This window comes from Xenopus tropicalis, chromosome 2 (genome assembly GCF_000004195.4).
Source record: "Xenopus tropicalis strain Nigerian chromosome 2, UCB_Xtro_10.0, whole genome shotgun sequence".
Taxonomy (NCBI): domain Eukaryota; kingdom Metazoa; phylum Chordata; class Amphibia; order Anura; family Pipidae; genus Xenopus; species Xenopus tropicalis.
The window spans coordinates 54,510,543-54,654,721 of record NC_030678.2 but is presented as its reverse complement, the minus strand read 5'-3'; the positions used below and the strand labels follow the sequence as shown (position 1 = coordinate 54,654,721).

Below are 144,179 nucleotides of genomic sequence, written 5' to 3'. Positions count from 1 at the left end.
CTACTTTTTTATATTTAAATGCTGCTCACAGGTAAAAAAAGGTTAGGGGCCCCTGCTTTATAGGATATACACTCATTGCATCATTAGTGCTGCTCCAATGTATATGCTGCATTCTTTCATTAACTGGTTTTTGCATGACTTGACATCAAGTATTGCAAGTATTCTTAGCACCCATTATTATACTTAGCAACCATTATTAATATTTAATCTCTGCTTCTGTTTTTGCCTTAACAGATTTTTATCCTGTCAAGCGGAGATGTTCACCTAAACCCAGCCCCCGCGATTGATCACTATGCTGTTTGTGAGGTCCTTTCTTTGGACCTGAACAAATTTTCATTTCTCAGTTTAAGGTGTCAGAACGCTGGATTTTCATGCTCTTATACAAAACCTGGACTTTAATGGACATTACATAGACTCCAGAGAACTTCAAAATCCTCACAGATTGTACCTCACTATTACTTTAATAATTTAAACAACCGGAAGAAGAGATAAGCATTAGCTTTAGTGGTGTATGTTTGCTGAGTTTCTAGTTGTTGCAAAATACTTTTTTTGTAATTCTAAATAGTAAAACACTGCGGTTTTATAGATATATGTATATAAATGATACTAAGTTAATGAAAATGGCTAATATTTAGAAGTTTGCAACAGATTTTGACAAGATTCAGAGCAATATTCAGTAATGCACTAAAATGTTAGTCCATGTGTGCAGGCCACTTTGCTTTAGCACTCAGCATCATACCTTGGGGCTTTTTAAAGGGGACCATACACTGGATAATACTCTTCAGTATCCTACCAATCAGCCCTCTGGCTGAATTGGCGGCTACCATATGAGTGGCCATTTACATGTATGGCTGCCATACTAGTGTTCCATTTGTTTAATTAAACAATTGAAATAGCAGGAAGTGAAGAGGAGCTACAAATTTTCTTTACTCCTTCATCTATTGATGCATATTGCATCAGCAGATGAACAGATCAATATGTCAGAATAATATATCTGGGCATGTAAAGCCAGCTTAACTGTGCTAACACTGATATCTTTAAAATACTACCACCTGGAGGGTGGGTGGACATCATTTTCACGTCCAGTTGTTAAATGTTTTTCTTGCACTTACAGAGTTATTGTTTATTATAGCTATAAACAAACACAGAATAGGTTCTAAACACCTTAAGATATCCTAGATTGGGCTGCTAAGATACTGATCCTGTGCCATACCAACAAGAAGGCATCCAAGTATAATGCTCTAGAACAGCAGTTCCCACACTATAGGGCTGTCCCTCATAGGGGGGCTGGAGCAATGGAGCCATTAACGGAAAGATTTTAGATATTCTTGGAATAATGGCTGAGTTACTGAAAGCAAGGGTATTTCCTAATCTCTGTAACCTTGGTTTGGGATAAGGGGATCCCAGACCATATATTGAACTTCAAAAGGCAACTTGAACTTAATACCTATGAAAACCAATAGAAAGAAATCATTGTGGAAAATTCTAAATATGTCTACAGAGTAAGGACAGATTTTTTTGGACACCCCCTAGTATACTAGTGTTATTTATTACACCTTTAACACTGAACATTTTTAGAAGGAAATGTAACAATCATGTCATAAACCCTGCACAATTAAGGTTTCCAGCAATACATCCTCTACTAATCAGACTGGGATAATTGGCAATAGCGTCGAGCTCAGTGTAGAATGGAGCAATATCTGTTTAAGTTTTGTTTGGGGCATGTGCTAATATAAGGGAAAGGGATATTTTTATTTTAAAATATTTTAATTTATCTATGTGTATGTGTTAAATTTGTTGAATTGTTCTTATTTTATTAATATATAAAGTTCCCTTAAAATATTGCCAAAATGCTTGTAAATCGCATTTTTCAGAAAAGGGTGGAGCTGTTTTTCACCTAAAAAAGAACCATGTCATGTAGACTTTAGTAATCAAAATAGGTAATATAATAGTGCCTGTTTGTAAGCAGCAGACCAATAAATACTTCCTGTTGCTTGGTTATTATGGTTTACTAGACTTGGAACAATTTTGCACTTGTCACTCCTTCATCTGCTAAAGGGTTTTAGTTAACACTTTAAAGGGGACATATTGTGTGAGAAACAATATTGTGCGCATGAATTGTACTCACCTAATTATATAAGGAATGTGCTTTAAAAAGTAGTGTTTCGGGATGGTTTATTTGACATTTCTCCAAAACCCCAATAGCCCCGCCCATCTGTTCCACTTCCTGCTGACTCCTCTTCCAGGCTGTGCAGGGGGGGTGGCGGCACTCAGCGCACTGCACTGTAGGATAGGAACCAATCAACAGCTAGGCTGACGTAAAAGTCTTTGCTTGTGTGACTGCAGGGCTGTGATTGGCTATTCTCTTCCTACTTTGCTTCTGGCAGGATCTATAGAATTATTTTTACAGATAGTATTCATTTTTAGACCAAAGTAGAACCAGAACCATATATTATTCATAATTCACTACAAGATTAGCTTTTTGTTTCATTTATCCTATATGTCTCCTTTAAAGTGTGTTATAGAATGTTCTCTATCATTTTTTGTTTGCCTTCAATTTCTGACTTTTATCAGCTTCCAGCTTAAAACACTGACCCCCTGCAACCAAACAGCTGTTGCCCTACAACAGTTTGACTAACAGTTTAAAAGTGTCATTGTTGTTTGTACATCATATTACTTATCTTTTCTGCTCTATAGTTAATACTACTACCTGGTTGCTGGTTTAAATGGGTCCATAGCAACTAAATTACAGCGGCAGATGTGCCCGTCCATATTTTTAGACAATAATTGCATCATCTTTTATATTTGGGGCAATTGGAACAAAATCAAGTTTGACATTTGCCTAAAGGAACAGTAACACCAAAAAATGTATGTTTTAAAGTAATTAAAATAAAATGTACTGTTGCCCTGTGCTGGTGAAGTTGTGTGTTTGCTTCTGAGATCCTACTATAGCTAATATAAATAAGCTGCTGTGTAACCATGGGGGCAGCCATTCAAGCTGAAAAAAAGGAGAAAAGGCACAGGTTACATAGATAACAGATATGCTCTGTATAATACAATGGGAATCTACACAGCTTATCTGTTATCTGCTTTATAACCTGTACCTTTTCTTCTTTTTTCAATTTGATTGTCTGCCCCCATGGCTACAAAGCAGCTTTTTTTATATACACTTAAGTAGTGTTTCTGAAACACACAATGTGTGCAGGGCAATAGTACATAATATATTAAGGATTTCACACTTTCATGTTTTGATGTTACTGTTCCTTTAAAGGAGAAAGAAAGGCTAATAAAGAGTTAATCTCAAGCTGCAGGCATACCTTCAGTTGTCTCAATAGTGCCCTTAAGTCTCCCCATATTTCACCTGTTCAGATGATCAGAAGCCAAACAGGAAGAAAAAACGCTGAGCTGTGTAAATAAAGTTCCCATAATGCCTCACTCCTGCACCGAGACCAAGTGAACATGCTCAGTTAGGCTTTGAGTCAGCTTCCTGCTGATTGGCTCAGATCCACATTCCTAAGGGGGGGGTGAGTTCTTAGCATTCTTGAGGGAGGGGGGAGCAGGAGAGAACAGAAAGCTGTGTGTAACATGAATTACAGACACAATAAATCTTTTGACAGAGAACTCAGTGCAGTGTTTCTGTGAGTGCTTATGGCTGTATTTACATAGACCTTTCTGATAAAGCTTAATTAATTTTTACCTTTCTTTCTCCTTTAAGTGATGCATAACCTTCCCATTTCAGTAGGTTTCCCCCTAATCAGTAAATGATGGACCTGCCTGTAAAAAATACTAGCACATGTAACATTCTTATAATCCAAGCAGCACTGTGCTAAATACAGCTTGTATGTGCAATATTGTATACTCTCTGTTCTGGAGATTTGGTCAGTGCTCAGGGCGCTGATGAGTTTGTTTTGTCATAATTCACAAAAAGATCACTGTAGTGATTTGTGAGCTGGCCCAAAACCCACAGGCCAGCATCCACACATCTTTCACGGTCGTGGGAGGCTTGGGGCCCCACCCCTTACTGTGCCCGCTTCTGCCTCCAGACGTTTATATTTATGGATTTTCTTCTGCGTGCCCTGCCCCTTTAGTGATGTCAGGGATGGGTGGGTTGGGCACGGGTCTATAAATACCAGAGGCTCAAGGGTTAGGGTTGGGTGCGATTCAGAAGCAGACTGGTTAGGGTCAGGTGCATAAACCTGAACTATAATGGTTTTTGGAAAGAAAGGAATTCAATAGGGTTTAAGTTCTAGGGAATACATTCTGTCATGAATGCAGCAAAAAGACAATAATCTGGAAGCCTTTTTAGTGCTGCTCTTATTAATCCCTTATTTTCTTCAAGTCCCCTATTGTTTACCAGTGCCAGACACTGGAAACCAAACACCCAGCTGTGACATCAGACATCGGGGACCAGGGAAAGACAGTAGGCTGGAGACACTGTTGAAACTAGTTCTGTGGCCTTTGCTCTATCCTTAAGCCTATCATTACAGGTGTGGCAGCTACATGATGAGGGATGCTGGGGTACTACTACTGGTAAGTAATAGGGCGGAGGTGAAGGGAGTAAGGGAAGGGTTTAATTTTCAAAGGAAAAAATAAAGTAGAACCCCAAATTTACTCCGTAATTTACATTTTCCCAGAACTGACTCATCATCATTTTTCTGTTCCAATATTTTTCCATATTCACAGGCACAAATAAAACCTTTTAATTTAATTTAGTATCTCTTTTAACGGATACACCTTAAGGACTCTGCTGTAATTTAACCCTATTAGTGCTGAATGCTATAAAAGTGGCATAGCGACAACACCTGTTCTATGTTTCTGGGTTCCTCTCTGATCCCTGCTGCATCACATGTACTGGAGTGGAGTGGCACAGCAAGGCATAAAGCACAGACAGTAATTTGTGATTGCATTGGCAGCTTTCTGGGTGACTCTTACATCAGATTCTAGGCAACAAGCTTGGCACCCCCTCTCCTCCATTTACTGCCTAGAGATGCAGTTTTAGGGGTGACAGTATCCATTGACTTTAATGGGGTTTTTTTTAGCAGAGGGAACTTCACCTTAGATACTGGGCTATCAAAGAGATTTATGTATATGATCTTAACATCCAACCAATGGCCTCATTGCCCCTGCACTGGTACCCTACCTCCTCCTATCGGTCATATCTAATTCAGAATCCAGAATTGTAGCGTGATCACCAGTGGTGTAACCATCCTCTTGAGGAATTCACCTTGATTCCATAAGTTCTGCTAATTCAGACTGATGACATTTACAGTGGCGGTGGCACTAGCACTTTATACTACATGTTTTATGGGGTAAAAAAGCACAGGCATTATTCTTGAGGCGAACCTGTGTTTACTTGCAAATTTGCAGCGCAGCTTTAAATCTCTTTCACATGTATTTGTGCCGAGGGACAGAGCACTAAGCACAACAAGGGCCTGGGTGCTGGAACAAGCACTCGTAGGTTGAAATAAATACCCAAAAGTTAATAAAGAAAGAAAGTCTTAGAAACTCTGTTTTGGTCTCTTGGTCTGGGAACGTGTCCAGAGAAGGGACGCAATGAAAAGAGAGAGAATCAATTGAAAACTTTCCTTTTTTTCAATTTTGCATAATAATTTCAAGGCAAGTGCAATGCTCTTTGCAACTATACAATTCTGTGCTTGCTGCTATAATGCATTTATTTGGGCCTAATGAAATATAAATACATGCGTGTATATAACTACTGTTTATGGGAATTAAAGTAACTAGGCACCACAAAACAATCTTTTCAGCCCCCTCCCAACCTTGGAGAAGAAGTCAAAACCCTGGGCTTTTTATATGCCTTTCCTCCCCTCCCCCCTAGCTGCTGGGTCTGCTGAATTCACTTTGAGATATACTTTAATTGTTAATACACTGACTGGCAGTTGTTATTGCTAAAGGGTAACACAGATAACTGGTAACTGATACACAAACAGATCCTATATTATTTTTCCTATTTTTTTTGTCACACCCCATGTTAGGATAGCTTTCAGTATTCTCCTGTAATCTTTTGTATTGTTTAAGAACCTACTCCTGGAATCTCTTACTGCCCATGCCGTGTCTACTGTGTAATGGACTTTGCTATGCCAAATTTTTTGATAGCACTAATGATTGATGGTTTGTACATAGCACGGTGTGGGCCATTTGTAGAAGTAAAAGGCTAAAATTATATTTATTGTGATTAAAAAGAAGAAACTTAAATGCCTGTTCTTTTTTATTGTGTGACACCCGTGAGCCCCGTCCTCTTGGCTCGTTCTTTTTGGCAATCTTCTGGTTTGGTTCTGCCTGTGGAAACACATGGCACATGCAGATGAGGAAGGCTAACACAATTGGCCATTCATAGACTATTAAAAATGCAGTCCAGCAAAGCCAGTGACAACAACAACCTTTTCATAACAATCTTTTTAGCTTCCTTAAATGTATCAAACTGTGCGAAGGACAAATCATTGTCAGGATTTTGGCTCGTTTGAACTAAGCTACAAACTGTATCTCTGGCCACGGAATGAATGACTATTGTGCTCGAGGACTTTTTTTTTCTCTTTAACTTTTAGTTAGTGGTACAGACTTTATTTAGTGATCAGAAAACAAATATTAAAGTTCTTAGATGGTTTTGTGTGTACTCAAACTACGTCTATTTGAGAAGATAGGAGGGTTCATCCAGAGCTGCCTTTCAAAGTTATCTGTAAATAAATTTAGGCACAGGGCCCGCAACCTGTCTTTAAACTCATACAAACGTATTTCTCCAGAAAATCACCCAGAGGAAGTTGAACTGATGATCAGTATAATGGGCTGTAGCAAAGAAAGAGATTTAGCTCTACGGGCTATGAAAGTCCTTAACAAAGATTCAGTCTAGCAAATACTGTAGTTTGGCATGCAATGACCTATTAATAGGCATGACCCTATGTGATTTACAAAACATTTGACCTCTCTATACTTATGGGCTTATTTTATCAATTTTCAAGTTTGTAATTCTAAGGGGCAGATTTATCAAAATGTGAGATTCACCCACTTTCTATTCATTCATATGGAATTTTTAGAAGCAAATGTATCAAATAGTGAGTTCTAACTTTCAACCACTGATAAACCTGCTTCTAAAAATCCCATAGGTATGAATAAAACGTGGGTGGATTTTTCTGTGGTGAGTTTTAATCTCACATTTTGATAAATTTGCCCATTAGGGTTTTTTCTACTCTGAATAAACTCAAAATTTAATAAAACTGAAATGTTTGCTTATTATAAATCTGAATATGAGAAACTCCATCAAATGAAAAACTTAAATACCTTGAATTTTGCAAACTCGAAAAACTTGAAAAAAAAAAGGCTTGAATTTTGCGTAGGGCAACTCCCATTGACATCTATATAAACTTGCAAACTTTTACATGACAAAGTTTTACTTTTGTGTTTTTGGATTTTTTGCACTCAATATGTACCAAACAAAAAAAGTTTTTGACTCGTTTAAATATTTTCAAATGAATATCTATGAATATCTAGTTTTAGTGCCACCGTGCTTGTGAGTATGCAAAAAAGATGTCCTATAAAAATGTTCAGTTTGCTCCATCACTGTGAAATACTGAAGTTGCTAGCTTAAGCCAGTGATCCCCAACCAGTGGCTCAGGGGCAACATGTTGCTCACTAACCCCTTGGATGTTGCTCCCAGTGGCCTCAAAACCGGTAGTTATTTTTTAATTCCTGGCTTGGGGCAAGTTTTAGTTACATAAAGACCATGTGTACTGTCAAACAGAACCTCCTGTAGGCTTCCAGTCCACATAGGGGCTACCAGACAGCCAATCACAGCCTTTATTTGTGGCTCTTGGGTAGTAAAAGGTTAAGGAACCCTGGCTTAAGCTGAGGCCATGGGACTGCACCTTAAATCCTAATTAATGGTATTACTGTGAGTGTGATCACCAAGTGAATGTGTATCTTGTTACCACTTACTACGTCAGTAAGACAAAATCACAGGTAAAAACCTGCTGCGAGTTATAATGGTATCATCATTAACCCATGCACTCTACAGTCTCTATTACTTGCTGATACATGTGTACATGGGATTATACCATGAAAATTCTCTGTTATTGTTAGGACAAGGAAAACAGTCTGACACAGCAAGGTAAATTCATCTTTCATTACATAGTAAGATAACATTATTTTCTTCCTGAAGGGTAATAAAGATAATGTTCATTTATTTTAAATGGTCATAATATACATTTAATGTTATTTTCTATACTGCTATTTTAGATAGTGTTGTGCAGCTACATCCTAGAATGCCTGTTTTTTAAAGGAATACTATCATGGGAAAACATGGGCAGAACAATGTGAGGGGAGCAAGATAGCAGCTCCCAGTAGATATCAGAATAGCACTCAATAGTAAGAAATCCAAGTCTGGCTTGGGACTCCTCCAGTTACATGGGGGGAGGAGAAATAATAGGTTACCTGAAAGCAGTTCTAATGTGTATTGCTGGCTCCTTCTGAAAGATCAGACTCAGGCACAATGCACTAAGTTGGCTGCCTACACACCAATTAAAAAAAATACATTTGTTGGTTCAAGAATAAAATTTTAGATGGTAGAGTGAATTATTTGCTATGTAAACAGTGTCATTTAGAAATCACAAATACACCATAGAAATAAAGACAGTATCCCTTTAAGAGGATATGCACTATAAAGCTGGACACCTACCAGTCCACCATATCATTCCTAAACCAAGGTTATTCACATTTGTTGCATTAATGCTTTTAGTGGAACTAGGGGCCCTATGCCATAAAAAACTCTCCCAGGCTGTTATTTCTCCTGCACCAAACTTTACAACCAGCATTATCCATTCAGCCATTCTACTGGCATCTGCCAAACCCCACATTTTGTGTCAGAATGTGATATGCCATTTATTAATCCATAGGATGGATTTTCACTGTTCCACAGTCCAATGGTAGTGACCTTTACACCACTGCCAACACCTGACATTGTGATGTTAGGTTTGCAACCAATCTCTCATAAACCCCAGCAATACCTAACAATAGTTCTTTTGCTTCCAGAGACAGCTTGGAACTTTGCAGTAAATGTTGAGGACATTGTTTTAGATGGAGTGTCCAAATTGTGTATATCTGTATAGTGTAATTCTTTTCGCACATTTTATATATGTTAAATTAATATGTAACTGGGACATATCGAAAAGAACATTGTGGGGAGTAAATCTAGCAAAGTATTTTATACTTTCATTACACCTGACTATTTTGCATCTGCTGTCTATTTTTATCATTTGACAATAATACCCGTGCCTTTAAAGGTAATGCATGGCTATCCACCAATGGACCCAAGTGCAACATTTGGTTCATAACTGCCAAAACAGCATGTACCCTAACACATATGTCATGCCTCTTAAGATCTAAAAGCTTATACATTTATACACATGCAGAATTCACTAATACAGGTGCATTTAAAGCAATCCAGACCCTCCATAAAAGTCTCCCTGTCTCACTTATTCTCTAAAGAATATACTCAAAATGTTATTACAGATGCCAAAGAACCCACCGGTAATAATCCTGCTTTTACCTACACTGTCAGTCATCTTGCTTTATTTTAAATATGTAGATTTTTGTGTGATCTTATCTTGTTCTGTGATAGGAAAAACTGTATGGCTGTGTTTTAGATCTGCCTGAATAGCACGTTCCAGAAACATTTTTTGTTAACATTCCTTTTAAAGATACAGTTACACAGTACTTCTCTGTTATTTATTTGTTTCAGATGCTTGTTTATTATGATACTATGTACCAAGAACTTGCAGGACCTATGAACTAGGTATTTATAATAATGGATATCTTGCTTAATGAATATATTTCCATGTTGCACATATTCTGTATCTTGGATCACCTTTAACATCATCTGGAACCTCACAGCAGGGAGTGGTACAGTAAAGTCTAGACATTATTTAAGCCCTGCATTTATATATACAATGGGGAGGTCAAATAGAAATCAGTGATTTGGAAAGCCTTTAAAAAAAAGCCTTCAAAGCACTGGTGTTTTCTTCATTAAACCATTTAACCAAGCTCTCTAAATACATTTTGTTTATACAGCCCAGCAAAATGCTTTTGTGTAGAGATAAACATGCTTTGTAAATTAGAAAACAGCTTGGCGTTAACACAGACAAATACACACGCATTAACACACACACATACACTTCCACTATGTTACCTCTATTCATGTGGTCTCTCAAGACCTTCCTGTTCAGAGAATGCTCTTATCCTCACTTTCCAGTTCAATCCTATTCTAAATAATTCAACACATGGACAGTGGCAGTGACAATGTGGCAGCCTAGCAAAATTTAACCCACCAAGAGTTTGCTGCAGAAATTATTCCCAGCCACCCCATGTCCCATTCTCCTTGAAACAAGGAAAGTGAAACCAGGTTTTGGGATCAAGAAGGCCCAACTGTGAAATATGCCCAACTAACCAACATAAAAGTTTTAAAAAATAACCTCCAGTCCTGTTGCTGGATGAGAGGGAGGGTTGCATCTGATGATTAATGAATGGTGCTGGACCATGACACCACCTTGAGGAACCACTAGCTCTGCCCTTTCTCTCCTCCCTGGAAGCACAGGTAAGAGGCTGCCTCTGTTCTAAGCCACACCAAGTCCTCCCTCCCCACAAGCTGTGCTGCTGGTCTGAAGAACTCCCTTATTTTGGGGAAGTGGTATCTGCTTTGAACTTATTTTGGTAAATTCAATCCTTTTCAGATTTTTACTGCACAAGGGTCTATTTGATGTAGGGTTCTATTTAACTTCTTCTCTGGTATGCTTTTGTAGTCTAAATATTGATGAGGAAGCAAATAAGGATGAAAAATACAATAATGTTATTTGGCACAAACCAGGATGGATGATAAAGTAACATGAAGAATGAGGGTTTCTTTCTAAAACTGCAGTTGCAGGAATATGAGCAAAGTTGTTGCTCCCAGTGATGCCATTGATTAAAATCGATTGCATCTAAAGATGCTCTTTGCACTTCTCTATACTTGCACTTGGAGCCTGTGCTTTCTTCTCTTCTCGTGTTCTGAATCATACGTAAGTGCATCTACTAACAAAGGGGAGCCCTGGAGATACCACCATATTCAAGCCGTGTCATTAGGAACAGTAAATGTGTGCCTGAAGCATCACATCCAGGCTTCATTTTAAACATTGGAAATCAGCTAGAAATGCTGTACTGTTTTGGGGTTATGTACCAGCCCAGGGCAACCACAGCCCTTTAGCAGTGAAGATCTGTGTCTATGATAGGGTTGCCATCTGTTTGGTTTTGAACCAAACAGTTCGGTTTTCCTTAGGCCTGTTCTGGTCTGTTTTGTTTTCAGCCTTATGAAACCTGAACAATAATCTGGACAATAAATAAAAAAATCAAATACATTTAAATACTGAGATTTTTTTTTAACATGGCTTAGTTATCATCAAGTACAGTTAATTTCTTATTATTACAGAAAAAAAGCAAATTACAGAGCTTTCTGCATAACTAGTATAATCAATCCCATGCTTTTAACTAGAAAGGGAAGTTTGAGAACAAACTTCATGTTGGGTTGAAAAACATGAAGTCACTGAATGGGCTCCGCCCACTTTCTCTGACCATGGACCACAGTTATACAGTAAAAGCCACTGTGCAAAGTTTGGGGACCCTGGTTTTAATAGTGTCTGAATGGCAGCAACTTAAATTTCCCCACTGAAAGTCAATGACATCTGATTGGCGGTTGGTGGCTCCACTCCCTTTTTCTAACCTGCAGTTACCCAGTGACTAACTCTGCGAAGTTTAGGGACCCTAGGATTGATAGTTAAAGAACGGCAGCAATTACACAAATAAAAGTCAATAGGTGAATTGTGATTGGTGGTTCCGCCCACTTTTTCTAACCTTGAGTGGAAGTCACCCAGTGACAAACAGTGGGCACTCTGGCATAAATAGTGTGAGAATGACAGCATTTTAAATTTAAACCAATAAAATTTAATGGATGAAATCTGATTGGCTGTTAGTGGCCCAACCTACTTTTCCTATTTTTGAACTGTAGTCCCCCAGTGACCAACTTTGCAAATTTTGGGGACTCAGGCATTCATTGTGAGGCTGACAGCATTTTACACTTCACCATCGAAAGTAAATAGGTGAAATGTTATTGGCTGTTGGTGGCTCCGCCCACTTTTTCTAACTTTGAATGGCAAATACCCAGTGACTAACTCTGGAAACTTTAACAACCCTGGAATTAATATTTAAATAATGGCATCAGTTTAAATATAAACCAAGGAAATCTAATGGGTGGAAATGGATTGGCTGTTGGTTGCTCCTCCCACTTGTTTGGAAACCCTGACATAAATAGTGTGAGCAAAGCAACATTTTAAATATAAACCAAAAAAAATCAATAGGTAAAGTCTGATTGGCTGTTAGTGGCTCCACCCACTTTTTCTAACTCTGAACTGCAGTTACCTGGTGACTAGCTCTGCAAAGTTTGGGGACCTTAGTATTAATATTAAAAGAATGGCTGCAGTTTAAATTTAAACATATTAAATCTATAGGTGAAATCTAATTGGTTGTTGTTGACCCCACCCACTTTTCTAAACTTGGAACATAGTCACCTAGTGACAAACTGTGCAAAGTTTGGGGACCCTGACATTAAACATGTGAGAATGGCAGCAGTTAAAATTTTCCCACTGAAAACAATGAAAGGAATGTGATTGGCTTTTAGCGTCCCCACCCACTTTTTCTAACCTTGGGTACAAAGTCACGCAGTGACTGACTGTGCAAAGTTTGCGAACTCTGGCGTCAAACCAATAAAATTCAATAGGTGAAATCTGATTGGCTGTTGGTGGCCCCGCCCACTTTTTCAAAACTAAAACTGTAGTCCTCTAGTGACCAACTTGAAAAGTTTGGGGACCCTGGCGTTAATACTGTGAGAATGGCAGCAGGTTGAATTTCCCCATTTAGAGTCAATAGGTAAAATCTGATTGGCTGTTGGTGGCTCCACCCACTTACAAAAATACAAAAAACCTTAAATGCGTAGTCACCCAGTTTCTGACTATGCAAAGTTTGGGAAGCCTGGCAACAAACCAATAAAAATCAATAGGTGAAATCTGATTGGTTGTTGGTGGCTCCGCCCACTTTTCAAAACTAAAACTGCAGTCCCCTAGTGACCAACTGTGAAAAGTTTAGGGACCCTGGTGTTAATACTGTGAGAATGGCAGCAGGTTGAATTTCCCCATTGAAAGTCAATAGGTAAACTCTGATTGGCTGTTGGTGGCTCCGCCCACTTTTTCTTACCTTTAATGCGTAGTAACCCAGTGACTGACTGTGCAAAGTTTGGAAAATCTGGCATCAAACCAATAAAAATCAATAGGTGAAATCTGATTGGTTGTTGGTGGCTCCGCCCACTTTTCAAAACTAAAATTGCAGTCCCCTAGTGACCAACTGTGAAAAGTTTGGGGACCCCGGTGTTAATTCTGTGAGAATGGCAGCAGATTGAATTTCCCCATTGAAAGTCAATAGGTAAAATCTGATTGGCTGTTGGTGGCTCCGCCTACTTTTTCTTACCTTGAACCACAGTTACCTGGTGCCTAACTCTGCAAAGTTTGGGGCCCCGGCGTTATTACTTTGAGACTGGCAGCAGGTTGGATTTCTGCCAAGTCAATAGGTAAAATCTGATTGGCTGTTCACAGCTCCGCCCACTTTTGGGCATCCAACAATAATCATATTTTCATTCAGGCTGAGCCCATGACGGTGTGATTCAAGTTTGGGGAGTGAAGCCTCAAAGCTGTAAGATTGGCAGCAGTTTCAATTTCCCCATAAAAGTCAATGGGTACAATATGATTGGCTATTGTTGGCCCCTCCCACTTTGTGGGGTTTTTTTTTTTTTTTTTTAAAAACCTGAATGCGTAGTCACCCAGTGACTGACTGTGCAAAGTTTGGAAAATCTGGCATCAAACCAATAAAAATCAATAGGTGAAATTTGATTGGCTGTTGGTGGCTCCGCCCACTTTTCAAAACTTAAACTGCAGTCCCCTAGTGACCAAGTGTAAAAAGTTTGGGGACCCCGACGTTATTACTGTGAGAATGGCAGCAGGTTAGATTTCTGCCAAATCAATAGGTAAAATCTGATTGGCGGTTCACAGCTCCGCCCACTTTTGGGCATCCAATAATCATCCTATTTTCATTCAGGCTGAGCCCATGACTGTGTGATTCAAGTTTGGGGAGTGTAGCCTCAAAGCTGTAAGTGCGGCAGCAGTTTCAATTTCCCCATTAAAGTCAATGATTAAAATTTGATTGGCTGTTGTTGGCCCCTCCCACTTTGGGGTCATCCAACAAATGTTGCTGCTTCATTCGGGGTGACCCCATGATTATGTTATTCAAGTTTGGGGGGTGTAGCTTCAAAGCTGTAAGTGCGGCAGCAGTTTGAAAATCTTCCCTGTCAAAGTCAATGGGAAAATTGGGGGGTTCGGAGCGGCGCAATCGCTTAGAAAAGCACAAGCAACCTGCTCCGCTATAGGGCAAAGAAGTGTGGGGAGTTTGGGTGCTGTACCCCTAAAACTGTAGGAGGAGTAGTGTTTAGAAAATGGGGGGCGCTAAGAATAAGAAGAAGAAGAAGCGGAAGAATAAGCTAAAGTCGAAGAACAGTATGTTGGGGTTTTCAACCCAACATAATTAAAAGGATTGGACTCATCAGGCAGAATATAGACAGAACTAGGGTTGCCAACCATCTGGTTTTGAACTGGACATCCCAGTTTTCCAATGGGCTATCCGATTCAAGATTTTCTGACTGGTTTAAAACATTAAAAAAACTAAACAAAAATACAGCCATTATAACCACACCCAGCATCATCATGCCCCACCTCCTTTGTTCAGGTTTAGTCACTGGCAAAGGTGGCAGCAGGGCAGCCTTTAGAAAGTTTGGGGCCCACCACAAGTTATATATATGGGGCCCCCCATGAACACAAGCGCGCAGTACTGAAATAGTGGCCACACACCTTGTGTGCACAATATAAACACCTGGTATTACTTATTTTATATGAAAGAGGTTTTAATTATATAGTCCTGTAGAGAACATGAATTACTTTTGGCCTCTGTTTATTTTGCTGTGTAAGAGTCAGTCCATTGTATCATATACAGATTATCTGTTATCTGCTGTGTTACCTGTGCCTTTTTCCTTATTCAGCTTGAATGGCCGCCCCCATGACTACCCAGCAGCTTGTTTATATAAACCATAGCCAGTGAATCGAAAGCAAATACAAAATGCAGGATATTACTAAAGTATATTTGCATGCACATAAAACCCTTAATAGCTTTGTATGGTTTATTAAAAAGCACGTACAATGGCAGAACATTTATAAAGCTAAATATATTAAGACATTACAGTGACCTTAGAATGATGCTGCCACATTGCTATCAGTGACAGAATCTGTGCTACATGCACTACACTTTTCATAAACTCACCACGAAGCTAACTTTTTATATGTCATAGATTTACATATTCTAAGCAACTTTTTACATTTTATTTGACTTCTTCCTCTGCCTCCTTCCAGCGTGTCCATTCCTCTGTGTTCCACCGCAGGGAAGCACAGAAACAAATGCACCCTACTCTTCCTAATGCTCCCGTACTCACACAGGCACAAGTGCCGAATGCAGGTGGGATGCAACATGCTGTCTTCCACCTGCGTTCTGTGTTTGCATGCACCTGTGTGAGTACAGGCACATTAGATAAAATAGGGTGTGTTTGTTTCTTTACTTCCCTCTGGGGGAACGCAACACTCGTGAGTATGAGCCCTAAGAGTGCTTATGTCCAAATCACATTTGTTTTTTTCAGAACAATAGGTGAAGCCACATATTCAAGCCAACACAGGAGGAAATAATTATATATTAGGGTGCAGGAAAGGGATTTAAACTCAAGCTTTCATAATTAGCGATAATTAGCTAATTACAAGTACTTTGGGCTGAGCTTTTTCATTACACTAATAAGAGCTTCAGTGTAATGTGCTTCTGTCTTATTTAATTGAATTAATCATGGGTGTTTTTGCTTCATGCTTTCGTGCAGCACTTTCCCTTGTGACATCTCTAACATGTAAAACTTTTTGCTTCCTTTATGGCAGGCATTTGGTAATTACAGTTCAAAGTCTAGCCTAGGCTCTTACAAGTGCTTTGTGGGCACTCACGACTTTTACTAAGAATGAAGTGTACAAGCAAAGCTAGCACCAAACATTTATTGAGTACCTGCCATATGTGTTTTATAAGCACCTCTGTTAATCTGTCTACATCCTACCTGAGTAAAAAGATACTAATAACTGACTTGGAGTTGGGAAATGCATCATGGCTGTGCAAAGGAAGAATGATAGATCATATTTTCCTCTCTGATGTAATACAACATGGTTAAATGCAGATTGCAACGCCTCAAAATTATGTACACAACCCATGGTCAACAATAAAATGTAACTGTATATACAGTATATGATTCTGGCTGCAGAGTTTAATGTGGATTGAAGGAGGGAGAGCTGGAAGTCTGGGAGGTTGGCTAACACTGAATGGAAGGGGAAGTTAAGTTTGTACGTGGAGGCACAGGGTGATTTTGTACAGTGAATAATTCAGACTTTATTTCCTAGGCATGCAAATAAACCCCCCAGTGAGGTAAAAATATATTTAAACCTAATTAAATTTCCTTTTGATATGTAGGTATTATATGCTTTCTCTCCTACATGCTCGCTCTCTCTCTGTATAGTAACCCATTTTTATCTGCAATTACGTTTCAAATACAGTATTTCATATTGTATTTAATCCAGTTCAATCAGTATCTGACAGAAGTGTATGCTTGTGCTTATGTGGTTTATTCAAATAATTGTGAACACATAAATGGAGAATACTGGAAGGGTTTTTGTCTTGGTTTTCTTTTAGAGACAGAATGCACAGATCCTGTGGGTCTTGATCTACAATTACTGGCATCTTGATCTACAATTACATCTGACCTTGAGAACTGTCTCTTTCACCTTTGTTTCTGAGGGACCTCAGTGCTTTGGACCCAGTGGTTACACTTGGCAGCTACTGGAGAGCTGAACCCAAAACCATATGGATCTGAACCATGCATCTTCAAAGTGCCCCTGGCAATTTCAGCTGAAAATAGCCAAGCTATAACTACAGCCTACTCTAGATGGAAATGTTGTTGCTCCAACAGAAGAGGAGATGGAATTGTTCCCTGGGAAGAGGACAGGTGTGTGTGGCACTAAATGCCACAAGTGCCCAAACTATTTTCTAAGGAATTCAGAAAAACTACAATGTAGCTGTAACAGGCATTTATTAGCATAGCCTGATAGTACTTCATTAGTGCTGTATTAGTGAGAGGAGGCACATAGGCATCCCCACCTCTCGCCCTGTACTTTGTGTGTCATTCAGATACACAAGGTGCAGAGTAGCAGGAGGAGCAGCCTGCATTGGGACCTTGTCCTTACTGCCTGCCCTAAGGCAGAATGATTTCTAATATAATAATTCAAAACTTTTTTTACCTTTTTTTTATGAAAATCTAAAACTGGCTTCAAGGAAAATTATTATATTTCATCTAGAATTGCTGATGGTAACACAATTTTGATTTGCTGCCAATTGCCTGATCCTCATACAGCATATGTCTGAATTGGCTTGCAGGTTCCCCCCTACACAAACAGGGGTCATCACAGTCTGGAAAATTCTTCTCTTGAAAAAATGGATTCCAGCTAGGGATGGGAATGTACCCAGAAGCTCATCCTTTTTAGATCAGAGCTGCTATGCATACACCAGATTTAATTTCTCTTTTGAAGCAATGTGTTTACTTTAAATTTAATTGTTGGCACAAAATAGTTACCATGTCCCAAAGAAAAAGGTGTTAAAGGCCAAATTTGCATTTTTTACGTTTAAAACGAACGTTCAGATATCAATCGTGAGTTTAAATGCAACGACCTAAAACTAACATTCAGACTGAAATTGTAGGATAAAACCCTGCCAATAACAAATTGGAGGATGTTCTGAACATGAAATAGTTGGCAGGCACCAACTGTACGAAAGTGACTTCCTCTAGGTCCCCCAAGGATATATTGTAGGTTCCCCAAGGATTATCATCAGATATAAAATACATGTGCAGATTTTATCATTATCCTTCTGAAATTTTCTAACCTGACTAAATGACTGATCACCATGGTAGGAAAATTACTGGGACAAAAATTCTGAGCCCACACACAGTCCGAAAATCATAAGAGATGTATCCACAGTGCTGAAAGGGTAACTATACTGAATATAATGTGCCCCTATGGTAACATATAAGGATATTAGAAATCACCTAGGAGTTCCATAACCATATAAAGGCATGAGGCCAAGGATGAGTGCTTTTATACAGCTAATGGAACTCAATATTCTCATATTTTACATTGGGGGGTACATTACTTTTTTTATGATACATGTTTCAGGAAGTTATACGACAACATGGCATCACTAAGCATCAATCATAACCAGGGCAGCCATCAGGGGGGTACAGGGGGACAATCGTACCGGGCCCGCTGAGTTTTGGCTCTTAAGGGGGGCCCGGCTGTGCTGCACTTACTTTTATTAGCCGGGCCCCTTGCTGTCAGCACCTAAAGCTCGTATAATTTTTTTTTACCAAGCTTGCTGCACTGCTTGGCCCAGCCCACCCCCAATCCGATTGGCTTAGCCCACCCACAACCCGATTGGTTTAGCCCACCCACAACCCGATTGGTTTAGCCCACCCACAACCCGATTGGCCCAACCAGCCCCAGCACGGATTGGTCCAGCCCGGACTAGCCCAGCCTTCCCCCAACCTGGATTGGCCCAGCTCTCTGCCATAGAGAAAAAGATAGAAAAACAAGGCAGAGGTAAGAAAGTTTTGAGCAGAATAGTATGTTAAATGGGAGTGAAGAGATTGGGAGAAAAAGAAAGGAAGAGTATAGAAAGCCAAAGAAGTGAGGAAAGGTAGCAGAGTTAAGGGTGTGGGTGAAATTTGGACAAAGAACTGGGCTTCTGCTTCTGATAAACCTCTATTGGAAAGTAGTAACTTACTGTGCATTTCTTAGTGAAGCAATGTTTATATTGGGGTTCCTTAAATGAAAAATAAAACCATCCCATGCACATGTACACATAAAGCTGCATATAATGTCAGGAGAGAAACTGCAGTGGGCCCTGTCCTGTTATTCTTAATTCCTTGAAAAATATATATATTTTTTTGTTACAGATTGCTGCTCCTTACCTTTTAATACACATTGGATAATTGAATAGGCATAGACATCTCTGCTGGCTTCAGTATATTAAAAAAAAAAACCAATTCAGTTTCATTTTTAAAACCAACCTATTTAGTTATTGTAATTTCAATAGAGCGACAGATCTTCTGAAAATACCACTCCCTTCACTAACATACACCTCACAGCATATAAACACCTTCCTTTTGGCAATACAGCATAATCGCTGAAATATGTGTAAGAAGGGAGAGGTGTTTTCGTGAGATTTGTTGCATATGTAGCAAACAGTTCCTCCAGTCTCCTCTTGTGCCATAAACATTAGCACTGCTGTTGCCACGTCTCCCTCTTGTTGGTTACACGGTTCCCCCAGTCTCCCCTTGTGCCATAACCATTAGCACTGCTGTTGCTACGTCTCCCTCTTGTTGGTTACACGCTTCCCCTGGCCACCAATATGTGTTCTGGTTTTTAACCATTAGGCCTCTGGGGGGCCCTGATAATTTGGTTGTTCGGGGCCCCGTGGTTTCTGATGGCAGCCCTGATCATAACTAATGACACAGATGAGAACAGGAATATAATTTGATTCCATTGACAGAATAGCAATTGCAGCTGTCATCTTCAAGTATATAAAAATCTGTTTCAAGACCAGCCATATCACAAAATCGTAAAAATCATTTACAACCAAACATAATCTAACCCTGTCCTACATATGTAAAATCATTGCCTGTGTTTGACGTCTAAGTTGAGAACGATATGCTGTTAAAATCTCAAGATTCCTCTGTTTTAAGTCAAATTTGTGGAGGTTTTTAAACAAAAACATATTTTAAATGGTATAAATGATAACTCAAGAATACTAAATGTGTAGGCAATTTTCCCCTGTTGTAATTATGAGGATATTAGAATTCATCTTGGAGTCCCATGAACTGATTCTTTGTTAGCTTGAGAAAGGACTAGGAGGTCCGAAACGTTGCTGTGTCTGTGCCATATGTGAAATAAATGCGGTTTTATGAAAATGAAATGGGAGTGCTGCAATTTCGATATATTAAGGTTTGAAGGTATGTGGAGGTGAACATATGATGCTGCGTGCACCCCTCTGATAAACTGCCCACAAGTGTGCTGGAAACCCATTGTATTAGTTCCATGAACTGTAAAAAAAGCACTCTTCAGCCTCATGCCTTCATTTAGTCATTATATATGTTTCATATATTAATATCCTAATAGAGCAGTTACATTATTCCTTATATACTGAATTAAATATAAGTATAAAATTTACCTTGTTATAGAAGAGTTACACAAGGTAGAAGTCTAAAGGTGGCCATACATAGCACAGAGTCAACAGCCCCTGTATAGGACCTACAGACGGGCCTTCCTGACTGATATTTGGCTGAATATCAGTCAAATATCAATTGTCCAAGTTTAAAAATCCCAACAGACGAGGAGTGCATTGGCTTGTTGATGTGGTCCTTGCCCCGGTGGCCTGCATCCTGTCAATATGATCCAACCATTTGGCCCAAGGACTGATTTATTGGATTAATCTGATATCGTCCACAAGTTGAGCATATTGGGGAAAGATCTGCTTGGTTTGTGACCTTGCCAAGCGAGCAGGTCTTTCAGTGTATGGCCAGCTTTTTGCTAATATTTTGTGCCGACCTGTTCTACATTTTATATATATATATACAGTATATATATAATATATAATATATATATTTAATAGCAAAAAATATAGAAAACAAAGGCAACATTTTAGAGCTTCATGCTCCTTTGTCAAGCCATACAAAACAACTGATTTCCTAATAACAGTTTAAAGCAGGAACCACTCCCAACCTTCCCCTATCTACCTATTAACCTATAGAGAGCCAACCTGAAATTTGCAACAAAGAGAATCCAGGCCATACAGAGGCCCTAAGGTCTAAAGATATAACACACTTAGTCACTTCAGTATTATTATTAAGTTATACAATAAAACCACATCTTAGGTACAATTAAGTGCAATTTTATATAAACAAAGAAAACATATTCATGATTCATACCTTTTGGCCCCAAATTTGCAAAGTGTGTATTCAAAATGTATCTTTTTTTTTGTAAATAATGAAGACATGGTAGCAACATACTTTGGTATCTCCAAAAACAAAAAAAAGTTTTGTGATGTGAATAAGTATTTTTCTCCATCTGCATACAAAACACAGGCAGAAAATAGCGAAGCTTTCGCATAGTGTGCCCCTGGCCTAAATGTTTTTGTTTCTGTCTGCAGAGTGCTCTTTTCCATTGATGATATATATAGAAAGAACAACAATTTTGCCTGAAGACTTTAAAGACTTCCTGTAAAATGGTGACCAAATGTTCACTCAACGCAGACAAGGCCAGAGAGATCCTAAGGACATGACCCAGTTTGCTAACCACACAACAATAACCTTGCTATCCACAAAGAATATTAGGAAAAGGGATCCCTCTGGGCCTCAGAGACAACATTCTTAGAACAGCCTGGAGGTTCAAAGTTCATTTCCACATAATGAGAAAATAGGATAGTTCTTCATGTCCAGTAACCGACTTCATGTCCCAGAAATGCAATCTCCTTTATTAACTGCCCCCCCCCCCCACCCATTCCAAATCACCTGCTTATTTCCAGGAAACTTTTACTGAAGCCAAAAAGTAATTAGAAATAATAATATCGAGCCGACAGAATTACAGTCAAGTGACTGCGTATGCTGCAACTTCAGCCAAACAAAATAAACATAAGTGTGTTTTTCAGTGTAGCAATATAAGAAGAAAGCTTTAAGGAAGACTATGATAGCACTTGCCAAATTTAGGGAACTTATTGTGCTTAAACAATATGCTTTGTTACCTAAAATGGAAACCAGTTAAATACATATATATATATATATATATAAATGTGGTGGGAATTTGGAAGCGTACTTAGATTTTCTAAAGGTAAATACATTTAATAGAAATTTTTGCTGCAGATAGAACATTTCATGCAGTATCAATGGATACACAGTATCCAAACAGGGGCAATTGTAGTCCATGAGCCACCCTGAGGCGGCTCTTGCGTCCTACTCCCTCACCCCCCAGCGCTTACCTTTCTTGCACTGGAGGGAGGCTGCATCACAATTGCATTCTCTGCACTAAAAGGGACGAATTTGATTGACTAACTGGAAATTCAGCTATCGTTTTTCAGCCCCTGGAGTGGTGCTGCTACCTGAGGCAAGGAGCTCCGTTGCAAAAACAGTTCGATATCTCCAATATAAGTGAAAATTCAAATTTTTAAAAATGATTTGCTTTTTCTCTGTAATAATAAAACAGTACCTTGTACTTGATCCCAACTAAGATATAATTAATCCTTACTGAAGGCAAAACAATCCTATTGGGTTTAATTAACGAAAGGCCCCTTATCTGGAAAATCACAGGTCACAAGTAGTGATGAGCGAATCTGTCACAGTGTGCTTTGTCAAAAAATTTGTGAAACTGTAAAAAAATTGGTGAAACAGAAAAAATGTGCGAAACACAAAAAATGAAACACGCGACAATTTTTTATGACATGCACAACTTTTTTTTGATGATTGATACACCCGTTTCGCTAAAGATACGCCGATTGTGAAATGCTGAAATTTGCTGCAAATCCATGTTTGGCGAAAAATTTCGCTCATCACTAGTCCCGAGCATTCTCGATAACAGGTCCCATACCTGGTAACCTTAAAAGGGATATTGATTCATTTTCTATTATACTATAGGAAAAAATACAAAATCAAATAATTTTACTTTTTCTATATTAGGTGATTGAATTAACTGATTCATTTTAAAGTACATTAGTATTAGACCCAAACTCCAATATGTAATAAAAAGCACTAAGTTTGCCCAGGTGCATTAATCCATTGCAACCAATAAGATGTTAGCAGGTGACCAGTAAATGTGTGTGCCATACTCTGCCTGCCCTTTGCTGCCTGTGGGAGGTGAACCTGGCAGGGTTTTGTTAGCAGTTGGAAATAGCCATTAAATGGTCCCTAAGGTGTGTAATTATGTGCTGGGGGTTGCTGTGCTATCCACAGGGGAGGAGGCATATGGATTTAAGGGTATATCTTAATATGATATAATACAATATAATTCTTTCACATATGAATGACGGTTGATATCCCCACAGTAAGGACCAAGCAATTGGGTTTTTGCTGCACTACCACCATTGTGATAAAATAGGTGTGGTTTGAAGTGGGTCTGGTTTAAAAAAGGGGAGTCGTCAAAACTGGCTTCCATTAGCGGCCCTCCACCATGTATGCTAAAGAAATTCCGGCACTCGGCACCGCAGAAGTTGGACAGCAATGCTATAGGTGATTAGACTAGTAGCAAACATTCCCCCTATATATGGATTTTCTCCCAATACAGAGACTGGCGCTGAATGAATTATGCCATTGTCTGGCATGGGTTGAGTGTTGACATAACATAGACCAGTTCATTATCCTTACTATCTCCCTCCCACTATCTGCCTCCTCTATATTTTACTCCTTGTCTGTCTTTAATCCTGCTTTCTTTATTATATGTGATGATTCACACAAAAATAGCCTACAGCAAATAATTTGACCCAATATCTTGAAAAAACAAATTCTGATGAATATTCGGTACACTCTTGATAAAGTTAGGATACTGATGATGTTTTATATTTTCCTGTATCTCCAATTTTTCTTTCTTTGGTTGTTGCATTATGCAGGGGCCATGGCAAATGCTCAAAAGCACCTGTCTGGTTCATTGTGCAGTTGGATGTTTCTATAATCAAAGTGGCTTGTCTGGTTGTATAGTACATGGCAAGCGATCACACAACGCAAAATTGACTAAGCCATTTTATGTATACAAGCCAACACCTTAACTACCACACCTATGAACATAATGTATTGGCAAGCAATTGTTTTCAGAACAATTAAGGAACACCAACATCAGTGAGACTTCAAAAACTCTTTGTGCAAATACCTGGTGAGCTTCTATAGAAGTCAGCGTTCAAGATATACTCATTTTCAAGTTTTTGTACAGCAGTTTATCTGTTAAGATTAACAAAATAATGCAATTTCTTTATGACTATTCATTCTACATAACATTTTTATGAGTTTTTTCAAGGTTTAATTCAGGATTTCTTTCTGCAAATATGGTAGCAATTGAGAGAAAATGATTCAAAATCATTAAAAAAAAATTTCTGTGACTTTAGAAAACAATCATATGTGTATATTTGATAAATCTACCTCCAAATATAACTTTAAAGTTTACATATTCACATTTTATAAACATCAAGACAAGTAGGAAGGAAAGTGAAAACCAAAGGGCTAATTTACGGATTTAAGAAATTAAACAAGTTGTAAGTGCATTTTTTATGATGCATTTGCTTCCGATGTGTTAAATAAGTGCAATTGCAGTTTTGGAAACAAGTACCTTTAACGAATGGTGATGATTCAACCAATGACTGCAGGCATCTTGCAACTGTGGTTGCGCTTCATAAATAAGCCCCCCGAGACCCAAATCCATCAACCAATGAAATAACAATGTGGTGTCTAATGATGTCCTGGGGAGCATTATTTATAAGTTTTCAAATTTGTGAATTTCAGTTGGAATATTCCAGAAACTCATTCATATAAAACATGAAAAAAACACAAAAGCATTGAATTTGTGTTCTACCCATCATTTTTGATGGGTCTACAAAATCTCAAAAAATGTGAAAAATTGCATAAATTTTGTCCCATCAGCTTCTATATGAACTCACAAGCTTTTAACATTCAAGTTTTTCACATTTGCACTTAATAGATATTGAACATTCGAGATTTGCAAAACAAAATCTAAATTTGGGAGTTCTTTAGCAAAAAAATCTGACTGGGCATGAGTTTGATGCAGTTGGCCAGCTTGAAGTATATTGCAATATATGGACAAACAGTCCCTGTTTTGCTCAAAGGGGAGGGCATACAGTATCTTGGTAGCTTAATGCACAGAATTTCTTATTTTCCTATATATATTGATAATGGGTGAGTGCAGAGGACCTTTCTGTATTGCCTATATCATTGCTATCCAACTTCTGTGGTGCTGAGGGTTGGAACTTTTCTAGCATACATAGTGGAGGGCCACTAATGGAAGCCAGTTTGACCACTCCCTTTTTTTAAACCGCACCCACTTCAAACGACACCCATGTTATCACAAGATCATGCCCACATTAATCGTGGTAGCGCAGCAAAAACCCAAATGCTTGGTGCTCACTGTGGGGATATCAACCATCATTCATATGTGAAAGAATTATATTATGTCATATTAAGACACACCCTTAAATCCATATGCCTCCTCCTTCCCATTGAGACCAACGTTTCAGCTCCACACAGGAGCTTTCCCTGACGAAAGCTCCTGTGTGGAGCTGAAACGTTGGTCTCAATGGTCTCAATAAACCTCTGATTTCTTCAATACTTTTGCTCTGATGACCTTTTTGTGAAAATCCTGTGTGTTCCGTCACTCAAGCCTCTATATATATATATATACAGTGGCTTGCAAAAGTATTCGGCCCCCTTGAACTTTTCCACATTTTGTCACATTACAGCCACAAACATGAATCAATTTTATTGGAATTCCACGTGAAAGACCAATACAAAGTGGTGTACATGTGAGAAGTAGAACGAAAATCATACATGATTCCAAACATTTTTTACAAATAAATAACTGCAAAGTGGGGTGTGTGTAATTATTCAGCCCCCTGAGTCAATACTTTGTAGAACCACCTTTTGCTGCAATTACAGCTGCCAGTCTTTTAGGGTATGTCTCTACCAGCTTTGCACATCTAGAGACTGAAATCCTTGCCCATTCTTCTTTGCAAAACAGCTCCAGCTCAGTCAGATTAGATGGACAGCGTTTGTGAACAGCAGTTTTCAGATCTTGCCACAGATTCTCCATTGGATTTAGATCTGGACTTTGACTGGGCCATTCTAAAGGTGCCCATACACTATAAGATCCGCTCGCTTGGCGATGTCGCCAAGCGAGCGGATCTTCACCCGATATCCCCACCTGGGGCCAAACGATCGGATTACATTTGAGCTTATGGGGCAGTCGGTTCGGGGACTGCATCAACGAGCCGATGCGGTCCCCGATCCGACCGGATTTTCTAACCTGGCCGATCGAGATCTGGCCAATTTCAGGCCAGATATCGGTCGGCCAGGCAGCTCTGTTCTGCCCATACACGGGCCGATTAGCTGCCGAATCGGTCCAAGGGACCGATATCGGCAGCTATAGTCGGGCCGTGTATGGGCACCTTTACACATGGATATGTTTTGTTTTAAACCATTCCATTGTTGCCCTGGCTTTATGTTTAGGGTCGATGTCCTGCTGGAAGGTGAACCTCTGCCCCAGTCTCAAGTCTTTTGCAGACTCCAAGAGGTTTTCTTCCAAGATTGCCCTGTATTTGGCTCCATCCATCTTCCCATCAACTCTGACCAGCTTCCCTGTCCCTGCTGAAGAGAAGCACCCCCAGAGCATGATGCTGCCACCACCATATTTGACAGTGGGGATGGTGTGTTCAGAGTGATGTGCAGTGTTAGTTTTCCGCCACACATAGCGTTTTGCATTTTGGCCAAAAAGTTCCATTTTGGTCTCATCTGACCAGAGCACCTTCTTCCACATGTTTGCTCTGTCCCCCACATGGCTTGTGGCAAACTGCAAACGGGACTTCTAATGGTTTTCTGTTAACAATGGCTTTCTTCTTGCCACTCTTCCATACAGGCCAACTTTGTGCAGTGCACGACTAATAGTTGTCCTATGGACAGATTCCCCCACCTGAGCTGTAGATCTCTGCAGCTCGTCCAGAGTCACCATGGGCCTCTTGGCTGCATTTCTGATCAGCGCTCTCCTTGTTCGGCCTGTGAGTTTAGGGGGACGGCCTTGTCTTGGTAGGTTTACAGTTGTGCCATACTCCTTCCATTTCTGAATGATCGCTTGAACAGTGTTCCGTGGGATGTTCAAGGCTTTGGAAATCCTTTTGTAGCCTAAGCCTGCTTTAAATTTCTCAATAACTTTATCCCTGACCTGTCTGGTGTGTTCTTTGGACTTCATGGTGTTGTTGCTCCCAATATTCTCTTAGACAACCTCTGAGGCCGTCACAGAGCAGCTGTATTTGTACTGACATTAGATTACACACAGGTGCACTCTATTTAGTCATTAGCACTCATCAGGCAATGTCTATGGGCAATTGACTGCACTCAGACCAAAGGGGGCTGAATAATTACGCACACCCCACTTTGCAGTTATTTATTTGTAAAAAATGTTTGGAATCATGTATGATTTTCGTTCCACTTCTCACGTGTACACCACTTTGTATTGGTCTTTCACGTGGAATTCCAATAAAATTAATTCATGTTTGTGGCTGTAATGTGACAAAATGTGGAAAAATTCAATGGGGGCCGAATACTTTTGCAAGCCACTGTATATATATATATATATTAACGTTTCTCCCACAATTTAGAACCTTTCTAATTGTGACCGAAACATTGATTTTTGCACATTAAAGAATATTTTGGTTTTTTTTTAACCTAGGCCTGTGAGTGCTGAGTCCTCTGTTCTCTGTATATATATATACAGTATATAAACAATGAATGGACACAGCATCCACAGGAGAAAAACAAAAAATCTTTTATTGGTGCAAAAAAATTGATGTTTCCGTCACAAACCCGGACCTTTCTCAAGAGATATATATAGAAAGGTCCGTAGAAAGGTACATTTTTTTTTACACTAATAAAAGATTTTTTGTTTTCTTTCAAGTCTTGTGAGTGCTGTGTCCATATATACAGAATATTTGTAAACCTGTGAGTTTAGAGCTAAATACATAAAAACTCACCCATGTTCTAATCATTCCTATGGGATTTTTAGAAGCGTATTTATCAGAGGGGGAAGGTTAGAGTTCACCAATTGATAACTACATAATGTGGGTGAGTTTTTATGTATTAAGCTCTAAACTTAAATTGAAAAAGTCTGACCCATATATATATATATATATATATATAAGGAAGAGGAAGAGTGGAGCACACCCTATTAGGGTTCAAATGCCCTGGGTGCTGGCAAAAATTTAGGAAATATAAGGACAGAGAGCCGCACACACAAGAATTTAGTAAATAGTGAAAAATTTATTGTAACAATATATATATATAAATATGTGCTAAAGGTTGTTTTGAGCTTGACAGACATTATTTTTTGAGTTTGGAAGAAATGCTGAAGGGGAGGATAAAAGATAATAGCCTGAGGGGTAGTGTGCACTTTATATACAGAAGGGTTTTTCCTACATTGTTTCAGCAGCTTTAGATTACAGATGAACTCGGAAACGTAACTAGGAATGAGCATATGTTTTCGCCTGATTTGAGGTATAATACGTGTTTTCATGAGTGAAGAAACAATTTTCTGCATAAAAAAAAATAGGGCTATTTTTCCTAACCTTGCTCCCCCTTCCCTTATAAACAGGGTAATGTGTCCCCTACCTATCTGACAACAAACTTCTCCCTTTTTTAAGCAGCAGCTTACTATCAGGGACTTCTCAGCAGGTAATTAGTTTTATTAGCGCCTCTGATGTTCTCTGGTAAAGTAAGTGGCAGGAAGTTCTAAAGTGATACTGGCATCATATTCTTGTTTAGTGCCAGAAATAACAGAAACCATAGATATTTCTTAATTAAAACAGTAGGCAAAAATATTTTATTGCACAAGCCTATTCATTGAGCTAATGTTGAAACAGGGTGTAAATGTTAAAAAGGGGTGTATACTGTCCCAAAATTTGCCACACATCGCCAGGCTTTGCCATGTAAAAAAACGGTGTCTTTTATTCTGCTGGAACTTACGTAAAATAACGCCATAAAAATCTGGCGTTAGGACAGCGAACTTCTCCATTAATTTTACGCAGATTTTTACACCGCTTTTTCGGCTAATTTCATTTTACACAACATAATAAATAGGCCTGAAACTGACCAATTTACATAATTCCTAAACCCTGTGACTTTTGGTTAGAAAACAATAGATTTTCTAGTTCAGTCCTATTATCTGGACATCCATAAAATTTGAATGTTGCATGGCTAATTATTAGTTAGTTTGTCATCATTCCATCTGGTTGCCTAGGCGATGATTGTTTTGGTTTTGAACATTTACTTGAACTTATTATTAATACAACATCCAAAATGAGAAGTTTGTAGTAAAGCCACCAGTGCTTCAACACCTGTAACACCACAATCGGATCTTACAATAAAATCAAAAGGGTGACATTTTATTTGCAAGTACTTTTAGGGTTTTAAAAGGCTTTTTAAAAAAAAAAAAAAAAAAAAAAGTTGACAAGTTGACAAGTTGACAAGTTGACAAGCACACCTGATATTATGGATACTGTCACTTTAAATTTGATGCTATTATCTGACAGATGTCCCTATGTCAACTCCAAAGGGAACATATGACAAACAAATACAACAATGTACAAGTTCAGGTTAAACAACTGTGCACATAAGGGTGTTGACAATAGGATAACATAGCAGGTCGAGATTTACTACTTGTGAAGGTGTGTCTGAAGTCTGAAGTACACTTAGCATCAGATTACGGGAACTAGCACATAAAAAAACAAATGTAATATTTTTTTCATTTGGGGATGAACTGGTTAACAGTCAGCTGCTGAATTATTGCCTCATCTATTTGCTCTGAAAACGTGGTTGTTTTCTAAAGCAAAATCCTTGGAGCATATTCCGTAGAGGTGCATAGGATGTACCCAGCTGTGACTGTGTTTGCTTCATAAAGACTGATTTTATTCTGAAACCCGTCATCTGCTTGCAAACTACATGCAGTTTATAAAACTATAAAATTACTGCCACATGCAGCATTATACGTAGGGCAAGAAATCGCCACTCCGCTCCTACTGCTTTACGGTGTGTCTGCACCCTGAGACATTGTGTTGGCCTGGGTGAAGACACAAGGAGTGGGCTTCAGCATGAAAATACATAGTTTCATATTTTGGCGGCCAAATCAGATCCATGGTTTGCACTCAGGCCAACACAGAGTCTCTGGGTGCAGACACAGCACAAAGCAGAATGAGGCAGAGGGGCATATTCCCAGAAGCCCCATAAGGGGCAGTAGCTTAAAGGACAAGGAAAATCTATCGTAGATATTAAGCCATAGGACAGCCATACCTGACGTTTACACTGCAGTGCTGTAAAATGGCTTTTCTGTTTAGCTGCTGAAACCCCTTAGTTCAGGAAAAATTGCAGAGTAAATACATACACTAAACAAAATACCCAGAATGCACTGCTCCCCCAAGACCAAGACTGGGAGTATGTGCAGTTTCTCCTATAAGAAAGCGGTGCATGCACAATAGGGGCCCTTGAGAACAAGGAATTTTAATGTGAGGAGCGCAGACACAGACCCTGAGAATTGATCACACATTTACAGCAACCGTCTTAAATGTCTCACGAAAGAAAACATGGCAGACGCATCAGAGCAGTCTTCCAGATGCAACCCCCGGTTAAATAAAGAGTTTTGGGTAATATAAATGTAGCAATACAGGGGATCAAGCCATAATGACCCTGGGGATTATTCATTGGCCATACACACATTCTGGTGTTACACAGTACATATTTTTCTCTTTGATTTGATTTTAGCAGTTGATATTTTCTAATCTATTTTATTTTACCAGCCTTTCTTTGCAAATATAGAATACCCAGCTTGTCTAGAAAAAAGCTTTTACTAACATTTTTATTGAAGTGGTAGTTCACCTTTAAATGAACTTTTAGTATGATCTAAATATTGATATTCTGAGGCAATTTGCAATTGGTGTTTATTTTGTATTTTTCTGTTTTTTCAGCTTCTTGTCAGCCTGTGCTTATACCCTTGCCATATAGAGGAGGGGAAAGTTCAGGCAGTAAAGTAACAAAAGAAGTGGGACAGCAAACTAGGGGCAAACAGACATTTAGAGACCTTACTGGCATAAAAGTAAAATGGTGTTGGGCAATCTTTATTATACAGTCGCACTTTATACATATTTAAAACCACCCCTGAGGCAGCAGCCCCGATGCCACACCCTCTCTCCTGCTCTGCTCTTAGAACTTTAGTGTCGGAATGGGTCCAGAGGGGGCTGCATCGCTAGTGCAGAAAGTGCTACTTTTTGTGCTACTACTTTTACGTTGCTGCCCCTGGTAACTGCCCACTCACTGCTACCTGAGGCAAGCTTCTCACCTTGCCTCATGGCAGGAGCGGCCCTGTACCACCACTTCCCCCCAGACTCCCACCGTTCACCAAATCAGCAGCTGTCAGAGAGATGATGATAACTTGTACGGACATCAGATTAGAGGGCCACAGCCCAAACAGGTCAGCACCACAGTTATAGTCCCAACTGGCAGCCGCTCCTTCCCTTAAGTGCCTCTGTCTCCCACGTGAAGGACGCCAGAGCCTGTGACATAATCACATGACTGTAGATTCCTTCAAAGGCAAAGTAAATGTTGCTAAGGCAGCAAACTTGCTACTTGACCAGGGCATGGAAGTGTTCTTCTGCAATTAGCCTAATTTACAGTTACAGAGGGTCAAGGGCCCACAAGGACTTTATTCCCCGTATCCCAGTGGGCCAGTCCGAGCCTGCATCACCTGGAAATGCAAAATGCAACTGTGCATTGGAGGTGCATTGAAAGACCCCTTATAAAATGATTTGCTGAATCTAGAACAGGTCCGCCTTTCTGTAATGAGCTATTAGAGTTGAGTTGATCTCTTTTATTCATTCCTACCATCTTTTAGAATTTCAATAGTGTATGTGTGCTAAAATACTGTGTACTAATAAATATTTAGTTTTCATTTCTTTTACTTTGTTCATGCTGTCAGCCAGGGCAGAGATACGTGAATCTTATCTAGTTCTAAAGGCAAGCAAGTTGAGTCAAACAACAGGATATATATCTTACTTCCTAGTCTTTCATCTTGAGCAAGGTTTTTCTTCTGAGTTTCCTTATTTTTTTCCATGGTAAACAAAAATAGTGATGTCTGCACGCAAGTGTCCTTTCATTATACAAAAACAAGGCCATTGTATTATTTTTATCATTAGTCATAATTATTGCTCATTTCAATATTATTATTATTACAAAAAAAATTATAAAAGCAAATATTCTCAATTTAATTGGAGCTAAGGGCAGCTACAGGCAGAACAGGCATCAAAAACTCTTTGAAAGCTCCAGCATTTTCCTCGCTGTACAAGTCAATGACAGGGGCTGTGACCTCCTTAATGTTTATTTTAGTGCATAAAGCTCATGGTTGTGTTTGCATCTATATCAGCTAAATGCCACAGTGATTTTTCCATTCTCCTCTCCTCCATTCTGACAGCATTTGCATGCACTTAGAAGATTCTGCTCCCCAAGTCACAACAGGAGGGAGAACTAGTAGAGGAAAACATAAATTTCTAATTACACAAATAAAACAAATGCAACCTAAAAATGTATCTGTTTTCTTGATGTGTGGGCAACTGACCCTCTGGAACAAGACAGCACAGGAGGAAAAGTATAGGTGAATAATTTAAAAAAACATAAATATAGACACAGAGGAGCAATGTTTCATAGCTCAATGTCTAAGTCAATGTCTCTGTTATGCTATTAATTCTATGGTGAACTTCTGGCCAATTAAAATCCTCTTTTACCCTCTCAAATGCTGGTGGTGCTAAAATCCTGGCCCAGTCAGCGGGGTTACACCTCCATGGCCCATTCATCTCTGTAAGTAAACATGGGCAAAAGTTACTCTAGAATTAGTCAGTCAGGATTAAAAGATGACTGCTATTGGATAATTTATCAGTTTCTTCCTGTCTGGAACAGCAGTTCCTAAACTACATTATTATAAAATAAGTTCATAAGAGCCCTGCCGTGAACAAGGGAGTGACGCTTCCCTCATCCGGCTGAAAGGCAGAATAGGATAGCCTTGTATTTCAGTAAAAGGTAGGCAGCTTAAAGCAACTTTTATTTTACCCCAAGCCATTCATAAAGAAAACAGAGAAAGAAAAAATATGCCTTTATGTCTTGGCAGTCGACTGTACCAAAACATTTCTTGGTGACAAACACATTTACAGTTAATTATTGTAATCAGCACAAGATCACACAAATGAGCAGGTTGTTTTTAGTTGTGGGTTTTTAAGGTGTGCCAAATACATAGACTTCTCTTTTATCAATAAACACACTGAAACATTTGCCTTATGGGTAGGTATAGGGGCAGGGAACTTCCCCTTCCTGTGTGGGTCTTCCTTCTTAAATCAAAACAATGCCCAAGAGGTTCAGTCTAGACTAGGAAAGTTTCAAGGAAGGACGCTGCTTCCCCTTAAGGCTGAGCATGGAATATACCACTAAAATTGTCTGGATAATGTTGCTCTTAGGGTACACATGATCCAAAGAATGCATGGGCATTCTTTCATATGCCCATATTAAGCCTTAGCATTCCAGTTTACATTTTTATTGAAGTATGCAAAAACCCATAGCACTTGAGCATGTTGCTAGTTTTGACTGTGGTTGTCCTTTTAGGAGGAACCCCAGCATTCAAGTCTCCCTTTGTAGAAACATAAAAGTATGGTAGCCAGAGCAAGGTAAAGGCACTCCTGCCTTTTAAAAGCATATAGGTCTGTGTTATATATGAATGTATGTATATTATATTTATATATAAGCACTTATTATATATGCCATGAATGTAAATGGGGAAAAAACATTGCAAATTGCGTTCAAAAAGTGCAACTTGCACTTGCTTGTAAATTAGCCCTTATATACCCATATATCAGCCTCTGAATTTTTCAGTGCACAAGCAGATGCATGTAACAGTATGCTATGAAATCTATAGTATGGAGAATATTACAGAAAGGTTTTTTTTTAGGTTCTCTAAAGGAACGGCAACTGAGCTAAAAGCTGTTCCTAAAAAAAGAGGTTATATTGTAGCAATTTTCTTTTCTTTTTATTAGAGTTATGAAAATGTCCTGTCCATTTGTTACCCAATATTATAATGCTAGTGTAAAACAGAAAAAAGAATGGCAAATCTGGCCATACACAGTTAGAGCCAAACAGGTATCTTTGCATTGAGATAGGAGCCAAACAAGAGGATCGTCCTAATTTGGCCCAGCAAATGGGTTGGCATACTATGATGGTCCAATTGTTTAACCCCAGACTAATGCTTAGACCACATGTGGCCTATGGAGAGCTGTTAATAGAAGACTATACTAACATGTCAATGCAGCCTTTATCTGACTGAAATTTTAAACCTGCCAGATACCAGAGAGGCTGACCCTGACCAGTTATTATTGATAACATGTATTTATAAAGCACCAACATTTTCCGCCACCCTGTAAATAATCCAAAGTGACTCTCCACAAGACTTTAAAGGTCCACTTCTGCTCAAGTTTTTCACTGGATGACATCATCCAGATATGGCCCACACCTAGGGGTAGATTTATAAAAATGTGAATTTAGTTCTAACTTTCATCCAATGATAAATACCCTTCTAAAAATCCCATAGAAATTAATAGAATGTGGGTGAGTTTTTATGTATTAAACTCACAGTTTAATAAATCTGCCCCTATGCACTTATTTATCAATTTTTGAGTTTGTGAATTTGAGTTTGTTTTTCTAAATAGAATAAACTCATATACTAAATGCTCGCTTATTTATTAATAAGGAAAATGCATTTGCAAAAAAAATTCGAATGCCTTAAATTTTTTTCCAATAATTTGAGTTTGAGAATATGGCTTGACTTTGCCTAGGACAACTTCTGTTGAGGTTTATATAAATTTGCAAGCTTTTATGTTCGAGTTTTCAGGCTTTTTGCACTTAACGAATATGAGACATTTGAGTATTTAAAATATACCAGTAATTTGAATTTTTTTTAGTACAAACAAACTTGAATTGTGAAAATAAAAATAAAACGTTGATAAATCTCCCCCCTAGTGTGGTTTTTCAAAGTTTGGTCCCCTCTCTGTACTATGTGAAAATGTAAAGTGCGGTGTATACATGATAAAGTGCTATGTAAAAATCTACATAATAATTTGTATTTCCTTAGGCTCAGTATTGTCCTTTGTGACGGTCCATTATTAAAACCTCTTCACTTCATTATAAAACATTACTGGGCATTATGGGCTTGTTATTTTTCAGTTTCTTTGCTCACTGAGGCACCGACAAATTGCTGACAGAGATCTCTTTAAATAAAACAAACAAACTAAAGCTGTAGACAAGGCTTCAGTAATGATTAGGTTACACATATTTTCGGAGAGAGAAACTATGCAGCATAGTATCTGTAACCCCACCCAGGCGTGTGGCACTTGCAGTAGAATGTGTATGATTCACCAACAGGTAAAAGAGCAGAGTAAACTGTCACAGCACGTTTCACTCGCACAGCTGAAAGCTATGGCAATCCAGTTGTCACCCAAGTGCCCAAGTGGCTTAAAGGACAATGAAAGGTTAATATAAATTAAAAGTAAGTCTAAAGGCATTCTTTTTAAGTACTTACTGCATATCTAAATTCCCAGATCCCTGCTTGCTTCTCTGAGATATGGTGCTGGCAGCCTACAGCAGTGTGAAGACTACAGTGGCATCACTGAAATCTCTCTCCCCTTCCTGTAGGTGCCAGCGGCAGCCTTCCTATTCTCTGAGCATGTGTGTAACTTGATCCTGTCTCCTGTTCTGAGCTACACATGCCCACCAGCCAATCAGAAGCGGATCTAGCAGAGGGGAGGGGGGGGGGGAATGAAACACATGTGCAGTATGAAGCAAGGAGGGAAAGGAAGGGAGAATACCTTTTTAGAGATGGCTGCCTGTTCTAGAAAATGTGAAGGAAGTGTGACTAAATATTTGATTAGGTGAGCCAAAAGTGTGGCGTTTTTACTAAACAATAGGAGGACTATTGGGCAGTATGCTTTTTAAATTTTGACTTGCATTCTCCTTTAATGAATACCATAATTTGAGTTCTTAAAACATAATTAGAATTCACGTTTTTTAGTACAACAAAACTTGAATCGCAAGAATAAAAATAAATCTCTCCCTAGTGTTGTTTTACAAAGTATTTTATTTCCCTTTCTATGTACTCTGGTTCTCTCATGTTACCTCTAGATCAACATCCCTTAAAGTCAACCCAGAATATAATTTTTTTTTAATTTTTTTACAAAATATACTCAGTACATCAGAATGACAGCTAGGCAGCTCTCTACTTTTCTTAGAAGCCACACTAAAGTATGCTTGCATGCAAAAGGCAGCAGGGGCACAGACATCTGGGTGTATCCATGCTCAATTGAGGCAGCTCACTGAATCACCTATATCAGGGGTCCCCAACCACCGGGCCAGGGACCAGTGCCGGGCCGTAGGCTGTACTTAACTGGGCCACCTCTGGTCCCAATTACCTGTGATCCCAGCTCCCCGATGTGTTACACAGCAATGACAACTGCTATGCCAAGCCCAGGAGGCTTTCTACTGATCGCGACAAGGACCAAAGTACTTAAAGCTCCATACTAAGCAGCAGGGGATGTCACAACTTAGGTGGGAGTAAAAAGAGTAAGGGCGCTTGGTGCATCTAGTTGCAGGGAAACAAGCTCAGGTCTCCCACTGATTTTGTATTTTGATGAGCTGTATTATATTTAATGTTGTAACAATAATAATAAAAATGAAGTGCATAATATAAAATGTGGTAATTACATTTACATATACAGTATGTAACAATGAAATTACAGTAAATGCTATACACTAGTTTTGCCCCCCTCACCCCCGGTCCTTGGAAAAATCATCTTTCTTGAAACCGGTGCAAAAAAGGTTGGGGACCACTGAACTATATAATACGCTGACACTGCATTTGTGTAAAGTTATTTTCTCTTTAACTTCCCCTATGGCCTGGTATGTCCCCTACTTAATGCAAAGGCTTAGCTCTGCCTTGATTATATCTGTCATACATCTACCTCATTGATGCAATGTAAGTATAACCCTGTGGCATTTGCTAATAAACCTTGTTTGCCTGGCATCCTGTCTACCTTATGCACCAAATGAGGTGTGAGTGCACAACAGTCTCCTTAGTTTACCTGATTAGTTTGTCATAAAGATCTAATATTACCCTTAGCTCCTAAGCATCAGTGACATTTGCTTGCATAGGTTATGATGCCTTGAGACCGAGCCCTCAAAAGTGGCCCCAAAGATTTTCAATCATGAACATTATATGCTCATTTTTTTACTTTCTAAAAGTGAATCCTTACATTTCCCTATATGAAATCCACAGTCCAAGTTTATCCACAAAGCTTCTGTCTAAGCCATTTCCATTAAGAACAAGTCTTTTAACATTCTTGGGAGTTGTTTATTATGACATGATTTCCTGGTTTCGTTTCTGGGCGTTGTTGTGAAACATTATGATCATTTATAAGCATGCTCCACATGATGGAAACCCTCAAGGAAAGTAGAAAGAGTTAATCACTCTCTGCAAAAGGTTGTGCACTTCAGAGGAACAGGAGATTGTGCTATATGTCACTTTAAATGATATAAATCCATACATAGCATGTTACCAATTCTTGATAAAAAATAAATCATTAGCACATTAGTAGCAAAACTGAAAACAGCAAATCACCAATTTCCCATAGTACATTAAATGGCATCACCCACTTTCCCTCAGCAAAGCTCTTCTCAAGCCTAAGGCAGTGTGTCTAGGGAAGCACTGGATATGAATCCCACATTGGTTGGATCTTAAAAAATCTATATATATATATATACACACAGAACTGATGAGATCATAAAAAGTAGACACAAAGAAAACATTCTCTATCATATAGACAATCTATTATTTTGTTATCTTCTCTGTTTTTTTAGACTACCCAAATGGGCATTTTTTTGTATAAAGATTGGGTTTATAAAACCTACCAAAACCAGGGCAAATAGTTATTTGGGTAGCCCTGTCCAGACTTGACTGGTGCTGTCTCTGTTTGCTGGGTATTCTAGCTTTGGCCCTGTTTGGGTAGTCTTGGGTCTTGGATAGAATTGCCTGGCTCTGCTCTGCTTACTAGACATTTATGCTCTAAACTTTTCTGTCAAAGTCCTGCCAAGATTTGCCTAGTTTTGTCTCTTCTTGCCTTGATGCACTAATATTTTCTGTCATAGTTCTGCTCAGACTTATCCTCTCCTGTTTGATAGGCATTCGTGCTCTAACCCTGTCCTACCCAGGCTTGCCTGGATGTGTCTCTGCTTGCTAGGCATTCTTGCTCCAGTTCTATTTGGCATAGTCATGTGCAGACTTGCCTAGTTTCGTCTCTTCTTGCTTAATCCTGACTGGGCTTGTTCTGTTCAGACTTGCCTGGTTCTGCCTTTGCTTGCTAGCCATTCCTGCTCCAGTCCTATTTAGCATACTCCAGGAAAACCGTTCAGGCTTCCTGGTTGTGTCAATGGTTTTTAAGCATCTGAGCTGCAGCCTGCTTCTTCTCAGCTGCCCAACACAACACACTATGGATATCTAACAATTCTGCCATCAGTAAAAACAGTAACATCATCACATGTCTGCAGATTGCAAACTAAATATACAAAATGTCATGAACTACTCTTTCTCTTAGGAACAACTCTAACATGTAGCTTTAGTTTTCCTTTAAGAAATGTTTTTCCTTCTGACCTTTAACTTTTTTTTTTTAAACTAAGGAACATTCATGATATTTTCCACCGAACATCATTTTGTTTCCTGTTCAAAATTCCACCGAATCAGTTTCTTATTTTACATTGATTAAAACTTGTTTTTATGTTATGTTACTATGGTACCACCTCAGCCGGAAGTGAGGACCAGGTTAAAAGAGGACATGACAACTGGATTACAGATCTTAATCCTTCAGAACACTGTAAGATCCTACAGCCTGAATGTCCTTGTTCCTGTTTCAGTTGAATCTGTACTGAAGGTCTGTTTGCATTTGTTAGAGTTTTGGTCATGCATGTTGTTGCCTTCAGTTAACTATTGTACTTCTGGAAACAATTTCTGGTAGATGCATTTAATCTGGGTTAGAAAACTATAATTCCTTTATACATTTTTTAGGCTACTTTTTTCTTAGATCTTTGATGAGAAGGATTTAACTTTTTGAGGGACATTTATTAGAATTACTATAAAATGTTATAAATAAGTATCCAAACATGTAAAATATATAACTTAAGACCTCCAGGACATGAATTCCATGTACTGGAGAGCAGCAGGTAAAATTCCATAGTGCGACTGTTCATACCTTGATTGCTGCAAGTAGACCAAATATAACAGGTTACTGTAACCACACCACCCACTAAGAACTGCTGACTGAATAAAATAATTAATATTTCAGCCAAAAAGGGTTTTCTAATATTTTCAATTCCAATATACAATTACTGTATGCCCTATGAATGAATAGATTATGACCAACAGAAATTGCATCAACTCGTTTAGCTAAATTAAACAGCTATAGCAGATATATAGCTAAATACTACTGTGAACATATAAAAGCAATTTTTCAGAGTGGTGTTTTTGTCTATACTAACATCTACTCAGCACAATCTTCTCAGAGACGTGTTCTCCTCTGCACAATCTTCTCCTCAGCAGGATTGTCTTAGAGAAAACATCTCCTCAGTGGGATCTTCTCAGAGAGGTGTTTGTCTCTGCACAAACATTTCTTCAGTGGGATCTTTTCAGAGAACTGTTCCCTGCAGAAACTTCTCCTCAGTAGGATCTTCTCAGAACCCCAGACCGTGGGTTCTGCTTCCTCCATTTTACATATGACTACCCTCTCCATGCTGGTAGGATAGCAGGCAGGGTGAAGGGATTTGTATGTGAGGGATAGGGGGGATCATAGCAGGGGGCCTGGTAGGTTAGCTACTCTTACGCCACTGCTTCTCAGAAGCATTCTCTTCTGCACAAACATTTCTTTAGCAAGATCTTTACAGAAAGGTTTTCTGAACAAACATTTCCCCAGTGGGAAGTGTCCAGAGAAGAGTTCTCTGCAGAAATGTCTCCTCAGATGTTCTCCTCTGCATAAAGATTTCCTCTGCTGGATCTTCTCAGAGAAGTGTTCTCCACGGGATCTTCTCAAGGAGGTGTTCTACTCTACACAAACATTTCCTCTGCTCTGCCAAACATCTCCTCAGTGGGATCTTCTTAGGGATATCTTCTCTTCTGCACAAACATCTCCTTAGCTGGATCTTCTCAGAGAGGTGTTGTCCTCCACATAAAAATCGTCTCAGTGGGATATTCTCGGAGAAGTGTTCTCCTCTGCGCAAAAGTCTCCTCAAGGGGGATCTTTTTAGAGATATTTTTTACTCTGCATAAAGATTTCCTGGGCAAGATCTAGGAAGACCCCTTCTATTTGCATATTAAAATAAACTCATTATTGTGCACTGCACAACCTTTCTTTCTGCTAAATATAATTCTTACCCTGAACTGTTACTGCTGCACATTATGTTTTGGGGTTTAGCACCAGCCCAAGGCAACTACAGCCCTTTAGAAGTGAAGATTTCTGCCTCCAAATATGCCTCTTAGCTCCCGATCTTCTAAGTTGTTCCTCTGAGCTGTTGTCAGTCACTTGAAGTTAGGGACTTACTTAAATGATACTGTATATAGCATATAAAAGTTAAAGCTGATTAGTCATTTTAGATTTTCATTAAATGACAGTACAGGCACCAGTGCAATTGGCATCAGAATTTTATAATCAGCTGTGAATCATCAGCTTCTCTGATCTCATTTTCTGATTGATGATTTCTAAAACCCCTTAATATTAACTTCACAATAGCTGCCCAGAGCACACTGAGCATGTGCAGTGTCAATGACACCCCTAACAAAATACAACTGGAGTAGTAAGTCCAATATGTAAAATATGGAATGTTAGCCATATTCGGTTTTACAATATGGTTCTCCTTTAAGTCAGTACGTGTCTGATCACATGCACTAAATCAACAAAAGTATGAGAATACCTGCATGTCCAAATTATCATTCTAAAACCAACAGTATTAATATGAAATTATCTTCTGGGAAGGCTTTGCTCTAGATGTTGGAAATGATTAATTCCATTTATGCATAAAAGTTGGGCACTTATGTTTGGGGTCAGCCAGGCTTCAATTTTATCCCGCAGCTGTTCCCTCTCTCTGCCGGTCAGTCGATCATGAAATTGTCATGAATGTCATTGTATGACGTAGTAGTACCTGTGTCAGCAACAGGGCCGGAACTAGGGGTAGGCAGAAGAAGCAGCCGCCTAGGGCGCAACGATTGGGGGGCGCCAGGCAGCAGCCTCTCCTGCCTACCCCTAGTGCAGCTTGCGTCGCACCGCTTCGTATCGCGCATCGCACACCGCGCCGCGCCCCCCCTGCGCTCGAACTGCGCATGCACGTTAAAACACGGGGGGGGGGGGTGCGATTCGATGTGATGTAACGGTACAGGGGCGGGGTAGCCGACCAGGTTGCCTAGGGCGCCCGGTCGCCTCAATAGCATTGACTTGGCTATATAATGTTGCTATATACTGTATGTATGAATCAGCTCTGTCTTTCAAATATGTTTTGTCCATTGTACAAATTATAGCCCAAAGCAGACGTGTCTTATATTAGGCATTTAACTCCTCTATGGCACTTTATCAGGGCTATACTATATGTACTGTAAATAGACCACATCTATTGTATACATTAAAGCTTCTGCTTATTTCTGTATAGAAGTTCAGTAGCTTAGCATAAAAACGTGAGAGAAGTCTCATGTTTTTATGTGTATTTCGGCCACATGTGCCTCCACCTGAGCGTATTCCATTCATTCGGGTGCAGGCACAGGTAGGAGCATATGGCGCATATTTTCGGCAAGCGTTTTTCGGCTTCCCGAAAATAGATGCCACACACCTTTTAAAGCAATTAAATATTATAACCAATCGTGTTTCATTTGGGGGCTGATTTATTAAAATTTGAGTCAATTCTTTTGTCTCAGAATTAAATCATGACTGAGATTTTTTTCTTATGAAAAAAGTGACCCAAGGCATTTAAAATAAGATGCTGCTGCCTAAAATCTGCTGAGTTGCTAATGAAGTCATAAAGGAAAAATGTTTTTTTCATCAATCATAAAAGTTCTTATTTACCGTATGTTCAATTTTTTCAAAGAGAAAATTGTGATTAACCCAATAAAATATATGTGTGCCTGTTTTTTTAGACAATTCAAATTTTAAAATGTATGCACCTTCATGTAGAATGCAGAAAAATAAAAGAATGTGACCTTTTTGTTCAGGTCTGGTCTGGGATTCAAAATAGGCTCCAACAGCCCCCCACCAGGCAACTAAATAGTGACTGTTTATGGCATCTTACATCAGGAACTCAGAGATTGCCAGTTCGTACAGTTTTTGTTATAGAGCAAAAAATTCAAGTTGCTGCTTGGCTACCAATCCAGTTGGCTACATGATGACATGGCTACATGGTGTGATGTAAATATCTTCAACTGTTTGTTTGCAGCAATCTCATTTATAGAATCCTTGTTAATGGTCGGGTCACAAAAATAAAAAATGTAATGACAATATATGTGTATTATACAATATAGATTTTGCTATTTAAATTCACGATACCCTGCCAACTGAATGATTTTTCCCATAACCATTACATATATGACTAGCTAATTATATTCAATTAACAACAATTAGCTGTAGGCAGAAGAATGGGGTTTTAATCTCTGTGGGGGGAATGCAGAGCCAGGGACAACAGGACAGCTAGAAAATTGCTCATGTTTTTTCGATGCTGTCTTCTTCATGGGGCCCTTACAGGCTGATGAGATAGAGGCGGGGGGCGGACCAAAAGGGATAGGCCAATGGTGCAAAATGGTTGGGACTATGATGCAATTGGGGGTGGAGCTGCTACACCATCGAGTAAAGGAGAGGGAAAATCAGATAGAAGCCAGTGAAGAAGAGGTACTGGCCAGGATGTGGGGGAAGGGGGGCTGGGGAACTTGGGCTTTTCAGGGGCGGGCCATGCACAGAACAACTAGGGATTACAAACTTACCGGCAGCTATATTGCAGGTTAATTTGTAATACTGGCCCCAACCCTGGCTGGTTGAAATACCGTCCGGGTGGCAAACCTATCTATACCTAAGACATATTGGGATATCCTTATTTATAATCCCTCTCTCTATAATCAATTGTTTCTTCTTTGGCCCTTTATATACACTTTTATACCTCAAATGTCTCGAGAATAATGTTACTAAAGTGTTACTGTGTTACTGGTAGGTAGGAGCCTGCTGCCTGTTGTAAACATGTTGGGTGCTTGGTTACAATAAATGATAAAGGTTATAGATCAAATAATGATTTAATAGGAAAAATAAATACAGAGAAGCTGATCTATGATCAGGCCAAAAAAAGAAAGCGGGTAACAAGTTGGTAAGGTCAAAGGTTAGGACAGTACATTTACCAGGCTAGGGGGCTTAAACCAGGAGATTATTAAAAGTAGAGGAAGGACATTTGTTTCTTCATTGCTTGTCCTCATAGAAGGTGAACACAAGTAATTAAGGTGCTGCATGTGGCGACCCACCTATGTTTGGCAGTTCTGTACTGTCCAAAGTGTACAAGCAACATAGAAAGGTATAGTCTCTATTAACAAATGCACTTGCATGAGGTGGATCCCATGTAAAATGTCCATGTGTGAAAACCCTGAGGAAACTCAATGATCCAGCACAGGTAAAAGAAAGAAGGAGCCTTTGTGCAATTATGAGCAATGACAGACACAGAGGAAAGAAAGATATTGTAATAAATTTCTTAAGTCATTGTCTATAGTGCCCCCTATCGCTCAGGCAGGAGGAGCACAGACCTGGTAGCATAAGGCCTGACATGTCCTAAAAGGCATATGAGTTGTGCTCTTTGTCTCCTTTGCTTATGCAGGTGGGAAGAATTACTTATTTCTGATCTTGGACATCAAACTTTTATCCAGGTTTTTCCTCTAGAATAAATACAACAAAACAGGCTTGTTTGCTATTATACACATGTTAACAATTTAATAGATTCTACAAACATAGCTTTTCTTTGAACAATCTATGTACAGGTTATGAAGTAACTAGAGGTATGACACTGGCAGAATATACAGTTTAAGAATGTTACTTTTCATATAGTTTGCTGCTGTTACAGTTTAACACTCTGAAACCCAAGCCGCAATGTTTTCCAAAGTAAACACCTAGGCAGGTCTCCAGTACTTGCAGGGCAGGCTTTAATGTGGTTTTAATGCCGCTGGGAATGGGAAGGAGGAGGCAGGCCACATGTTTCAAGCATTTTGTATGCAGGTAACTTCCAATGGTTTAAAAGGTGCAGCGCCTTAAAAGAAGGATGACACATTTTAAATGCATGTTTGAATGTAATTCTCAAAAGGGTGATAATACATCTTTCTTTGACACATGCTTTTCTCTCCTTAAAAAGTCTCTGCTAAAAGAACTAGGCTACTACCCAACAGTACAAAAGTGAGGTTGCCAGAAATGGGAGTTAAACTGGCAGGCTGACACTGGAAAACCTTTGGAACAGAGCCAAGCTAAACACAGGTAAGAGATCTATTATCCAGAAACCTAATAGCTCTGAAATACAGGAAGGCCAGGTTGCATAGAGTCCAGTTATTGTTTTAATGATGTGCTTTACCCGCCCCGCTGCATACTCACCCCTGGCTACTACCTGTCTGCAGGGAGAGCAGGCAGCCGGAGGATGCAGCAGAGAGCGGGCCATAGTTTGAGGACACAGAGGGGGCCGTAGTTTGAGGACTACAGTCCAGTCCCCCAACAGTCTGAGGGACCATGAACTGGCCCCATGTTTACAGAGGAGCAGCACTAGCTGTACCCTTTCAAAGAGGACACTACTGCCTTTCTACAGTTTGGGTTCATCTAACCAGCCTGTAGTCTTCCTTTGTGTTTCTAAATGGGCGGCTTCACAGTACTTCATGTTACACAACTCAGTTCTTAGATTTTGCTTATGTAATGGGTGGGTTCAAATTAAACATGTGCAAACAGAGAAAATGGCCTTGTGCCAGTACTGAGATCTCTTTGCCAAATTGTATTAAAAACCTTTATTTGCATTCTTCAAATAAAGTAAGAGATTGTGGCTTAGATGAAACCAATTTACAAAAACATATATTTAAAGTAGAGAGTACTAATTAGGTATTTAAATTTACTTTGACTATGAAAATTGACTTATTATTCTGAGATGCGAAGGGTCGATTCTTAATGCCCCAGACACTAAGATGCACAGAATCTTGCCCTTTTGTTCTTGTTCCAGAAGCATTTGCATCCACGGCATATCTGCACTTGATCTGATTAAAGATCGCATGAGGTGACCATCGGGTGCCATGAAGGGGGACATCTACATGCTACCCCCCCTTCCATCCCTCATGAATACAGTTAAAATGAATCCTTGCTCTCCATTTTAAAGGGAACTCCATCCAAACACAACTTAAGCTTTTTTAAAAGTAAACATAATTTCAAGCAATTTTGCAATATACATCAATCAAAAAATATGCAGACAGTTCATGACTTTTAATGTAATAATATGGTTTGGAACAGTTACCTAAGCCCCGCCCACTATTCTCCTGCTGATCTAGCTGACTACTTTAAGACTCCAAAATCCCACAATTCCCCACGTATTGACATGTGATGTCAATAAGCAACATCACATTGCAAAGCATTGTGGGTTATGTAGTTTCTGCATGCTGTCTGTAAGCTGTGGAGAACTTAATACCATTTGTAACATTGAACTGCTTTCAGATAGCCTATTGTTTCTCCTAATTCCATGTAACTGGAGGAGTCCCAAGCCAGACTTGCTACCTTCCCATTGTTCTGCTGATCGGCTTCTGGGAGGGGGTGATATCACTCCAACTTGCAGCTCAGCAGTAAAGTGTGAAAGTTTATCAGAGCACAGGTCACATGACTGTAGCACCCGGGCAAATGAAAAATATGGCTAGCCCCATGTGAGATGTAAAAATTAGATTAAAAAATCTGTTTGCGTTTAAAATAAAAACAGCTGGAGGAGCTCTGTTAACTAATGTGTCATGAAAATACCATGTTTGGTATACCAAATTTTGGTTCGGAAGCCAGAGTTCTCCTTTAAATTACCTGCACTTTTGGGAACCCACCCATCGAGCAAGGTCCAAAATCCAAAAACATGGCATCTCAGACCCATTATTAATAAGTGACCCCTAGGGTGTATTTCTCTGCTTCTTAGGGCCTCCAATGGAAAAATATGCCAGATTAAGCTTTATCTTATGTATTGCTACTCCTAGCAATGCTTAATGGCAAATTTAAAATAATAATTTCAAGACTAAAAGGAGAAGGAAAGTTAAAATCACTGGGGTGCAAAATGTTAGGAACCCCTAATAAATATAGTTGCTTACTGAATACCCTGGGCTGGTGCTCCTGTTAGTAGAAAAGTGCACTGGCCTGGGGCACTTCTTTCTGAGCACCACGGAATGATCATCTTTTCTGAGCCTTTATTCTTCTATGGCCTGGGTTGTGACAGATGCGCAGAAAGAATAAAAAAGGCAGCTTTCTCCATAAAGGTCTACTTTTCACCCTACTGCGCATGTGCACCAAGAAGGAAGATATTAATAAAGATATTGTTTTCGCAGAGAACAACCATATTTTGCAACAGAGCTGGAGGGCAGGATAGTTAAATGCTTGGGAAAAAAGCAAACTCCAACTGCTGAACAAGAGAAATAAATACATACACTATGTAAGATTTATATAAAGTAGATAGATAATAGAAACCAAAGCAAAAAAATAAGATCCCCAAACTAATACCAAACTATTTCTAGTCTTGGCTCTGGATTTAGCTGAAACCCTGCTCACAGCCATATTACCCAAAGCAATAGACCATACGAGGAACAGAGACATTATTGTGAGACAGAGAATAACCTGAAGGAAAGCCAGAAATTAAGAAAAGAAATGATGATTGCACAAGCCAAGATACAGTTCTGCAGTGACACAGCACCTTTAGTCTGTATGATGGAAAACAACTGGGACTGTTTACAAAAATCCTAAAATAATATGGATTAAGTTACTTGAAGGAGATGCCATGTAGAGATATGATGAATACTAGGGGAGGGGGCTGCATTCATACTTTACACAACAAAAGGATTCAGATAAAGTATTTTTTCAAATACAGTCTAAATTTCAGACTCTCCAACAAAAGTATAAACTTAGCTTTAATCTGAAGGTAAAATATTGATTTGATGTGGAAAATAACAGTTCATATATAAAACCCTACTTCCTCTTATGTGCTGTAGGTAATTCTAAATAAAAATATTGTGATTTTTTTTCCACAGTGCACACAAACAAACTAATGGCACATATGCATGTTAGGTCACAATTAATAGACAAAGATCTGTCTTTTGCTCCCACACTTCTTCCTGTTACAGTTAGAGCTGCATTTTATCTAGTCAGGTGATCTCTGATAGAGCACACAGCCTATCACTAAATGGTGGATCAAGGGAAAGGAAGTAAAAGGGCAATATTTACTGATATATATATATTCCAGTTTGGCAAGATTCGTTAATACGCCACTTAAAGGAACAGTAACAAAAAATTTATAAGGAAAAATCCAATCTACCTTTCTCAAATAATACGTCTATCCTGGACAAAGATAATTATTTTTTATGTTTAATACATAAATAATGCAATAAAATCCAATTTCCGGTTCTGTACTGTGTTTTAAAAAGAGCCATGCACTTATGTGTCCGCTCCAATCTCCTACTAGCCGACTTTCTTTTCAAAGTTGCCCTGGCTTCACAAAGGATTAATAGCCTGCTCTGTTCTCCCTAGGGTTGCCACCTTTCCCGGTGCCCTGGTGAGAACTGACGTCACGGGGGTGGGGGTAGGGTTGCCACCTCTGCTGGCTTTTTTCGCCGGGCAGGGGTGGCGGTGACTTCATGAGGGCAAGGAAGAGGCAGGGCCGTGACATCACAGGGTGGGGAAGAGACAGGGCCGTGACATCACAGGGTGGGGAAGAGGCAGGGCCGTGACATCACAGGGTTGGGCTATGGTGAATTGATCGGCGATTTCCTAATTTGGAAAACCGGGCAGGCGGTTTTAACCCAGACAGTCCTTTCAAAAATCGGACTGTCTGGGTCAAAACTGTACAGGTGGTAACTCTAGGAGGGAGCAGGCCAGTGATATCATGAGGGCAGGGCAATGACATTGTGATTAGCCAATCACCACGCCAATCTCCAAGAGTCCTGCAGGCAGGCAGTTTTGACCCGGACAACCCTTCCTGAAAACCATGCTGTCCGGGTCAATACCAGATGGCAACCTTAGTTCTCCCTTTTTGTCAGCGTGATTTATTTTGCTAAGAGCTGTGAGCAGTGAAGGAGTGGAGCGTGCTGGCTTTGTTGAGAGTCTAGCCACACACCCTCTCTCAGGCTCGGATTGGTCCACCGGGACACCAGGAAAAATCCTGGTGGGCCTTTTCCCCTTTGCTACTGTAAATTAGCCAAATTTTAAAAGAACGCTTTCATCATCACACTGACAGTTGCTGCTGTGGTGTGAGCGTCAGGGGTGGTGGTATTTAATGTATATAAAGTGAGACTGTATAATAAAGATTGCCCAACACCATTTTACTTTTAAGCCATTAAGGTCTGCTTGCCCCTAGTTCGCTGTCCCACTTCTTTTGTTATTTTACTGCCTGATCTTCACCCCCCCCCCTCTATATGGCTTATATACAGGCTGACAATCCAGGCCATGTGCTCTTGCCCTTACACTCTCTCCATCTACCCACAGTCAGTCATTCTTCAGTATTCCTGTCACTGACTGTCACTTCATCATTTTCAGTTGCTCAATCTACCCCCTCCTTCTGCACTGCACATTGTCCCTCTCTCTACCCCTATTTGAGGTATGAATTATTTTACGGGGGCGGAGATACTTACAATTTAGTTGCATAAATTAAATGCTGACTTGATGAATTATTCCTTGATAAATGAAACATATCAAATACATTTTTACTTTTAATTAATTAATTTTAAGTTGATTAAATTTAATGCAATTCATAAAGCCAATCTCTCTCTAATGCCAGACACCAAACAAATTTTCCTTCCAAAATGCTTTATATAGCAAGCAAGTTAGCCATCATGAGTGCGCTATGTATGCTGGGGTAAAAGGAGATTTCTCATCAAGAAAATGCAGTAATGTGCAGGTAAAAACAAGACCACCTGCCCTCTCTTAGCCCTACCTGCTGCCATAATTATCTGTATAGCAGCACCTGACCAACCCATGTCTGACATCACAGAGGGGGATCAGCCAGGCAGGTATATAAATTAGCCGGCAACTGGTGGAGGAATTTGGGGGATGCTAACATTGTGGGGAGGGTTTGGCCGCTCCGCGCCCAGCTAAAGGTGTTTTTTCTGAGTTCAGGGTAAACTTATGAATTTCGGGCTGGCACAGACATCACTACTGCATGAGATATTAGATTGAAGGACTAGTAAAGAGAGCAACCTTCTTTTTGGCCCTGCTGGCATGGTGCTTCTTTTCTTTACATAACAAAATGGCCCATAACTGTGCTGGGGAGTGTGGACCATCTAGGTGTATCTTACATGGGCTTGGGCTGGGCATATGCACAGTACACTCTGGCTTGTATGCATGCTCCTAACAAATTGATACCCTCAGTGATTTTTACTTTCCTTGTCCTTTAATTGTACAATAAATATTACTAAAAATAGTACAGTGGGGCGTTATACTAAATTACAGTTGACCTTTTCTTTATGTTCAATGCATTAAAGTATTTATTCTCTGTGGAATAATTATGTCTGTGATTGTGCTATATTTATGATTTGTGCAGCTACCAAGCATGGCTGCCTCCACTTTCTGCACTAGCGCTAGTCTGCAATATAAAGAAAGCCCTGCAAAAAGTGTACTTGCACATATCACCCACAATGTCAGTTTCCCTGTCAAATTATGCAGAGAGAAGCCATGACTTCACATCTCAAGTGTACACACCACTAGCAAAGAAAACAGTTTATCAGTCAAGCCTGACTTCCTCTCACAAAGGAAACCAACACACTGGTCTGTTCCAAGCCCAAAGCGGAAAAACTTAGTTGAGCAAGAAAACGACAATGCAGTGTTAGGCAAAGAGCAAGCTACAAGCAGTCTGTTCCACAGCCGTGGGCCACATCTGACACGCCAGCAAAGTCTTCCTGAAAAGGTAAGGTTTAATGGCAGCTATATTAGGGCATTTGCTACACGATATACTGTATTTGGACTCAGTTAGAATAAATGGTATTTTTTTCCAGGTTTCCAGCCTTGTCTATATGTTTTTTTGTATCATGTTACAACGTACCAAAACACCTATATATACGCACAAGCCTGTATCACTACAAAGATAAAAATATACATATATGTGCACATGGGCTCAGAAATGTGCCAGTTTGCAGCCATGTAAAATAATGCTGGTTTATGTATAACACAGAATTAGACTCACATCAGCCCTTTAGTGAGACAGCTGGGTTCTTTTGCTTTTAATGTTCATCTTTATTTGCCAGTAACACTACTTACTGGAATCTGTCTACTCTCTTTCTCCATCAATAGCAACAAAATATGATCCTAACTATGGGCCAGATTGTGGCACCATATACACAGCCAATGAGGTCACTTTCTATGTGCCCAAGTAGATTGTAAAGACACAGGCCTTAAAATCCAAGCATTTTATGGCAAACATGACTACCAAAAATTTTCATTTGGAGAGGATTTATTCGCTCTTGTAAGGTAACCCTTTAGTAATAAAGTGGAGCACAGCAGTGTTAAAGTAAACTGTCCTATTCTCACGCTCTCTGTGATCGTGGTCATGTCCTCTGATTATAAGTTGAAAGATAGATTGGTGTATGCACGCACACACTTACCATAGCTTCCAGATCTTAGGCATCTGGATTCAAAATACAATAGCTACAAAGCCATGAGCCCTCCTGCCATGAGGCAAGATGAGTATTATACCTAGGTGGCAGCACCCTAAGGGTTAGCAGGGGCAGCAAAAAAAACTTGAAAAGTAATTAAACCAGAAATTTAGTTCTCTACATGAGGTTGGACGAATCAGAAGGCCACATCTGGGTGACCTGGGGAGCAGAATTTTCTGTGTCTATACCCTCTGATTTTACAGCATAATCGTGATTAAAGGAGAATGAAAGCTACTGAGGCATTTTGTTGTCAATAGATTAGTCACAATAGCGCTATATTTATTTCTGCAGAATGCTTTACCATACCTGAGTAAACAGCCATGGAAGCTCTCTCTGTTCGTTTAAGATAGCAGCAGCCATTTTAGCTTGGTCTGACACCACTTCCCTGCCTGCAGACTGCTCCCTGGAACAGCTCTCAGCTCAGATTACAGCAGGGATGAGAGGGGGGAAGAGGAAAGGGAGAGAGGAGCAAACTGAGCAGGCTTGTGCCGTGCCCTGAAGGATTTGACAGAAATGTAGTGTTTCTTTTCACAAATTAGCAGTTCTATAAATGGTTATGGCTGTATTTACAAAGACCTTTCTAATAAAGCTTACTAAGTTTTTACCTTTCCTTTTCCTTTACTAAAGTTGAATATCTATGCTGGGGATACATTTATAGTATTCCTTTGTCAGGCTACAATATATGAAAACCCAGGGAGTTAATGCTTACATGTCATTTACAGCCAGTTTAAGCGATCACACCCCCTGGCTGAGATTATGCCATGCCTCCTCCTGGCTTCTTGTTCTGCTATTATAATCACAATAGGGCCCTTGTGGGGGCAAAAGGGATCTTGTGGCCAGCTTGCAGTGAAACAATGGCTTCTTAGACAAGGCTAAAACTGCTGAGACAGTAATATGTCTACAAAATCTTTGGAGAACTCAAGCAAATGGATAGTAACTACATACTTGATCACTCTATTTTTAGTGATGAAGACAGCAATGACAATGTGTTTTATACATCGTTATTCAATGGTGGATAATATTATTTCCGTCTTTCAATACTTGGGCTGGATTTGTAATATTACTAACATTCATTAATTCAAAAACAACAATAATCAAAGAAATAAATACATCTAATAATCAAAAGCATTGTTTATTTAAATTAAAAAATTCCAAGCATAATATAAATGTTCTTTTTTACAGATCCCATTTACAAGTCAAAAGATGTTTTATCATATACTTTTCATAACTAGGAATGAGCAAGCTTTTTCACCTGATACAGTTTTGCAGGCAAATGCATGACTTGGGACTAGTAAAAATGTTTGTGAATTTGTGGTAGAATTTCGCTGTGTTTTGCCAAAAAAAGTAGTCTGTTGCTCTGCAAACATTATTCTGTTACTGAGCAAAAAAAATAAAAGATCTTAACCACAATATCATTCACTTTCCCATTAACTCCAATGCATTTTAAATGCATGTTTTCTATGGTTGCGCAAATTTTTCAGCAAAGTGAAACATAGCAGTTTCGCTGATCACTATACATAACTATTGAAAACAGAAGTGGCCATCGGCCGTATTGTAGGTCACACACAGTAGGGCAGTGCACTTTATTGTTGGTCACACTCCCAACAGGCCAAGTCTGCAGCCACTTCATGAGATTCTTAAGGTCTATGGCACACAGGGTGTTTGGGTGCCACTTTGTCAGAAAAACTATGTCAGATATGCTCTAGTACATCTTTCATTTCTACATCTATAAACTGGGTACCATTAGCCTTATGCAGATTGGAATAAAGCCCACTACTGCATTTTCTGACAGTCTCATCATGTAATTACATTTTGTATGCACTTACAAATATAGAATAAGACAGAATGTTCACATTGAAACTGCTGTGCATTCTGTTTTTGTGTAACTCCATTAAGAGGAATGTAGATGCTTTGTGAATCATCTGTCCAAAGTTGATACATATATACATATTTACACTCACCCCGGTGACCCTCACAATGCAATAGCATGATAGGATGCACTCATACAACAGATCTCCAGGATCTGTCCAGGATTTACACAAGTGTAAATAGATGTTCTTGTTTTTTCTGTTTCTGGTGGAAGTGTTTTCAAAGCTTCTATTTCCCATTCGGTAAAGTAGAACTTCCTAACATTACCCTGTGCTTCCAAACTTTTCGTTTATAGAGGCAAAGCAACCCTTTAGGCTGTACCCGATGTGGAGAAAATTGTAAATGATGATATATATGAGCAAATAACATATTATCAATCATCAGATCTGTGGTTCTTATGTTTATTACACCATATTTACACACCTTTATTGTATGTAAGTTGTTGTTTGAAAATAGCAGTAGCTTTGGTAAATTTATGTTTAACTATTTTTTAGTCTACTGTTACATGCAGTGCAGTATTTTGAGGTCCTCATTAATGTTTGATTTACTCAGCTTAGTTGCAGTGGAATTTTTTACTGGGCAAAAATACTGAGCTAAATTATGTTACAAATCTGAGACACAAGGGGTCAGCTTTATAGTTTGGTTTGGATCCTTTTTTATTGAAAGACTGCAACAAAAGGGAACTGAGTTGTGTATGGCTATCTTGCAGAACCTGCCTTTCCTGTTGAGGTTATTACTGAAGTCCAGTGTTTTGTTGTTGTTTGTGAATAACTGTGTTAATAAACTGAGGTAACTAAGTCTTCTATTGGCATAAGATATAATGGTTGGGGCCTAGGGTTGCCACCTGTCCGGTTTTGACCCAGACAGCCCAGTTTATGGAAGTCTTGTACATGCTGATACAGCTAAATGCAAATCCTCCATCACTTATAAGGTGACAATGATTTCCTAACACAGATAGGCCAGCAAAACTACATTGCTCTCTGCAGGCCAATGTAATTTTAGAGGTGGTTTGCTTTGAAAATCAACAAAAAAGTGCACAAATAGCTGTAAATAGTCTTATAAAAATGCCATAGTGCTTTTAATAATATCATTTTAAATAGGACAAGTATGTGTCTTATGGTAAAACCTGAAAGTGTTGAGCAAAGTGCAAACAATTTAGGGCTAAAACATGTCCTGCAAAGTAGTTTTCCACAACCCCTCGAGGTGATCCGCGTTGCAGAAAAAATTGTGCATCACCTGCGATGCACAAAGAAATGAAAAATAGCAGAAAAAAACTGCAATTTTGTGTGTGGGACAAACAGACAAGCAAGAACAAGCATAACAGCCCAAGCCACTTAAAGCGTTAATGCAAACCTTATAGTTTATGTTCTGCATCTTGCGTTTAATTGTGGATACAATGTACCCAAAAGGACAAAACATTTCTCAAATACAATTTAACTTTTCGTTTTAAATGGGCTTTGAGCCAGTAGATGGGTAAATGACACTATTGTACCATTGTTAATTTATTCCAGCAAAAAGAAATAATTGTTGCCTAGGGCAAATTTTCCTATACTTGTCATAGATTATATTTTGGATTAATTCCATGTTTTACAGAACAGCTCTTAAACATGCCTTACAGCAAAAGAAACTTGGTTCCTGTTAATTTTAGATAATGTTTTTGCAATTCTCTACTACAAAGTGGACTCAATTGAACAGCAATGTCAAGTTATTAATGAGGCCCTCCCCAGTCTTAGTCACAATATTCCCAGTTATTATTTAATAAAATAAACATGCCTGGTGCTTTCAACAGTTTGTATATTGCAACTTCCTTAATTATTATTCTAGATAACATATGTGTGACAGATTATAAAGAGTTCTAAAATTATAAAAAAAATTTAGAATTAAAATAAGATATAGGAATACCAAAGCAGTGCAAAAAATTATTCTTTTTCTAAATAGCTGTATTTTAGCAGCTGGGGTTAAGTTTGTTTCTTAGGTACTTACAACCAAGGGTAAATCACAATCTTCCTCTGATCTTAGCTTCAAATGTATTTTTTAAACATTATGTGGAAAGGTCTCAAAATGAATGAGATATTCTGTGTATTCTGGGGTATTCTGCGTACAGCTCTGCATACAGCTCTGCATACAGAATTCAGTAGCACAATATAAGAATAATAGTAGTATGGGGAAAATATAGGGAAAAATAAGAACAGGGAAGGAAGTATAAAAAATACACAGGCTGGTACATTTACTATACTTGCACTGCATGAAAAGTGCAAAATATTGGCATGATTTGCTATGTTTTTTACCCACAATGTAGTGTTCTTACCTGGAATTCCCGTGTAATTGAACATAAGGCAAAACAGCTTGTGCCACAGCTTCCACTGGATTCATTAACATGGGAGCAAACTTGTACTATTACCACAAGTAAGAGCACCTAAAGGTGCAACACACAAAGGGAAACCTGGAATCATCAACTGCTGCGCCTTGTTCTGCAAAGCAGGGGCAACTGGCATATTGGTACACAGAGCAAATGCAGACTAGAGGGTGTTACTGCCATGAGGCAAGGTAAGAACCTTGTGTTGGGTGGCAGCACCCCCCCCCCCCTTCCTAGTTACCAGGGGCAGAAAAAGCCACTCCTGGTAATTTTAAGGGCCAAAGTTCTGGAAATTAAACCAGAAATTCAGCTCTTCTCAGTAGCTAGAACTGCCCCTGATACAGACGAGCTTACTTAAGTAGTTTATTGAATAGTCTTTTGACTGGTACAGTTCTGCACCTATTTTAGTAGCTAGAAATATTCCTAAAATGTTTAGCATTTCATGAAAAATGGTACAATTTTCTATGTCATTATATATTTTTTTTGTACTATAATAATACAAAGTTCTTTATATCTCTCCCTTATATGATGGATGTTGTATGTTTAATGTTATCAAAGCACTGATAGGGGCAGTTTTATCAAAATGTAAGAGATATATAAAAACTCACTCAGGTTCTATTCATTCCTATGGGATTTTTAGAAGTGTATTTATCAGTAGGTGAAAGTTAGAACTGGGCTTTGAGTGGTTCATGACTATTATTTCATAGTATGGTTAAATATGGTAAAATATGGTTAAAGACTTTTGCATTATTTCTCCAGCTAAAAAGTACTTACTGGAAGACTATGGAAGAACAAAAAAAAATGAAAGGGAGAAAGATTGGCTCAACAAGAAAAAAGAAACAGCAGCAACATGTCCCTGAGGAAACAAGGCCTGATACAACTGCAATTTTAGAGGAGGAAGATGCTTTCTTTGCTGATATTGTGGAAAAGATTAGAAATGTACTCTTTCAAGATGACAATGGCAGCAGTGTTTTTATCACTCGCAATGACATGGAGGTAATCTTGCAAAAATATAAATACATACTGTGCACACAGAGCTCATATATTTACACCAACTGAAGGGGTACCTACTGCGCAGGCTTGGGTTATACCTTATTATTATATACACCTCTGTATATCTTAAGGAGAATAAATGCTTAACTAAAGAAATAGGCTAAAAATGTTGTACATTATGTTTTGGGCTGCTGTATCAGCCCAAGGCAACCTCAGCCCTTTAGCAGGGAAGATCTGTTCCCCCAAAGATGCCCCAGTAGCTCCCTATCTTCTTTTCTGCTGATTCCCTGCACATGTTCTGTGCTGCTGTCAGTTAGGGACTGACTCACAATATACTGTAAATAGAATATTAATGTAACAGTATAAGGCTGATTAGTAATTCATTCGGATTCACATTACGTGGCAGCTCTGAAACCAGTGCAATTAGCATGAGAATTTAATATTCAGACCTGTAGCATTAGTTTATATGACAGGCTGCCTCATTTTCAGCTTGATAATCCCTAAGTTTAGTATCTCAACAACTGCTCAGAGCCCACTGAGCAACTGTAAAGACCTATATCATTGCTACTTTAGGCTAGTGCAGTGACATTTTCTTGTTTGGGTAATTAAATATTCTTCTTTATTAAACATGTGGTTATTGCTTTTTTTTTGGTGCTGGTAACAAAAAGATTAGATGACATGCATCCACTCCTTAATTGGTGTTACTTGAAAAGTTTACATTTGCAATAGATAGGTTGGTATGGGTCTATGTGTGTGCGTTGGGGTTTGCTTGGAAGGGTTGAACTTGAAGGACTTTGGTCTTTTCAACCCAACGTAACTATGTAACTATGTAATCTTCATCCACCTGACACAACTTTAATATTAAAAGGTTAATAAGTACAGTAAAACATCAGTTTTAAGTATTCCTGCATTTTACACCATTTTTCTGTGGTCCCACCAGTTTATAATGTATAATGTATTTCCCTTATTTTACACCATTTTTTTCTGTTTGCCCTATTGTACCATGGTTTATAGCATGATCATTTGTTGTAGGTATGCAGGAAATAACTGTGTCCTTCAGATTTGTGACAATCTACAATTTAAGAAATAAGAGCAACACTCAAGGCTGGCAAAGTGCAAATACACAAGGCAGCATGATATTTTGTCTTTATTTCAGAAAGTAAGCAGCAGCATTTTCTGGAGTACTGAAGAATTAGAACTGCTCTTTGATGAGCTTAATAATGATGGGAAAGGATACTTGACTTTTGAAGAATTTACTTTAGGACTGAGTAAGTAAATTGTCCTAACTCCCAAAGCACCACCCACAGTTGACTTGTTTTCTGTTTTTCATCTAGCAATATTTTTCTGTATAACACATCAATGATGAAAAAATTATCATGAAGCTTTAGAAAGAGTGTTTCCTGTTTAAAGTTCCATCTCAGCTATGTTTTCTGTATGTGTGGCAGTCATATTCAGCTTTCTAAATGCTCTCTATACCAGCCTTCTTCTCTTACTCTTCTTTATTGCCATTTATCACTTTCTCATTTCGACCTGTAGTAGTGACTGTGCTGAGGCTCCCACAAGGATACTAAAATACTAAAACTGTTTCTACCTCTGCCTTAATATTGGTATATTCCCTCTTTCTGCTGTGCACACTCAGTTTCTTCTAACGCCCTTGCTGTTCATGTTACTAATCTAGCTGCACTTGTTTCTTCTCTCAGCTATCGCCTTTCCACCCTCATTCCCTTTTCTCACTAAGCACTTATTCTTTATGCTTTTGCTGACATGACACAATATAACTGCTGTAACAGATACCATAGTGAGTACCTGCGGAGGAAGTCTCAAATACAGGCTGTGGATCTTCAAATACTCTTATCCTTTTCCACTTGCTACTTCTTTTGCTTAAAATTAGCTTTTAGTATACTGTAGATATGGTATTCTAAATAACATAGATATTCTCCCCCATTCTCACCCTTAATGACCTTTGGTCTGGACTCTTTTAGCCCCTGCTCCAAGTCCCTCTAGGAAGAGACCATTGGATTAGACAAACACACATATTTAAGATTTAAGATTAAGTAAATCTTTTTTCTCCTTTAAAAAATAGGTACCTACTGCACATGCCTGACTGGTTTCCATTGGAGCAGTGGCAGTGAGCATGCACAGTAGACACCTCTTTGAAGTCTTCATAGTCAAAGAGAGGAGTGAACAGAAAGAAAAAGTGGGTGGAGCTTTACACTAGACAAGGAAGTCAGTAAAAGAGCTGCAGTTCACCTGCTTGTAATAGAGAAACAAAACAAATCTGGCACTGTTTAGAGTAATTTTAGGGGATTTTGAAATAAAAAGCTTATCCTTTAAACACAGGCTGATTTAAATATAAATATTATAAATATACATATGAAACTACTTTTTACAGTCACTTTAGGCTGGCATGGGGAATTCTACCAAATGACAGGAGTCTAAATGGAAAGCCAAACAGTGTTTTAACTTTCATTTGAGATGCATAGAACTACATGTTTCAGACCTCTAGGGTCCTTCCTCTGGTGCATTTACAGAACTGTGTGCATGAGATTCCTTAAAGGGGACCTGTCACCCTAAGAAATAATTAGAAATTATTTTCTATTGTGTTTGTTAAGCAAAATAAACTTCACTTACACTATATAAGTAATATAAATCTTGTTTCCTTCAGTCCTGGAATTACACAATCACATCAAATAGGCAGGAGCCATTTTGAGGACTCTGTTATTAAGGCAAGATTTGTATCACATCAAAATCGTGTGTATGTGCCAGAATGGGGGACCAGATGCCCAGGCCCATGCACTGGCTACACAATTAGACGGTTAGGAGGGAGGGGGAAAGTGAGAGCTGAATTGAAAGTTAAAGTACTTGTCTGCCCCGCCTCTATGCCTAAGGCATAGAGGCGGGGCAGCCAATATATGATTGACAGCTGGGATTTTTAACTGCCTTTATAATGGGTTTGGATGTGTTAATATAAAAATTAATTTGGGTTTTTTGTTTAATTTGAAAAGGACTTTTATTATACAGCTTTTTATGTCTGGGTGACAGGTCCACTTTAAATCCCACATCAGCCCCACACCACATTATGTGAGCAACCACACCAGCTCATACTAGTGGCCAGGTGCATAACCACAAGTCTCAGTTTGGTAGTGATTCCCAACTAGTGCTCATTAGCAACACGTTGCTCCCCAACAACCTTGGATGTTGCTCCCAGTGGCCTCAAAGCAGGTAGTTATTTTTGAATTCCTGGCTTGGAGTCAAGTTTTGGTTGCATAAAAACCCAATATAATGCCCAAGAGAGCCTCCTGTAGGCTGACAGTCAACATAGGGGCACTTAAATAGCCAATTGCTCTTATTGGCACCATCAGGAACCATTTTTATGCTTGTGTTGCTCCCCAACACTTTTTTAAATTTGAATGTGGTTCATGGGTATAAAAGGTTGGGGATCCCTGCACTATAGGATCCCATGATAAAGTCCATATTGTATCACGGTAGGCCCAGGGTAGACCTCATCTCTTACATGCTCTAAGGAGGATTTGTCATATCCTCTAATCTGTGTACTGAAAATTCTTTCTCTTCATATTTTCCTTTTAATAGTAAATTCTGTCACATTATTTGTTCTGACAGAGATAAGCTTCAGAATTGTGCAAGCTAAGCACTATGTAAACTCTCTCTCATATGGTATTTTAAATGCAAAATGCAGAAAATCCTACTGTTTTATCTCTAAGCCATTGTTTGTTAATTTATTGTAAGACCCATTGAGAAATAAATGATGATAAAAATAACAGGTCTATTCATGTAAATATATTTATTCATTCTTCTATTAAAAATATATATATTTTCTTTTTTTTTGTAATAATAAAATAGTACAGGTAACCATACATTATCCGGAAACCCATTATCTAGAAAGCCCATCTCCCATAGACTCCATTTTAATCAAATAATGTAATAATAAAACAGTACCTTATATTTGATCCCAACTAAGATATAATTAATCCTTATTGGGGGCAAAACAATCCTATTGGGTTTAATTAACGTATAAGTGAATTTTTCATAGACTTAAGGTATGAAGATCCAAATTACAGAAAACCCCCTTATCCAGAATACCCTTGGTCCCAAGCATTCTGGATAACGGGTCCTATACCTGTATCTTGTACTTGATCCTAACTAAGAATCCATATTGGTGGCAAAAATCCTTTTTTGATTTCATGTTTACATTAGTTTTTGAAAACTAATAGTATGGCGATCCAAATTATGGAAAGGTCCCTTTTCTGAAAACCTCAGATCCCAAGCATTCCAGGTTTATTTTCAATATACATGCAACTGTATAGAATTAGCTTCCACATCCTATCCATATCTTATCTCATCATAACTATTTATAATTAAATCATTTTAAAGATTAAATTTTTTTCTTCATTTTTGTTCTCTTGTACCTCAGTGTTTCAGACTCAAATGCTTACTATAATTTGTCTGCCTAGAGCCTGGTGTTAATTTTAACTCATGATAATGAAAAATGAGTACTACTTATAAATCATTTAAATATTAAATAAACCCAATAGGATTTGCTACCAATATGGATTCATGCAGCTTAGGTACCATCAAGTATAAGGATTTTTTTTTTATTACAGAGAAAAGGAAATCATTTTTGAAAATTAGAATAATTTGATTAAAATGGAGTCTGTGGGAGATGGCCTTCACGTAATTAGGAGCTCTCTAGATAACAAGTTTCCAGATAATGGTTCCCAAACCTGTACTAAAACACCTGAAATTGTGCGGCACGTGTCACACTAGATGCATTGAAAGTTTAAAAAGCATAATTTGATTAATTTACTTTGAGGGAAAAATCAAACTTAATATTCTGTAAAAAGAAACCCTGCAGTTTCAGCTCATTCCTGTCCTTGCTGGTTATCAGAACTGCCCTTGGCTATAAATTATTAAATCAGGACAGGTGTTATCATTTCAGAAAAACAACTTGTTTTAGTAAAAATGTTCACAAAAAATAAAGTATTAAAAAAATAGTAAATGAATACATTGGAGCATACCCTACATCACGGGTCCCCAACATTTCCTACTTGTGAGCCACAGTCACTTGGTGAGCAACACAAGCATCTTCAAAGTTCATGGAGGACTTGAAGAAAAACTATCACTATACGCAGACGACATGCTGGTATATTTGGCGGACCCGAAAGAATCCCTGTCCGAACTACTTCAAGAAATAGTCCAGTTTGGGGAATTCTCAGGTTTGAAGGTAAACTGGGAAAAGTCACTCATCTTCCCAATAGACTCTGAAGGGACCAGAGACCCCACACACGGCCCACTCCTACAATGGGTAGACAGGTTCAGATACCTAGGAATAGAAATCCATAAGGATCTCTCAAAATACGTGGACCTGAACCTGGCCCCCATTATACGGACCCTGAAACTCAAAACCCAAAACTGGGCTACATTACCACTCTCCCTGCCAGGGCGTATAAACATTGTAAAAATGATTTTCCTACCCAAACTTCTGTATGCATTCCATAATTCCCCAGTCCTAATACCTAAGAAATGGTTCAGGAGTCTAGATGCAATTGTCAGGGGATTTGTATGGGCAGGGGAACACCCGAGGATAAAATGGCAGACCCTACAAGCCCCACAAAACAGAGGGGGCCTAGCACTACCCAACTTCCAACTCTATTACTATGCAAGTCAACTAGTGTATGCCTGGTGGTGGCTAAACCCCAACCCAAATAACCAAGCACTGGTATTGGAGGCAGGGGTGATTTCCTCCTTTGAGGCATTAGCCAACCAACTACACAGGGGCCCCAATTCTATATATCCCCTCACACCGCCCATGAAAACCGTGGTTACAGTGTTCCAGAGAACAGTGGTAAATTCATACCGTAAACTCTCAAAGTGGTCCAAGTGGACAGTGCTATGGGGCAATGATGCCCTCCCCCAACTCCATACCATACCAGACGTTAGCACCTGGGCAGCCGCAGGAGTGAAATACCTTGGGGATGTCATCGCAGCTGGGGGGTTCAAACAGTTTGCACAATTGCAGACCGAACTGGGACTACACAACCGCATGCTGTTTAGATTCCTCCAACTAAGACATGCACTCAACTCTCAATTCCCAGACAGCACCCCAGATATAACAGTATCAACACTAGAAAGATACCTGAGACGCCCAGACCTCACTAAACCAGTTAGTTGGTTCTACACCATCCTCCTCCAAGAGGACTTTGACCCACTTAAGCATTTTGCCCAAAAATGGCAGCAGGACTTTCCCCTGATAGACGAGGGTACCTGGAAGGATATCCTAAACCAAATACCAGAAACCAATATCTCCTCTAGGGACAGATACATACATACTAAGTTCCTTAACCGTGTATACCTGACACCTCACAGGCTGGCTCAGATATACCCGGGACACCCGGATATATGCCCCAAATGCAATACAGAGCAAGGTAACTATATGCACATATTCTGGGAATGCCCGGAAATACAGCGGTTCTGGTCAGAAATACGGGCCCACTGCGTCACAACTCTGGGACTTCCAAATGTTCATTCCCCCACCCTGTGTCTGCTCGGATGTACAGAAGGACTGTCACTTAATAAATACGAGGAACTATGCCTTCTTCAAATCCTACATTTCGCCAAAAAGGCCATCCTAATGACCTGGAAAGCAACGGCACCTCCCACTCTGAGTTTCTGGAAAAAGCTGGTTAATGACACTCTCCCCAGCCAAAAGCTAACATACCTGGCCAGAGGATGCCCAGATAAATTCAGGATGATATGGGACAAATGGCTGGCAGACACCCACCTGTGATCAGAGCTGATACACACCCCAAACAGGATACAATAAAAGGAAACATTAAACAGCCGCATCAAATGGAACGGACATAGTCACAGCAAGAATGCAATGGAAAGACATGAGACCGGAGACATGAAACACAACTTTCTTTATTTAAGAACACTTTAACAGACTATGGTACAAACATAAAGATACTTAAGGAAGCCCACCAACCCCCCCCCACCCTCCCTCAAACCTTTCCCCTAACCCTCAGGGGCACTGTTCACAGCCCCAACCCCCCTCTGTCTTCTTCTTCTTTCTCTCCTTCTACACATGTTATTTCTTTTTGAAAATCATAATAAAGAAAATCTTTTAAAAAAAAAAAAGTTCATGGAGGAGCCAAATAAGGGCTGTGATGGGCTATTTAATAGCTTCTTTGCACACTATCAGCTTGCAGGAGGCTTTGTTTGGTGTAATCTTGTTTTTATTCAACTAAAACTTGCCACCAAGGTACAAATTCAAAAATAAGCATCTGCTTTGGGGACACTGGAAGCAACATCCAAGAGGCTGGTGAGCAACATGTTGCTCAAGAACCATGGGTTGGGGATCACTGCCCTGTATGGATTAATGTATGTGCACGCTGCCTGTCTAGTACCTGATTCCAAAACCAAGAGAGATTATATAGAGTTATATTTCTCTGGTCCCCTCATTGCTGCTTAAACAGTCATTACCCTCTACTCTTCTGGGAAGGCTTACCACTAGATGTTGGAATGATGTTGGTGGGATTTGCTACCATTGATGCCTATGAATTTAAGCTCTGCTGTTGGGACTTCAGGCTGGATTCATATCAGCATTCCCATGCATTCCACAGCCATTTAGTTGCATGTGAGTTAGGTTCTTCCACTCCGATTTCTGAAAACCACCTGATTGGACCTTGCTTTCTTAATGAAACAAGAGTCTTTCCAAACCTGTTGCTAGAAAGCAGGAAGTACATCATTGTCAAGAATATAACTGATATGGTGACACCTGTGTCCACAAAAATGGGTGTTGCTTTAATAGCCAAATGCAATAATTAAAAGGAGTGTCCATATACTATTGGGCATATAGTGTATCTAAAGAAGAGCAAAGAGAACATTTTTCACCAAATTCTCCAACAGCCTAAACACCTTTATAGCTTTGTGAAGTATTCCTTTGGTGAGTGTTGTGATGTGCTAACATAAAAAAGGACAACATGTTACTCTGTTAATAGCTTCTAGTTCCTAACAGTGAACATAGGTATGAATACAGGAAACATAAAACATGTGGGGACATTATTAATCAATAGCATATTCCATACAGGGTTACAGCCTACAGAGGCAGAGATGTGGCGTAATCCAGAGACATCTGGGTTTTTTATGGGGTTAGCCAATCATTTTCGTTGGTGTTTTCATAAAAAATGAAAACACCAACTCCCAACCGGATTTACACCTTTGCATTAATCCGCTACCCAAACCAAAGAGGTTTAGGTAAAAGTCAGATGTAAAATTAGATGAAAGCTTTTCCTGCGCAAAGCACAGGTTGCCTTTGAAGACTTTCCTTAGCTATTTTAGGCCTGACTGAAACCACTAGCACTTCAAACTGTTTATTTTTGGATGTCACCCATTTTATGTGAAAAAAGTACAAAGAGAGCTTTCATCCATACGTCTAAACATATTCACCCATTTTCCAAACTGAATACGTAATGCCTTTAGAAATGTGCCCAGACACGCACATATGTATATATTCCATAAGATGATGAAGACAGTGTTGAATATTGTCCAAAAACGCAAACATTATACAAATCACTTTGACTCAACTTCTGTTACTTCCTTATAGAAATCAAAATACTGTGATCTCTTTACCCTAAGGCTGCATGTACAATATGGCAGTGTCTTTCCAGCATGTTAATTTCATTTATCATTAAAACTATGCTCCCATTAGTATACCTTTTATGTTTGTACACCTTTTAAATCATTTTCTTATTTCCAAAGGAGTGTGCAATCAGCTAGATAAAATAAACATCTATTTTTAAATGATCTGGGCTGGTAAAAAGGCAAAATCCTGTTTTGTTTTTTTTAAACTGAACATATAGCTTGTACTTTATTTTACCATTATGTGCATAGGAAACTAATTTAATTACTTCCCAAACTTAGGTTACTAAAAACTATGTGGGGCTAATTGTGTGTAACTACACCATCATGCAACCAGTAAGTGCAACCTGCATTTTACTCACTTGCATGGGTAGCTATGAAGGGGGCTCAGGAGTTAATGTGGGGCAAGTTGGGTAATGAGTGCTAAGCAGTGTCAATAAATGTTTATGAAAAAATACCCATGAAGTTTAGGGCACTAAAATGATTTTGCTGTGGGTCCAATAGTTATAGTTACTACACCGCTCAATCGTTCCCATGACCCTGTTTGGCCCCCACACTACCCTATTTGGCTCCCATGAGATGTATCCACAACTTGAAGGCACAAAGCCTGTTTTGCAACCCAAAGAGATGTACCATACCAGCATCCACATGGATGGATGGATGTACCATGGATGTCCAGTGTACTGCTCTCCAGCTGCTGATAAAGTACAAGTTGGTAAATGTGCCAGTTGTTGTTAATGGTAAATGTGAGATGTTGTTAAAGAACATTTGGGGGGGGGGCACAGGGTGTAGATGCCTGATTTATGCAATTGCCCCCACCTAAATTCAAAGACTCTATAATTAAATTAAGAAATAACTTGAAACATCATATTTAATTAAATACATAAAAAAGTCTTAGGCCTGGCTTAGTTAACTGGATGTGTACAGGCCACATACAGCCCTTCAGGGTCATCTTTGAACCCAGCCTGTAAGCAGCTTATATTTTATCTACATCATTTTAAAGTAAAACAGCCCTCTAGATGGAGGTAATAACTGGTCCACACGGAAAAGAGTTGTACTACTCTGATATAGCCTTATACCTACTTAAGGCAAGAGAAGTAAAAATATAGGGACATTCCAGTTTGGGCACCCCACAATAATTAAAGTAGCTAGGATTTAACCCAGTCCACCTTTTCAAAAATAAACTGGCCTGGGTTGGTTTGCTTCAAGCTTTCCCTTGCAGCAGTTTGAGCTAGGTGAATGGGCAATACTGGGCATGCTCCCAATCCTATCTGCCATGAGGGAAACCTATTGGCACTGGAAAGAAACTACCCTATTGAATTTAACTTTACTTTTCCTAAAAAGGGACCCATCTCATCTGTTTTCTCAAGTCTTTCCTCCTCTATACTGTCTCCCTTCTTTTTAACTCCTCCTAAATGTATGCCTGCAGCCTACTTCATTTCCCATGTAACTCATTTTACACCTGGTAGCTGTATCACGTGACTATATTTCCTTACACCAGAGCAGCTTCCAGGTCTACCACCTGATACCATGTGTGCATTAAATCCGTAAAAATTAACACAATACAAGAGTGGTTGGGATTCTAGTTGAGACGTTTGCTACACTAGAGGACTGTCTGATTTCTTTATTTCGCCCTGCACATAGTAAAGGTGGCAAGGCACTTCTTATCTCTTGAACCCCAGTCCTGCTACTAACACTGTATAGCAGGAAAGGCATTGTGACAGACTAAGTGGGCAAATTCCTTTACCTAAATTGTAGGATGTGGTCCCCAAGAAGTATGGGGGGGCTGGGAAGAAGCCATCTTTGCCCTACCTACACTCTGGCCATGCCAAGCAGGACCATGTAGAAGCATCACAACGATTGTGCACACATTTTTTAAAGCAACATATATTAAAGTGGGAATATAAAAGCTGCAATAACAAATACGGAATTTGCTGTTCAATCTCTAAGCTTTGTTACATGCCAACAGTGGGCTCCCTACCTGTACAGGTATGGGATCTGTTATCCATGCTTTGGACCTGGGATTTTCTGGATAAGGAGTCATTTCATAATTTGGATCTCCATACCTTAAATCTACTTCAAAGTAATGTAAACGTTAAATAAAGCCAATAGGATTGTTTTGCCACCAATATGGTATTATTCAGCTAAGTTACAATCAAGTGCAAGATACTGTTTTATGATTACAAAAAAATATGCTGAAATGATTTTTAGAAATTTGAATTATTTGCTTAAATGGACTCTGTGGGGAGATGGCCTTCCAGTAATTCAGAGTTTTCCTAATAACATGCTTCCAGATAAGGTATCCCAAACCTGTGTATAAACAAAGAGAAATGCAAACATTTTTCACGGTGATTTAAAAGTAATTTTTAATAATGTTAATTCAAGTGCTTGTGTTTACAGTAGTAATATACAGAATTTTGCTAAATAATGAATTAACAGTGCCCTACTTCTTTTCTATAGATAATACATATTAAGACATATGTTAAGACATATTAATAGGGTGGGCCCTGTTCTGGTACACATATCTATCAGTTAATTTATTCTCAATTTATACAAAATAAAAATGACACCGTGGAAAATTTGGTAGTAATAGTTAATACTATTGCTGTTTTAGGAAATCATATCAGTTCCGATAATAATCCCTGGAATCAAAAGAGAAAAAGAAAATCTTCAAAAAGAATAGCAGAATTTACAAATCCGCCATCCATTGAAGAAGCAGATGCAGACGAGAGGAAGCAGTTCATGTCATTCATGGAACATCTTGGAGCTCGTAACATTTTTGAAGAGTATGGGCTATCTTATGTATCTTTATTTAACATTGTTAGACTATGTAGTAGTAGAAACCATATCAATTTACTCTATCTCCTACCTTGAGGTTCAAGCTAGTATACTGTAATACAAGATGCAATTTTCCACCACATTTGCAAAAGAATTATCCCATGTGGTGGGAATCGGTTTTTATATAGACTCCAGATCTGATTATGTTTGAACAGATCATTTAGAGTTAAAAACTGTATCTTTATAAGTTTCTTATGGGTAAGGGAAGCGCATTCATAATTTACTTTGCATTATTTGCATTATTAAACTGCTTATACTAGTTTTTAGGCTAAACTGAGAATTAGCAACCCTAGGGTTAACTGAATCCTCCTAGGTGCATAAACAGTTAGGGTCGCAGACATTGTGCTACTTTCCCTTTTTCATGCCTAGTAATTAACTGTATGCATTTAAAGAATTACATACCATTTCAATTTATTTTGACAGACAGCACAAATACACTATCTAGACAAAGGATGCACTCACCAATGTATCTGACCTAACTGCCAGTCAGAATTTGACTCTGACTCCTGCATAAGTGGAACAGCTTTTACTTAGTAAACAACATGGTTGAACTGCCCACAAGTTGAGAGGAAGGAAAGGTTGGCAGATAGATCACAGAGAGAGAAATTTCCAACAGAACAGGATGACACATAACAAGTTTGCATGTAACCATTATCTAGTGCCCTCATACTAATAGTCAATACATACCCCCCCACCCCCCTCCTAGATAACATAGTCCTCTAGGTAGTGGGGCCAGTGAATGACTCTACTGGGCTACTCCAGTGAGACACTGATAACTTCATCTTGTGTACTGGCATAAGTATTTGCAAGCAACCATTTAGGTACATCTGCTGTTGGTTCAGCTGCAAGTATTGCTTCTTCTGGAAAAACTACAAGAATTGTGTCACCTTGCAACCCAGGTTGTCCATGGTTACCTTCGGTGTTTGGACAAGCATTATCCCATAGTCTGCTCCGCAGCTGCTCAACATGTCTTCAAATAACACAGCCATCCACAGTCTGAACTTTGTAAGGTGGTTGCAGATGCAACTGGAACAACTTCCAATTATTTGTATTACCCCAAAGAAGGCAACCTCTGTATGTGGAGAGTTTGTGCTGGCGTTTTTCAAATGGTGTGAATTCTTCTTTTAAACCTATTTTTGGCCACCCCCTCCATACCCAGTTCAACACTCGAGACAATACTGGGTCATGCAAGCAATATCTGCTGCCTGTAGAGGGGGACTAGGTAGGGATTCCAGCATGAGAACCTCACACAAGGCCGGTGGAGTGTTTACAGGCAAACGGCTAATAGCATCTGCATTACTTATCTCTTTTCCTGGGTGGTGCTGCAACTCATAGTGATCAGCATTCAGCAATAAACATCCTCTCAGCGTGAGTGGAGAAATTATTTGTGCAGTTGCCCATTATTTTTCACAGTCCCAATAATAGCTTGTGGCCAGTAATAATAACAAATGTCTGCCATACAAGTACTCATGGAATTTTTTTACGCCTGCCATAATGGCTAAAGCTTTCTTGGCAACCTGAGCATAATTCCTCTCTGTGGTATTCATGGTCCGTAAATAGAATGCAATGGGAGAAATGCTTGCAGCTCCTGTTTATTTTTGGGAACTGAAGCTTCATGAATGGCTTTCACTTTTGCATCTGTTGGATGTATCCCAATGGCATCAATTTTGTATCCCAGGAACTCAACACTTGGTACCCCAAAAACACATTTTTCTTTTAACCCTGCATCTGCAAAGCACTACAATACTTCTCTTATCCTCTCAGTTAATGATTACATAAAGTCTGCTCCAATGAGGATATCATTAAAATATGGTACCACCCTGGCAGGTTGGAAGGAAAGTCATCCATCAGTTTCGGGAACACACCTGGTGAAATGCATACTCCATATTGCAAACAAGCAGCTTTAAATCATCCCTTGTGTGTGATAACTGTAGGTGCATCAACAGCTGCATTATCAATAGGCAACTGCTGGTATGCTTGTGCTAAACCAAGCTTGGCAAATAACTTTCCTTTTTTCCTCACTTCTACATTTGGCTTCAGTACAGGTTGCACTATGTTGAGTGGGTTACTGGAATTAGCGCTCCTTGTTGCACTAAGCGATAAATTTCGCCATCTATTTTTGGGAAGGAGAACAAATGGTACAGGTTGTGGCTTTATGTGTATTTGGACATCTTGGGGATCTATCAGAAATTATAAATTGGTGAGCCCTACAATTTGCCAAGGCCTTTGCTAAATACACTTCTAAAGTCTTTGATGACACCTTACAGAGAGTCTGCTGTTGCATTATTTAATCCAGTTAACTGAATGCCCAGGGGCTCAAACCACTCTTCTCCTAATAAGATTGCTATTTGTCCTTTAGTAATGATTAGGCATAGTTTTCCTCTGTCTTTTCCATAGTGGACTTTCACATTTACATAGTTACATAGTTACATAGGGCCGAAAAAAGACCATTGTCCATCAAGTTCAACCCATCCGAGCAAACCCAGCACACAACCCACACTAACCAATCTATACACTCACACACATAAACTATATATATACAACCAGTAATACTAACTGTAGATATTAGTATCACAATAGCCTTGGATATTCTGCTTGTTCAAAAACTCATCCAGGCCCCTCTTAAAGGCATTAACAGAATCTGCCATTACCACATCACTAGGAAGGGCATTCCACAACCTCACTGCCCTCACCGTGAAAAACCACCTACGCTGCTTCAAATGGAAGCTCCGTTCCTCTAATCTATAGGGGTGACCTCTGGTGCACTGATTGTTTTTATGGGAAAAAAGAACATCCCCCAACTGCCTATAATCCCCTCTAATGTACTTGTACAGAGTAATCATGTCCCCTCGCAAGCGCCTCTTTTCCAGAGAAAACAACCCCAACCTCGACAGTCTAACCTCATAGTTTAAATCTTCCATCCCCTTAACCAGTTTAGTTGCACGTCTCTGCACTCTCTCCAGCTCATTAATATCCTTCTTAAGGACTGGAGCCCAAAACTGCACTGCATACTCAAGGTGAGGCCTTACCAGGGACCTATAAAGGGGCAAAATTATGTTCTCATCCCTTGAGTCAATGCCCTTTTTTATACAAGACAGCACTTTATTTGCTTTAGTAGCCACAGAATGACACTGCCTGGAATTGGACAACTTGTGATCTCCAAAAACCCCTAGATCCTTCTCCATTAAGGATGCCCCCAACACACTACCATTCAGTAGATAGTTTGCGTTTATATTATTTCTACCAAAGTGCATAACTTTGCACTTGTCAACATTGAACCTCATTTTCCAGTTTGCTGCCCAGTTTTCCAATTTTGTCACATTGCATCCACAGACTTTTTATTGTAATTAACAAGTCTAACTTCACATAGTAAAATAGGTGGGCAATTAGTGGACCATATGCATGGAAAGTTTGGGTGGTGGCAGTAGATCCAGAGTTCCCCTGTGTCCATAGGCACAGCAGCACTCAGTTTGGAATGGAAGGCAGAAAGGACTGAGCGACACCAGGCATAACTATAGGGAAGTGCAATGGGCGCATTCTGATGCAAGTACATTTATTTAAAGCAGTTTTATGCACAACTGAATGCAGGGAAAGCGCGGGGATCACAACTGCACTTGCTGATGTGCATGAGTCCTTGTGGTTTAATCCACACATTTTTAATTGGCACTGTTTGAAACATTTATCAGATAGTTTCACAGAATTGTGGAAAAACTTCTTCAGTTACATATTCACAAATTGTTGAGCCAACAGCAGAGCTAGAAAGCCAATGGCCAACCTAGAAAATTTACACCATTTTTAACCTTGGCGTATCCTTGGCAAATTGCTTTGCTGGGGACACGTAACAACATATATGTTTTGTAAAATTGTCACAGAAGGTAACATTTCCCCTATTACTATTTATACTTGTATGTCCAAAGATACATGTCTCTAAGATTTCCCTATTATAATTAATTCCAAATGATGACTATTTAACACTGGGTGATTTATAATGAAAATATAAATGTTATACATGTGTCTGTGCTGTTATTTAACATTACTGACTTTTTAACCTTAAAATTAATTCAGTAAAGAAATGGCCTTTTGTTTTTCTCTTTCCAGTGAAAAGGAAATTTGGAAACTGTGGACTAAACTTGGCCGTGATGAGCCGCATTTGCTTGGGAACCTAGAAGAACTCTTGGCTAAAGTCACGAGTCAAATAAAGGAAGCCAGAAAAGAGAAAGAAACTTTAGAGATGGTTTTAAAAAAGTCAGTTGGAAAACTCAGATGCCAATAAGAGTGATTTAATTAAACATTGTCTCCTTAAGACTATGCCCACAAGGAAAAACAGCTCAGAGTATAATGAGAACTGAATGTTCTTGACCTGCAGTATCACAGTGTCTATTAATGACAGTTTAGAGCATGCCCAAAATGTAATAATCTAAAAATAGGAGTTTTGGTATTTTAAAACAATATAGGATCTGTCTTGCACTGTGATGCAAGTAAATAGCCCAAAACCAAGCTACATATGCTTGCAGAGGGGACAGATATAAAAAAGGGTGAAAGCAAAGAATAAAGAGAAAGTGAGTTCTAAAGGGAGTTTGAGAATTTAGATAAAGAACTTCTACAATTTGTTTAGTTTTCCCTAAAGCCAAGGTCAGAATCCGTGGAATAAAGGGTGAATGAGGCTTAACCAGACTATTAACTTCTCACAACATACAATTGATTACAATATTATAGGCATGCAGATGTGCATATTTTCACCTTGACTTTTAATTTATTTGCATTTTTGAATGAAAATAAAACCATATTCTGCTTTCACTGTTATATTACAGCTTTTTAATGAAAAGAATATGTAGAGCATATTTTAATTAGTTAGTATTTTATTAGTTATAATGGTAAAATAGGCCCCTTCAGGCAGGCAGTAAGGTTTGCATCTATACAGAACATTCATTTCTTCTTTATTGTGGTAGTTGGACATAGTGCATTGCTGTGGGTTGCCCTCTTAGTTGCCTCAGCAGAGGTAAACTCAAAAATCTATTTATAACTAGTGATGAGCAAATGTTTTCGCCAAGCATGGATTTGCAGCGTATTTCCGCATTGGAGAATTGTTTTGCGAAACTTCAGAGAAAATTTGCGTGGAAAAATTTGACGCGTGTGAAAAACATTTTGTTGCACTTCAAATTGGGCGCGGTCGCGTCCAAAAGGGCACGGTCGCATCAAAAACGGGCACGGTTGCGTCAAAAAAGTGCGGGCGACAAAAAAAAGATGCGGGTGACCAAAAATGACAAACGTGTTTCGCGAATTTTCTTGCTGTTTCGCGAATTTTGTGGCGAAGCGAAACAGGACAGATTCGCTCATCACTGTTTATAACAAGATGGTTTTACAATGTAATCATTCACTCTTATATAAAAGAAACAAATACGGTTCTGAACACACAATATATAAAAGAAACAAATACGGTTCTGAACACACAATAAACTTTCAGTGTGTCTTATTTCTCTTAGTTAAATAGCATCTAATTTATATGTTCCACCTCTACAGGAAGATATCTGATCACAATGAAGAAGTACAGCGTCTGTATGAAGAGATGGAACAGCAAATAAATACTGAAAAAGAAAAATTGCTTAATGAGGTATCAGAATTAAAGTGGGAATAAATCCAGTTCCATGAGTATATAAAACCACAAGGCTAAATGTTTATAAAGGTCATGGAACTCCTCAGTGACTTATTCTTATATTTAACAATAGGAAGTACATTTTTTTTACAACAAGGGGGTACATTATTTATTATAATATACAAGTTTCAGTGAGTCATGTGACAGTAATTACAATGACAGTTCATCTCATGTGGTGTCTCATTTGCCCCCTCCCTTAGCCCATGGGGAATCTTGTGTATAATAGATACAACCGCTATACAGAGCAGCTATACAACACATTATCCTTGTACATTATCCAAGTACAGCATTTGTCCATTATCCAAGTACAGCTTTAAGTAGAAATCATATTTAATCAGTGAAGTTATATCTCTCTATCATCAAGTAGGCTTTTTCTGCACAGTTGGCAGATTATTGACATACCACATATTCTAGTCATATAATAATGTCATCCAAAAATGTCTGTGAATCTCTTAAAGGGTAGCTAAACCCCAAAAATGAATATGGTAAGAAATATGATATTTTATATACTGAACTTATTGCAGCAGCCTAAAGGTTCAGCATCTCTATAGTAGTAATGAGTTAAGCTTTCAAAGTTGTCACAGGAGCTTCTCTCTTGGATTCTGTTAGATGTGTCAGTGACACTGCACATGCTCAGTAGGCTCTGGGCAGCGGTTGAGAAGCTAAGCTTAGGGGCTGTTACAAATTATCAAGCTGAAATTGTTGTTTGCTTATTATAAAAGCTAATGTTATAAAGGCTAAATATAAAACTAGTTTCAGAGCTAATCAGCCCTATATTATGACATTAGTGATGCACCAAATCTACTATTTTTGGATTTGGCTGAACCCCGAAACGGGCAAATACTGAACCAAATCATAATTGGTATATGCAAATCAGAATAAGAAAACGCAAAAGAGAACTGCGCACATATCATTATTATATCATATTATTCAACTTCTGGGTTTATGTGACAAAAAGTCATGATTTTAAGGATACGAATACGGTTTGGCCAGGACCATGGATTTAGCTGAATTCAAATCCTGCTGAAAGAGGATGAATCTTGGCTGAATCCCAAATATCCCTAATTTATATTCTATATACACAGTATATTGTGAGTTTGTTTCTAAGCTCAGGTTAGTGACAGCGGCAAAGAAGATGGGGAGCTACTGGGGGCATCTTTGGGGGCACAGATATTTCCTGCTAAAGGGCTGTGGTTGCCTTGGGCTGGTACAGAAGCCGAAAACATAATGTACAATATTTATGCCCTACTTTTTTAGTTAAGTTTTAGTTCTCCTTTAATTAAGCTGGGTGCCATAGAAATCCATTGGAAGGCCACATGTCACCTGGAAACTCCATCTGGACAGCCCCAAAGTAGAGCATACTTTAGTGGTTATAAGAAAAGTTTCTATTTATTTTACATATTTTATTTTTATATGCATGCTTACACTGAGTAGATGGGGCTGTACATTGTCACGACCAGGGGCCACAATGGAAAAGTAGGGTGGTCCTTTTAAGGAGAATTAAACCCTCTAAATGAATCTGACTAGAAATGCCTTACTTAACATGTTGAACTTATTGCACCAGCTCATTATCTTGGATTTTGTTATTAGTGTCAGTGACACTACACATGCTCAGTGTGCTCTGAACAGCTGATCAGCTATGCTTATAGGAAGTTGCAAATCATCAAGCAGAAACTGAGGTTTATCTGTCATAGAAGGATAGAGGATAATTATATTTTGATACAAATTGCACTGGTTTCTATTGGATCATTATTTTGTTTTTCCCTTCTTCCTGGGATCAAAAGAATTAGTTTAAAAAGAGATTTATGTTTAATAAGCCCCACCTTTCCATTAATTGCTGCCTGCGCCCAGGGCTTAGAAAACAGCAGCTATGTTATTGTGAGGAAAACCTAAAGAATAAAATTATTTTCCTCCCATAGTTTCACTGCAATCTTTACTACAAAATGATTAGCTAATTAAAACAACAGGTAAAATCCATTTCCAACACAAGCCCCCATTGGGCTCACTTTGAACAAAAGCTATATTGCTGTTTAATAGATTTTTAACTATTTAAAGGATAAGACTGATACTGATTTCCCAAGCGCATACATACAGTATATTTGTGTTTGGAATTTAAACCGACTGGGAAGGAACAGATGTTTTTATCATTTTTTAAAATGATTTTTCACAATTTCTTAAACAGAGTGATGTCCGAAACAACATTCGCAGCAAGGAACTACAGAAGCGAATAGAAGTGAAAAATACAGAAGTCCAGCAGTTAGTTGCCGTTCAGGACGAGGTACATTTTTATTAATTTTGTTGCTTCTCTAAGCTGAGGTGAATAAGAAGGAACTGAGCACTGAAATACACACACACACACACACACACCGATATTATCATGCAAAACCAGGTTTCATATGATATTTGGTGCATGTATGGTGGGAGAAGATTAATATTGGCAAAAGCCTTGGTTATCAGACCAAACACCAGCGTTAATGCTGAATTGTCATATAGAGGAAGAACGCTTTTGTCTTTAACTGCATATCTGATTCAGCTTTTAAAGGGGGCTTTCACCTGTGAGTTAACTTTTAGGGCTACATTCATCAAATCACAAGTTCAAACCCCGAACGGGAAAAATTCGGATTGGATACAATAATTTCCGAGAATTGCAAATATCACGAAAATACGAAAAAATCATATCAGTCACGATAATATCATATTGGCGATCTGAAATTTTCTTACCGAACTATTGTAAACAGCGGGAAAACCTTTCTGAATTTGATCCTTCTGTGCATGATTTTGGAAGCCTCCAATAGGAATCAATGGTACTCTGCAGCTCCAACCTGGCCCAAGGAAAGTCACGAAACAAAGCTTGAATGAATCTGAAACTTTCGTACTCTGCACGACAATACGATTTTGTCACACAAATTTTGTCGCAAGGTACGAAATTGTTGCGCAAGGTACGAAATTATCATGCAAAATACACTCAGAGCGTTCAAATGAATGCTCGGAGTGTTCGTGCATTAATAAATGTCCCCCTTAGTATGATGTAGAAAGTGCTATTTTGAAATTTTGCAACTGGTATTTATTTTTTATTATTTGTGGTTTTTTTTAATTATTTCACTTTTTGTTCAGCAGCTCTCCAGTTTGTAGTTTCAGAAGCTATCTTGTTGCTAGGGTCCAATTTACCTTAGCAACCAGGGAGTGGTTTGAATGAGAGACTGGTATATTTATAGGAAAGGACCTAAATAGAAAAATAATTAATGAAAAGTAGCAATAACAATAAAATGTAACCTCACAGAGCAATATTTTTCTGGCTGCTGGTGTCAGTGACCCCCATTTGAAAGTTGCAAAGTATCAGAAGAAGAAGACTCATGATTTAAAAACTCTAAAAAATAAATTATAAAGACCAATTGAAAAGTTGTTTATAACTGACAACTCTATAACATACTAAAGGTTAACTTGCCTAGGACAGTATGGGTTTCCTAACTTTAGCAGCAATGTAGGATGAAACAAAAAGAATCCTCTTAACTGTAGGTTAAAAATGAAACCCAAAAATAGTACAGGTATATGACCTGTTATCCAGAATGTTTGGGACCAAGGGTATTCCGGATAAGGGAATACCAGGAATTTCCGTAATTTGGATCTCCATACCTTAAGTCTACTATAAAATTAACAAAACATTAATTAAACCCAATAGGACTGTTTTGCATCCAATAATCCAAGGATTATTTATATCTTAGTTGGGATCAATTACAAGGTACTGTTTTATTCCTACAGGGAAAAAGGAAATCAGTTTTAAAATTCTAAATTATTTTATTAAAATTAAGTCTATGGGAGGCGGGCTTTCCATAATTCGGAACTTTTTTGGATAATGGGTTTCCGGATCCCATACCTGTGAATGACCCCTTCATCAGTCACTATGCCAGTGATTAGAGAGACCAGTAATGCTTATACTGATTAAATTTGCAATGGAGGAAAGTGAAGGACAGTGCCCTATGATTGTATGTCTTTTGCTTTCCTCTACACAAGGTGCACTTATAGGTGATGGAGGTTGCTTTCTGCAGTATATATGCTTGTTCTGTTCTGCATAACAGTTTAAAAAAATATATTTCAGTTGGAATATGATACCTTTTATTGCCTAATTTTCAAGGTTTTAATATTTTTTTTATCTCATCTCACTTTCATCGTGTTCATTATTCATTGTTCACTCAGGCAATGACTGGAATTGCATAGTGATAATTTAGGAAGCAAAAATCTTTTAAAATGTATTGAAATTGTATGTCATCTGTAACTGAGTTTTCCTAGAATATTGATATTATCCTCAGTCTCTGAAATGAAATGCAAATCCAAATAGGCTTTGCTTTCAAACTAATAATTTTTTTACATATGGAAAGTTGGAGGGAGAACTTCACAGTTTAAGAAGCACACAACAAATAACAAAGACAGAGAATGAGAAACTAAAACAGACTAATCAGGACCTAGAGCACCAACTGGGAAAGATACGTGACCAACTGTCTGAAGCTCAAGGTTGTCTGAGTGAGATGAAGCACAAAATGGCACACAGTCATTCTGAGAGGTATGAGGAAGTTATGAAATGAACTGCAGCAATATATATTTTAGTAAGGGAACTGGGTGAGGCAGAAATGTTTCAGTTGTTTTGCCCAGTATGTACCAACCCTTCCATGTCATTTTATCTTTAGCGTTTATCCTTTTTATAATTGATGTGTTCTTATTACTCAATACTTTATATTGATATTCTCAGTAATACGTTGCTATTGTACACTTATACTGCTAGATATTAATTTGTTAAAGTGTGCATTCCATTTGGAATGGATTGTGATTTGTATAGAAAGAGTTTTCAGCATAATATTGTCCTGTGAGAGTGATTCAGATCTGTGCAACTTTTTCTATATAATATTGCCTATACTACGTGTTCAGGGGCCCTATTATCAAAAACGATGATGAAGAGGGTCAGTGAGCTTATGAACATTCTGGGGCCATAGGAATATCTTGGAGGGCCACATTTCTTGCACAGGTTTCTAGCTGGACAGCCCAGATTCAGATTATGGCAGGCAATTTAGCAAGTTACTATTCACTAAAAGCAAATCACTATTCGCTCTCAGTATCTGTTTTTCTTCATGCAGGTCTAATATATATTGGGGGGGCTCCCTTTTACTAGCAGATGTATTAGAACTAACTTAAATAACTAATTCTAGCACAGATAAAATCTAACAATCTCTCTTTATTATACTTTAATAAACAAGAAAGACTGACTTGTGCAGTAAATTCAAATTAATTTTGGGAGGGACAAACCTTCAGATTGAATGCACTGCCCAAGTCACTCTGTGGCTTAAAATAAAGGGAAAGGTGCCAGAATTTCTACGTGAATGCAGCTGAGGCTGTTCCCTTCCCACATTAAGGCATTTACTGGGAGTCCTTTTTTGGCCAGGGGTATCTCTTTTGACTCTACTTGCTGGAAGAGGGTGAATGGTGCCTAACCTAAGGTAGGAGTCCTCAGTAGCTTCCGACTAGCTAGTGTGAGGTTAGATTCACTCTAGGAGTGAGAGTAAAGTTATTCATAGATCTGTGACGTATGTGCAAAGTCAGTTTGGAAAACCCTTTCTCCAATCCTACAGGTTAAAATTGTTTTCAATCAACACACGTCTACCTCCTAAGTTCTTCTGAGCAACTGTGGGAGAAGGTAGTTTCTCAAATTACTGTTCCCAGTTAACCCCCAGTTATAAACTCCTTCTTTTCTGTGAACCTGAGGCATATGCAGTAGATTTATACACAGCTCATTAACAAATTTTAGGAGTAGGTAGCAGCAGTAAGGGAAAATATATAAATGATCCATTCAAAATATGGATAATACTGACTTTTTAATAAAAAGAACACACAAAACACATTTGTAATATATGTCCTATTTATTTGGCACAGAGTTACACAATGAAGCTAAGTTATTTTTTTTTTTTATTATATAGCTCTAATAAGATTTACAGCACTTTACAGAGATTACACTTTATTCACATAGATTGAGGAAAGACAAGTAGCCACCAGGTTCAACTATTCAGCATATCACTAACCTGCATTAGATAAAAAGACAATGAAAAATTGGCCTATATGGCTTATTAAATACATTTTATATTGTGGCTAATACAGCTTTACACTATGCTCATAACTATACCAAGCATGTAGCATGAAAGCCTGGTGTAGACCGTGGGCTAAACAGGCTTCTGCAAGCTTGACATTTCAGGTATAATTTACTTAGAATAGAATAATCTTTACATTGGTGTTGGTGACTCAGTGCTTACATTAAAAAATGATGGACATGTGGAAAGTTTGTGTCCTACTTATACCATATAATCCTCTGACTCATGATTATTTGTTTATTTTAAGGGAGAGGAAAGACATTGCTGAACCTCTAACTATTTCAAGCTCCCAGGAAGTCAGGGACCAGATAGATCCAGATGAAGAAATTACCCTTCCAAGCTCAAAGGAAACCATAAGGGACCAAACAGATCCACATGAAGAAATTACTCTTTCAAGATCACTGGAAGCCATAAGGGACCAAACAGATCCACATGAAGAAATGATTCTTTCAAGATCACTGGAAGCCATAAGGGACCTAAGAGATCCAGATTATGGCATGACACTTCCAAACTCACAGGAAGCCATAAGGGACCAAAGAGATCCAGATGATGGCATGACACTTCCAAGCTCACAGGAAGCCATAAGGGACCTAAGAGATCCAGGTTATGGCATGACACTTCCAAACTCACAGGAAGCCATAAGGGACCAAAGAGATCCAGATGATGGCATGACACTTCCAAGCTCACAGGAAGCCATAAGGGACCTAAGAGATCCAGATGATGGCATGACACTTCCAAGCTCACAGGAAGCTATAAGGGACCTAAGAGATCCAGATGATGGCATGACACTTCCAAGCTCACAGGAAGCCTTAACGGAACAGCTAGATCTAGATGAATCAATTACCATTTCAAGTTCACAGGTAACCTTTTTTAACATGAATCTAAATTTTGTTTATCATACATAAGGCTTTACTATTTTCATAAGTTATTTGAATGATAAGAAAGGCATTGCATGTATTGTATCTACCTATGGTCCACTTACAGACCAACCACACATATCCAAGTTAAACAATGCGAGCATACATGAAGGGCAATTCAACGATTTTTTACCTACAGTTTTGTCTCTTTATGTATGAAAGCAATTTCCCAAAAAAGAGGCAAAGACAGTTCAATGCAGTATTCTCCAAAGATGCAAAAAACAAAACGAAAATCCTAAGCCTGTACAGCATTACCTCCCACCAAGTTCTCATTCTCAAAGTCTTCTCAGGCCACTTGACTTTCTCCCAGGTTCCTTGTTCACATCCCCACAAACACTGACCAGTCTACCAAGTGCTTCTCTTCCGGACATCCAATGAAGAGCCCATAGGTGTGGGAGCACACCCCTTTTACTTCTGTAAAGCTGGGCATGCACATGCCAATAATATTAGAAGTTTCTTTCAGTGTTATTGGTACCTGTATGGCACCCACCACACTATGAAGATTGGTTGGTTCTGATATAGGGCAGTTTTGATGCTGATGCACTGTGTTACTAAGTATATGGTGGCTCAATAGCTCCTCAATAGAACTACAAAAAATTGGCCATACTTTGTAACCTTGGGCTGATCAATTGGAGATCAATCAGGCCATGTATGGTTGCCTTAAGTTACCTATATTTGGTTAACTACCAAAGGGGATAATTTAACAACACACATGCTATCGTGTACCATCCCAGTTAGTAATATAAACCTGGCAACAATCAATTTTTATTATTCTACTATCACTTATAAATGAAGGCAATAATCTGAATGGTTGGTCCATTAGTAAATCAGCCATCAGTACAACTCATTGAAGAGGGCTTGGGTTTTTACTTTTTGCCTACTGATTTAATCATGTAAAATCTATGGTATTTTCTATATCTTGATCTTAATAGGGCAAAAGGTTACATTGAAACTACTCCTTGTTTGGTTGTTGTGAGGTAGATTATTGGATTAACAGTACAGAGAAATGCAGAATCCATTGTGCAGGGGGGTATCTGTGCAAGGGAAATCTATGTGTCAATCAGGCAAGAACTAAACAGGGAGTAGCTTTAGTCTCTTTGTTTGGCTCAAGCATCAACAAAAAAACATAAATGTTTAGCACAAGTCCTATTCATTGAACTGATGTTGCATATGGTGGTATGCTACACTTTTAATGAACTGTAATCTGACATAATATACCTTACTGTAAAGTCACTGCCTACTCATGTCCCAGACTGACACATATTGATACAAATACATAAAGATTTTAACAATTTAGTGACAATGGTCATTGGGAAGGAACTGCCCTGATGGAGCATGCTTTTAGAGAAATGACGATACTTTGGTTCTTGGTGATAATTGTTTTGTTTGGAAAAACTAGCGTGCAAAAAAGAACCACTTTTGCTTAGTCCCTATCACATTTGTAGGCAAAAATGTATGTGTTTTTGTTTGAGCACAACAAGGTAAATATTGGACATCAAATAACTTTCAAGTTTAGATTTACATTTTGTCTCAATGCCTCTCTGTGGATGGGGTAGAGTGCTTTGGTGATCAGGAAGTGACAGCATGAGGAGGAAGTACTCTAGTGATAAGGAAGTGCTTTAAGAGGGAGAAGGACACGTGCTTTGGGGATGAGGATGTGAAGTAATAAAACTTTCTGAAGTTACTGCGGAGTGCAATCAACTCCTGGGCTTTTAATCAGTGATGAGGGCAACTAAAGATCTGATGGCTTGCAGTGGATTATTGGGAAATAAGAGTTTATTCAGCATATGCACATGTAAATGAGGGCCACACCTGAAACATATACATATGAGGGCCACACCTGGGAATGCTTGCATTTGAGGGCCACACCTGAGGCACTTGAGGCACTTATTCGTTACTCACCAGGACTCCATACAGTATAAGGGAAGCAGCAGGATAGAAGGTAATATAACCCTTTCTCGGCACACTCCTGCAGAATAGAAGCACACTTCTGTAGAATAGGATCACAATCCAGTAGATCTTGAAAACCTCCCTCGCACAGGGGACCACACACTGGAGCCGTCCAATACCTTCCCTCAGATGGATCACTCAATGGGGGCTGGCAAGGTGGTAAAGGCATCCAACAGCAGCTAAGCAGAACTCTCTCTTTATATGGCTGGAGCTCAATGCTTCTACCAAGCAGAGCACGCACAGCCCTTTCACAAAAGTGAGATTACCAGGCAGCTCATTTGCACTCCTTGCTGCCTCTCTGCTGTCCATATCTGACTTTGGCTAATTGCTGCAGCAGGGCTCCTTTATAACCTCTGCTGGCCCACTCTCTGGTTTTGCAGCTGTCTCCCCCTGGGTCCTCCTCTTTATCCAGAGGTGGACTGGGGCTCCCAGCCCATAGGATTGCTCTCCAGCTTGTAATTGGGCTGGATGATTTCACAGACAGAAACAGTTGAAAGGGCTCTCTGCTCCCCTACAGTAAATCTAACTTTCTTGCTGTTTTGGCAAAACATAAATAAACCTCCTGTATTGTTATGACTCCACTATTGACAGTTTTGTATCCTGTCTGGAGGAATTGAAATGTGATATTAGGAATAGTCATAATGTCACTATAATGACAGCTTCCTTAATCAAATCTTTTCTATCCCTGCTGTTTAGCCACTGCATAACAAAACAGTTTTGTGCAAGGAAACCATGTGGAAGAGAGAAATTTATAATGATTTTGTCTGTGATGCAAAAAAAATGATAAATACACATTGTGTTTGCTAGACATTACACCTAGTCATATATTATAAAGTTCTGTACCTAATGTAGACCTCAATAATTTGAGGGGTAAATGAAAACATTGATAATGATAATTAAGATTCATTAATTGATAATGAATTAATAATTAAGGTGCACCATTTTTTAAATTTAATTTGCTACTCAACATTGTCCTTTTCATGGTGCTCACAATGTCCGAACATAAATATAGTTCTATCAGATTTTTTTCCAGGAAGAATCCCAGAAGGATAAAACTACTGAAATGGGAGAAATGATGCCTGAACTAACTGTGAAGTCAGAAGAAATGTAAGTCACCAACTTGTGTTTTGTTTTTCTAAATAAAAGGAAAAAACTGAAACACTAAACTGTTACTATGTGATGTCACTGGACTTCAAAACTCTCATTCAGAAAGCTCAGACGATGGCAGTCAGTCTGACAAGCGTTTGATGTCTGTATGGGAAACATTTCAGAGTTTCCCGTGACAGAGAGCTGCTTTTTAGGCACTGGTACTTGAATGTAAACAATAAAGTTACATTTGAAAGGGAAGTCCATCATGTCCATTCCAATCATTCACTGGCATAATGTGTGTGAATGGAGCCTAGCAATATGACTGGGGCTGAATTTTGCAGTATTTGTTTGACCTTCCGGGTTGCTCAAGAAACTAACTTCCCTGTTTGTGCAGTTGTACTGCTTATTCATTCAAGGACACCACTTACCTCTTCTTAATGGGGCAAACTAATGGTCACTTTAAGTCCAGCTACTACCTTGTTTGAAACTGCCCATACAAAATGTATCTGTAGTTTCAGGATAAAGTCTAAAAGTGGCCATACATGCCGACATGTAGATATTAGGCTAATGCCATAGTTTGGCCAAATTACAACGATGGCCATAGGCACCATTGGACTGAGGACCGCATCATCTAGCTGATGCCGTCCCCAATCCGAAGGAAATTCAAACCTGCTCGATCGAGATCTGCCCAATTTTAGGCCAGATATCAGGTAGGCCTGTCGTGGTCCAAAGGACCACAATTGGCAGTTGAAATCTGCTCGTATATGGCCACTTTTAATTATTTAATGAAGATACTAGAATTTTTTTTTACTCTTGGTCTGGATGTTGTAGAAACCCTGTGGGTTTAGTTGGATTAGAATTTATCTCCATTTTCCCTTCCAGAAGAATGAGAACTAGCAGTAAATTCTGTATAATATGCCTTGTCCCTTTTTATTTCTTCATTAAGTATGCTGGGACACTAGGGGGCACATTTACTAACCCACGAAAGGGCCGAATGCGCCGATTGTGTTTTTTTCGTAATGATCAGTATTTTGCGATTTTTCGGAAAATTGTCGTGACTTTTTCGTAGCCATTCCGAAAGTTGCACAAAATCTGGCGATTTTTTTCGTAGCGTTAAAACTTGCGCGAAAAGTCGCACCTTTTTCGTAGCCATTCCGAAAGTTGCGCAAAATGTTGTGATTTTTTCGTAGCGTTAAAAAGTCGCGCCTTTTTCGCAGCTTCCGCGCCGAGTACGAAACATTCGGATTCATTCAAGCTTCAGTATGGTGACTTTTCTTGGGCCAGGTTGGAGCTGCAGGGTGCCATTGAGTCCTATGGGAGGCTTCCAAAATCATGCAAAGTCTGAAAGTTTCGCCCGCCGCTTACGAGCGCTCAATACGAAAAAGTCGCGACAAGATACGAGCGAATCATATTGGCTACGAAAAACTCGTGTTTTTTCGCGCAAATCGTATTGGTAACGAAAAAGTCGCGTCAATTTCCGAAAAGTCGTAAAGGCGCCGAAAAAATCGCAAAAAATACGAAAAAATCGCAAAATGTTCGTTTCCAATCGGAATTTTTCCAATTCGGATTCGAATTTGTGTTTTAGTAAATGTGCCCCTAGGTGACTTTACAGGGACATAGGGTCTGAAACTAGGGGTAGGCAAGCAAGGCAGGTAGCTTGTGTGCCAGCATCAGAACAGTGAAAGAAAACTATCCCCCTGAACATTGCAGGTCTCTATAAAAATATAATGCATAAAATAGCCCGTATGTATTATAAGACATGAAATATACATTGCACCATTTCTTTTATAAAGGGGACCCGGATTTGTGGTGGCAACTGGGGCCGGCCTTGGGGCGCCCGGATAAGAAATCCGGTGATGGGGGGCTTTACTATGGTCCCTGCGCCTGGTGTTAGGAGCTTTGGCACGTGTCAAGGGGGGGTTGCATAGCTAGTGCAAAGAGCACAGTTGAGCTCTCTGCACTAGAAGAGCTGAAATTCCAGTTGAAACTATTTTAATTTTGGCTCTTAAACTTACCAAGAGCAGCTTTTTGCCACCCCTGGTTTCTCACTGGCTTCATGGCAGCAGCGCTCCTGTTCATTTAAAGGGACATTCAAAACACCCCACAGATGTATTGCCTTTAATTTTCATTATGATTATAGGACTGGTGTTTGACCAAGACACAAACACATCTTTGTATCTTTGTGCATCCCATGTATGTTCCAACAAAGTCAGATAATTAAATGGCCATTTGTTTAAATGCTGCAGAACAGGATTTTCAATTGTTGAGTCTGATTCTTCCAACCCATTCTTTAATATGAAACCTACTTTTTTGTATATACTTCAAATAGTCACCGCTTAGCCATAACTAACAGGAGATTTCTAGGATGAGTCCTGCAGTGCCACCTAATGGCTAAAAGGCAGTGTGCACAATTTGTTTTAATATGCCCTTTGTAATTGTTGTGATCAGACTTTTTTACTCACACAAATACACTTCCACTAATTCATATTTTGGTGTGCATATGCTTTTTATTTATTATTAATTCAACAAATAAACTACATTTGCCGATTATAATAATTCAGGGCTCTATTTATAAAACATCAAAGTTGAAATAATTGTAGAGGTTTGACAAGATAATTTATTATTATTATTATTATTAACATGTATTTATAAAGCGCCAACATATTCCACAGCGCTGTACAATAAGTGGGTTTCATAGGACATTTCATTGGACATACAGAGTAACATTTTAAGCAAATTATAACCAATACAAGAGGCAAAGAGGGCCCTGCCCAAAGAGCTTACAATCTATAACTTTTTCAGCTGTACTTTCTTTATTATTATTTTACTTCACAATTATAAGAAAGAATTTCAAACCCCACTTTTAACAAAATATTGGTAAAATTTGTTTGTGAAAGTTAAATCTCATTATTTCCTGCGGGAAGATGAAGATTGCTCATTAGCGAGAGTGATGGGTAGATTTGTTACTGAAGTGACCCAATTTATTTGATATTTTCTTGGCTGTTTTTAAAAAGGAAAACTTAAGAATGAATACTTAACCAACAGTAAACAATAAATATTGCCCTAACATCTTTTTGTGTTGGGCTGTGTGCTCCCTCAGAGATCACCTGACAAGAAATAATGCAGCTTTACCTGTAACATAAGTGTAGGAGTAAAACTTCCAGCTCTGTAACCAAGTATGTATGTATACCTTTGGTTTGTGTGTGAGTATAGTAAATGGTATGAGTGGCCCTTACATAAAACTGCAATCTTTAATTTAGGATTATCCAATGGAAAATACTTTTTTTTCCTGAAAATTGATTATATAAATGAAACAGTGTTTACATATAGGCTATTTTATGCAATATATTTTATATAGGGTATAGTTTCCCTTTATCTTAGACAATGCACCCCCCTGAAGTATGTACCCAGGCTACCTGCCTCACTTGCCTACCCCTAGCATCCAGATCCTATGACCCTGTAAAGTGATAATTACCTATTGTCCCAGCATACTTAATGGAGAAAAAAGGGCCCCCTGATTACTGTACTTTCCATTTCTCAAATACCTCACTTGTGTAATAATCAGCCAGTAGAGTTGGGAATTAAGAAGAAAAACTATATTTCAGGCCATTGACTTTATTGAGCTATAGCTAGAGTCCTTTGATTGTAAGAATTTAAATAAGGGTCTATGAACCAGGAATAAAGTTTTTTTTTATCAAAATTCACGTTAAACAAACTCTTCTTTTTTTAATTACAGTGACCCATAAATATTGGTTATCTGAAATGGAAAACTTAGGTGAAACCTATTAGCATGTGTATGCATGTGTACACAGGGGTATATTTATTAAGCTGTGTAAAACAAATTCGCTGAAAAAACGGCTTAAAAAGCTGTGTAAAATAAACGGAGAAGATCGCAGTCTGAATGCCAGATTTTACGCCATTATTTAACGTAAGTTCCAGCTGAAGAAAGAACGTGTAGAAAAGTTACGCCGATTTTACGCCGTTTTTACACAGCAAAGCCTGGCGATGTGTGGCGAATTTACTCGCCATTTTTTACACAGCATGATAAATATGCCCCTAAATGCATGGTCTAGCACCTCAGATTCAGCTCAATGGCCCACATCAGTGCAATGTTGCCTCCTTATGCACCTCATGTGACATATTGCATTTCTATTGAGATTGAATGAACTGGACACACAATGTTTGGTAAATGGGTCACTTATATTGAAATATTGCAGCTGATATTTTAAAGGAACAGTAACACAAAAAAATAAAAGAGCTTTAAACTTCCCACATTATTCTGGATCTATTAGGATGATTGTATATTTGAAGGTATGACAAGTTTGAGTAAAATAATAATAAGAAAATATATAAATACATATAAAGCATTTATTTTACATTTTTCACGTACACTTGTAATAACAAATAAAACAAGCATTGGTCAAATTCAAATAATAAGAATAATAAGAATATTTAAATAAATCTTCTTGATTTCCATCTTTCTTATTTCTAAAATGAAATACTGCATTACATGCAATGCTCTACATAAAAACTTATAATTTTTTTTTCCTCCCAAAAAGTTCTCCCAATTCTGTAGCTACAGAAGAACATGTCTCATCTGAATTTAATACAGTTGGTTTAACTGAAACAAGTACTTTCAGTGATCAACTAGAAATATCAATGCACAAAAGTGACAGTTTGTTTGGCCAAACATCACCATCGGTAACACGAGTCATCTCTATAGAAGAAGACCCAATGCCGGAGTTGTTTATCAAAGACAGTGGTGTTCCAGAAGCCGATATGTCAAATATACAGGAATCAAGCCATTCTCATTATAACGTACAAACAGAGAAAGACTCTGACAAACTGATGTTTGAACAGATTATTCCAGAAATGGATACATATGTTGCCCCCAATGACCAGCCAGAAATATCATTAAGAACATCAAACCACTCAAAAGACATTTTTCCTGACCAACCTACACATTCAGCTGTCCCAGATCACTTAAATAAAGAAGACCAGACTTTAAAGAATGTTTCAGTAAGGGGTAGTGATAAACCAAACCAAAAACCATTACAAGTAGAAATCTCCCAGATTATTAAGGCACCGCAAAGTGATAATGCTACAGAAGATCGGAAAGTTCAGATGGATAAAAAAGTGACTTTCCATAAAGATCTTCCAAAATTTGTAAATGAAGAAAAAAAACGAGATGTCCAAAAGATAACACAGAACACAGAAGAGAAAAGCTCTCTTCCTCATACAACAGTGCACCCAGATCATGTTTACAAGATATTGTTTGTTGGCAACTCTAGTGTTGGGAAAACTTCATTTTTACACAGAGTGCATGATGGCTCTTTTCACCAAGGCTATTCAGCAACAGTAGGTAAGAACTCTCAGTGTGTCCCATTACCAAATTACATTATATCCCAAAATATTATTAGAAATGCTGATATTGCTTTGTAATTTCGTATATTGAGCAATGTAGAGAAATTAAAACAGCATTGGGCTTTTCAGACCTGCACCTTAATACTGTTGGAGGTTTCTAAATAGAAAGATGGCAGAGTTCCAAATCTGTCATGGTTTAGAAAGAGGCCAGGGAAGAAAAAGCAGACTGCAGAGAGAGATAATTGCAGGGACAATCTGAGAGATTCAGATGGAAACCAGATAAAAAGCAGGCATGGATTGTGACTACTTGTGACTACTGCTGCAGGTGAAAGGAAACATTGGTGACAGCAAAACTCCTTTTTTCAGGGTATAAAAGAAAAGGAATCCCATTTAAAGCCACATTTATTTTCACCACTTTGAAAAATGTGCCATTAGTTTGGAGTTTCCACAAGATCAAATATTGACATACAATTCAATTCGGAAAAACTTATCTCCAAGTTTATTATGTGAAAACTCTTTTATAGTCCATGGGAGAAAACTGCAATTGAATTTGGAGAAACGTTTTTTCTTCTTGAATCTTATCCATGAGTTTTCTTGTGGTAAACTATGACATAACTTTTTCTATCTGAATTGAATCTGGCCCAATATGTGGGAAGGTCTAAAAACTGCCAGTACTGTTTCATCCACTTACAGATGATAGGGTGTAAATCAAAACCATTAAAGCTGTGGGTTGGTCACACTCAGGGTTGTATCTTGTCTCTAATTCTGTTTTTGTGTACAGGATAGCACGGCATAAGGGCTCATTTATGTAGGCCCAAGCAGAAGTGCAAGAGCACTAAGGGGCAGAAGAGCACACCCATCAGTTCTTATGTGCATAGCTCTTCCGCCTGTGGATTATCTGTGTTCTGCTCTTCGTACTAGATGAAAAAAACAAGTTGGAATGGGGTACAGCATTGGCCAGCACAGGCCAGCACTACCCTTACCGCCTAACATAGGGCAGGCAGTAATTACAGGGCTCCACTGCAACCTGTGTCTGCCACGACCCACTAACTTGAATGTCTAATGACATGCCTGGACTTGGATTTGGATTTGGACTTGGATGCCTAGACCCTTGCATTTCAAGTACACAGAGGCCCAAACCCCCACCAGCACACTAAATAGTGGCTGTCTATTTAATTTTACAGCAGATGGCGGGATAAAGGCAGGAATGAAACAAGTACATCCAATTCCAAGTTCTTGATGCTCTCTTCAGGTTTGTGGCTCAGACATTAGTGATGAGCAAATTTTTTTGGCAAGCATGGATTCGCGACAAATTTCCACATTTCGCCACTGGCAAATTGTTTTGCGAAACTTAAGTAAAAATTAGCTGCGCAGCAATTCGCCGTGCCCAATTTGACACGTGACATTTTTTTTGACACGCTGCAAATCTTCACCTAAGTTTCGCGATACAATTCGCCAATGCCGCGGTCGCGTCAATTTGGATGCGGTTGTGTCAAAAAAGGGCACAGTCGCGTCAAAAAGTGCGGGCGACAAAAAAAAGACGCAGGCGACAAAAATTTTGCACGACAAATGTGTTACGTTAAGTTTTTGGGACAGATTCGCTCATCAGCCATAAGTGAATGAATTAGGTACCTAAGGATAATATTTATCAGCAACAGTAAAATGCAATCTATCACAGATAGGCAGCTTGGGTTAGCAGTCACAGTTTTGTGGACATTGTCCTGTCCCATAATGGCAGAAAAGTACAAGCTGAATTTTTCAACAAGGCTCACTGTTAGCTAACTGAACAATGTAGCCAAACTCACTGCTGTCATAAACTATAGGAATGGACCAAAATAAGGCTGAGGGGTCACGGAGCGGTTTAGTCGCCTGGGATAGATCTCTGCTATTACGGGCAACTAACCACTTGGAAATGCCTTTTCACCGACAACAATGGGAGTCGCTGGTGGAAAGCCCTTTGCACCTCTTTGACTTTCCGAAGTCGCATGAAGTTGCCTGCAGGAGGAACTTTAGAATACTGAAGCGATACATTGGCCTTTCCACAGGGACTCCTATTTTTGCTGGTGGAAAGGCATTTCGGAGCGGTCAGTCGCCCGCGATAGGTGAGAACCACATCACTGGACATCAGCTTCAGATACAAGCTGCTGTCATGGACATACCTAGAACACACTGCAGATATTAGGTCTTCTTGTTGTGACAACAATCACCTGGTCAAAGCTTGTCAAGGCGAGTATACTCTGACCTTCTCCCCCTCAACCCCCAATTGGTTTATAATCTCCATGTATCATTTGAGCAAACATCCCCATTAGTAACAAAAGGCACCAAGTTTGTCCAGATGCAGTGACCCATGGCAGCCTATGAGATTGGAACGTTTAGGCAAGTGGCCTGTTGATTCGTTGTTATAGGTTACTGCACCTGGGCATACTTAGTGTCTTTTAATACATAGCCTTAATGATTCTTAAAACATGGAAGAGGTAATTTACAAAAGAATGGGGGAAGTGCAAAAGTGCACCCCTTAGAACTTATTTGAGTTGCACTTCATGCTGGACCACCTGCCATATTACGGACAGGGCCCCATTGCATCCTGAATAATGCACAAGTTAGGGTACGAGTAGGGGGCAGGAGGATGGGAGCCTATGTGCTTCCTTCTAGCTTTCATGAATACAATGCTGCCAAATACATGCAGATTTGTATTCACTGGGGCAACTAAAAGGGAGGAAAACAATCTGCAACAGCAAAAAGCAGGGTGCAAATTACAAAAAACAGGAGCATTGCACTTATCTTTTGTACATTGCCTTGAAGGTCATAAGTAACCCCTTTAATCTCGTTACAAGTAGACAGGAAAGATAAAAGCAATAGTACTCTTTGTTAATACTGTGAACTTTCTTCTGACTCACATCAAAGAGATTTAATTTTACCCAGAACAGCTTTGTCGATGGAATATAACTCGACTTATTTTCTTATTTTAAGGCATAGATTGCCGTATCAAAACCATAAATGTAGATGATAAGCGTTTTGCACTACAACTCTGGGATACAGCTGGACAAGAAAGGTAAGAAACACCAAGGATTTTTCAAACATTTAGGATTTACTTACACTTTTTTCTAGCAAGTTTTCTGTGTCTGTTTAGGGGTAAGAAAAATGAATCGTGTATGTACAGCAGGGGTGGCCAGACTTTTTTCCTCCGCGATTGACTGATGACTGGGGAATGCGGAAGTGCGGCGTGAATGCGTATGTATGCGACGCAACGTACGAATGAATTCACGCAGCACTTGCTTCATCGCGGTCCAACAGTGATCCACGGGGGATCGACTGGTGGACTGCGATCGACGTATTGGCCACCCCTGATTAGAGATGTAGCGAACTGTTTGCCGGAGAACTAATTCGCACGAAAATCGGGTGTTCGCAAGTTCGCGAACTTTTAGCAAAGTTCGCAATTTTGGGTTCGCCTTAGCTGGAGCCAAATTATGACCTCTCACCCCAGAGCCAGCAGATACATGGCAGCCAATCAGGCAGCTCTCCCTCCTGGACCACCCCCGGACCACTCCCTTCCATATATAAACCGAAGCCCAGCAGCCATTTTACATTCTGCCTGTGTGTGCTTGATGAGTTAGCATAGGGAGAGAGCTGTGCAGGGGTTTGAGGGACAGTTTAGGTAGCTTTGCTGACTAGTAATCTACTTTCTACTGCTCTGTATGTAGCTGCTGTGGGCAGCTGTCCTGCTGATCATCTGCTGTAACCCAATAGTCCTTGTAAGGACTGCTTTTATTTTCTGATTACTGTTACTCTTCTTTTCATTGTGTACTGCAGCTCCGTCTGTGTGTGTTGGAGACAGGTGTGCAGCTCATAGTAGTGCACTAAGCACCAACCACACATTCACATCATTTTTTTTTATTTGTGTTTTTTTACTTTGCTACTGTAATTTATGTAGATGCCAGACGTTATAAAGCAGTTTATTACACAAGTTTAGAAATGTAGTGTGATTTCTGCCCTTTCCAGCACAAAACGCAACGCTGTGCCAACAAAGTATTTTTCAGAGAAATTTTTGCCCTTGATCCCCCTCCTGCATGCCACTGCCCAGGTCGTGGCACCCTTTAAACAACTTTAAAATCAGTTTTCTGGCCAGAAATGGCTTTTCTTGGTTTTAAAGTTCGCCTTCCCATTGAAGTCTATGGGGTTCGCAAAGTTCGCAAAAGTTCGCACTTTTTGGCAGAAGTTCGCAAACGGGTTCGCGAACTTTTTTTGTGAGGTTCGCTACATCTCTACCCCTGATGTATTGTATGTATATTTGTATAGCGGTACTTGTATACACTGCACTATACATCAAACTGATACAGTAACAGAAAACAGAGATGTCAACTTTTAACTTATGTGGCTAAGGGAAACTGTAGTGCGCAAAGTGCGTTTCTTGGCAAAAACCAAGAAAAATGAAAAGGACAAAAGGTAAGAGGCTGTTGAATTGCTGGTAATGGCTAAAGACATACTGACATCTCCTAGAATAGTGACCTCCAACCAGAACCTCACAAGCAACACCAACCCCCTTGTGTTGTTTCCAGTAGTCTTAAAGGAGAAGGAAATCTTTTTGGTTTTTTACTGCCAATAGATTTGCCACATTAGTGCCACCTAGAACAATATATTTATTCTGCAGAAACCATTAACATACCTGAGTAAACAGCTGTAGAAGCTTTCTCCGTTTGCTTAAGATAGCAGCTGCCATTTTAAGTAGCTTCCTGCCTGCAGTCTAGCCATTATAGCTCAGATCACACATTCCTAAGGGAGGGGGGAGGGAGTTCTTAGCATTCTGGTGGGAGGGGGAACAGGGGAGGGGAGAGAGAAGAGAACTGTGCAGACTCTGGCCAGGGAAATTAAGGATGTTTCTGAGAGACGACGTCAGACATTGGAAGATCATGTTTACAAAAAAAAGAGGTGTGTTTCTTTTAAAAGAGGACTCAGTTCAGCATTACTGTGAGTGCTTATGGCTGTATTTACATAGACCTTTCTGATAAAGCTTACTTAGTTTTTACCTTTCCTTCTCCTTTAAAGCAGGTGCTAACTTCCAGATTAGATGGATTCTTACTTATTGTGCTAAATATCCACAGATTTCACAGTATCACAGAGCATTTTTTTAGGAAAGCAGACGGGTTGGTGATTATGTATGATGTGACTTCTAAAGACACGTTTGATGCCGTGCAGTATTGGCTGAGCTGTATCACGGTAAGTAGAAAGGATTAAATAAGGGGGTAAAGGCTAAAGGCCACAGGCAACTCAGTGATCTTTTCAGGGCCAGTGTGTAACATGGCGCACTACAGGTTGTATTAACTTTTGTAGTAAAGGCCAAATGAATACTTCTGTGCCCACACCACTGTTACAAAGGGCAGACTTGCAGTTAAACACTTGGAATGTAATAAACTGGAGATTAACACCATCTTGCAGATGAACTAACAACTTCCACTGTCAGTGTCTGACTGAGAGGGCAGGGGCCCTCTCCTCTCTCAAACTCTTTATTATCCTAGTCTCTCTTCACTACATACTATACTTTATTCTTCCATCTATCAAGCTTCCTTGTTCCCATACAGAAATAGGGAATGACCATGAAATAGGCTAAATAGATAGAAGCAGGAGGGCCCACTGACACCTGGGCCCACTGGGAGTTTTCCTGGTACCCTGGTGGGCCAGTCTGACAATGTCCACAGTCACTAGTAGTCGAAATGAGTCCGATTGCGTTTTTTTCGTAATGATCGGTATTTTGCGATTTTTTCGTATGATTTGCGATTTTTTCGGATTCTTTACGAATTTTTCGTTACCAATACGATTTTTGCGTAAAAACGCGAGTTTTTCGTAGCCATTACGAAAGTTGCGTAAAATCTGGCGATTTTTCGTAGCGTTAAAACTTGCGCAAAAAGTTGCGCTTTTTTCTTAGCGTTAAAACTTACGCGAAACTTTGCACCTTTTAAGTTTTAACGCTACGAAAAATGCGCAACTTTTCGCGTAAGTTTTAACGCTATGAAAAATGCGCAACTTTTTACGCAACTTTCGTAATGGATACGAAAAACTTGCGTTTTTACGCAAAAATCGTTTTGGTAACGAAAAATTCGTAAAGAATCCGAAAAAATCGCAAAACATACGAAAAAGTCGCAAAATGTTCGTTTTCAAGTCGGAACTTTTCCAATTCGGGTCGGATTCGTGGGTTAGTAAATCAGCCCCTATGTGTCACAGACTGCCATCTAGTAACTGGAACTTGCAATAACACTAAAATAATGCATTAACCCACAAATGCATGTATGTATGTATGTATAACTTTATTTATAAAGCACCACAAGGGTACGCAGAGCTGTACAGTCTTACAGAATACAAGATTACACACAGGGAGGACAAGTGATATAATAAATAAATACAATATTTCCACGTGAAAGACCAATACAAAGTGGTGTACACGTGAGAAGTGGAACGAAAATCATACATGATTCCAAACATTTTTTACAAATAAATAACTGCAAAGTGGGGTGTGCGTTATTATTCAGCCCCCTTTGGTCTGAGTGCAGTCAATTGCCCATAGACATTGCCTGATGAGTGCTAATGACTAAATAGAGTGCACCTGTGTGTAATCTAATGTCAGTACAAATACAGCTGCTCTGTGATGGCCTCAGACGTTGTCTAAGAGAATATTGGGAGCAACAACACCATGAAGCCCAAAGAACACACCAGACAGGTCAGGATAAAGTTATTGAGAAATTTAAAGCAGGCTTAGGCTACAAAAAGATTTCCAAAGCCTTGAACATCCCACGGAGCACTGTTCCAGCGATCATTCAGAAATGGGAGGAGTATGGCACAACTGTAAACCTACCAAGACAAGGCCGTCCCCCTAAACTCACAGGCCGAACAAGGAGAGCGCTGATCAGAAATGCAGCCAAGAGGCCCATGGTGACTCTGGACGAGCTGCAGAGATCTACAGCTCAGGTGGGGGAATCTGTCCATAGGACAACTATTAGTCTTGCACTGCACAAAGTTGGCCTTTATGGAAGAGTGGCAAGAAGAAAGCCATTGTTAACAGAAAACCATAAGAAGTCCCGTTTGCAGTTTGCCACAAGCCATGTGGGGGACACAGCAAACGTGGAAGAAGGTGCTCTGGTCAGATGAGACCAAAATGGAACTTTTTGGCCAAAATGCAAAACGCTATGTGTGGCGGAAAACTAACACTGCACGTCACCCACTGTCAAATATGGTGGTGGCAGCATCATGCTCTGGGGGTGCTTCTCTTCAGCAGGGACAGGGAAGCTGGTCAGAGTTGATGGGAAGATGGATGGAGCCAAATACAGGGCAATCTTGGAAGAAAACCTCTTGGAGTCTGCAAAAGACTTGAGACTGGGGCAGAGGTTTACCTTCCAGCAGGACAACGACCCTAAACATAAAGCCAGGGCAACAATGGAATGGTTTAAAACAAAACATATCCTTGTGTTAGAATGGCCCAGTCAAAGTCCAGATCTAAATCCAATGGAGAATCTGTGGCAAGATCTGAAAACTGCTGTTCACAAACGCTGTCCATCTAATCTGACTGAGCTGGAGCTGTTTTGCAAAGAAGAATGGGCAAGGATTTCAGTCTCTAGATGTGCAAAGCTGGTAGAGACATACCCTAAAAGACTGGCAGCTGTAATTGCAGCAAAAGGTGGTTCTACAAAGTATTGACTCAGGGGGCTGAATAATTATGCACACCCCACTTTGCAGTTATTTATTTGTAAAAAATGTTTGGAATCATGTATGATTTTCGTTCCACTTCTCACGTATACACCACTTTGTATTGGTCTTTCACGTGGAATTCCAATAAAATTGATTCATGTTTGTGGCTGTAATGTGACAAAATGTGGAAAAGTTCAAGGGGGCCGAATACTTTTGCAAGCCACTGTATATATATATATATATATATATATATAAGTGCCATGTGGTATGAGACACAGTAGGAAGGAGGTCCCTGCCCCGTAGAGCTTACAATCTAAGTAGCATCAAGGATCATACACAGCACACTTACATTATGGGGTGATATATGTGGATATTTTCAGGAGTTCCTTGAGCAATTTGGTCTGCATCATTGTTATAAAGTGCAAAGAACAAATAAATGATTTCTAGAAGGTGGTGGTGCTCACTGCAGGGACATTATGTTACTATAATAAGCTAATCAGGCACAGTGTTTAGCACAAATGCCACAATCATATGACAATTTTACACTTATTCAGGTTTCAGATGAGACCTTTTATTTTTTCTCTTCCAGAACAAAACACAAGATGATATTATCATTCTCCTTATGGGAAACAAAATAGACTGTGAGGCTGAAAGAGAGGTGACAACTGCAGATGGAGAAAAGCTGGCCCAAGTATGTTGTTTTGATGGCTCTTTTATACTAAATAATCTGCCTTTCAGATCTGCACTTCTTGTTCCATACTTGTGCTGAATTTCATTTCTTTTACAGGCCTATAATTAGTCGTACCTCAGTTAGGGAGGAAAGAGGCAGTCAGAGTTCATTTATAAATGCTGTGTGGTGCCAAAGTAGAATGAAATGAGTCTGGCTCCCTGTGTGCAGGAGACATATTTCTTTGAGGAAAACAGTAAGGATGATACATGTGTGGAAATTTGAAGCACTATACTCCCAAGCCCAAGGCTTAACCCTAGGTGAACTTAACAACCTGCTTATGACATATGTCTCATAAACTCATCAGCTTCCCTGATAGCTATACTTTTCTTTTTCAAATAAGTCCCTGTTATACAGCAATTTGGTAAGCAAATCAGGGAAAACACAAATCATTACTTGAGGTGGCATTTTTCTACTAGAAATGTATATCTTTTAGTGTAGATAGTGCAATTGCACTCTCGTTACAGGTATGGGACCCAATATCCAAAATGCTCAGGACCTGGGGTTTTTTGGATAAGGCATCTTTCTGTAATTCGGATCTCCAACCTTAAGTCTGCTAAAAAAAAAATTATTCAAACAGTAATTAAACCCAATAGGATTGTTTTGGCTCCAATAAGGATTAATGATATCTTAGTTGGGATCAAGTACAAGGTACTGTTTTATTATTACAGAGGAAAAGGGAATCATTTTTAAAAATGTGAATTATTTGATTAAAATGGAGTCTATGGGAGATGGCCTTCACGTAATTTGGAACTTTCTGGATAATGAGTTTCTGGATAAGGGGTCCAATACCTGTACTAGCAATCTTGCCCTCTGGTCCCATTTTAAGCACAGGGGGTGAGGGTGGGCTGTACCAGACCTGGTGCCTCAGGGACTGGGAGGATTAGAAGTACCCCTGCATAGATTATCCCTTCACTTTGTGTCCCAGAGCCCCTTCTCCTTTTGCATTGTGCGCTCTAACAAGCACAGGCCTTTTTACCTCCTGTATTAGAATTTGTACATTATTTGCTCCTAAAAAGAGTAAAAAAACAAAAAAAATGAATAGCATGTATAGTACAAATTTTCCCGAAAACTATACAAAAGAGTCACTAATATTAGGTTAATGGTACACGTTACCTTAATATTGGTGGCTAGTGATAAGCAACATTTTTCGCCAGGTTTCACAGTGAAAAAACACCCCAATGTATTGTAGAAAAAGTCTTGAAGCTTAGAAATTTATTTCAATGAGATTCGCAAATTTACAAACAGATTTGACAGATGTGCCCATCACTATGGTTACAAAGTGGATTTAATGCAAAAAACGCTAGCCCTGTGTACCACTAGGAATACCAAGGCAAATTTTATAGCATAATTTGCATTTTTTTCTACACAGGTTGATAACACAGATTTATTTAAAGCTCCACTAATAATGGTTAAATATATTATACGCTTATGGGTATCTTATCAATTATTAAACATTAAATGGCCTGGTCGTTCACATAGAGGCTGATCTACAAACACAGGTGCTAAACTGCTCCAGTACAACCTATCACTACCTTTGCAGCAGACTGTTCAATGTTAATTGCTGATGATTTGCTATTAGTAATGATACTTGTGCAATTCAGTGCTTATGTTTGTTAATGAGCCCTATGGATACTCTAAGGGCTCTGGCACACGGGGGAGATTAGTCGCCCGTGACAAAACTCCCTGTTCGCGGGCGACTAATCTCCCCGAGTTGCCATGACCCGCCATCCCGCCGGCGAACATGTAAGTCGCCGGCGGGATGGCGGGTCATGGCAACTCGGGGAGATGAGTCGCCCGCGAACAGGGAGTTTTGTCGCGGGCGACTAATCTCCCCCGTGTGCCAGAGCCCTAAAGGTGAAGACACATGAAGCTACTAGTAGCAGCTAGTTGTCATGGCTACTAAAATAGGCAATGCTGATCATTTACTGATAATTGTCTCTATGTCTGTTTTAACAGAGGCAATTCTCTGTATTGTCTATGGCAGGGGATTTTCTGGCGTTTAGTAGCTGTAAAAAAGGAGCTGCTATGAGTAGCAGCAATTAATGGCCAATCTATGACCCATTCATGTCCTAAACTGGGTTAGAGGCTGATAGTGTTTCAAAATAAATGTTATTTTTTCTTTTTCCCACCCTACATGATTTTAGCGCTTCAACATATGTTTCCAATGTAACATTATTTATGGATAGTTAACTAGCATTTTCTACTTTCTAGGAATACAAATTATTGTTTGCTGAATGCAGTGCAGCATCAGGCATCTGCATAACCGAACCACTGATTCATATGGCCAGGTAAAACCAATAAAAAGCTAAAATATTTTGCCATTGCTTAAACTTTTTTTTTTTTTAGAAAGCTGTGAACTTGTATAGTGTATTTTAAATCCTGACATTGAGAACATCAGGGGGCAACTTTTATTAACATTCTGATTTGCAACCTTGACTAAACTCATTTCCACTAAAATCAAATGTCTAGTCATTTATTAAAATATCCGAACTGAAAAAGCATGAACGAAAAAAGATGGGGAAAAATGTAAAAACCACAACTTTTTCGTATTGTTGCACAAATGTGAGGGTCAAAATCCCCCGATAATCTCTAAAACCACAAAGCAAAGAAAGATCTTCCAGTTGTAAAAAGTACAGTTGCCAGTGACCTCTACATGATTTTGACAGCTTTTAGATAGTGTATTTTTTCTTTCAAATTTTTTTTGAGGGAAAAATCACAACAAAATTGAATTTTGGTGCAAAAAAATCCAAACTGTGAAAAAACCCCAAAAACAAACGTTAGTAAATGCCCCTTCCCTTCCAAAAATGTGTTATTACTGCCCTTAACATATATTAATATACACACACATATGTAATGCTAACATGGTTATAGGCCTGTTTACTAAAAAAATAAGACATGATAAGGAATAAGCTGACTAAGCTTGCTGCACACAGTTTCAATGAGTATTGTTCATTACCCACTACTACAATGGGCACCAAATAAAAAAAAATAATTTACAATACACATGCCAGTTAGTTAAATGGGTGGTTCACATTCAGGTTATAGAATCACCTATTCTTAGCAAACTTTCAATTGGTCTTTCATTTTTCATTATTTTATAGTTTTTTAATAACTTGCCTTACTTTTCTGTCCCTTTCCAGCCTTCAACTGGGGGGTCACTGACCCAACAGCCAAAAAACTATTGCTCTGTGAGGCTAAAATGTTATTGTTATTTTTTTACTTATATTTCTATTTAGGCCCTTCTCATTCAATTTTCTGTCTCCTTTTCAAACCACTGTCTGGTTGCTATGCTAAATTGGACCCTAACAACCAGATAGCTGTTGATATTCCAAACTAGAGTGCTGCTGAACAAAAAGCTAAATAAGTCAAAAACCTCAAATAATAAAAAATAAAGACCAATTGCAAATTGTCTCAGAATAGCACTCTATGGGCCTGATTCACTAAAGTGCACTATAAATTTTACCGCGTCTTAATTTTGACGATTTTTCGCACGATTCACTGTAAGTATACTCGCGCTTTTTTACGCGAAGACTATTTCAAAGCGGTATTTGCCGGTACATGCGCTAAATTACGCACGCGAATAGTCGCTGCATATGAATGGTAGCATAGAAATAGTGTATAAAAATTGTCGCCGCATATAAATGGTGTATATAAATATTAGCCACATATAAATGGTAGCATATAAATGGTATCATATAAATAGTAGATGCTTATAAATAGTAGCCACTAGTGATGAGCAAATGTGTTCTGGTTATCTTTAGTGAAAAATTAGCAAATCTTTCGAAAGATCCACGAAACGGCAAAAATGTTGTGTGGGCAAAAAAATTGTTGCCTGTGACTATTATTTTTTGACGCTTGTATAAATTTTTGGATGTGCGTTGAATTTTTGCGTGGCGAATTTTTTCATGCGTTTTGCCATCGGCGGATTGTTTTGCGAAACGCATGAAAAAATTCAATGCACGTCCAAAAATTTGCTGCGAATCCATGCCTGGCGAAACATTTCATCACTTGTAGCCAAATATAAATAGTCGCGCAAATGAACGCACGCCATGTTAGCCATACACGCCAATACTTGCGGAAAATTACTGTATTAAAAATGAACATTTCGCTGCAAACTGGCGGCTGCGTCACTCTAGGGGAAACACAGACTTCAATAAATAGCACTGCAAAGTCCATATTTTATTGCAAAAAACTCATTTACTGTACTTTTCTATAATTATCGGCTGCCTGTAGTAGGTGTTAATTTTCGCATAGCCGAATGCGATATTTAGCGCGCAAAAGTTATAGTGAATCATGCGATCGTATACTTTTCAGCGCGAGAAATACCGCATGCAAAAATGGCAATTTATCGCACGCGATAATACTATGGTGAATCGCGCACAAATTATCGCGTCTTTTTTACCGCAAAAAAGCGTGCGATAATTTTTATCGCACTTTAGTGAATCAGGCCCTATATATCATACTAAAAGTTAATTTGAGCATGGAGTCTCTGGTAGCTGCTTCATCAAATGTTATTCCAAGGGCTAATGGTGCCCCCTACCATAGTGAGTCCTAAGCTAATTGCCTATTATACCTATTTATTATCACATTCTTTTATTTTAAACTTAGCAGCTTAATATGTGTGTATTTTTAATAGATCATTACAGAAGCATGAGGATGACATAAAAAATAATGTGGTGAAACTGAGAGAGCCAACAGAAAAGAATAAAAGCTGTTGTTTCTAGAAGTCGCAGAGAATGTCTGGCATGGTTTCCCCAAGGCTTCAGCCAACTTCAAATTATTGGAACAATTCTTGGCCAGAAATGCCTGCCTTATTTGGACTGGAAAACATGGGGGACAGGTTATTTGCTTCAATCACTTGGAACAATGCATGTTTTTATCCACCTGATTTGTATATGTATGTGTGTGTTTTCTTAAACATAACTGCCAGATCGATTTTACATAGGAATTGCAAATTGCAAGCAATGTTTTTGTACAACACACCAATAAAATGTGAATAAACATATGGCCCTTATCCTTATTTCTGCTGTTATACCCGATTCACATGGTAAACAAAGCTCTTAAAATAATATGAATAATGTATAGTATGTACAGAAATAATACTATCAATTATTACACCAAGTCAATAGCATCTATGAATAATAACAGCCTTTAAACATATAGCCATTGTTGTTCAATCACTATTATAAGTCTAAAACACATATATATATATGATCAGATGTAGTTGGGCACAGGGCCGCCGCTCCCTATAAGCAGAGTACTCAGTCTGCATAGGGCACCAACTCCCAGGGGGGCACCATCCCAGCTGCTCTAAAAAAAAAAATGTTTTTCTATATTTTAACATACCCCCCCCAACACTGTCCCGCCGGTTTTTATAGCGCATCCCACTGTCCCGGATAGTTCAATCAATCTATGGGGGCTATTGGGGGCACTTACTATGGGGGCATTGTCTATGGGGGCAATTGGGGGCACTGTGTGTGGGGCCCCTATAGTAGGTGTTTTTTTAAATTATTTTATTTTTACTTCCGTAATATTTGGGGGAGGGGGCACAAAAGTAAATTTCAGCTTAGGGCACCCATTTGGCCAGCAGCGGCCCTGGTTGGGCAGTTTGCCCATATTTAACTATACAGCCTGATCATGTATGGACAGATTTTAAAGACCATCCTGTAATTCAGATATCACTGTAATCTTCTGTTTCCTTTCCTTGTAAAGTGATTAGGGAATAAGCAGCTGTGGATATAAGAGGATCTACAGATATTCTGTACAGCCTTTATTCTGAACTTAATGCGAGTGCCTTTACTTCTTGTATCAGCTAATGATATCATTTTCTAGCTTCTGATTCAAACCACTGCCTGGTTGCTAGGGTAATTTATACCATAGCAACCAGATAGGTGCTGAAATTCCAAACTGAAGCATTTAAAAAAAAGCTAAATAATTAAAAAAAACACAAATACAAAAAAAAAAAAAGACCAGTTGCAAATTGTCTCAGAATATAACTCTCAATGTCGTGTTAAAAAATAACTTTAAAGTTAATAACCCCTAACCCCTTTAATAAGTGCAGAAACAATCCAAAGATCGAGCATTCGAAGTTTCCTTTAGATTTTAAATATGTCAATATCACACAACATAGAACAGCTAAGAACTTAAACATGCAATAAATTACTTGGTGAAGCTAAATCTTTTCTTTGATGAATGGCTACTATATTCTACAGTCATTAAAGGTGTGTCTAGAAGAACAACAAGGAATTTTCCCCAAATCTCACCCTAACAGGGCACCCAGGAGGCCAGCTTCACAGTATCAAAATTACATCTCTTTAAACACTACTTACGCTAGCTATGTTACACTTATATACATAAACATTGTAGTGACATCTAGTGGACTTAAATGTTTCAAAACTTAAAACATGCATCTTATGTAAAAAGCTATAAGCTGGGAAAATACTTTTTACATGTTTTATATATTGCCCAGATCTAGACTGTTTCATGCAATATGTTACCAACAAAACTGCTATTGCCATAAGTACACTGTTCTGCACAGTTCTATTGATGATGAAGCCACACAGGACTAATGTGCTGATAAAATGTAACCATGTATGAGTTTTGAGTAATCATTGGTCAATGTGCGGAGTCCCCAAATTCTGGAGTATTGGTCAGTGATCCAACCATTGGTCAGGGATCCAACCAATCAGCTGGGCAGTCAGCACAATCAGTATAGTCTGGCCATCCATGTTTGGCAGAATATCTGACTGTGGGGGTTACCTTAAATGGTAGAAGTAGTAACACTTCTGTCATAAGAAAAAACATCAACCCCCCAAGTAGTTCTGTGCCTATGGTTTATTAACAGCAGGGTTTTTTGGTATAATAAGGTAACTTTTAATTCTATATAGCTAAAAGCAAATAAAGTTATAACGGTTCACTGGCAGTATGAAAATCTAGGAAAATTGCTCTTTTAAAGAGTCTCTGCCTCTTTTATTTCAACTCCAACAAGATATATACAGTAAATAACATATAATAAATAAATTGAATGAATATACTGTGCCTTTGGGAAGTTTATTAAAAAGTGCTGTCACCCATAACAAACAATCAGAAAGTACCATCTAATTAGTTGCTATGCGTTAGGGCTGTGGCACACAGGGAGATTAGTCGCATGCAACAAATCTCCCTTGTCGCGTGCAACTAATCTCCCCGATATGACATCCCACCAGCGAGAATGTAAATTGACCTTACTGGGCATTGGCAATGCTTTACATTACAGAGTCTTTGGGACTTCTGGAGCTTTAGATCTTGCTTTATAATCAAGTTAATTATGTTTATCATGCAGAGAAAATAATAACAGAGAAACCTTTCTGCTAAAAATATCATTGCTGCAAAGGTTTTGTAAAAGGTATTGTTGACCCAGCCCCTTTAAGGGCTCTGGTACACGGGGAGATTAGTCGCCCACGACAAATCTCCCTTGTTGCGGGCGACTAATCTCCCCGATATGACATCCCACCGGCAAACATGTAAATCACTGGTGGGATGGCATACGCGGCGGCGTGATTTGCGGAAATCACCGAAGTTGCCTCGAGAGCCCTAAGCATTCCTATCTATAGGATCTTGGAGCTAATCTACAGATAGAAAGGCCTTTGCATGACCTTAAGGTGCCTATGGCAGGAAAATGCAGATAACCCGGTTGTGTTTAGGGTGAAGACACACGGAGATACTAGTAGCAGCTACTTGTCACTGCTACTATAGATAATGCTGATCATTTACTGATAACTGTCTCTATGTGTTTAGCAAAGGCAATTCTCAGTATTGTCTATGACAGGGTATTTTCTGGGGTTTAGAAGCCATAAAAAAATAGCTGCTACTATTAGCTCAGTGTGTCTTAACCCTTTTAGGCATCCTATCTACTGCCTAGGCAAGGCAGCCCCCCTCAAGCAAGAAAAATACAGATTTTTGGTCAGAGTAAGAGGGATTTCATCCTGTGTTAATCATTTTTGTTTTAATTAAAGGATAAAACTTAGGGCTAATGCCACATGGGCTAATTCTCAGGCTGAGAATAAGCCCCTACACTGGCATTAGCTTTCCTCTTTGCCTGCACCTGGAACCGTCGAATCAGCCTGGGTGCAGGTATGGAGGATATTTGCTTTTTCGGAGCAGATATCTGCCACTTGTGCCTGAATCAGGCCCAATGCAGAGGTTCCAGGTGCAGGCAAAGAAGAAAGCTGATACCAACATAGGGGCAGATTCTCAGCTAGTGTTTTTCCACAGGCCGAGAATCAGCCCCATGTGGCATTAGCCTAAGGCAGTTCAAACGAAAAACAATTATCCTTTTACTGCTACCTTGTGCACTTTATACACGTCACCAACAGGTGTCAATGTTACTTTAGGTGTTAATAACACAGAATTTCTGATGACCTACTGCAGTGATCCCCAACCAGTGACTTTGGGGCAACATGTTGCTCCCCAACCCCTTGGATGTTGCTCCCGGTGTCCCCAAACCAGGTAGTTATTTTTGAATTCCTGACTTGGTGGCAAGTTTTGGTTGAATATAAACAAAATTTACTACCAAATAAAGCCCCTGTAAGCTGATAGTGTGCATAGAGGCTACCTAATAGCCAATCTTAGCCCTTATTTGGCACCTCCATGAACTTTTATGATGCTTGTGTTGCTCTCCAAATCTTTTTACATTTGACTGTGGCTCACGAGTAAGAAAGGTTGGGGACCCCTGACCTACTGTCTCCCAATAAAACTATACTCCCAGGGTAATATACCCTCTAGCCACACCCTTCTAGAACTTCTAGACATTTCCCTTCTCTCTAGCCCCCCCCCCCCCCCCCTCCCAGTGACCAGACACTAAGGGGCATATTTATCAAAATGTGAGTTTAGAGCTTAATACAAAAGAACTCACCCATGTTATATTCACTACTATGGGATTTTATGAATGGGTGAAAGTGAAAACTCACCATTTGATAAAGAATGAATAGAACATGGGTGAGATTTTATGTATTAAGCTTTAAACTCACATTTTGATAAATCCACCCCTAAAACTACTTAACCTAATTAACCTTACCCAATGCTACCACCTTGTGGCCAAACACCTCAATTATCCCAAAATAACTAAACTAAATTTGGTGAACCCTTTCACCCCTCTTACAAGCCCTGTCCTTATGTCTGCCACTGGGCCCCGGTGTGGCCCATGTCAGTCATTGCTCCTACATCAGAATTAAGCACAAGTTAATGGATGTATAGGGGTGTAAGAGGGGGACACCCACATGCTTCCCCCTATCATGAAACCAGCGATAACAAAAGCAGGCAGCACTTTATTCACTGGTGCAGCTGCAGTTTTCTGAGCCATTAAATAGAGTATAAAGACTTGCTGAAATTTTTCAAAGAAATAAAGCAGTGAAATAATTTGCAGACTGTGCCCATTTGTTACAGATTGCACACTGCCTCTATGTTCTTAAACTACTCTTTCTTCAAAGGAAAAAGGACAAATGACTAAAAAATTCTACTCTTAGGGGCACATTTACTAATCCACGAATCCGAATCCGAATGGGAAAAATTCGGATTGGAAACGAACATTTTGCGACTTTTTCGTATTTTTTGCGATTTTTTCGTCGCCGTTACGACTTTTTCGTAAATTGTCGCAACTTTTTCGTAGCTGTTATGACTTGCGCGAATTGTCGCGACTTTTTCATAGCCGTTACGATTTGCTCGTATATTGTTGCGACTTTTTCGTATTGAGCGCTCGTAAACAGCGGGCAAAACTTTCAGACTTTGCATGATTTTGGAAGCCTCCCATAGGACTCAATGGCACTCTGCAGCTCCAACCTGGCCCAAGGAAAGTCACGATACTGAAGCTTGAATGAATCTGAAACTTTCGTACTCGGCGCAACGGCTACAAAAAAGTCGTGACAATTCGCGCAAGTCGTAACGCTACGAAAAAGTTGCGACAATTTACGAAAAAGTCGTAACGGCTACGAAAAAGTTGCAACAATTTACGAAAAAATTGCAAAATACCGATCATTACAAAAAAAAAAGCATTCGGACGCTTTTCGGATGTTCGTGGATTAGTAAATGTGCCCCTTAGTCTACCCTTCTATGACTCCTAAGGAAATCTGTTGAGAAAATACGCATGTGCTTATGTGATATTGACACAACTATCTTTATATGGAGTTGCAAATGTTGTAATGAATATTTATTGGGGGCAAATGTAATAAAAGTCACAAAATTTGCACACGCTCTTGTAACCCATAGCATCTAATCCTGGACCCATGGTACACTGAGCTACCAGTTCTAAAGCTGACATTGTGTCAGTGCATCTTGGTGAGCGGTTTTATGCACTTACAATTAGTCTGTAATTTATATGGTTTAGAAGAGAAGTAAGGACAATAATAAACCTATTGACGGTCATTTACAAAATTCTTTGCCATAAAGTAAAGTACCAAGGGTCACAAAATGTGCAACCCCTTAGTGTTTATGGTGCAGGGGATTTGAATCCACAGTTCTTCAAAAGCAGGGCAAGGAGCAGAGCAGCCCTGTACTTCATGCCTACCATAGGAGCCAATGGGCCTAAGAGACCAGTGTACCCAGGGGAAACCCATGCAGGTGCAGAGAGAACATACAGACTGATTGGAGAGAGAGCCCTGGCTGCAATGAAACTTACAAACCCAGCTCTGCCAGGCAGAAGTGCTAACCATTACATCACCATACCTAGTACAGACCCCTTTACTTGAATATTGAGTTTTTGAGTTGTCCCAATAATAAATCTCCTTAGGCATCATGCCATATTACCAACAGGTCCCAATTTGTACATACAGGGGGTTTTGGCCGTGTTGCACTAGGTTGCATAGTTGCAGCTGCTCTGTTACATTCTCATGCTTCTGTATGCTGGTTCTGTGCCAGTGATCTCACATAGAAAAGCAAGATTGCACATTACAATAAGGTTTCTTCTATCAAAGTTCAACACTGATGTAACCCTGTTTCATGCTGTTACAAACCACTTCCTCTATAAAGATTTGCTTGTTTGGCTTAAAATACATTCTGTAATTTCCCTCAACAGCAATGTACTTTTCATACAAAATGTCCTTCTTATCTACCCCCTCACAGATCTCCCCTTAGGCAGCCAATAAATAATACAGAGCCAGGTCAACTCACAGTGCTCTAGCTGTTCTGATCTCCAATCTCCACACCAGTGTTAGGGAACAAACAATAAAATAGGCTACTAAATAATAAAATGCAATATATGTTCCATTACAGGTTAAATCTGAACATGTTTAAATAGCCAACAATAATTTAATTACCATGTTTCCTATGGTAAGAGATTACAAGCCATGGCATAACAAGAGGCAAGCAATATGTCAATGTCACAGGAAATTCTAATTCCTTAGTACAGTATAGGGGATCCTCAGTAAACTTCATGCAAGTTATTAAAAGACTAGAGCTGTTTCCTAAAATTCTAGCATTTAGCTTGCTAAACCTTACTACAGTGCCACAACAAGCGGACTGGCATTGAAAACAGCCCAGCCACCTCGCCCCTTTTCCGTCATCACATGCACGAACGAATAACAGATAAAGGCCTCAGAAAAATAGTAAAAAAACCAGCCAATATAAATCACCAGCTGATTGATTAGGAGGCTTGGTGGCTGCTGGTGAAAATATGTCAGTAATGTTGTACCATTACTCTCAAAGAGATACTGACAAAGAAAAATTAAAACCATTTTTACATCTATCATAAATTTGTCTTTGCATATTTGCACAATGCTTTTATATTACCTATCCAATCCCCCATGTTCTCTATGAGGGGGCTGCCATATTTGTGCTGCAGTTGTCATTAAGCTTTATAAATTGACAGGTTGAGAAGGGACAGTCAGGTTGGCAAAACAGTCAGGTTTAAGAACTTCATTTAACAATTACTTAAAAAAAACAAACCTATTGGGGAAAAATGATCAGCATGTATGTTCATATTTGAAAGAGTATTTTTTGTATCAGTATCACTTTAAGTTAAACACCTTTCCTGTGATGCCTGAGATTGCCCTTAGCGTTTGTTTAGAAAAAAAGCTCCATTAGAAATTCCATTCAGTAGCTGACACTTATCTGGGATTTGTGTGTGTGTTGTCAGTTACTGAAGCAGAACACAAACGCTGGAGCCCCTCACCTGGAGCCAAGGGGATCATATCCTGTCATCTTCATTGTGCAGCACATAAAATAGCCTTTCTAGTGCTGCTAGAGCCATCCTCCTCAGGAAAGGAATTCCTTCCTGTTAATGCCAAAATATATACATTTATAGATAATGTCTGTTTGCCTTGCATCTGCAAACAGTTTCTTTAATATAACTTTGTAGATAAGAATTAATGATATTGTAGCAGGGCAGCAAAAGGTACAGAAGTAGCCTGTTTTAAAGGCGATTTAAACCCAACAAATGAATTGAAGTAAACTTACTGAGTGGTTGCAAAGTGGAGCACTTTTGCAATTTTTAAAAAAAAATTTCTTTTTTCACTGGTTTCTGAGATACAATCACAGCTTCCGCCTGTGTGTAGCTACAAAAAGCCAAGTGGGTATGGGCCGAAAGCACAAAATCAGGCATTTTGAGGCCGACCTCCACTTCCGCTCCACACCATATAGCTACATGCAGGCGGATCTGCTTTTCGCAGCCTGCAGAAAAAAACTGTGGCTGAGAGCAGCAGAGCCAACTCTCAGGGGCAGTAAATAGTAAATTTAAGAGAGATGTTGAGGCTTGACAGGATATGGTGCAAATGGGATCCCTTGTTTCCATGATTAAAAATGGAGATGTAACACCCTAGGTAGTAAACAAATCTGGTCTGAAGATGAATGCTATATATAACCCCACTACTCCCCCCCTCCCCCCGCCCCGTGCCCTCTTGTTCCTATGTTCTGTTTACTTATCCCATCTTTTCTTTCCTTTCTTCTTTACAACCTGCTCTACTTTGGTATTTTGTCTCTTTCTTTACCTTTTATTGGCCATTACACACAAAATGGAGCAAACTGCATATTTAGAATGTGTTGTGTCATTGTTTTGTATTCTAGTTTAAATGTGTATCCCACATCTATAACATTAAGATTTTTGCATAGACGGCTTTTAAATTCTTAATTCTTGTTTGACAACGTTTGTAGCATCCAGGGCTGTCCAAATACTACTCATGTTCTTTTCATCTCTATACGCACACAAACAGGCCAGTTACTGAGTGATCAACTGAAATATGGCTTTTGGCCACACACACACATACAGCTGAGCAATTAGCAGAAATCCAATACTTTTTGCAAGAAACAACTATTGCACCCACAGGTTTGCCAATGAACCACACTTGTACTGACTGGGTGGTAATCAGTGCCTGAATGTTCATTTCAAAGGGCAAAGTGCATCAGACTTTGGTCAAATAAACTAATTATGCACTGCTCATAACCAATAGTGATTACTAGGTTTGCCTGACTCTACACAGGATGATTTTTCTTCTCAGAGAGTAAGATTCCCAAGACTGGAGAAGTATATTAGAAAAAAAATGAAATAATATTAATCACTTTCTCTTTAAGTCTACAATTCACTGCACACTGCACACTGTTCTTCAGCACAGCTACAATGTAATTTTGGGAAGAGTTCCCATTTAAATGTTGTGCAAGTGCCATATAAAACCACTTTGTAACACATAATGCATCACTTTCCTTTCACTGCACTGAGACAGCATTAGCTACTTATTACACTCAGCAACGTGCCATTGTCAATAGCCCCTTTGTGGTTAGTCCTCTTCAAATCTATGGCGTGCAGCTGTGAATCCCACTTCCCTGGGTCTCATTTGTACAAGGGATGCCAGCATTTTCATGCAAATTATATATGGAAATGAAGGAGCTGGTAGCTTGTAAAGTTCATATTACAATCTGTGGCGTTTGCTTGCTTGTATGGTACAAAGAAACATTTCTGTCACTGGGATCTTCTCACAGGACAAAGAATAAAACGAAACGTACCATTAAAGTCTAGTAATCGTTAAATACACAATATATTTCTATCAGGCACAAACATGCTGTCACCGTGTTACATGAATTGTAAGTTGTAATCGTAGGCTTGTTACACAGGGCATTTGAAAAGAAAGTTCATACAGAAGAAAAGACTATGTACATGAAGGATGTCCCCATTTTTCCCATGGGGATAAAGCTTTTCCTTCCCATGGGGATCAAGCTTGCACCCAACCTTCCAACACAGGTTGAGGGTAGGGAGAACCTGGGGGAACATAATTTGTAAGTGTCTACTACACACAATATAAGAGCAGAAAGAGGGTCAGATAGAACACCCAACCATCACAATAGGTCTGTGTTATTTTTGTATTTAGTTTGACTTGTATAAAGTTATTAAAATTATTTAAGTTATAAAATAAAGTTATAAAAAAAAATAAAAAATATATATATATATAAAGTTATAAAATAAGGTTATAAAATATTAATAAGGTAAGAAACCTGTTTAAAGTAACTGAAAATACAGTTTTTATATAAGTTGCTTTCTTTTTTATTTGCATTTGGTATCCTTCTTTCACCCCAAATGCCAGTGCTCATCCATTCAATAGGTGCATAGAGGACATTTGTGGTGCTTAGTACTTAGCTACAGACTAGTGGTAGACTAATGGGGGATGTTCCTTTGCATTACAATGGACAGTGTTGATCCTAGTTTGTGTTTCCTTTATAAATTTGCTGTAGACTAATTCCCTTGCAGTTGGTTTCATATTTGCTAATCCTAAAGCCTGTACTGCAAGAGTGAACCCCAATATGGCAGAGCTACCATTGGTCTGTATTCAGAAATAACCTAAGCTCTGTGAATTTTATGTAAAAGAGGCTGAACAGGATACAGTTATATTGCTGATATTGCTCTATTCTTTATTCTCACAAACCTGGGTGGTTAAATTGGCCAAAGATCAGCTCTTTTAATAACCTTACCAGATGAGCGAATGTTTTTGTTAATTTTAGATTTTGTGCAAAAACAAAAAGCCTTTCTATAAGCTATGGGTGAGAAATAGTGTGGAAATATAGTGAAGTAAAATGTATTTGTGAAAACACAGCCTACTTGCTGACTACCACAATTATACATTCATTGTGCAACAAAAATACTACAGTAAAGCATTTCCCTTGTGTATAAAAACTAGGGATGCACCAAATCCACTTTTTTGGATTCGGCTGAACCCCTGAACCCTATGTAAAGGATTTGCCTGTATACCAAACCAAACCGAATCTGAATCATAATCAGCATATGCTAATCGGGCATTGGAAGGGTTAAATTTTCAACCTCTGTGTTTACATGACAAAAAGTCACGTGAGTTTTCGGATTTGGTTGGTCAGGTGTGGGATTCGGCCAAATCCTGCCGAAAAAGGTGCATCCCTAATAAAAACAGGTTTCCAAAATGCTTAAGGTAAGAGGCTAACGCGTACAGCCATACCACAAAATGTAAAGTGTGTATATATGTCAACAAAAAAGAACTGCGGGCTCTTGTGCTTATGGCCACACAGTTGCACTCATTAGTTAGAAAATCACTTGTGGATAAGGACAAGCAGCCTTTAATGGCTTATTTAATACCAGGTACAGATTGCAGGCTAATGGAATGGGTGTGGAAAGGGGCACTCAAACTCCCTTGTCAACTCTGCGTACACAGAGATGGACTCAAGGGGAAGAAAAGTTTGGTGAATTGTGGGTGAATTTTTTTACAATTTAGTTTCTGGCACTTGCTATTTATATGGTGCAAGCCTACTAAGGCTATTGACACAGCTCAAGATGGCAACAGTAGTCCAGGGTTTGCCTTTGTCAACAGTTGCACTTGCGTGATTCATTGGCGCTTGCTGCAAATATGCACAAGTGCAGGGTACCTTTGATGAATTGCATCAATATAAGCAATTATTGCATTAATTATAATCAACAAAACTTTGGAGCAGATTTATCAAAATGTGAGTTTAGAGCTTAATACATAAAAACTTCCCCACATTCTATTCATTCCTATGGGATTTTTAGAAGCACATTTATAAATGTTTGGAGTTCACCAAATAATAAATACGCTTCTTAAAATCTCAGAGGAATGAACAGAACATTAAGGTGCAACTGCCATAGGTGCATCTCAGTAGTGCCAAGCACCATGTGACCACAATGACGTTGAAAACTAGGAAAAAAACAATGCACTGTGGAAAAAAATATGGAGATTGCACTCAAAATTGCACTTTGCTTAGTTACTGTACTTTCTAGTTAATATTCCATACACAGCAATCATCTTAGCTGCACCCCACTTCCTTCAGTATTTAAGGAAAATCATAGGCCAGTTGATTGTCCAGTACAACCCTAGAATTGCTGTCAGCCTGGACCTGCCGGAAATTCCAGAGCTGCCGTATTAGGCTGTGTCACACTGCAACACTGCAGATGCCATTCAACCACAAATTCAGGGGGAATAACAATACTGCAACTTGCACTCTCTTTACCAAAATGGACCATCATTTATGTCCATATTGGTGCGCTGCGGGCATGTTGCAGTAGATGTAACTTGGCTTGCCCCAGTAATTATAATAGAATTTTGGGGGCTAACATGGCAATTTGCATCTGAATGGTGCACTGAAGTAAACAAGCCCTAGGGCCTGCATTTTTTTCCAGTTTGTATCTAGAGGATTGTGTAGCACTGCCAGAACTACAATTTTACTTACAAGGTACATGGCTATAGGGCTATGGCACATAGTGACCACTGTTTTGTACCATACGGCCGTAGCAAACACTTTTTTTTTTTTCAGACAGCACCAAAATACATAAGCAAGGTCTGTTTTCCCCTGCTTTGTGTGCATTGAATTCCCACTTATATACCAAGCTATCAGTGATAGTGACACGTGGACAGATCACATTGATATGGCAGTCAAAAGGCCCAGATACCATTGCCTTTAAAGTTATATGTTTTAGTTAATTTAGTTTAAGACAAAGTTGAAACTTTAGTTTATTTTGAGTTGCTCCGTGGAGACTACACAGCACTAGCCATTATGATTTAATAGCCCATGCTGATTATTCTCAACCAAATGTCTATGTTACTGTGTTCTCTTTATTGCTCATAGGCATTTGACATTTTAATGAAATGCTACCAAGCTGCAAGCTTTCCTGTAACTGCTTGTGTGCCATGAAACTAAGGGAGAGGTTGCCCTTTAGTATATATAATGCACCATGTTATGTGTGTATGTGCGTACATATATGGGCTTGTATAGCAGACTCCTCATGCCATTTATTAGTATACATTTTGTTTTGTCTTTTTTTTAATATAGATGACTTTGCCTGCTATCTAATTCAAAGGGTTGTTAAACAATAGTAATAATGAAGTTTACACGTGGAAAGATGCTGCCTGTTTGCAGATAAAGGCCCATACAATGTGCAGATTGCAATCTTGTCCTGCTGCCTCAGGGCACCGCTAAATACACAGGAACCTGGCCAGACTTTCTTCTTTCACATTCAGTGCGGTTATCAACAAGTCAATCAAACATCTGCATTCACAACCCGTCTCTCACCATCCCCAGACCTTCAGCAAGTGTCCCCGTATAATTATACACTGAATCATAGAAGAAAAACGTTTCTGAATGGGATTATTACAATTAATCAAATTGGCAAGCTTTTTTAATGAATGGGACAAATTATCCACAAAACACTATATAAAGTTAAATGCCATAAAATGTCATCATTTGTATAATTTCATCATTTGTATAGCATGTTTTAATTGAAAAATTATGAGGCTAACAGACCAGAGAGCTAATACAGTACAAGACTATCAGCCTACTGAAACACAAGCACTGTATAAATATAGTAATGAAATGTGATATCTTTAGAAGTAGCAGTGCAGCTTCCACTGCACAAAAATCCACTGCCAAAAAGATCCAACAAAATCTACAAGGGTAGTCAAAACAGACTTAGAAGACACTAAACAATAGAAGGTACTAGCCCTGTAGGCCAATGACAGAAGAATAAAACCTTTCACCAAACAAATGTTTTGTACTATTATTATTATTATTAACATTTATTTATTAAGCGCTCTGTACTAGGGGCCCTTTCATAAGGCAAGGTGAGAAAATCCCCTGGTAATTTAAGAGCACAGTTCAACAGTGAATTCTGTTTTTTCTCTTTTGTTCTAGGAGAGCACAACTGCATTCTCTAGATTAGCAATTCCACCCTTTTTACCCCCAACTAAGCGCAGGAGAAGTAAGCATGGGGTCAAGCATGGGGTCTTTCCTTGGGTGCCAAAAGCCTAGAAAAACAAATAAACATACACATATTCATGCAAAACATCCAATGCAGGTACATATCACAAAAACCAAAGAATGTATGATAAAAGCCCAGGAGGGCAATAAAAGCTAAAAATTCCAAAACAGTTCTAAACGTTTTGTCACACTAACAGACCCTCTTCAGACCCGGACTGGCAATATGTGGATTGTGCCAAATACCAGATGGGCTATTGTAAGATGCCATAGACAGTCACTAGTTATGTTTGGGACTCTGTGTACTCGAAAAGCCAGGGTCTATTTTGAATCCCAGTCCAGACCTGACCCTTTTTATCATGATTGATAAGGATGGTAAGTCCCTGTTCCCATTTATATAACTTGTCCAGCAGCGGGGATCTGCTTTCTTTAGTGGCCTTGCCAGGCAAGCAGGTGGACATCAGCTATGTGTGGGATGTGGAATGTCAATCAGCCACTTAATGTAGATGACACCAGTCACCAGTCAGTACCTCACATAAAGTGAAACCCTATCAGGTGTGTAACTGAATATTTAACTGACTTATGAATAGACACATTCATGAAATATGAATAGAAACATAATTACGAATGATAAAGTAAGTTCACTATGAGGGGAATACAGCTGGGACTGCTGTAGTGTGTTTGGCAAATTTTAAGCTCATCGACCCAAACAGGCTTATATCTGCCCGGGTTTGGCCACCTTAGAGCAGGCAGATGTAACAGATTTATCTCCACTCCCTTTGTGTTTCCAGCACACTGCTTGCCTAGGTTGGTTACTTAGAAAAGGCAATGATAAAATGGACACAACTGACACAACCAATAGCATTTTTGTCCCGTAAACTGAGGTATTTGGGGTCTCAACCCCTCGCAAGCACGGTATTTCAAACAGATGTGTTCCATAAGCTTAAAGGATATTTAATCCCCCAACAAAAAAATTTAATCAGTGAACAGCTTCTTTGAAATCTTTAAATACCTGCCACTCCTGTTGTTCAAAGGTTAATAGAAAGGCTGCTGCATCCCCTTAATCATGTGGGATTCGTTCTCCTCCAGTAACCTATTCTCCCCTCCCTCAGGAATTTACTTTAACTGTTGGCTACTAAGCATGCTCAGTTCTTCTCAACTTAGATTACCAAACATACCCTTCAGTCTAGCAGCCAATGAAGAGATAGCACTGCTGGTTTCCAATAGAAACTCTGCTATAGCTGAGCAGTCTGCTTGAGAAACATGTTTTTCTCCTAACCTCCTATCCTGAGCTCAGCTTAGCCATTACAGTGCTCAATCCAAGCAGGACTTTTTTTTATCAAAGTAAGCTTTGCCTGTGTAAGCCTGCATTGTTCATTGTATGAACTGTACAGCGCACGTGTGCTGTTTGCAGATGTAAATGTCCCTGATTAAGTCAGCTGCTATTTGGTTTAGGAAAATGTGACCGTGCTGGGGATATATGGAGGAGATATATGGAGTATAAACAATATGGCTCAGGTGGGGGAAATATGCCCAATTTAAATACATGGTAGGAAAATGTAGGGTTTGCATGTCCTTTATTAAAAGATTCTAGAATTCACAAGAAAATTTGTTTAATACCATACCCGCATTAATGGTGGTAGCACCTCAAAAAGACAAATGGTTGGTGAGACAGGAAAACCTATTATGACTACACATGTACCAGAACTGAGGTGAAAACAGTTCCTGTCCTCACAGGTATGAACAATGAAGGGACTGGTTAATCTCAGTACTGATACCATTTAAAACCTACACAAAGGTAAGCAGTCACAGCAGCCAGACAGATAGGGGCCACACAGTGCATATTGGACAAACAGCACTGACTATTTAAAGATTTTAGGGCTGATTCACTAAAGCTGGCCATACACGCACCGATACTATCGTACGAAACCTCGTTTCGTACGATATTCGGTGCGTGTATGGCATGTCGCAGGAAGCTGCTGATATCGGACGACTCGCCGATCGGCCAGGTTAGAAAATTTTGATCGGGCGCCATAGAAGGCGCCTGACCAAAATCTGCCGTCAGGGCTGAATCGGCAGAAGGAGGTAGAAATCCTATTGTTTCTACCTCCTTATCTGCTGATTCAGCCCTGACGGTGTGTGGCGGATCTGACGATGTTTCGTGTGACCGATGGTTGCACGAAACATCATCAGATCGCCATGTGTATGGCCAGCTTAAAGTGTGTTAAAATGTGCGCTATTTATAGCGTGCGTTAAAAATTTTATCGCGTCTTAATATTCGCGACTTAACGCACGATTCACTATAAGCACACTAGCGCTAATTCACGCGCGATATTGCATGCGTTATTTAACTCGCAAAGACTATTTTCGTTCGGTATTTGACGGTACATGCGCTAATCAACGCCCGCATATAGTCGCCGCAAATAAATAGTCGCTGCATATAAATGGTAGCATATAAATAGTAGCATATAAATGGTAGCATATAAATAGTAGCATATAAATGGTAGCATATAATTAGTAGCTGCTTATAAATAGTAGCCGCTAGTGATAAGCGAATCTGTTCCGTTTATCTTTAGCGAAAAATTTGCAAAATGGCAAAAATGTCGTGCGGCCAAAAAAATTGTTGCCCGTTTTGACCCTCAAACACAAAAATCAAACGAAAAATGAATAATTCAAAATCAACTCAAAATCTATCTGATAAAAAGCAAAAAATGAAACAAATGATATAAACGATAAAGTTCGTACCAAATTAAACAATAAGGTCTGGGTGTGAACACCCCGAACCTAACACAAGTATCAAGAACCAAAGCCCATGAAGTCCAATAGTAGTCAGTTTCACTCACCAAAGTCCCGAGGTGGTCTGGGTGCTCAAAGCCACGAACCCGTAGCCAAGGAAATAATTCAAAATTTTTTGACGCCTGTGACAATTTTTGGACGTGCGGCGAATTTTTCCGCGGCAAATTTTTTTTTAAAAAATTCAATAAAAATTGTTTAGAGAGTTCTTTGACCTGTAGGTTGTAGTACTAAAGTATTAAAAGTACTAAAGTATTAGTATTAAAAGTACAGACTGAAAGGAAGTTGAAAAAGCATGGAGCTTTGGATTTAACACCCTTATTATTTTTGTAGGGCAACTATTATCTCCTATCAAATACCCAGATAAAAAAACAATATTTATACTACTGATTTGCCCTATAGTTGCATTCTAAAGCCATATACAGTATACAAATATTGTAAACATTTAAAAGCTGCCTGAGGGCTTTCTAAACAAAGAGACGTCTTCAGTTGGATTCTAAGCATAACCTGCTGTTTCTTCCCTATTAGCCACCCAAGAGACGGTTGGTTATGCTAAGAAATGTGTCTAGCCGATACACAGCAACTATTGTTATAGCCTGTAGCATTTTTTAAATCAGTATAACCCTGATGGGTTGTGAAAGGAAAAGCCATGAATACAAGATTATGTCTATAATACAAGGGTTTACATGTAAATCAGTTGGTAATGACAAGGGCTCATGTTTGTCTGTATATTTTAATTTATATAGCACTACTTGTGTACATTAGTGATGGGCAAAATATTTCGCCAGGCATGGATTCGCGGAAAAATTCGCCGCACGTCCAAAAATTGTCGCCGGCGTCAAAAAAGAATAGCCGGGCGACAAAATAATAGCCGCGAACGACAAAATAATAGCCGCGCGACAAAATAATAGCCGCGGACGACAAAATAATAGTCGCGCGCGACAAAATTACAGCCGCGCGACAAAATAATAGCCGCAGGCGACAAAAGAATAGACGCGGGCGAGAATTTTTTTTGCCGCACGACATTTTCGCCGTTTCGCGAATCTTTTGAGAGATTCGCAAATTTTTCGGCAAAACGGAACAGATTCGCTCATTACTACTGTACATTAATAACAATACAACAGTAGAACAAAGATCAATACAATCATTGAATATAGATACAAAAATACATTTACACTCAAGATAGAGGAGCAAATTTAGCAACATTCAAATTCAAATTACTGCTATTCGAGGTTTTTTTGTGGCAAAAACCACAAATTCAAACTTGAGTTGCCTAAATTTGAACTGCTGAGATGTATTAAGTGCAAGAAAACTCAAAAAATCAAATATAAAAATTTAGTATATAAATGCCAGTGAGTTCATGTAGAAATTAATGGGAGTACAATAATAATAATACCAAAACTCAAGTTGTTTTTAATTCAAGTTTTCCAGATTAATTCATCATTTGTCTGGCATGATGGGTAAAATGTGATTTTGCTGTGTTTGATTTTTTTCATGTTTGTACACAACTGTGTTGTGTAAAACACGCACATTTCAGTTTGATGAGTTTTCAATTTTTTTTTTGTACTAAAGAAACTTCTATATTTGATAATTCTGTAAATCTGTCTGTAAGTTTCAAGTTGAAGGAGATGCCTGCCCCACAGAACTTACAAGGATACAGAACTTATACAAGGATAATTTACAGTGGTTAAGGCACTGCCACAAAGTCTAATGTTCTGCCAGTGCTCCAAGAGTAGTTTGGAAAATATTGGAAACATTGGCAACAGTTTTGGTAGAGAAACAAGGGGCAGATTTATAAAAAATCAAGTTAAATCTCCTTGATTTAAAAAATTTGACAAAAAAAATGCAACAAGTGTTTTCTGAAAATTTGGGGCACATTTCCTAACCCACGAACGGGCCGAATGCGTCCGATTGCGTTTTTTTCGTAATGATCGGTATTTTGCGATTTTTCGGAAAATTGTTGCGACTTTTTCGTAGCCATTCCGAAAGTTGCGCAAGATGTTGCATTTTTTTCGTAGCGTTAAAACTTGCGCTAAAAGTCGCGACTTTTTCGCAGCTTTCGCGCCGAGTACGAAACATTCGGATTCATTCAAGCTTCAGTATGGTGACTTTTCTTGGGCCAGGTTGGAGATGCAGGGTGCCATTGAGTCCTATGGGAGGCTTCCAAAATCATGCTAAGTCTGAAAGTTTTGCCCGCCGCTTACGAGCGATCAATACGAAAAAGTCGTGACAAGATACGAGCGAATCGTAATGGCTACGAAAAACTCGCGTTTTTTCGCGCAAGTCGTAATGGCTACGAAAAACTCGCGTTTTTTTCGCACAAATCGTATTGGTAACAAAAAAGTCGCGACAATTTCCGAAAAGTCGTAAAGGCACCGGAAAAAACGCAAAAAATACGAAAAAGTCGCAAAATGTTCGTTTTCCAATCGGAATTTTTCCAATTCGGATTCGGATTCGTGGGTTAGTAAATGTGCCCCTTTGAGTCAGAATTTTAACCTTAAAAAAAACCCCTTAAAAACCACCAGAAACAACTTAGCAAGTAAAAGTTGGCAATTGTCTATAGAAGTCAAGGGAAACTGTCTCTAACAGCAATTGCAAAATAGTGGATTTGGTGCATAACCGGTGATACAGTGACTACCAAGGAGCAGACCCCTTAGCCGCAAGGGGCCCCAGGAAAACGTGAAATTGCAGGTGACCCACAATGTCGAGAGTCACCAGTGATTTTGCGCAGGAAGGCCCAGAATTTTCCTTTCCGTGGGGGGTCCCAGCCTCCCAGGCCTGGGACCTGTTATCCAAAATGCTTGGGACTAATAAAGATTAATGACCTTAGTTCTTAGATGTAAGATCTTAGTTGGGAACACATATAAGGTACTGTTTTATTATACAGAGAAAAAAAATGGCCTTCCTGTAATTTGGTGCTTTCTGGATAAACGGTTTCCAGATAAGTAACAGCGTTTCTAGCGCTAATGCAGCCCCCCCTTGGCCCGGGGATGGAGCACATCTCAAGTGCAGAGAACGCAATTGTGCTTCCTGCACTATTAGAGCCAAATTTCTGGTTTTAAAAAATGGAAATTTGGCACTTATAGGGGCATATTCGCCACATATCACCAGGCTTCGCTGTGTAGAAAATGGCGTAAAATTAGCGTATTTTTTTACACATTTTTCCTTCCGCTGGAACTTATGGAAAATAACGTTGTAAAATCTGGCGTTCGGATGGTGATCTTCTCTGTTTATTTTACACAGCTTAATAAATATTCCCCATAATGCGCATAGTCTGGAGGACTAGGGATTGGAGAGGGAGAAATTTAAAGAGCTATCAAATCTCCTGCGCATCCCCAGTACTTTGGACTGAATTCAGATGCCTTTGTGGCTTTTCCAAAATGTAGCAATGCTGATTAAAAATAAAGGTGTTTAAGGCTCCCTTAAAATTGTGTTTCTGTCAATTTTTTGGAAAGTACAAAGTTTTCTATTTGTGAGACTACATACAGGTAGACCCTCTTTACACCACTATAGTTTAAACCCCCATTATGTATATCTCCATTCTTTATTACCAAATTTTCCTTGTAAACAGATGTACAGATGTAAAACACTGTGGATATGCAAATGTACGTTAATCTTTCTTACCATCGCTTGGCCATGCTGCACTATTAATCCATCAACAGATAGATATCAGAGGAGCTTAGCCTGCAATGAACTCCATTTTCTGGTTCATTAGAAAAGGAATGCCCAGCCTGCATAATGATTATATTTAATATCATGTTAATGAAGCTAAATGGATTCCTTTTGTGAATCTAAGTAGGGGGTTGTTATACTCCAGGCAATTCATAGGCATTCCCATCCTCAGACATCATTCATGGACCAGTCACTTCTAATTCAAACAAGTACACTATGAATTGCTATGCTTTATTCAGACTCAGTAGGGAAGAAAATAAAATATTCTGCTTTTGATATATCTTTCTAAATGTAAAAGTAAGTGCACACAAATGGCCATACAATGGAAAATATCTATATACTGCCCATAAATAATGTACATTATTAGAGTGCATTTTATGGTATTATACAAAGAAATATACAGTTTATATAGTTATAGGGCAGGCTGGCGGCACAAGGATAGTGCCAGCACCGTGGCTCAGCTAGTAGCACTTGCAGCACTGGGGTCCTGAAATCAATTCTGACTTGGCTGCTGTCTGCACTAAGTTTGTCTGTTTTCCCTGTCTCTGCGTGGGTTTTCTCTGGGTACCCCACTTTCCTCCCACACTGAAAAAATGTGTAAGCAGCTTAATTGCCTTCTGATAAATTGACAGTACAGTATGTGTAAAATGTTGCCTGTGATAAATCTTAGCTATTGTGGGCGACTAATCTCCTGTAAATGCTTTCCCCACTAGCAATAAAGTAAATTGAATGTGGGAAAATCTACGTGGCTCTTTATTTTTTGGAAGTTCTTTGAAATTTTCTCACAAGGCAACTTTGGGTGACTTTGGAAATATAAAGTGCCATGTATGCTTTCCCACCGGAAATATACATTATTGCCAGTGGGAAAGCATTTTAGAGAGATTATTCACCCATAGAAATAAAGATTTATTGTGGGCCACTTGTCTCCCTGTGTGCCAGTACCCTGAAGCACTGTGTGTATGTATTGACACTATATAAATAACAGATAATAAATAAATGGCTTTGCAGGTCAGTCAGGTCTCTTTATTGGCACCGGTTGCTTTTCCCCCCAGCAACCTTTTGATCTCATTGCACAAGGGGCTCCTTTTTAGGGAAAACAACGGCATTCAAAATACCCTTGCAAGTTGGCAGCCTCTTCATATGCATGTAAAACAAGCTGCCTGTGACAGTCGCTAGCCCTATCAAACTAAAATAGTTCAGAAACACTGAAGGGAACAATGCTAGGTTAAAAAAAAACTACCACCCCCCCACAAGTTTTACTATTTTTACTATGTGACTATGGTTGAGAATGTCACTGGAGACGATGATTAGATACATCCTTGCCCTGGATTTTAAATAGAAAAAAGAACTTTGATCTATTGCCACCAAGTTTTCCTTATTTAATTCTCAGTTAATTAGAGAGAATTAAAAAAAAAAAAATTAAGTGGGAAATAACACTACATTGTGGGTAAAAAAACAAATTAGTTTTGCTTCCGTTTATTCATTAGTTAAACGGGTTGTTCACCTAAATTAACTTTTAGGGGCACATTTACTAACCCACGAACGGGCCGAATGCGTCCGATTGCGTTTTTTTCGTAATGATCTTTTTTTTGCGATTTTTTCGGAAAATTGACGCGACTTTTTCGTTACCAATACGATTTTTGCAAAAAAACGCGAGTTTTTCGTAGCCATTCCGAAAGTTGCGATTTTTTCGTAGCGTTAAAACTTGCGCAAGAAGTTGCGATTTTTTCGTAGTGTTAAAACTTGCGCGAAACGTTGTGCCTTTTAAGTTTTAACGCTACGAAAAAAGCGCAACTTTTCGCGCAAGTTTTAACGCTACGAAAAAATCACAACTTTCGGAATGGCTACGAAAAACTCGCGTTTTTTCGCGCAAATCGTATTGGTAACGAAAAAGTCGTGATAATTTCCGAAAAGTCGTAAAGGCGCCGAAAAAATCACAAAAAATACGAAAAAGTCGCAAAATGTTCGTTTTCAAATCGGATTTTTCCAATTCGGACTCGGATTCGACCCATAGTAAATGTGCCCCTAAGTGTAATGTGGAGAGAGTTAGACTGAGAAAATTTTCAGTTTGTCTTCATTTTTTATTAATTGTGTGTGCTTTTTTTGTTTTAATTATTTTACATTTTGATAAGCAACTCTGCAGTTTGGATTTTCAGGAGCAATCTAGCAATCAAATTACCTTAGCAACCAGGGAGTGATTTGAATGAGAGACAGGAATATAAATAGGAGAGGCCCTGAAAAGAAAAATAAGTTAAAAGTAACAACAAAACTGTAGCCTCACAGAGAAAGAGTTGTTTTGGTTGTTGGGGTCAGTGACCCCCATTTGAAACCTGGAAAGAGTCAATAGAAGAAGGCAAATAAGTCAAAAACTATAAAAAAAAATATAACAAAGACCAACTAAAAAGTTGTTTAGAATCGGCCATTCTGTAACATACTAAAAGATAACTTAAAGGCAAACCACCCCTTTAACGATTCCTTAACATTTTACTGAGCTATAGGCTATGAGCAAACAGATAGGTGCGAATCTAGTGTCATATCTGCAATGATTTGCAGTCTATAAAATGCAGATTTACAGGCAGATTTCGCTCAGGCCTCAAATGAGTTTCTATTAAATTTAAAGTGAATTAAATTGATACAAATTTAACTTTAAATCTTATTGCATAATGTACAGACACTTATGTCTCCACAAGGCTTAAATGATTCACCAGTAACTATACTGTGAGTAAGATGCACAGTCCAACTGCAAATCTCCTTATAACTTCACAAGAGCATGTGACAAAGATAGCAGCCGTTTTATTGCAATCATGGTTAAGGTTAATTCATGGTAGCCTCCGGAGAGTACAATGGTACAGCTTTAATTTTTCTTGTCATTGGATTAGCATATGAGGGGTGACTTATTAATGTTTAGAATGTGTGTCTAAGAGCACAAAACTGCATAACTTACTCAGTGTTGGACTGGGAAACTTGGGGCCCACTGGGTACCAGAGTCCAGGGCCCACCATCTGGATGCCGCTGAATTTAAATCCCCTGTTTAAGCCTTCTGCTCTGCACCATAATACAATCCCCCATCCCAGTTACTTACTGCATGCATGTGGCTGGCTTGTAGGCAGGGGACAGGGCCCTGGTATTCCTGTGGGCCAGTCTGACCCTGCCCTTATTGCTCATTCACTGAACACTTATATCTGGGTCACAGCTGCTATCTTTACCTGGAGCATGGTGCAAAGCACAAGGCTGATAGGCGCAAGGCAGCTCTGCCATAAGCCAGGTGGTATGGACAAGGCTGCTTTGCAACCTTCACCTGCATACACTCCCTAACTTGGGTGTCTAAGTCTGGAAAGTTCAGGTCCTTGTACTCCAGAACCTTAACCACAAACATTCACAGCAAAAATGACAAATACTTGGAAGCTTGTTCTACAGTGCACCATCAATTATTATGGCATTAAATACAGGAACACTTGTCTATTATATAGTATATGTATAGTGTATGTTTCATACATTAAAATACTTATTTGTAACTAATATTGCCTGAAAAGAAAACACTAAAAGTTGGCTTCTTATTTTGACAGATATATTCTAGTGGGTGCATTTAACATTATTTAAAATTGAACTCCATACACCGTACTATTTATTCAGTGACCTATTCATATTGGCTATACAAACAAAGAAATGGCAGATAATTTACTACTAGCTAAGAAGATAACTAAACACACACCCATCTTTCACCAGCCCTTGAATAACAATCTATACATACCGTGTTGTGTTATCAGTTCTACTCAGTTTCAAAAGTAGAACTGCCAAGCTAATTTTATCTTTGAAATAGAAATTATCAGCCCTTATTATCATACAATTTACTCTCAGGATGGTAGGAAATGATTTAGGTGTATGTATGTGTCTAAGGGCTCTGGCACACGGGAGGATTAGTCGCCGTGACAAATCTCCCTGTTCGCGGGCGACTAATCTCCCCGAAATGCCATCCCACCGGCGAAAATGTAAACAGGGGCATTTGTCGCGGGCGACTAATCTCCCCGTGTGCCAGAGCCCTAAAGGTGGCCATACACCTTACAATTACGATCTTAAGATCGTTCGTTCCCTCCACTGACGTTCAGATATGGAAGTAGAAACAATAGGTATTCTACCTCCACATGCCGATTCAGGACTTAATGTAGAATTTGGTTGGGTGCCTTGAATGGCACCCAAGCTAAATCTTTTGTTCCGCTCGATCGGCGAGACAAAGGATATCAGCAGCTTTTGCGCTATCAGGCGCCTTGTCAATCTGTCATACACGCACAGAATATCGTATGAAACTAGGTTTCGTATGATAATATTGGTGTGTGTATGGCCAGCTTTAAGGCAAGGTCACACAGGGCGGATTGTCAGCCGTCCAGATAAGCACAGGCTGACAAAACACCCGTATGCTTAAAAAATTTTTAGTGTACCCAGAAGCATTGAATCCACATAGGTGCAGGCACACACAGCCGGTATCCGCCAATAAATGTGAGAAATTTGTTTGTTGGTGGATATGGGCTGTGCATGCCTGCACCTGGGTGAATTCAATGATTCTGAGTGCAGGCACTAGAAGAATGCCATACACATTTTCTGTACCATGGCGATGGGTCATTTAGTTGATCAGACAGGTTAGAAAATTCCTGTTGTTTAATGATAATATCTTTTCATGTATTGAGTAACTGACAATATCTGTGGGTGACCTATAATGTATAAATAAAATGCACACACTCACAGAGGAACTTTATGTACGTTTCTCATAGTTTCATGCTTTAAAACCACTGCTTACTCCAACAAGACTGATTTCTATTTTTAATACTATTGCAAGTGGTGCTATTTATCTGGCATTTATATATACTGGACTCATTTTAAAACAGAAAACAAAATCTGTTTTTTAAAATAGAAACTGACTCGCTTGTAGCACGTTCATTTGTATAAACATGTACTATGAGTTTAAGCAACAATGTCATTCCCTTTCCATACCTCACTATTACTAGGACATAACTTTTGTACTATCATTGTCTGTCAGTTAATGACCAGAACATCATCCGATTTGTTATTGTTCCAACTTAATACAACAATTTAAACCTAAATGTTAGTTTTAGATTGTTTCATTAAAATGTACAGTCGATATCAGAACATTCATTGTATGATGACTAAAATTTGAATGTGTATGGGCAGCTTTACAAGTCTTTTATATTTGAAGCTTAATATTTGCCATTGTGCCTAGTAATGGAAAACTGATTAATTTCACGAAAAGTACACATTTTTCAGAATTTGGACCAGTACTGGGGCCCGTATCCAATCTTCAAAATCCTTGCCCATACAACACAGCACTTCTATGACACAGGCTATGCAAAGATACATTGCTGACTAGTTAAAACCCCCTATTTGTTTGGCATCCAAGCAAAAAAATCCAAATTAACTTGAAAGGTCAGTAATTTACCTAATCCTTACTCCGTGACCCACAAAACAAATCAACCTTTCAGTGCTGACATTGCCAGCGTTTGATCTGAATCACAATTTCACAAGTACATTCTCTTTGTGTGTCACAAGGCAAAGTATTCTTTTTGCTGATTAACATCTAACTATTAATGAATGTCTGCATTGCTTGAACTGAGGGGATGTTTATTATATTAAGTCCAAGGGCCAATGGAAAGAATTGTTAAAAAAAAAAGTCATGCCTGAGTGCAGATGCCAGATTGACCTCACTTACTGTGGAACAGAACTTTAATTAACATTTTAAATCTGGTGTGGAGTTTTGCCTTTTTTCCTAAGATTAATGTCTGTAACAAGAACCATTGTGTGTGTATTGGGAATTTTCAGGAATCCATTTAACAGTCTCAGCTGTTGACTCAACCAGAAATTCACATTAAGAAATTAAAGAGAAGTGTGTGAGTGGATGCACCAAATCGAGGAATTGGCTCGGGATTGGGGCAGGATTCTGTCTTTTTCAGCAGGATCTGGGTTTGAATCACATGACACATATACATCGTAAAATAGCGGATTTGGTGCATCCCTATGTTCCCTCATTTTAATAAGGTTTAAAAGTGGCACAGAAATGAGAATTTACAGGAAAGTTGCATCTGTAAATGTGCTGCTGAAAAATTGGTACAAAAAATACAGCTAATTTTACTGTATACGCAAGAGCCCTCCCATGGTGCCTTTACCATGTAATTGTGGTGCCTGAGGAGCTGAGAGATTATATGACATGCCCAAGGCCACAGTGAGTTTACACAAGAATAATATGCAGTCCTCCCTGAGTGCAATTACTTAATCACCGTGCCTCTCCCTTTTAACTGTTGTTTTTCAATCCATTAATTTTGAAGTTGTTGCTTTTAATTTAAAACAGACAAAAAAACAATAATCCACCTCCACAGCTGAAGGGTATTTTAGCCATGAAGTAAACTCAGCATCTCCCCTTATGTAGCATTCCTACATGGATGGCAGATACCCAATCACAATATAAGGTTTTTAACAAAAGTTGTATTTCTGGTACCAGCGAGGCGTTGGAAGAGGTAGCATGGATCAGCAGCATGGATCACACAGGCCTTTCTGTATCAGATGGCTCCTGTGGTTTAATCATATATACAGTATGTGTTGCAAAGTGTATTTTAAGTAATACATACTAACACATATAAAGAAAAAAGTTAATTTAATGTTCATTTTGGAAAAATAATGCTGTGGAGTATCTTAATTGCAGCTGCCCTTCTATAGTTAATTCTGAAGGATGCTCTGCACTAAACACATTTGGGCTCATTTACAAATGCTCTGCCCAAAGGGTAAAGACACACAGAGCTACTAGTAGCAGCTACTTGTCACGGCTACTAAAATAGACAATGCTGATCATCTATGACTGTGACACACAGGGAGATTAGTCGCCACGCAACAAATCTCCCTTGTGGGCGAATAATCTCCCCGAAATGCCATCCCACCAGCGAGAATGCCAGTGGGATGGCATTTAGGAGAGATTAGTCGCCTATGACAAAGGAAATTTGTTGCGGCGCAACTAATCTCCCCGTGTGTCACAGCCCTTACTGATAATTGTCTTTATGTGTGTTTTAGCAAAGGCAACTCTCAGTATTGTCTATGGCAGGGGATTTTCTGGTGCTTAGTAGCCGTGACAAGTAGCTGCTACTAAGTAGCTCTGTGTGTCTTCACCCTTCAACAGAACAGAAGTGCTAAGGGGGTGCAAAAGCTTACAGCTCATTTTTGCTTGGATTGTAACAGGGGCAATGTATTTGTCCGATGTTTGGAGCACAACAACTGCGGATAATGGGCAGACCTTCTTTACTGTCTACCACAGGCAGCAATGTATGAATGGGCATAGCCACAAGTCTCTGTGCTCCATCTGGGATTACAGAGAGCAATGACAATTCATTTAGCTAAATTAATTGTTATGGGTCTTTGCAATCCTAAATGGAGTACAGAAACTTGTGGTCATCACAATGAATATAGTGCTGGGTTGCTTATTATCCTTGTACATTGTTAATAACTCCTTATATCTGTAGGGAAGTGCAAAAAAGGGTGATATGGTGCAGTACCCTAATTTCATATAAATAATTGCCAAATTATTGGTAAATAATACCAATATGTAAGCAGGCCACTCTTAAGGTGGCCATACACGTTACAATGTTTTCTCAACTAAGGTTAAGAGCTGAATTGTCAGATATGCACCATGCACTCACTAAATATCAAAAGTTAATTTCTTATGAAAAAATCAGTGCATGTATGGCCACCTTTAAGCTATTAATGTAGGCTGATAAGAAGCCGATTTTTCAGTTGAATGGATCAACTTCTTCTGTTCCTGCACTTATACAGCCTGGTGTGGCATTAGCCTTATGGAAGAATTGCCTACTCATCAGATTTTATTCAAAAGTTCCTTTCCGATAGTGATGGGTGAATCTGTCCCATTTCACTTTGTTGAAAAATTTACGAAATGGTAAAAATATCATGCAATGACGCAATAAAGTCAATAAAGTGTTTTTTTGCGGCAACATTTTCCATCTATTGTCTATTGACATTTTTTCGCAGCAAAACCTGGAGAAAATTTTGCTCATCGCTACTTTCCAACTTTTATAAAATACTCATACCCATAGAGAAAAAAAGCCATAAATAAATATACCATTGTGCATACATTTTGTTCCCATAACTGGGAATACTCACAGATAAATTGATCAAAGATAATGTACAAGGATATAAAAACAAGGATATAAAAGTAAAACAGCAATAGTGCTACTTATTATCCTATTACAGGGCATATATGTACATTAAAGCTACTCCATGTTCATTCCTTGCAACGTAAAGATTCCCATTATACAACCCTCACTTGACTCTTTGTTGTGACTGTTTTGTTAGCAGGAGTCCATTATGTAGGGGAGTTATCTGTTCCCTGATAATCCAATTAACTACCTTGTAAGAACCAAACATGGCGTAACTTAAATTTCCCAGTTTGCCCCTGTTTAGCTCAAGAAATGTATGTATGTATATCTTTAGTTATTAAGCACTACTTATGTACAGTAAATATAAATAATAAAAGACATAGTTTTTAAAAACTAAAACAATGGGCTAAAAATTGTATAGCAGAAGTCTTGTTCATTAAACTCGGTACACATGTTACTCATGCATGCTGCCCTTTAAAGATTAATGTAAGCGGAGCTGAAGTGGGATGCTAGGAGTCTGGTTAGAAACTTTACCTTTACATTTATTGGGCATAGCTGACTCTTTGTCATCATGTCATCTATTACAGAAAAATATCACTCCTTTAACATTTATGTGGGATGATATAATTATAATTTTAACGGTTACAGTATGTCAAAGTCTGAAAGCCCCCTCCTTCCCCCTCTCAAGATATTTTGCATGGCACATAAACATGTCTTAACAGACTCGGTTCCCTTTATCTACTAAATCTACTGGTCTATCCTTCCTCTAACTGCTAGCACACCTGGCATCGCAAAACCCACAGTAACATTTAGCTATTTTCCATTTCATTACCTTTCATTTTTTCAGTCTGGTGTACTATGCAGTTTTCTTAAATTGTGACGTTTTCGGCACATGGGGCTATTTTGGGAGCTTTGAGGTCCATGTTTATAAGTAGCCCCAAAACTCAACTTCAAAGTGCCCAAAATAAACTCCCCTCCTATAGACATACACTGAAATTACCTTGCAATCACATCTCTTGGGGGTGACAAGTAGATAGGAGTGTTCTGACCAGTGCTGTACAGTGGAGGTCAGCCTTGTGTACCATAGGCCTTATGAGTAGAAGAGGATGTAACTATTATACGTTTTGCAGACTGTATGTAGGTCAGCTGTGCATCTTTTTGATCTATGGAACCAGTTTCCTCTATTCAGATGTTTGCAGTTTTCTTAAGGAAGCCACAGCTTTGAATATTCACAGTAATTATTAGTTATGTTCTACTAAAAAAGACAGCACTGCAAAGCTGCCCATACACAGTGATATCAGCCTGTTTGATAAGGTCTTACACCTTTAGTTCTATAGAAATCTGCCTGATCTGTGGTCAATGGGCCTCATACATGGGCCAACAGCAAGCTGCCAACTCTGTAGAGTGTGTTACAATAAAATGTATTTTAACAGGTAGAAATCTTCACATGTGGCATTATCCTTACTCTTACTATAGCCATACATGTACAGTACATCTAATAAAATTTTTGGGTAAGTGTATGGTGGCCTATCAACCCCGACTGATATGCAGGTGCTATGTGTATTAATCGTTTCTGGGATTGGGATGTTTGAAAGTCTGATGCACTATAACTGTCTGTACAGATGTATGTGGTGTGCCTGTACGTGTTGTATCAGCAGATGAAGAGAAGCTGCAGCTGTGTGGGGGAGTTGTGTGTGTGTGATAATTCTCCTGCCAAGGTTAAAAAATAGGCAGGAAGCCAAGATCCAGTGCCATACTATGTGAAGAAACCCCTGTCATTATCATATGCTGCCCACAACAACAAGGAGCTCCTGGTATGGGTAGCCATGTTGGGGCACATAAATGTGCATAATGAGTGAGTGCCCCAGCAGAATGAGTTCTAAGCAATTTTCCATTATACAAATCGGATTCCAAAAAAGTTGGGACACTAAACAAATTGTGAATAAAAACTGAACGGAGGTGCCAACTTCTAATATTTTATTCAGAATAGAACATAAATCACGGAACAAAAGTTTAAACTGAGAAAATTTACCATTTTAAGGGAAAAATATGTTGATTCAGAATTTCATGGTGTCAACAAATCCCAAAAAAGTTGGGACAAGTAGCAATAAGAGGCTGGAAAAAGTAAATTTGAGCATAACGAAGAGCTGGAAGACCAAATAACACTAATTAGGTCAATTGGCAACATGATTGGGTATAAAAAGAGCTTCTCAGAGTGGCAGTGTCTCTCAGAAGCCAAGATGGGTAGAGGATCACCAATTCCCACAATGTTGCGCAGAAAGATAGTGGAGCAATATCAGAAAGGTGTTACCCAGCGAAAAATTGCAAAGATTTTGCATCTATCATCATCAACTGTGCATAACATCATCCGAAGATTCAGAGAATCTGGAACAATCTCTGTGCGTAAGGGTCAAGGCCGTAAAACCATACTGGATGCCCGTGATCTCCGGGCCCTTAAACGACACTGCACCACAAACAGGAATGCTACTGTAAAGGAAATCACAGAATGGGCTCAGAAATACTTCCAGAAACCATTGTCAGTGAACACAATCCACCGTGCCATCCGCCGTTGCCAGCTGAAACTATACAGTGCAAAGAAGAAGCCATTTCTAAGCAAGATCCACAAGCTCAGGCGTTTTCACTGGGCCAGGGATCATTTAAAATGGAGTGTGGCAAAATGGAAGACTGTTCTGTGGTCAGACAAGTCACGATTCGAAGTTCTTTTTGGAAATCTGGGACGCCATGTCATCCGGACCAAAGAGACAAGGACAACCCAAGTTGTTATCAACGCTCAGTTCAGAAGCCTGCATCTCTGATGGTATGGGGTTGCATGAGTGCGTGTGGCATGGGCAGCTTGCATGTCTGGAAAGGCAGCATCAATGCAGAAAAATATATTCAGGTTCTAGAACAACATATGCTCCCATCCAGACGTCATCTCTTTCAGGGAAGACCCTGCATTTTTCAACAAGATAATGCCAGACCACATTCTGCATCAATCACAACATCATGGCTGCGTAGGAGAAGGATCCGGGTACTGAAATGGCAAGTCTGCAGTCCAGATCTTTCACTTATATAGAACATTTGGCGCATCATAAAGAGGAAGGTGCGACAAAGAAGGCCCAAGACGATTGAAAAGGTATAGGTCTGTATTAGACAAGAATGGGAGAGCATTCCTATTCCTAAACTTGAGAAACTGGTCTCCTCGGTCCCTAGACGTCTGTTGAGTGTTGTAAGAAGAAGGGGAGATGCCACACAGTGGTGAAAATGGCCTTGTCCCAACTTTTTTGGGATTTGTTGACACCATGAAATTCTGAATCAACATATTTTTCCCTTAAAATGGTACATTTTCTCAGTTTAAACTTTTGTTCCGTGATTTATGTTCTATTCTGAATAAAATATTAGAAGTTGGCACCTCCACATCATTGCATTCAGTTTTTATTCACAATTTGTTTAGTGTCCCAACTTTTTTGGAATCCGGTTTGTACATTTATTCAGTGGTTTTACATGTAATTGAAAATGTATTTGCTACTGATATCAGTACCTGTATGTCTCTTCTCTTATTTGTTCTGACTCTTGTAACAGTGTACGAGAAGCTGACTGAGGTGAAAATGCACTGTGGTAGATATAGTCTTGGCTTAAGGTCTACTACATTTTTCAGAAGTCATAACCAGCAGTGAAGAGTGTGACCCACCATTGCTGTATTCAATTGCATTCACATTTGAAAATAACTTTAAAATTACTGAAATATTTTAATAAACATATATGGAAAAGTTGATTAAAATATATTTTTTATTAGGCAAAATGTTGTTTTTGGTTTTAAACAGCCTTTAAGCAGGTTTGTAACTATGCCCTATGTGCATTCTTGTCATCCGCAGAAAACAAGGGTTCTCCTACCATGAGGAAAACCTTGCCTTAGGTGGCAGCACCCCGCAAGTTAACACGTGTGGCAAAAAGCCACTCCTGGTAACTTTAAGAGGCAAATTCTTTGTAATTGCTGTGGGGCCCAATAACCCTGCTGGAAAAGTCATGTAGAAATGCTGATATAAACAGCTGATGTTACTCTATAATAAGAAATTCATATAAATAGTAATAGTAATAATTTAAAAAAAATAATAATTAATGTGCCCATAAGTCAGTCAGTTTACTATGGGCAGTGGAATTTACCTTAAAGGAGAAGGAAAGGCTCAGTCACTTGGGGGTGCCCCCAAGTGACTTTAATTGCTTACCTTGTACCCCAGGCTGGTGCCCCTGTTCAGAGAAAACCGCACCAGCCCGGGGTACTTTAGCTTGATACACAAGTTACTTAAGTTTCTAGGCAAGTTACATAGTTTTTGTGTAAGTTATGGCATAACTTTATACTTAACTTTCACAATGCAACTGGGGCCTAGCACAACATTACCCCCTCTCCCCGACTGATTTCGGCCCTTACTGGCTGAATTGCAAAAAATTGGCTTCTTTCGCATTTTCTCCTGATTACACTAAATCATTGCAAGTAATGTGTTTTACTTGCGGCACTCTGAAGGTAAATGAAGGGGAAGGCATTTTTGGTATATTTATTGCCTGGGGGAGCAGAGATTTACCACGGGCTACAAATCTCCTTGTTTGCCAATACTCTCACATTATAGAATATCAGTTTTCTTACCCATATAAACTTATAACTTGCGTACCTGTATAAAGAGAAGCCTTTTCCCTTTTCTTTTAGGTGATCATCCACTGTGTGTACCCCATAAAATTCCTACATGAACCTATCCATACTGTGTATTTTGAGGGCAAGGAACTCTTATACTTATACTTATATATGAATATTTTTATATTCTTCCCATACCACATAACAGCATCATTTTTATTGCACAGTCACCATCACTATGTAAATAGGTCACTAGCTTTTGGAATTTGTGACTCAGTGGCAGAGGTGATAAAAGCTTTATTTATAGCTATTATATGTAAAAACAGAAACACCTATCTGATTGCCATTCATTAAATGCTCACATGAGTCCACTGAACTGGCTTTATAAATTTTCATAATGAAAAGAAAGTCAGTTTGAAATATCATTTTACCATAACATCTGTAGCAGCAGTATATCCCTTGTTTAACATGGACTCAATGAATAGCGCCTGCCCTGAACATACTTTCGGCCCATTGCTTTAATTCCGAAAAAAATGAAATCTGGTTTTTGAAAGTTGAGCCAGGATAAACAGAGAAACTGAAGCTACTCCATGTTTAGTCTTTGTAAAGGTCCCCATACACGCAAGATTGCCAAGCGAGCGGATCTTCACCCGATATCCCCACCTAAGGGGATAATTGATAATCAGATCTGCAATGGGGCAGTTGGTTCGGGGACCACATCAACGAGCCGATGCGGTCCCCGATCCGACTGAATTTTCTAACCTGGCCGATCGATATCTGGCCAATTTTAGGCCAGATATTGGTCAGGCAGGCCCCTCGTTTCTGCCTCTACACAGGCCGATAAGCTGCCGAATGGGTCCAAGGGACCGATATCGGCAGCTACTATCAGCCCGTTAATGGGGACCTTAAGGCAGATAATTGGATAGTACAGAACAGTATACAAACCCCTCCCTTTTCCCTTTGTTGTAACTGTATTTTTACCGGAGCAGGAACCCATAATGTGGGGGGGGATTATCTTTGTGCTGACAATTTAATTGTCTACAACACAAGGCAAAACACCTGTTTTCTGACTGGGTAGTAATATTCTCTATGTTTTCTTTATTTTTATTCTCTAGGACAATAATAGTAAGCCCACGTTTTAGACAGCATGATAAATGCTGTTTAATGGCAAAGACACATGTGGCGATTAGTAGCCACTAATCTCCCCATGTTCTTCACCCTAAAACACACAATACCCAAATACACCACACATCACCATCTCATTGCCAGGCATCAGCGTGTAAAATATAGTAAAAAGTATAACTGTGTAAAATAACCATGCAAAATGGGTGATCAGGTAGAGTAAACCAAAAAAAATGATGGTTTATAGTATAGTAACTCATTTTACTGCATAAATAATTCTGAAAATGGTATAATAGGTCCTATATGTGAAACTGTCTGTATATACAGTATATAGTAACAAGGTCCTTGTCCCCACGTCCCCTTGTGATATCAAGGCATCTATCTGTCACTACACAAAAGGTGTGGGTTTTAGTCTGAAAATTTAGACTCCCTGCAAACTCAGGGTGATACTGACAGAAAAAACATCAGAGAAATTGGCAAGTGTGAATTATTTGGTTTTTAAGAAAAACTGCTGATTTGGTCCCTTCAGACCAAATCGGCAGATTATCTGCTCATGTATGGGGCCCACCGATAGACATGCCTGACTAATACCTGGCCAGATATCAATCAGGCAGGTTTGAAAATCCAGTCGGGCAAGGAGAGTGTTGGCACATTGAGTTTTTGTCAACAGGTTCCATAGGAACCACTTTATGATCTGATAGTTAGCCCTAGGGCAGTGATCCCCAACCCCTTTTTAAATTTTCTCCCAGTTTTAAATCTCTGGCTTGGAGAAAAGTTTTAGAAGTACAGACACAGTTTTATGCTAAGCAGAGTACTCCTGCAGGCCAGCAGTGAACATGGGGCTACTAAATAACCCAGCTCTTATTTTGCAACCTTAAGGAACTTTTTTCATGCTTGTGTGGCTCATCAATGGTTTTTACATCTAAGTGTGGCTCACAAGTAAAAAAAGGTTGGGGATCCCTGCCCTAGGGCCAATGATTGGATCAGCCCAATTTGGCCCAGCATGTGACTGTAAATGGCCATATTAAGCATATGGAATGATCTCTTTTTTTCATTGTCAATAACGGTGAGCATAAAAAGTATGGCAAATGCTCACATTTGTTTTAGGATCACACACCTATAAGCAAAACTAGACAAACAAGAACTTACTAGCGGCACACAGAATATGCATATACCTTTTTCTGATCCACATAATCTGGTGGCATGTGGTATCTCCAGGGAGTTGTACTTTCAGCAGGTGACATAATGTTAACAGCCCATGACTAGGGGGAGGAGAACTTCTGGCAGTTATTTATCTCACTGAAGACGAATCTGCACCTGTGGGGGAAGAACTGGAACTTTCCTAACAGGAAACCCTCAATATATTGTTATACAATATAGGGGTATTATGCCCAGTGAAAAGAATTTCCAGTTAAAGTGTATACTGTATATTTAAGCAATGCATGCAATGGGGTGCAAGCACTTATGATTTTCATTTAAGGTACTTGTGTTCAGCTCTGGACTGAAATTCAAAATAGGCCCTGGCATTTCAACTTCATAGAGGCCCAAACAGCCCCCCACCAGCCCACTAAATAGTGACTTGTCTATGGCATCTTACCGGAGCCCTTTTTGCATTTGCCAAAACATAACGATTGGCAGTCTGGGCTTGCTTGCGTCCACATATACTCTATGCACTTCTGCATATTTGTGCTAAGCCATTATGTCTATCCTGCCTCTTCTAATGAATTGTGTGTAAGTGTGATTACCAATGCTGGGCATCATTCTGGACAAGGTCCATCAAGTGCCAATTATGTTCATGCAAAAAGTGACCACACTCCACACTCTGAAAATGAAAGCTGCAAATTGCACCAAATAAAAAAATTAATTCATTCATTAAATGTCAACATGCACTCTTTGCACCACGGTATAGTTGTGCTCAGCACTGCTCGGTCCTTCCTACCTCTTGTAATGATTTACGCACAGTTAAGCCAACTTAGGCTAATGTGACACGTAGTGTATTCTTGGCAAGATGAAAAACGCTAGGCGATATTACACCCTACTACTGTAAAATCCTTTTACTTGTGTCTACACTGCAAAGCATTGAATACACATGTAGCCAATATCCATCAAATAATGTATTTTTGGCAGATACCGGCTACATGTGCCTGCACCTGAGCACAGCAAAAACCCAAATGATTGGTGCTCATTATAAGGATATCACCCTTCATTCATATGTGAAAGAATTATCTTATGTATGTAGCGCTTTATAAATAAGGATATACATACATACATACATGTAATATCTTATGCAACCCCCAGCATATAATTACACACCATAGGGACCATATAATGTCTATTTTCAAATGCTTACAAACACCCAGAACAAACCTCTGCAATGTTCACCTCCCATAAGAAGCATAGGGTAGGCTGAGTATGGCACACACAGGCAGCATAGGACAAGGCAGAGTATGAAATACATAGGCAGCATAGGGAAGGCAGAGTATGACACACACAGGCAGGGTAGGGCAGGCAGAGTATGACACACACAGTCAGCATAGGGCAGGCATAGTATGGTACAAATAGGCAGGGTAGAGTAGGCAGAGTATGGCACACACAGACAGCATACACTGACACAATGCTTGCACTGTTTCTACAGTCTGTCTGAGGTGTGAACAGGTGGACAATGTGGGTGTTTACATTCTGAGCCTGAGGAGTGAAAAATGTAGGGATTGAACAATACAGAGGATTACCTGTTTAAACAATACAGGGGTTTACAGCCTGAATATGAGGTGTGAACAATGCAGGGGACCAGTTAATTTCAGTACTGATACCATTTAAAGCTTCCACAAAGGTGAGCAGTCACAGCAGCCAGACAGGTGGGGAACCACACAGAGGGGGTCCGCGGGCCGCCAGTTGGACAGCCCAGACTTAGACCATTGCACTTGGGGTCGTTAATGACCCCTTATGTCTGCTTAAAAAAACCTGTTACCTATCTTTGTTGTGTCAGACAGTATTGCTAATTGAGAGTGGCACAAATATTGCTGCAAATCAGTTATCCATGTATAAATTTGCAGAGGCGTGGGTGAATCAAAGGGAGGAGGCATAAAATCACCTCTTGCTTTTTCAGTTCATCAGAGTGCAGCTTTTGATCACGAGACACATTTTAAGAAGTAAATAGAGGATAATTATTCTGCATACAGAACATGCTATGGTAGCATCTAACTCTCCTATTATGGGCTAATGTAGGATGAAATCATCATGATCTTGTGTTTAAAATATTTCCTTCCCATTTTTATAAAACAAAATCAAAGTGTTGGCTTAAGTCTTCAAAACCGGTATGTTATAAATGTCCAACCTGCATTAATTGCCATCACATTTCTCTGGGCTAGACTTCCACACCAACAAACAAACACAAACCCATGGATTAAAACTAAACATAATTTGTACCATTCATGTTGTTATTTATTTATATGCGTGATTTGTCATGTTTAGGCAAGACTGTCCAGACCCCTTTCCAATAAACATTAGTTGCATACAGTATTTTCTATGGTTTTAAATAAGCTCATACCTGTTTTTATTCTGACTCTTGAAACAATATAGTAGCTCTCCTGAGGTCTGTTCATCATCTGGCTTCTACTACATTGTTTTAGGAGTCATAACCAAAAGTGCAGATGATAAAAAGGGACTGACTGATTTTAAGCAGGACCCTTTTTAATTCTTGTATCAGGACTGATTTTAAGCAGGACCCTTTTTAATTCTTGTATCAGGACTGATTTTAAGCAGGACCCTTTTTAATTCTTGTATCAGTACTGATTTTGAGCAGGACTCTTTTTACTGTATCAGTTATTGATTGTATTTTTGTTTGTAATATATTAAAAAATGATCTTGACACAAACTATTACCAAAAACTTCAGCGCAAGAACTATTCAAACATTTAGCATAAACCACCCCTCCCCCTGTTATATCAGCAATAAGAGGGCGAACTTCATATTAATACCCTTGATGAGATGCTGTACACTTAGATGTCTATTTTTGTACTACTGTTACCTGTTTAGCATAACACCTGCTATCAGGCAGCAATATACTGCAATGAATGGGATCATGTGTGCTTGTGGGTTGTAGGTAAATAATTCTATATTGAATTATATATTTGTGTGTGTGTTACTTTTGAGTAAATATGTTTTGATATAGGTTTTAAATAAGAAGTGAAATGTTGATACTTACTCTGCATTATGTAAAAATAAAGACTGAGCTTTAATTGTCCCGTGAGAGTATTGGAACTATCTCCTGGCTATATATATATACACATATAATTACACATACGTAACCTAAAGGAATTTAAGTCCTGAAAGATAAACTTTTTCTCAAGAGCCCATCTATATGTAATGGAAGTCCCATTCTTAATACCATCTCAATGGTATATTATCACTCTTCCTTCTGTCAAACACTTTATCACCACCCTGTGACATTAAGCATGACAACAGAAACCATAGCAACCAATGAGAGGTGACACCTAAGTGTGAATGGAAAAGGAACCTGAATTGGAAAATACAACTGCCCTTTGTAAGTCATAGAAGTACCAAGGGAATAGCAGAGAAAATAAACATGAGTATAAGGTTAAAGAATTTAGTACATTTTCACATCATTGTGGAAGTTCCATGTGACAAATTATAAAAGTAACTTTGTCAACAGAATATTTTTTATTTTACCCAGAACTAATTTTTTTGTAAAACCTAAAGTGGCAAATATAGTCATCTCTTTTAACCTTATACAACAGTACAATACTAGTGCCCTAGACATCTATGCACAGATCACCTTTGTCTGTGGTATTGTTGATGGCAAACACAGCATTAAAAAAAACACAAAAAAAACACACGCATTTTTATGCCAGAACTTTGCTCTACTACCTACACCTAAAATCAACGCACAACTGTATAAGGTTTGCTGGATTTTACACCGTGATGTATGGTGTGGTGTATTTATACAATTTTCTTAATACAAGTTTATAAATAGTTCCTTTAATGGGAAAGAAAAGTATCATTCAATTCAGAACTTCAACTAGTATTTTAATAGGTGATTATAATATTGTACCTAAATGCATTTAAAGTGTTGTGTATATAACTGCAAAATTTGCAAGGCTCGTCTCCCAAATTCCTAGTATAATAGCTCCTATTTTTTTAAACAGATGCTAAGGACATCTGATGTGTCTACCATTACTAGGCCTTAGCATTATAGGCAATGAGTATCCATTAAAGTTTAAATATTTCCCACTGTGCCTATATAAAGCTGGCCGGAAATGCTGTATTAAAAATTGTAGGATATGATATTATAACAGGATGCCTTTAAAAGTATTATAGGGACCTGACATGCTCAGTATGAGACAATGCGGGTTGTTAAGTGTCTCTTATCTCCCTCTGCTCTGCATGAAATAAACACTGCCAGCACTCTTCCTTTGTTATTCCTCATGCCTAGAGTGGGGGAAGATGAATACGATTTAAGACTGGGAACAAAGGCCTTTCCAGAGAGGAGATTAATAAGCGTTTTGATGCCTTCTTTCTTCTGCTGCCATTTGACATTAATTATCATTTCTCTATCTACACTGCCCATCCCTTGAGAAACGAGACAGTTACAAAACAATGTTGGAAGCCAGTAGTCAGGTGGCCTCACACCACTGGTTTGTGAATAGTCTTGTTAATTTTCTGCATGGTCTTTCCGCATTGATTTCAAATCAGCTTCTGACTCCAATCTTTCAACACTGGAGTTTTAATTTTTGCACAAGGGTCAATCGCGAGATTTTGATCAGATTTTGTGTTTTTTTTTGTGGCACAAAATGTTGGGAGATCATACAAATCCTGATCTCAACAGCCGTAATACAATCCCAGTCAGATAAAGTTGGGTGGTGCATATTGTTCATGCAACATCCAACAGTCAATCAGAAGAAAAAGTCTTTCATACATCATTGATGCAAACGTAGCATGGAGTGTTACCTCCTGAAAGACATGTGGCATCAGATGGCAAATCTTCTATTTAGTTTACACATAAGATTTTTCTATACCATTATATTTCGAACCGTGCAACTATATCTATCTTGCAAGATGCATTCTGTTGATCCAACACCATCCTACAAAATCTCCTGTGCAGTTTAACTCTATGTTGTCTGTAATGTTTAATAGTAGTGCTTTGGTAGTTGGCACTTTTAATACTAATAATAAAAAAACTTAAAAAATCTAATTTAAAAAAAAAAAAAACTAAAAAATCTAAAAATGTTCTATGAAATATGGGAAAAGCTAAATAATTGCTTACTTCTATTATGATAATAAATCATTAAAACATTTGCCCATCATGCTGTGAAACTGGCAATGCAAGTCGCAAAAATACCGATCATTACGAAAAAACGCATTCGTACACCTTCGGACCGTTCATGGATTAGTAAATCTCCCCCTTATAGTTGGTGTCATAAAGGGATTTACCTAGGAAGTTTAATGCTGCACCGGAGTTTATTGAGGAGACGTGTTAATTAACTATTATCAATATTATGCAATTATATGCAATTGTTAATAAGAGGAGCCCCACTGGGTGTTTGTTTCAACAGAACTTAAAATACATTTAACATACTTCCACTTCTAGTGCATGTTATAGCCTTGATTGATCATGTTATGTGCATTGAGATAAGACAATATACACAGCTTTGCATATAATTTTGTACTGTGCTATGATCCTCCTCACACTTTTCAGCTGCTCTGTTAGACCAGTCCTGCTTAATTTGTAGTACAAAATAGTTTTTCTTCACTGTTTCTTTAAAAAGAATTGTTGTTTCACCAATAGCCTTGACAATATCTTTCCTGAGATCTAAGAACACTAGAAGTTGTCAGTTTCAAATCTCTGAGGGAAAACAGAGAATTTTACAAAGCAAACACACCCCTGTGACAAAATGATTTACACCTAAGTGAGGTCTTTGCAGCTGCTACAACCAGTCTCCTCCCTGGGGTTTGTTATATTTTATCTTGAAGCTAAAGTTCACTCCCCCAGCCCAAGGACTGGAAAAAAACGCTTCAAGGATTTCAAATATTCAAAATCTTATCAGTTTGAAAGCATATTTCTACTAACAAAGGCAGTAAATATATATTATGTTTTACTTCCTGCCTGTGTATAGCAATTGAGAGAGTTGTGACAGTTAACTTTGATAATGAAACTAAGCAAACAAACATGTCAGTCAGTTTGGTCAAATGGTTATCAAAACATCATTTAGGCTATATTTACTATAGTAGAAATTTTCCAAGGCAAAATATATTCTACTTATTAGCTAGACGGAAATTCCTTCATTAAGAGTAAGCCTATTTGTGTAATATGCTTCTTGGTAAATATAAAGCTGTCAAATTATTCCCTTGAAATTTTACGTAGAAGCAATAACCTTCTTAAGGAATTTCAAACAAATTATCCTTTCCTACAAATATTCCACTTGAACATGTGCTGTCATACGAAAATAATAAAACTCATTATCCATATTCAATATATTATACATATCGATATTCTGATATCTAAAAGACCTGATGAACAAACTTGTTAGATAATATGCAACAAAAGCTGGAGGACAAATGAAGCAAATTATATTTGCTAGTAAATATGGAAACATAGTAGACAAATGCAGGCTTACAAGATAATTGCCCCATTCAACATGGATTGGGTAAACATTTTAAAAGATGGGAAAGTTAGATTATGATTTTGTTTTTATTTACCAACAAACTGATGTTAAACTCATCTCTCTGTTTACGTAACTATATGATAATACTTTATTAAATACGTTGTAAATAAAGTTTTAAAGAAGAAGACAGGGGGGTAAGACGTGGCTACATTTGATGCCTTGTTAGATTGTGAGTGTGGTCAAATATGTCTCTATTTTACATCTGGGAATGTTGGCAGGAATACAGAGATAACTATTATATTAGTGGATCCTAACATGGTCAGTTCTAATTTACATTATACAATATAAATATGTAAAGAATAAATAATCCAGCCAAAAAACTGAACAAGGAACCCCACTAAACACAACCAAATAACCTCACTATACTGAGGAACTCTATATTTAAGTCGTAATCTCTGTTTCTAAAATGTTAATGTCAGAATGGTCAATAGAATCTTTAAGAAAACACAGGATAGAAACACATTGGTAAATGGTTATATATTTCAGTGTAATATCTTGAATTGCCCTTAGATGTTCTTTACCTTAGTTAATTTTATATAAGTCCTGTGCTCCTGGTTGCCTAGTATTTTTATAACTATGGTAACTCAAAGTGCCCCACCTCCTGCTCTCAATTCCCTGTTAGAATGTATAACATATAATTGTTTTGGTTTCCCTTAGTTTGTTTACTTTC

The 144,179-nt window shown here is 38.9% G+C and overlaps 2 protein-coding genes across 6 annotated transcripts in view; both read left to right on the top strand.

Annotated features, from left to right (window-relative positions):
* The window catches only part of cdkn1a (cyclin-dependent kinase inhibitor 1A), a 24,884-nt gene extending 22,883 nt beyond the window's left edge, over positions 1 to 2,001 (top strand). For both annotated transcript variants that reach the window (XM_031896799.1, XM_002935778.5), the window contains one exon: positions 235 to 2,001. In XM_031896799.1, coding sequence (XP_031752659.1) covers positions 235 to 287 — 53 coding nt within the window. In that variant the 3' untranslated portion in view covers positions 288 to 2,001. The remainder of the gene's footprint in view (positions 1 to 234) is intronic.
* A 42,530-nt stretch (positions 2,002 to 44,531) lies between these two features.
* rab44 (RAB44, member RAS oncogene family) lies at positions 44,532 to 102,268 on the top strand. 4 transcript variants are annotated; one of them, XM_031896797.1, is made up of 16 exons: positions 44,532 to 44,664; positions 56,026 to 56,262; positions 57,416 to 57,527; positions 67,532 to 67,703; positions 71,854 to 72,000; positions 73,276 to 73,366; positions 75,591 to 75,686; positions 77,785 to 77,966; positions 79,787 to 80,399; positions 83,419 to 83,513; positions 88,055 to 88,857; positions 91,830 to 91,911; positions 93,959 to 94,073; positions 97,123 to 97,224; positions 99,475 to 99,551; positions 101,900 to 102,268. In XM_031896797.1, the coding sequence occupies exons 2-16, from the start codon at positions 56,050 to 56,052 to the stop codon at positions 101,985 to 101,987; spliced, it is 2,988 nt and encodes a 995-aa protein (XP_031752657.1). In that variant the 5' UTR covers positions 44,532 to 44,664; positions 56,026 to 56,049; the 3' UTR covers positions 101,988 to 102,268. The 4 variants fall into 4 exon arrangements, with proteins under 4 accessions (XP_031752657.1, XP_031752658.1, XP_017947037.1 ...); XM_031896798.1 differs by lacking the exon at positions 44,532 to 44,664 and adding an exon at positions 50,058 to 50,296 and having other exon boundaries at positions 83,440 to 83,513; XM_018091548.2 differs by lacking the exon at positions 44,532 to 44,664 and adding an exon at positions 50,058 to 50,296 and having other exon boundaries at positions 83,428 to 83,513.
* Positions 102,269 to 144,179: the final 41,911 nt, after the last annotated feature.

Excerpts from the sequence above, each read along its gene's own strand:
- rab44 (XM_031896797.1), top strand. The coding sequence starts at position 56,050 with ATGGAAGAACAAAAAAAAATGAAAGGGAGAAAGATTGGCTCAACAAGA. Across the intron at positions 73,367-75,590 it reads AAGAAAAATTGCTTAATGAG|AGTGATGTCCGAAACAACAT; the intron begins GTATCAGAATTA and ends TTTCTTAAACAG. Across the intron at positions 88,858-91,829 it reads AGGCTATTCAGCAACAGTAG|GCATAGATTGCCGTATCAAA; the intron begins GTAAGAACTCTC and ends TCTTATTTTAAG.